The 138,251-nt window shown below is 37.1% G+C and overlaps 1 protein-coding gene across 1 annotated transcript; it reads right to left on the bottom strand.

Moving 5' to 3' along the window:
• Window positions 1-73,911: 73,911 nt before the first annotated feature.
• HGF (hepatocyte growth factor) lies at window positions 73,912-134,762 on the bottom strand. Its single transcript, XM_074869865.1, has 18 exons — window positions 134,630-134,762; window positions 122,355-122,520; window positions 117,532-117,644; window positions 116,830-116,944; window positions 110,686-110,828; window positions 108,876-108,996; window positions 103,998-104,116; window positions 95,071-95,245; window positions 92,966-93,093; window positions 91,356-91,458; window positions 89,258-89,397; window positions 87,150-87,188; window positions 86,575-86,671; window positions 83,783-83,857; window positions 83,041-83,187; window positions 82,231-82,337; window positions 80,226-80,371; window positions 73,912-78,045 (listed from the first exon to the last, which is right to left on the bottom strand). The coding sequence occupies exons 1-18, from the start codon at window positions 134,703-134,705 to the stop codon at window positions 77,875-77,877; spliced, it is 2,181 nt and encodes a 726-aa protein (XP_074725966.1). The 5' UTR covers window positions 134,706-134,762; the 3' UTR covers window positions 73,912-77,874.
• Window positions 134,763-138,251: the final 3,489 nt, after the last annotated feature.

Genomic DNA, 138,251 nt, shown 5'->3' with positions numbered 1-138,251 from the left:
AACTCTCCTTCGAAGTTTAGGCTCACAGCAGGTTCAAAGCATTATCAGAGTTTTAAGACAAGTTGTATAAGACCATAGCTTGATGACATATTAAATATGGAACTGGAGTGGAGACAGAGAGGAGTAGAGGAGCTGGAATTGGAAACGAGCTTCTTTTTCTGGCAGCAAAATTTTTAAATCATTTCATCTTTATCGTATCATTGTTCACGTCAGGCAAATGCTACAGAAAGGGAAGGTGACATAATGGCAAGTTAAATGTTTATATAAGCTAATAAATGCTCCCTGCCTTAAGTACTGGCAACACCTCAGCACTCTCAGGATAGAAATATCAGAGCCTCCATGTGGAGACAGTATTTACCAATGCATCTTATATATAGGTCTTGCTGGAACTAAGCTAGATATGAGACAGATGAACAAGCAGCAGAGACATTGAATGAAAATATTTGATTTAAAAGATTAAAAAAAAAAGTGTTTGGACATTTTATATAAAAGCATTCTCAATTTATATTACATGGAACTGTTAAAGAAGAGTAAGTTGCAGCAGTAGCAGAAAGTATTACTTCAAAACTCAGTATATGGTAAACCAGGTTTTATGCGATTAAACACAAAATCATAACCAGTAATCAAAAGTAAGAAAAGTCTTGACTATTTAAGCACAAAGTACAGCTTAATTTCTTGCACATCAGTTAAAAGGCTTTTGTATTTAATCCTATGGGTGATGTTTTAATTTATAAGTCTTTACACACACACAAAGGGGAGTTTTATATGAGCAACAAAAAAATTATAGAAAATCACCAAAAAAAATTAAGCTGGAAGAGACCTCTGTCTGTCATCTAGTCCAGGCCCCTGCTCAGAGTAGGACTAATTTCTGAGTTAGATCAGGTTGCTTGGGTACAGTTTGATTCTGAAGATCTCAAAGGACGGAGATTCCACAACCTCTGTGGGCAGTTTGTTTCCTCTCTTAAATAGGTGTATAGTTTATTCTTTATTTCCCATAACTAGTCAGCACTGCTATTGTTGCAACCTGTCACAGCTGTTTTTTGCATTCTTGCTGTGTACTTCTGAGAAGGTTTTGGCTTCTATTTCTCTATAAAAACTCTTTAGGCATGAAAACTGCAAATAGGTCTCCTGTTAATCCTCATCCTCAGACTGCACAAACACAGATCTCTCAGCCTCTCACTATGTGGCAGTCCCCTAAACATCTTAACGGCCTTCCACCAGACTCTCCAGCTTGTCAATCTTTCCCTTACTTGGTGTCCCAAAATGAAACACCAAATTCCAGGTGAAACCTCAGGAGTTCTGAGTGGAAAGGAATACCAGAATACCTTCCTCTGGTTATGGTTGTCCTGATACAGTCCAGCATGTAATTAGCTTTTATCAACAAAAGGACACAGCAAATTTGTCTTCAAACAACCTACATCATTTTCAGCAAAGCTGGTATATTTAGCCACTCAATTCATAGTCTCCACTGATCTATCCCAGATGCAGGACTTTGTATATGTCTTTGCTGAAACTCATGAGGCTCCTTTTGACTCATTCTTCCAGATCACTAAAGTCCCTTTGAGCAGCAGCTCTGTCTTTCAGTATAATGACTGATCCTGACATTTGATGTTATCTGCAAAGTTGATAAGTCTGTTTTCCATCCCATCATCCAGAACATTAGTGAAGCTTTTAAACAGCATTGTCCTCAGTACTGACGTCTGAGAAAGGCCACCAGTTAGGAACCAAACAACTGACCACCACTCTTTGAGCTCAGCAGCTCATCTAGTTTTCCACACACCTTGTAGTCCACCCATCCAGTTAATATCTCACCAGTTTGACTACAAGGATTTTGCAGGATACTATGCTGAAAGTCTTGTTAGAGTCAAAGTAACTGATACCCACTGCTTAGCAAGTTACTTCATTATAAAAAGCAGTTGTGATTAGGTACAATCACCAGGTAAAGCCCTGGTGGCCAAGTCACCTTCCTGTTCTGCAAGTGCCTGAAATGGCCTTCATAAGGACCTGCACGACAATTTTGTCGAGGACTAAGTTGAGACTGAGCAGCCAATGATTTCCCAGACTCTCCTTCTTGTCCTTCCTGAACATAAGTATTACATTTCCTTTTCCTGTGACCATGACCTTTGAAAGCAAGTCATCTGCATCATCTAGCTATGGGCCCACATGATGTCCTCTTTGCAGATGATGATAAGCCATTATTTTGCCTTTAACATCCTTCACCAGTTCCAAATCAAGCCAAATCAAGGTTTGGTTTCCTAATTTCATCCCTGTGTGCCTGTGTGATCCTTCTACATTCTTTCTGTGCAGACCCTCCCTGCTTCTGCTCTCTCTGCATTTTATTTTTGTATTTCTTCTGGGATTCCCCATTCAGCTAAGCTGGCATACTGCTATTTTTCACAGAGAGTTTCTCCTAAATAACAGTTTTATATTACAATAGACTGTTTTTCACAGCTTTCAGTCACAGGGGCAGATATTGACATCAGTTAATCTGCTTAACTCCACTGAGTGCAGTGAAGGTATTTCAATTTGTGTCAGCTCTGAATCTGGGTCATTCATAGAGTTTTAATCAGTTCTGATTTACAGTGATGAAATTGTATTGTTCATGACACACTGGGCAAAATGTATTTACAGTATCTTTTATGTAATATTGGGGCATAAGAGTTGATATACTGAAGCACTAAAGAAAGAATGTGTGATTCTTTGAGATGCATGACTGCATTTTGCAATATATTCCCTATTTTTTGTGTGTGTTAGAACATTATTGCATTGTTGTGGAATACAAGTAAAATTTTTAGATTACTTCTATTTTAGTTTGAAATTTAATATTTAGTTTATTTTATATTCATGGTATACCTGTAAAATCTGTCCTTATATGTATACATGTGCTACCTCCTTCTTAGTCAATAACAGGGATCTACATAAGTCTATAGCGCAGATATGAAATTATCTTCTCTGTATGGTCAGGAAATAGAAAAGAAGATATAGTTATATATTTTGCACAATATTTTTTTCAGTTTACAGTATAATCTCATATTACTGCAACTGTGGTTTTCACACACTGTCCTTCATTTGAACAAAACAATAATGGTTTGCAGAATTTTGCAATTATAAATTTAAGTCTCCAGTGGCATATACTGTATTTTTATATGTGAGAAAAAATTTCAGTGGCTCTCATAAATATGTTGGTCTCTCTATACCTATAAATTTGGTTCTGTCCCTTATAAAAACATGAAAGTACAGAACTTGAAGAGTTCATATTCATACTCACAAGGTTTAATGGCAATCTTACATCATAGAACTTTTATTTCTCTTGATTAAGTATTATTAATTATTATGGATATTGATTGTGCTGACAGCAAAGGCAGCCTCGTGTCTGATAGGATCAGGTTTAATATCAATACTCAAATCTACCACTCTAGCTACAAAAGGATACTGAGATTCTGTTTCACTGTTCAGTGCAATTAAAATCTTTGTGTACCTGGCAGAGTAAGCAACTGTGTATTTTTTCTGAGCCAGATTTTTAATTAATTATAGGGTAGGATAAAAAAAAGTTCTAATTTAACTAACATTGAATATAACTTCAATGCATAACTTTAAATAATCTTAGTTTCACAGATTTTTAGGCCATCATTTATTGTTATACTTAGATACACAATGGATAAAGAAAAAAAAAATTTAATTCAGTTCACCCTATCAAATTAAGCTGTACAGATTTTTAAGAATGGGTAGAGTCAACATCTGGCTTTTTATAAAACGCAAGAGGGTTTCCTAAATTGCCTCCAGAAATAGTGTACTTCAGTTTACTGAAGCTGGCCACTCCTCATATTCAAATACAACTCTCCCAAACAGGGAGTCTGTGGCAGCTATTGTCAAAAACATGTTTGAGTAAGCACTAGTAGTCTGTTCGTTAGTGCAAATCTCTTTCAGAATAACAGTGATATTACCTGTGGGAAAAAGTAAATTTATTATCATCATCATAATTATATATATTGGGAGACAGAATAATGTAAAACAGAGAAGAAACCTGGCAAAAATAGATAGATGGGTGAATAAATATATAAATAAGCCTTTTCAGCTTCTCAGAAGTTCTGAAAGGAGAACAGTTGTTTATCTCCTGCCTGTTTTGCTCCCAGGTGTACTTTTATGTATTTCTCCAAACACATCACATCTCCTGCACTGGCAGTGGTGCACAGCACCTCCCCGTGCAGCACAAGCCTGTGGGTCTCCCCAGAGAGAGATTCGGCATGACAGCTGGGGAGCCTGCTCAGCCTCAGCCTAGGGTTGGCCACAGCGCTTTCTGTGACACACTGTTTGAAAGAGACTAATGTTGCCAGAGTTTTGGCAGCTGGACCTTAACACTGTAACCGCTCAGCCTGCACTCCTCATCAGAAAGGACCCCAAAGTGCCCTAAATTCTCCACAAATTGCACTGTGTCCAGATCCATTTAACTAGTTTAAACCAAAGCAATCCCCACATAGAAATATGCTGCATTAAACTAATGGATGATTTACTCCTAATTATACATACAAGTATATACCCAACATTAATAATCTCTAAAAATATAACAGAAATTTACACGCTCACTAGCAGGCAACTAGAGTTGGGATATTATAAAAATACATAAATAATTTTATTGATTCCTGATGTTTGGCTTATATATTGCTATTTACAGTGTTTGTCTCAGTTGTCGAGAACTATCATCTTTTACAGCTCGGGGGAGTGTGTATGTGTGTAAATAATCCCCTTGTATCTATGGTATTTTTGTGAACTATATGGGAACATAGAGTATTATTTCTGGACAAATGTCTTGAGAAAAGCCTGTAAGAAGAAGAATTAGCGACTTGACCCAAAAGCTATTAAGTCAAAGGTGGTGATTGCACAAATTTAATGTTCTTATAGATGGTATACAAGAATATTATGCTTAATTTGTGAGCTATCCTTTCATCTTGCTTTCCCACCAACACAAAAGCCTTTGGGGTTTCTGGAGCTGTAAGTCAACTACTGTCACTGCTTAATTTTACATAAAGGCATAATAAGTGAACCTATGTCCACTGACATAATTAGAATCACCCCACTTGGCTCCAGCAGCATTTGCAATTTCAGCCAAGATGCAAATTTAGTTTTCCTTTCTGAAGTAAGTGGAGTTAAAAACATTTATATTAACTAAAAACCTTGTATTGCTGTTACGGAGCCTCTCAAATAACCAACCAACCACCAAAAATTAAAATTTATTATTAACACAGTTAACTAGCCCTCTGCAAATTACAGGTTCAAATGTCTGTGAGAGGAGAACAGAACAACTTCCTAGGATTTAATGACAACCCAAAACTCTTTATCACTCACCTGATAAGTGAGGGCTCTCAACCTTGAAGACCTGCTCAGGGCAGCGTCCCGACCCAAGGTCCCTCAAGGAGTTTTTTTGGGTGGCGTCCCGACCCACAGGGAGAATCCTTGACCGCAGTGTGCTGCTCCAGGGCATAAGCTCCAAATGGCTCCCCAGGGGACTCCATTTATACCCAGGCCAAATCTGACCTGAGTCAATAATGGCTCCCATTTGTCAAAGGCCCCAACTACCATGAAGCCCCAAGAATAGGCAATCAGTAGCTGCTACACTTCAGCAGCCAAGAAGCTCTGTTTTCATTGGGTGGGTGCACCTGCCACACAAGCCACGCTGTGACTACAGTCATGATTCACCTGTTTTCCTTGAAGTGGTGGTGCCGTCACTTCTTGTCTCCAATGTTAAAGGAGAGTGCGGTCCTGAAGAGTCTCTATACTCGTTGTGGATTGTCATTCTTAGATGATTATACAATCAAAATTTAAAGAAAAAACTCCAACCATACAATGTATTACAATCAAAATTGAAGGAAGCTGATTAACCATTTTAACAAGGAAGATTCAAACATATGTAATTATCCAATTAATGCTTAATATAGCAAAAATTGCCTCAAGTCTCTTGCCACTTTCTTCATTTGTTAACCTAAAGTGGCATTAACACAATAGCACCAAGTTCAATCACATTCTTCTGAATGCTGCCAGTTTCACAAGATTCATTCACCACCAGGTTGTCATCGAAGTCTGGATTGTCCATAGAGATCACCATTACTGTTGCCAATCAGGATGCCAAAATCATCTGTTCTTCCAAGATCCTAACAAAAAACAGAACTAGGCCTTGGATCAGAACTCAAGCATCAAGTCAAAAATTGGTAATTATCCATTGGGCACTAATACAGTGAGTTTTTCCACCTTTACCTAAGGCTTCCCAAGCATGTTGATAACGCCCACTAGCCTGAGGATAGTATGGGGTGTGCAAACCCACTGTATTCCTCGCAGTTTCTCACTGTCCAACTGCCACGGGGGGGGGGTGGGGGGGTGGTGTCCAGAGATCTTAACCCTTCTCTGGGCGTGGTTTCAGTGAGCTTTTGAGCCAGTGCATAACAAGCAATTGTCGGCGAGTGCCGATATCCCTGGACAGGACATGCAAATGTAAACTGCACACTGTCCCACGTGGGAGCAATCTGCTTCTGACAAAGGCACCACAACGAGCTGGTCCCAGACCTGGTGGGCGGCTCCTGCAGGCCGTGCCCAGCCCAGCTGACAAAGGCCTGGATGGGCATTCAGCCACCCATAATCGACTCTTAATTGCCACCTTTTGTTTGGTTTGTGGACTGACCACACTAGAGAATTATAAGGGAAATGTGTACGATTTATAATCTTTTTCAGTATCATTAATCACCTCAAAAACACCCTGTTTGGCAGCAGTTGGCAGTGGATATTGAGAGACACAGGTAACCTCTGTCCCCCTAACTCCAAAACTTGACACTGCCGTGTGGTAAACACCACTGTTTACCTGCCAAAAACATCAAACCCGAATATTTTTCCTTTGTTCTCGAGTTCTCCCCTCCAGCAATTGCACCAACTTCAAGATATTACCAGTAGATTGCCCATGTAACATTGCCCGGGGTACCCCCAGTGCCAACGCCTTCAGCCAAAGATGATTTCTTCCTGAATCATAAAATCGACCTGACTTATCCCGGGGCGGTTTAAACTCTCTCTGAGGAGGCTGCTCAGGTGGGAGTTTCCAACTGACTTGCTGAACCCTCCAGCTTCCATCTTTGCCCCCACCCGGGTCAGTCCAGCCCATTTCTCACCCATCAGCAACCAGATCATGTAACACTTCTGCCCACATTAACACGTGTACATGAAGGTTGGGGGGTTTCGTTGGTTGCATTCAATGGCTCTTTTCACCCTTTCTCTGAGGGACTGGACATGTATCTTTAAGGCATCAGGGAGCCCTCTAATAAGAACTCTAAGGGGGCTGGGATCCACCAGCGTGGCAAGCAGTATTCCGCACCGCCCCAAGCTGCCTTTTGTACTTCCTCTGCCAGCTCCGACAGTCCCATCACCTTAATGGTAACAGGTTGCCCCCTTAGGGTCCACACCCCCAGCCCAGTAAACCACTCAAGATGCTATCAACTGGTTACCGGTTGGTCCATCACTTAAAAACACTCCGGGACCCCAGAAACCTCCTGCCTCGTCATCACTCAACAGAATTCGATCCCCCCCCCATTAAAGAAACTCTCCACAAATACTCAGTTTCAGTTTCACCCAGATTACACCAATATTTAACCTGAAGTTCACTAAGCTCAGGTCCTGTCCAGGGAGTTGTACGGATGGTGGTTCAGGGCTTCCCACCTTGTGGACCTGTATGCCTTTCTGTTTTAATGAGAGGTCACACATTTCTTTCCCCCAATTCCTCTTATTTCCTCCAAGCCACTTTCATCAGACTGCCCCCAATATCTCCATCCCACTCCTCAAGATCTACATTTGTAATTAACTTTCAAATCTGAACACTAAGAGGCTCATGCCAACATAACTTCACTTTTTTTTTCTAATAACCACCTTCTCTCTCTTTCTCGTAAGAATTCTGTCTTTAAATAATCCATTTCCAACCACTCCTCTAAGTTCTCTTTCTCCACTAATACAAAATAATCCTGCACCTGAATCAAGCAGGCACCTAAAATGGCACGCATTTTTCCTTCACTTCTGCTATTCCACCAACTTCCCTGGGTTTGTTCCAACTTTCTCACAACTGCCACCAGTTCAAACCACTTCCCCTTCACCCATTGTACATCTGGGGGAGAAGGGACACAACTATACTTCTGTAATAACTCCTCTATCAACATCCTGCCAACTACACCAATTTGTTACGGAGGCTCTCAAATAAACAACCAACCACCAAAAATTAAAAATTTATTGTCAACACAATTAACTAGCCCTCCACAAACTACAGTTTGAATGCCTGTGAGAGGAGAACAGAACAACTTCCTAGGGTTTAATGACAACCCAAAATACAGAACAAAGCACCACTCTCTCGGTTTAATGACAACCCAAAACACCCTGTCACTCACCTAACAAGTGAGGGCTCTCAACCTCAAGGACCTGTTCAGGGCAGCATCCCGACCCAAGGCACCTCAAGGAGTTTCCTTGGGCAGCGTCCCAACCCAAGGGGAGAGTCCTCAAGCACAGCACACTACTCCAGAAGATAAGCTCCAAATGGCTCCCCAGGGGACTCCATTCATACCCAGGCCAAATCTGACCTGTAGTCAATAGCGGCTCCCATTGGCCAAAGGCCCCAACTACCATGAAGCCCTGAGAACAGGCAATCAGTAGCTGCTACACTTCAGCAGCCAAGAAGTCCTATTTTCATTGGGTGAGTGCACCTGCCACAATTGTTATCAACAGGTACAGCTCATCTTTGAATAGATGGTATATAGAAATGTATCTATGTAGGAGAAAATGAATTTTCTATTTTACTAACAGACTTTAAGAGAAAAGGATGTTTGGTCAAGTTAACAAAGAGGATATCAAAGGGGTTTTTTGGGGGGAGGAGTGGTTTTTGTTGCTATTTTTTTCATACTAAGAGTTATTTTCCACAATAGGAAAACTTTGTACAACCATTTTGACAAGCACTTTGAGCATGTATATCTTTCAGTTGCAAGGTAGCATAATTTATATCCTCTAATTGTTTCCAGTGATTTCAAATGACCCCTTTGTTTGTGATAGGATCCTTCCATCAGAAAGATCATCAGTGTGTGCTAAAACTGCATCTGTGCAAAAGTGTCAGGATCTCAATTTAAATGCTTAAACTCAATCTTTGGTAATAATTAAATTTATATTTTTTCAGGCACTTAGGGCTAGAACATTCTTTTGAATAGGATTTGTACTGGACTTTGAGGAGGGCTAAATATTATTTAAAATACATTTGAAATATATTTGAAATACATTTCAGGGTACTCTCCTCCTTGCATCTAAGTTTTATTAACCTGATCCTACGTGAAAGATCATACTTCTTTTATTTGCACTTCTATTAAACTGAAATGATTACACTGCTAATACATACCATAATGTCCTTTCTTCTACAAAGAAAGAAATAGACATGTTTTATTTTACATGGCTTAAATGTGTATCATTAGAATCAGCTGGACTATTTACATAGCATAATATTAGATAAACATATAATTCTTTGCTGGGCTGAGGCTTAACCATATATGTAAGTTCCTAATTCATCACAGCTTTATAAAATTCTTATAACTTTATAAAGTACTTATAACACTTAAATTATAAAAAGAAACAAAAAGCAAAGAAGAAAGGGAAAATCCTCCAGACTTAGGCAGATGTTCGGCAGGGGCAAGTTTGCAACAAATTGTTAAACCTGGCAAAATTATAAGATGGTAAAAGGTCCCATACCTTCAAGCTTTAGACAATGTTAAATGGATTTTGTTACTACCATAGTGATAATTAATAGTTCTACAGAACAGGTTATGCAAAAATCAGTAAGATTCACAATATATTATTCCCTCTCTTCCATGGTTACAGGAATACATTTGGTATTAATGATAATACATTTCATTTAATGGATTAATTTGAAGTCAGTGCAGAATTTATGGACATTTAGGAAATGATAAGTTTGTAATTCCATGTGTTTAATATTAAAATAAAGTGCCTCACACTGGTACTCTGGTAGATGTCACTTCACAGTGAATTAAAATTGCTTCAGACCTCAAGAATCAAAGAATTCAAAATTATTCTGCTATATAGTCACACTCACGGATATAATTGAAGATCTGTCAGCACTTTCATTACATAAAGCCATTTTTAAGCACTTTGTAAGTTGGCCATGACATTTTGCTTAAAGCTGGAAATGGGCTGTGAGTTTCCTGCCCAGGAGTGAATTTCTGTTTCTTATGAATGTAATTGGAATCAGATTATTTTCCTGTGTTTCCTATCTGTGACAAAGGGGTTAAAGAACATTGTCTGGTTTTTACATTCCTCCCACATGTACAAAATAGCTCGATACTTCAATTTAACACCTTGCAAATAATTAGGCTCCATCAGTATATAGGCAAATAAATCAGATCCAGGGCACAGGCTAGATCACTGGCCCACAGACATGTGCATTGTTTAATATGCAACCCTGGTATGGCTTTTGCCCACCTCAGCTAGAGCCTTCCTAATGTTCAGAGGCACTTTGGGAAATACCACAAGCTAAAGGCTGTTTGAATATAGCCATGCAGTTTTGGACGTTTGGGGGAAAGACTTTAGTCATAACTCAGATGTAAACTATAACAGGCTATTTGGCCTTAGAGCCAGAGAAGAACCCCGTTATATTTGCCTTTTTTTTTATAGATGGCAAGTAGATGAGCCTGTTTCATTTGCCAGTATAGATCTACTCTTAATATACTTTGCAGAGACAGACTGTTCAAAGACGTCTCCAATTCAGCATGTGCTCACTATGTCAGCTAGTACAAAATGGTCTAGGACCATTTTAAGAAACCAGTTTGGTTGAGCTTAATTCTAGATAAGAAGAAATCCATTTCCATGGGTGGTTCAAAACACAGAATAAAACTGCTCAGACTTAATACCAGTATTTATCCAAAATGCATTATTAGTTAGGCAGAGCTTCAAGAATATCAAAGGGTGAGATTATGACAGAATTGCTTAAAGAAGGACAGTTCACAGGTATGCTGCTTAATTAACTATTGTGAGCTTTGGCGGCCAGAGGCGAGATGAATGTATGCACAGTCACTGCCAAGGAATCCTTTGAAAGGAAAGTGCTTGCTCATTCCCAAGAGAAATCATGAGATTGCTGTAGAGGTTAAAGGAGCTCAGCATGCCATTCTCTATTCAGACAAACCTTTTCCAGTGTAGGGAGTATTTCCAGCACTTCTCTCATCACCTTGGAGTCACAAGTTGTTCTCACAACTGAAAGATAAGCAGTGCAGACTTTATTTATTTATGAGCAAGTGTCATCGTAAATCAGGAAATATGACTGAAACACTTACTTTAATTTCATTATTAGTCAGAGTAATTTCTTCATCACAAAACTCACAAAGAATTAAATACTTAGTGAGAAGATTACTGTAGCCTGTTCAACCTCTACTCCTGCCTAAGAATGTAACTAGGAGTTCTCCAAGAGGAACTGTTTTGATAAGATCAATGCCATATGCTTAAAAAAAAGGCATTCAGAAAGATATCAACTGCAGGAGATTGGTCTGTTTTATAAACATACCAGTAGCATGGTAATACAACTTTTGACATGCTCTCTATCTGGAAAATAATAATTAAAACTAATATAGTGTAACCAGTTCATCTAAGATAGGAGGAAATGTTCTGCCTGCACTCAGAATGAATACCTGTAAATAAATTCAGTGGCTGAAGAAAGAAGAACCCCAGACACAGAAGTATTATTGCTGTTAGAAAAAATAAGCAAAAATAATAGACCATGCTCCTTCTGCAAAAAATAAAGATAGGCACTTGCTTATAAAATTGGGAGCAACATTAAAAAAGAAACTCACAAACAAACAGGTAAAAATGCAAGTAAAGAAAGAGCAAAGCACATGACCAAGGATCACTGAATAGTAGCCCTTTCCACAGATGCTTTACACCCCAGACACATCACAGGACTGAGGATTCCCTAAGAACCAGACAGATAACAAAGTCTGTTTTCCCTTCAGAAACACCATGGCAAGCTGGATCTACCCTTACCCAATGGTGATGGCCTGGAGGAGCAAACAGCAGGACTCAGAAGGGAAATTCTGCATTGTAGGTTTCTTTGCTAGTGAAGCTAACTAAACAATTAAAGAAATACGAGGATTTGGCTTGAGACTGTCACTCCAAGTTAATGGAAACCCCAGATCTATTGAATTATGGACTCCATCTGCTGTGATTGACTCTCAGTGAATTGGAAGTAAATATAGTCTGTGTCTTACGCAGATAAGCCATGTGTTTTTCTTGCTATTTTTCCAATTTTCACAAGAATACTTAATGCAAAATGAAATGCTGATGCATGCCTGACGTTCCAACTGATCGTAGGGTGACACAACATACGAAATTTCTGGAAAGAAAGAGGAAGTTTATTGTATATATCCTTTGAAATAACAGGTACTTTTGCAGTGGTAAAATACGTTCTGTTGCTGTCACTGCCTCAGACTTCTGAAACTCACTGGTGAGGAGCAGCAAGACTGTCATAGTTCAATGAGACTGTAATCTAATGGTACCTCAATGAAAGATATTATGAATAAAGAAATAAATAAATGAGTAGATAGACGAGAAGTGTAGTTATTAAAGGTTGTTTTGAGGTATACTGTACAGAACCAAAAAGAAAGCAGAAGACTCAAGGAACCACTGAAATGGGAAAATGCCTGTTTTGATCATTTGAACAATGACTGTAGCATCATCTGCCAGCTCATGTAAGGAAAAGCATGTTTAGTCTACACGAACTGCTAAATACTGTTTCAGATCTTGGCAGTACTTATTTACTCCTTCCCCTGTTTAAGAGTGAAATTTAGCAGTTAGCACATAAGTTTTTCCAAGTAATAAAGAAAGTGATTTTTCCTGTTTAATAGTTTTCAAACAGCCTCTTGTGACCTATGCAATCATTAAAGAGTCCATCAAAACCTTTTGCAATTTCAAGATCGTTTTCTTTTACCCTGGTCTAAAATCTGCACAGATTTTGTTTTACAGTACACTGCCTAGATACAAGATAAAGCATGGAAACAGAAATATTTCTTTACCATGTAGCTTGTGTGTGTGAAGGAGTCTGGAAATATCTTAAAACTCAAAACATGAATCAGGTGGCTTTATCTGCAATTACTATACTTTTCATATTTTGTTATTATCGGAACCAATCTAAAAACTACCTGAAAAGAATCTGGCCTCCATTTTTTACTGTACTATTTGAATACTCATTTCATTCATGCTCTGGTTTTTAATTTAACACTCATTCGAAAGGGATTTTTGTTCTTAAAATGTGTTTGACACTATCGAATTCCTCAAGTTGCATTTCTAGAAAGAGAAAAAAATCACCAAGTACATCTGAGGTCTGCTCCTGGGACTACTTAGGAATACAAAGGATGCACACAAACTAGCCTTTAGACTTTGGAAGAAAGTTGGTGTCAGAGGAAGAATAGACCTAACGTGGCTTCACCTTCCCATGGCCCAACACTCCTAGAAACCTTCCCAACTGATAGTAGAGACAAAGTGGAGAACTGTGATAAAACTGATGCTGATGGGAAAAATATAATTTCTTCATTTACTCTAATAAGGAGGTAGTGAAGGGCTGTTCTGCACATGGGCAGCTATTTTAAGCTCACATCATTGTTCTCTTTGAGGACTAGAGGAGAACAGAGAACATGAAGCAAAAAGTGTATGAAAAGCATCATAATCTTCATTGAATTTTTAATAATTCAATCTTTCTGTCTAAATTAATGTATTTTAAATATTAAAGATAAAAGAGGAACATTACGGACTCCAGGAATTGCTCTTGATTTTTTTGACTCCAGTCTTTGGAAGTTAAAAGTGGTTGGGGCTGTAGGACAGGGTCTCAGCCAGCATATATTAAACTCAATAAAGTGAAGCTTACTGACTAAGGAATCATTTACTTCTCCATTAAGTTTATTATGAGTTTACTAGTTCATGGATTTACGATGGGTTTTAGGCACCATTCAAGGCAACTTAGGGTGACATATGTGCACTGTCTCTGTACTGTGAAAAGAGTAGATACTTTAAAATGTGCAGATTTTGACTCTCAAACAAGTCGTTCTGAATCCCACCTTTGGGTATTTTTTTTTTTTTTTTTTTTAATTACTTCACCAGTTCTAGTATTCTAAGAATGTTAAACAGTACTTTAACAATTAATTTTATAATTCAGTATATAGATAATAAACTTTCAGGCTCTTGGAAAGATGTATCATATGAAATAGCTCAGTAAAATGAAAAGACATGTTTTGACTCTGTCACAACCACCCTATGACACAGAGATTGAACAGTGTTTTCCTTTTAAGTCTATATAACATTATCCTAGGTATGGCAATATGAATACTACTGTCTTAAATAAAATGAAACTTCAGCTTAAGCTTCATGATGGTGCATTCCAAAATAAATTAGCTGTATTGCATATTCTTTCTTAAAATAAAGTAGGTCAAGCTGTTATAAAAATAATACCCCTTTATTACTGTTAATAATCAATGATTGTCTTCTTCAGTCTTTAGCCAGTTTAGTGCTATTTTCTTATTTTCAGGCCAACAAGCTGATTGGCAAACAAACCACACAGCTGCAAGGCCTGCTAACTTCAGCTAAGCTCTGAGTGTTCAGTTTCTCTAAAAAATCAGGTCAGACGGCTGAGGTCAGAGTCTGGACTGCTATCTGTTCCCTACCTTCATAGTTTGGACTGTATTAAAGAAAAAACTCAGACCAGCTGACTGAAGAAGTCTCTGGCTTCAAAGCTGGTAGAATTATTGCTACGCATTTTTTTTTTTTTCTTCCCAAAACACAAGGACTCAATTGACTTTTTTCAAGATGGAAACAAGTGTAAATAAAATGAACATTTGGCCTTAATAGGCTGATTTACATTCTCTGAGCTCATATAAATGATATTGATGCAAGAGGCCACACTGAGGTCACTATTACTGAGTACAACTGGTCGGAATTGGTTTGCCAAAACACTTTTGAGTGAGGGAAGATTGTTCTGTTTGCATGCACTGAAAACTTTTCATTTTCCTGAAAGTTTCTGTGAAAAAATATTTCTGAAATTAAAGTGATTTCACTTGGAAAATGGGAAATTTGCATTTGTTTTCATTTCTTCTATTACTTTTGCCTAATCAGACACAAGTACAAGGAAAATAATTTTAAAATTATAAACTTGAGAAATTTCTTACAATCTGTAAATGAAACAGTCAAAAAGCTGGGATTCTTTACTGAACAAACCATGCAGACTTTTCAGTCAGGAAACATAATCATTTTCAGAAATGTAAAATTTTTGTGAAGTAGAAACTCTAAATTCCAACTGTTCTACTCAAGGTTCAAAACCCTTCTCAGTTCATGAGGTAAATATTTCACCCAGTAACCATCCAGTCTTCTGCCCCTCTAGTTCTGATTTCTAGATTCTAGTAACCCCTACTTTAATTTAAAACACAACATCACTGTACAGATGCACAGCAATATGGGACACACCTTACTGTGTTTTAGATCTCCAAAGAATTTTAAGAGGAAGGATTTATATTAGGAAATGTATGTATAATTTGTTTTTTAAAACAGTCTGGGTACTTCCTGTTTAGCTAGGCTATACAGGAAGTCACTATAAGTTAAAAAACTTACTCAAGAACTTGAATAAATAATAGGCTGGTTAACTCCAAACAAGTTTGATGATATTGCATTTAACTTGAAGAAATATATGAAATAAGGACTTTAAAGTGAGCTATCTTCCAAGAACAGCTACAGTCATTATGATTATATTGTAGGTCACATCCCATGCTCAGTTTTGGATTTGCAGCAAATGTGTTCATTTTCATAGTCCGAGATTTCCATATCCTAAAAACAGACTAGTATAGACATAGGATAATTTAGTACAGGTCCACTGTTCAGTCTGTGTGTTATAATAACCAGAATTTACCAAAGTGCAACAGAATATATTAGTTCTGATCAGATAATTCACTTTTACTTCCTAAATTATTTTCCATGTTTAATATATACACATGCATCCCTTTACAACATTTTAATAAAACAATTTTTGGGTGGGATTTTGATCTCTTACATGACTGAAACTCCAGATTTACATCTGCATCTGCACGCCTGCCCATTAAGTTACCCAGTAGAGAAAAGTGAATAATTTCACTGTTTTATTAGTTTAACAGTTTGAAAAACACCCCTTTAAAACCAGATAACATCTTACATCATGAAACAAAAGAGATGCTTGTTGAAGGCAAAATAATATGTTGAAAAGAGTGGTTTTGAAGTAATCATTGAAAATAACATTGAGATCATGTTTCATTCATCTATAAAAAAGAATTCATGAGACACTAGAAAAACAAGACTTTCTCATTTTATTTTCACTCTTAAACTCCAGAAGCATGATCAGGATCTAAAATGTCACCTTTAATATTCTTTTACTTTGGTATTAGTGTTTAATTGTAAATGACTCTTCATATTTTTAAATATTCCTGGCCTAAGAAGTGATAGATGGAACCTGATTGAGCTATTTCCTATTGATTTGTTCTCGTTGCCTGCCCCACTGTTGACCATCTGACCTGCTTTAGTTACTCCAGAGGTTAACCTTATTATTACGGTTTGCAGCAGTGCTGTGCATATCACTGGCCAGCACATATGAATTAATTATGTTTTCCTGAAGAAGAAACGGGACAAGAAACTAGGCCAATTATTCACTGTTAACCAACAGAAACACATTCACACTAGTGGTCCCAAATGTTCCCTGGGCCTCTGTTTAAAACTAATCCATCAGAAAATCACATGGAAGATGCTCAAGACCCCCCTTCAATTATTTAAAATCATGTCATTAAATCAGACAAATGCTGGCACTGCAACTCAGCAGGCGTTAATTTAACCCATATGCTTTGGGACTGTTCCTACATCCCTTTGTCCTAGCCAGAATTTATGCAAGATTTTTTTTTTTTTCCTATAAAATAAAATTGTATTATAAGATAACCATATAATTTTAAGTCAAATGAGTTCTAAATGGAAGCTGAATAAATATTAAAAAAAAGCTTTAGCTCAGCAAAACATATAATGACTTCTTGGAGACTAATTTTATAGAAAGGAAGATCCAAAATGTGCCAAAAATCTGAAGACTGGAGCACAAGCATGGAAGTCCAGCCACCATGGAATTACATTCTATAATAAAAATAATCAAGATAAATTCCTACAGATACATGACATTATTCTGGAACTACCCTACTAAAAATATTAAATGTGTTCCTCCATCTCAGCCTCATAGTTACCTTTCTTGTCTTTCTGCACTTCTGTCTTCCATTTCTTCATACTGTTTCTTTTTTAATATCTTCCAATATTTCTCTTCTGTTTTTTCTTCTCAGATTATTTCCCATTCTTTCCCCCTTTTAGTAAACTTTGCTTTGAAATCTGTGTGTGAAAGAAAGGGACAAAACAAGGCTTGCCATCATTTTGATTTTTCTAAAATAATGTCATTATGCACAATGCAGAGTGTAAATAATCTATACATCAGCTTTTCATACCATGACTCATTCCAAATGGAATATTGATTAAATTATTATGTTGATTTGTGTATCAGTAATGAAACTGTGTGAAATTTGGTATTTGAAAAATAATAGTAATAAAAAAGCACTAAAGTTTCAGGTTTATTAGAATATTATTGAAGAGAAAAAGACAAAAAATTTCCAGTGTAGTCATTGTTAGTGACATTTCTCTGTAGGCCATTTACTTGGTGGTTAAACTTGTTTCAGTGCAGTAATCCCAAAAGAATGATACAGGAGTACTTACCTACACAAAAAAATGTATCTTCATTATTTATAGTTTTGATTTGTGTTGTGATTGTACCAGTGTATCATTTAAGTTTATATGGGGTTTTTTTTATTATTATTATTGTTTTTGTCTCTAACAGCAATTTACCATCTGGAAATTATAAAAGTTCATAAAAGAAATAGGATTTATATGCAGAAACAATAACTCCCTTTTCAAACTTTTTTCAGTCTGTGCTATGCTTTTGTATGTAAGTTGCTCTTCTCAACTATCTTTTGTTTTGTAATTGATCATCACCATGAGACTCAAGTACATAAGTCCATGAACACTTCTGTGCATTAGTGAGTGCTTCAACTGATTAAAGAGTGTCTCTACAGAAAAGTCAAGGGATGTATGCAGTTCAAACTAAGGTATTTTTCTTAATTTTTGCAAACACACTGGGAATTGTTAAGAACATTTATTTTTAAAAAATCAAAATACAGTATTACCAAAGCAAGCTCATGCCTTGGACTATACAACTTTTCTATGAATTTACCTTTCTTATCAATGTCATACCACTGAGAACAGCAACGAACCTGATAAAAACTTAGTTACAAATATGATGCATGAGTCCAGAATCTTCCTGCCTCAAGGGAGAAGTTCCCTCAACCACAGACTTTGGAATCTCATCTCAGGATAACCAGTTCTTTTACTGAAAAAAATTCTAAACTCTTGCAGCCTATTTGCCAGTAAAGTTCTTGAAGTCTTAACTGGCAAAGTGTTTCCCTGCTGCCTTTACGAAACATTGGGTGACCATTAGCCTTTCTCCCTGATTGGACATGCCCTTCCTGGTTGACATGTTGTTACAAAAGGCAGTGACAGAGGACACAGAAACTGGACTTAAAGAAAGTAATTGATACATATTTATAGTAATTTCCACAGGAAATTCCCAAAGGTGGACTGACTGAACCAACAGTATGGAAAGCTGAGGGATGAAGACTTTACAGAAGTGGCAGAAGGAGCAGAAGAAACAGTTAATACCAGTGGAAGTTTGGCAGCTAAAAGGGCACAAACTGTGTAAGTGACACATTGCTGATGGGTGGATGCATTTATAGAGTTCCCAGAAGACTTCAGACAGAACAGAGAACACCTTTAACTGGAGCTCTGCAGGAGTATTTTTTCATGATTTTTTTTTCCCCCACTATGACTAACAGCTGGGATGGGAGTTTGGGTGTGATCTTTCCAGGGTATTGGCTCTACAAGTGTTCCAGCTCAGTTTTCCTGCTTGATTATCAATGTGTGGTACCACTAAGACACTTGTGCAGTCAGGGGTCTGTGCATACAGACCAGCACCAAAATTGCCTGTAAGCTGGTACTGCTAGAATAGCTTGAAAGTTACCTATTGCTTTAAAATGGGGAATACACTGAAAAAGCAAATACTTCAGGTGTCAGTCAGGACAGACTCTGAACCCCTATCAGATGCCCATCTTCCTTCACATACTCTCAGGGGAGGTGTACATTACTAACAGTTTGAAAAATTCCCCTGTATATCTGCTTTCCCCAGGTAGATCATTAGAGGAAGAAACAGAATATTTCAGTTGTCTTAGTTAAAACATGACTGAAATGTGCACAGTTATCAGAGCAATTAATGAGGTATAGGAACCCATACAAACTAGAATAGCAAAACCTTATGATAATTTACACATCTTTTCTGAAAATATTTACATTTTTTTCCCTCTCCTCTGAGCAGCTGTAAAACATTCTTTCATTCCCTTCCTGTGCCTAGTAAGATCCAGGAGGGAAAGCATCCTCAGCTTTGCCTCAGGGGACAGATGGCAAGACGCACTTGTGTGATACTCATACCTCCATGAAGATGAATATATATTATCTAGTCAACAAAAGCTCACTTTACAGTTAATGAAAAGAATTAGGCACCCCGATTATGCAATTAATTAAATAAACAGGTTGTACACCTCATAATTGCCTATTTTACTCCAATAAGGCTTATTTAGCTCAAAAACAGACACCTAATAATCTAAAATTCAGTTAAAAGCTTCCCTGCATGTGTTTTATTCTCCATGTCTGTCTTTTTGCAGGCTCTAACAGTGTTGCATTCCACATTGTATTTTGGTTGGTTTTGTATTTAAATAATCATTTTGCGGTGCTTCAGGTTTTTCTCAGACTGAAAGTCTCCTAAGTTTGTGCAGTGGAATTTTATTTAAAATTTGGTTTTCTAGGCTGTGATTTTCTAAAGAATATCTCCTCAATTTCAGTTTTAAAGAGTCTGTAGTGAAAATGCATGTTAGTATATAGTTTTGGACTGAGAACATCCTTTCATAAATATAAAATTCACTTACATGTTAACAGCTTAGCTGTAAGGTAGATTTCATATATGAAAAGGGGCTGTTGAAATTGTTGGAGTAAAATCTTTCTGAAGACTTGCCACTCCTATTGTCTAATCCTCTTCCCATCTCCACAGGACTTTCATTGCACAATATATCTTAAAGCAAAATTCATCTTTAAAATCAATAGAAAGAAATAGGAAGAGTTTAACAAAGAAACCATCTTTTTGGAATAAACATTGTTTACAGATCATTTTGTAGTCTTACTTTAGGGTCAGTTTCATAATCCAGAACTGGTTCAGAAGTTTTATAAATCATTCACTATCTGGATCCACTAAAAAGGATGTAGTTGTTTTAACTAAAGAATGCAGCAGAGAAAACTGAAAAACAAAATAGTTAAATGAGTAACATGATTTTTTTCGTTATGCCTTTTTAAAAAGTACTCTTGAAAATAACATACTGTGAGCTAATATTAATCATATGAGGACAGATCGCATAAACAAAGCCTATCTAGTGATCTAGTTCCAAACTTCAGAAGGACTGTGAATCTTGTTAAATTTTCATTTTTATGCTTCCAAACCATTTTTATAGTGTAACACTTATTTTTGATAATGCTCAGAACTATAAATCATTTTATTTTACAACCCTTGAGTCTTAGGATTTCTGAATACAAAAGAAAATCTGTTTCCTATTTGTATGCTCTACTGTTTGGAATTACATGCTAGCAGAAGAAAATCTGTCCTTATACAAATGTGATAACACAAAAATATATGACGGTGCCCTTGCTTAGGTATGACTAGTCAGCCTCAATTGGGCATATCTGGTGTGTTATGTTGTTTGAACTACATAACAATAAATAAAGTTCTTGGCTCACAAGAAGAGGAATGCTATTGCAATATATATGGGCCATATACTTCATTCTGTTTCTGTTTTGTGACTGTAACTCACTGGAAGACTCAAAGGTTGAGGATCAAGTGTTCCCAATTTAACATAAATTTATATCACCTTTATTCCCAGTCTAGGCATTATTTCTCTTATGGTGTAAGTTCCTTTCTTTGGTTCAGACCAAAATTCTATTGTGCACCTAAATTACAGTTTTCCAATAGGAATTACTATGCATTTGTCAGGGATTTCTCATCTTAAAAAATAAGAATATTAACCAAAAATTTCTCAGCCTCCTATAGTTGTATGCAAAGGAGCTTGCTGCTTTTTAAATACAGCACAGGAACACATACTAAATGCACTTGCCTTTTCTGCATTCGTGCAAAAAAAGCCTCCATATAACAATAGGGGCCTAAATTACAAAATATTTTTATTTTTTTCCTAATACACTTTAAAAAATTAAATCATTTAGAAGAAAATGTGTACAATTTTTACAGACTTTGACAGAACTAGAATTCTTTAGTGTTATAGATTATCAAGATGCTTCTGCAATGACTGAATTAGTTTAGAAAGATATATGATCTTTTACATGCTGAAAATTTAGATCTGTGAACAAGGAGGATGCCAAACTATCGAAAGTCTATTAGGTATCTGTTAAGACTAATATAGTGAAGACAAATTAGTCTCTGAAGGCAGTGACACATACAAGAAAAAGTAAGCCTTCAATTTATAGTTGCTTTTCCTATGGGATTTCATAGAATAAAATTCAAATGTGGTTACTTCAGATTGCTTTCAATAACATTTCAAGAGCATATCTTTAAACTTAGACATATCAACCATCCTTCTGCTGTGAGCCAAAGCAATTTCACAAGAGTACTGTGAGCTGCACAACTCAGCCCTGGATTGAATAGGTCAAGAGAAGAAAGATTAGGAACATATGGCATCAAAAAGGAAAATCTCCTGGGTCACTGGCATTTTTCTCTCTTTTAAGGTTATGAGAAGACTAATACCAACTACGAACGTCAGCAGAATTTCCAAGGTCTTGATTGTAAAAGTACTTCTGTAGGACAGCCTCATGTACCTACAGAAGTCCTACTGAAATCAAAGAGTTGCATTTGGACAGAGAGGTTTGTCCAATTGTCACTACATTGCAATTACAGTGTCTTAACAGGAAAAAAAAAAAAAGTAAATGAAAAATATTTGTTTTACAAAAAAGTAATTAACATAATTGACATTTTCAGATATCCATGTATATAATTAGCCAAAAAGCCATTCTCAAAGCACACTATCTCTTGCAACAGATGTGCATCATTCTGTTCTTTGCTGAGTGAATGCCCTAATACTCACACTTAAATAGCATTCCTACTCAATGATCCCTCTGCTCAAATGATGTTTCAACTAATGGCTCTCAAGTTCACCTTGACAGACCTAACTAGCTACATCACCTTTCCAGGGATACCCCCTCACTCTTTTTCACAAGGATTTAAATGGATTTCTGTTTATCTTTGGCTTTTCTCAGGGACAATGGTGGAAAAAGAGCATAATGTGGCTCTCAACAGAATGTGCATAATGTGCATTCAACAGAAGTCTTGGAAGTCCAGAAGGCTTTTCTGGAGAAGGCTCATGTCACATCAGTTTAGCAATTTTCCCATGGGGGTGTTCATACAGGCTTTCACAGTGAGAAAACAGGACAAAATGCTCAGCTCTGTTGATTATGTGGGACATTTTTTTCAGCATGTTTTATAATATGTTTCAAGAGTTTCTTCAGGATATGGATCTCTTGCAAGATTTGTATAGACAGCTACTGAAATGGTATACATTTCAGGAATCGATACTGATATGTTTAGGCCAGAAATAAAAATAGGACAAATTATTTGACTGAATCGAGATTGTCTAATTTTTTGAATTAAACAATTTTATTTACATATAAATATGCATGGCAATAAAGTTACAGAGTCACAGAATCACAGAATCATTTAGGATTGGAAAGACCCTTGGGATCATCGAGTCCAACCATCAGCCCTACTCTACAAAGTTCTCCCCTACACCATATCCCCCAGCATCTCATCTAAACGACCCTTAAACACATCCAGGGATGGTGACTCCACCACCTCCCTGAGCAGCCTATTCCACTGGCTGACCACTCTTTCTGTGAAAAAATTTTTCCTAATGTCCAGTCTGAACCTCCCCTGTTGGAGTTTAAAGCCATTCCCCCTTGTTCTGTCACTAATTACCTGTGAGAAGAGACCAGCACCAACCTCTCTGCAATGTCCTTTCAGGTAGTTGTAGAGAGTGATGAGGTCTCCCCTCAGCCTTCTCTTCCTCAAACTAAACAGTCCCAGCTCCTTCAATCACTCCTTATAGGATTTATTCTTCAGGCCCTTCACCAGCTCCCTTGCCCTCCTCTGCACTCGCTCCAGCACCTCAATATCTCTCTCCTATTGAGGTGCCCAAAACTGGACACAATACTCCAGGTGTGGCCTCACCAGTGCAGAGTACAGGGGGACTATCACCTCCCTACTTCTGCTGGTCACACTATTTCTAATACAAGCCAGGATGTCGTTGGCTTTCTTGGCCACCCAGGCACACTGCCGGCTCATGTTCAGCTGCTTGTCAATTGGAACCCCCAGATCCATTTCTTCCAGACAGCTCTCCAGCCACACCTCCCCCAGCCTGTAGCGATGCATGGGGTTGTTGTGGCCCAAGTGCAGGACCTGGCACTTGGCCTTGTTGAAGCTTATCCCGTTAACGTTGGCCCACCAATCAACCTATCCAAGTCTCTCTGTAGAGCCTCCCTGTCCTCATGCAGATCGACACTCCCGTTTAACTTGGTGTCATCTGCGAACTTACTGATGATACAATCTATGTCCTTATCAAGATCATCAATAAAGATGTTGAACGGAAATGGTCCCAACACCGAGCCCTGAGGAACACCACTTGTGACTGGCCAGCAGCTGGATTTAGCTCCATTGACCACCACTCTCTGGGACCGTCCATCCATCCAGTGCTTGACCCAGCAGACCGTTTGCTCCTCCAGGCCATGAGCAGCCAGTTTTCTATGAGGATTCTATGGGGAACTGTGTCGAATGCTTTTCAAAAATCCAGGTAGACCATACCCACAGCTTTTCCCTCGTCCAATAGTTGGGTCATCTTGTCATAGAAGGAGATCAGGTTTGTCAGGCAGGAGTTGCCTCTCATAAACCCATGCTTACTAGGCCTGATTCCCCAGCTGTCCATTACATGACTTTTAATGGCACTCGTTGGCTCTAGTTATCAGCACTGTTTATCAGCACTTAGGCAAAAGCTAACAAAACTTTATTTGATTTCAATGAAATTAATAAAAATAAAAGACATTGAATTTAAATAATCCAAGAAGAATAATTAATATTTAAACACCCAAGTATAGTTAAATATTGTTGTCTAAGAAAGGCCATATATAATTTAAAGGTGGCAGTATATCAAGTACGAGTCAGTTAAGAGTCTGATGGCAGAAGCTGGTGTTGTATTGATTTGTATTCATTCTTGAAATGGAGCCTTTCACTGGAATTATTTTACCTTAATGACTCTCAGAACACAAAGACAAGAACAGAACAAGAATGAGGAGCTAGTATGGACCTTCCAGATGCCTATTGTAAATTAAGAAATGGTCCTTTGCTTACTGTCTTCAGGGTAGATGAAAGTGTATTCACTCTGAACTATGCAAAGCTTATCCCGTTCCTATTATCATATTTGTCCTTTAGCTAAAAATTGCTATAGAGAATTTTCTTGCTGACTACCATGCCGAACAACTTCTTTATAGTGTGTCCCTGTGTCAGTATCCTTTTTTTCTTGTCTTACACTGTATTGTGTAGCTCAGAGACTATTTTGTGCCCTTGGACATCTGGCACACTATGGTTCTTGTCCACTGGATCAGGTGCTACTTAATTTAGTATTATTAAATGAAAAATACTGGATAAATACTCTGCATTCATGTCAGTGGAAGAGTTAGCTAAAAGTGTGCATAAAATATTGCATTTAGCAAATTGCAAAGACCATTTGTATTGTGCAAATAAAACAGCAAGAGCCTATAGTAAGGGTTTGCATAACATACTTGTTTTTTACACCCTAGAAAATTTCTCCAAGCCAAATCTACATTGGCTGCTACAGAAGGTTGGCTTAATACCTAAAAAGAGAGGCCAGGGCACTTGTTCAAACAGATCCAGTACCCCTGGCTCTTAGCACAGCTAGCACAAAGGAGATATAACCAGGCTGTGTTTTGAAAAGCAGCTGTGAAGTGAGGGGTTATGCAAAAGGCATGTATTCTGACTCTTATCTTGGCAGGGGTGATTTCCAGATCCTCAGTTCCGTTGCACTCCATCTAAATAGATTCATGCTACTTAAAATTTATGTGACGAGACCTAGTTTTTCTCAAGAAGCTTGCTAAATAGTCATGATGAAACACAAGAGTAGGTATAGTAATATTAGCTTGTGTTGTTTATCTTTAGCTGCCATGTAACATGCTACAGGATCTGTTTTTTGCTTGCCATATTAACACACAGTCTTCCATTGGTTGCGTTATTTAGGTTTTACTGTCTGAAACATAGGCAACACAAGATTTATAAAAGGTCATATTTTATAAATTCTATCTTCCTTGTACATATACTTGTAGTTGTATCACACTGCTGTTCTACCGAAAAAACTTTGAAGTCCAATTCTAACTCATCTGCTTGCATAGAAAAACCTGGTTTACATTCACATTATTGACAAATATCATTAGTATGTAGAAGTCAATAGAGAAGTTTCCAGTGTTTCTCAATTCTAGAGTCATGGGATACACTTTGGGCTTCTCAAGACTATCAAACAGGCTGAAGCATGGTCCTAATACTCTGGGTATTTTGGGGTGTGGTTTTGCCTGTCTGTTTGTTTGGTTTGTGTTTTGCTCATTTTTTAAGAAAATAAAATGATCAAGATCTTATTGAAATATGCCATTGACTGCTACTGTGATGGCAGAAATTTTAACTTTCCAGATATTTGAGAATGACAGTCTATGGATTCTTTTTATGTATTTATTTAAAACTAAAATAATAATATTTGGTCAGTATAACTTAAGGAAAAAAAAAAATTTCAGAATGTGGCTTGTAACGAGATGTTAAATGCAGAAATCAAGGAACTTTTTTAGCAGTAGTCCAGTTAAAATCCACCACAACTGCTAAGACTGAAAATAAAATGTATCAATAATGTTTCTATGGAAAGAAACATTTCAAGCATTGGTAATGAATATAACAGGTCCTTGTGTTGTACAACCCAGCATGACAACTAAAGTTCTTTCACAGTGGAGAAATTTCCAGGTATTCTAGAGTCAGCATAGCTTTTTTATATCTTTTCCAGTCTCAAAGCTGAATATTCATCCAAGGTTCTAGTTAGGGAGTGTTTTGTAGTGGGAATAGCCAGAGGCTATCTTCCATTAACGCCTTTTTTAAAATATTGGTGAGCATAAATAACTAAACATTATTATGCCAATGTTCTTTTTGGTGAAATCTGTGTTAACTTCAGTAGCAGTAAAGTACAAAAACAGGTTAGCAGATGAAAACAGTAGTATTAATTCTTGCTTTGGTACCAAAATTATTTTGGTACTGAAGTCCTTAGCTGAAATTTATTTTATCAAAACAACAAAGAATTCTCAGAACTAAAGAAATCCCACATTTAAAGTTAAGAATGTGCTGAAAAAGTAGTAATTTTATCCTTGAACTAATATCAAGAAAATATTGAATCAAGGCTTAAATGCTGTAGATCTAAAAAGTTAAATACTACAGAAGTTGGAAAAAATTCTCTTTTATTTTGAAGATAGAAAGGCACTCAAGTAAAATAAGATCTTAACTGGCAGAAGTTTTCCAGAATAAAATGAATATGTGAGACATGACGTAAGAAGCATGAATAGCTGGATTGAAAACATATAGAATAAACAGAAGCTTATAACACTATTTTAGAAGCAGGAAAAGACATCTGGGCTTCAAAGAATCATGCTGAAGAAAGGAGACAAATTTTTAATTCTGTTAAAAGGAGATGACATTTCAGCAACTTTCTATGGTAGTTCCTCAGCCAGGGCACCTCCTCCTATTGTCCTAGTTCTGCTGATTTTCAACAACAATAAACACCTGCCAAAATCAACCTGAAATCTATTTTTGACACCAAATATAAGATTACCAACTGAGTTAGGAGAACAAACCCAACAAAATGTTTCTGAATTTTCAAGAACCATGGTATTTTGGATTCTATCCATATGAAATACTGCTCTTTTTCAAATACATGAGAGCATTTACTGGTATTAAACAGCCCTGGGAATTGTCACTGTCATGAAGGAGATTAGTGTCTTGCACTCTCCTTATGGTATTTTCAACTTCTGAACCAGCCTGTGACTAAATTTCTATAATGAAAAACGTTTGCAGTACTAATGCTGACCTCATTTGTCTCTTAAATGCTAAATGAACTTTAACCTTATGAATCTAAAAATTCTTCCGTAGAAACAAAACTCTGATCATTTATACATAGAAATGGAAAATATTAGACTTACTAGTATCCAAGTAAAACACTGTCTGTGGAACAGAAAATGAACAGGTGATAACACTATTTGTATCTCTCTTTTCATTTTAATCTTGTTAGACTCATTCCAGCAGGTTTATTTTCAGTTACATTAAAAAAATGCAAAGGAACAGTCTCCCCCAAAGTTTTATTTACTCTGGAGAAAACACTAGTGTCTGTTACTCCAAAACTGAAGCTTTGTAACTAGATTAATGTGAATATCCATTTTACCAGGTAAAATGAGGTGGTTTTGAATATTAAATAATGCCTTATTCTGCATACGTTGCTTTTCTTAGTCATCATTATCAACAACTGCATTTCAGAATTCAGGACATATTGAGGAAGGAAGAATTAGTTCCCTGAAAGAATAACTGTATTCTAAGTATTAAAGCTCTAGTCACTCTGCTGACTATTAATGAAAATGTCTGTGTATACATGAGTTTTTGAGTAATGTGTGTGGGCACAATGGGTACAAATGGAAACACAAGAAGTGCCGTCTGAATATCGGCAAACACTTATTTACTGGGAAGGTGACGGAGCACCAACATATGTTGCCCAGGGAGGTTGTGTAGTCTCCTTCCTTGGAGATATTCAAACGTCTCCTGGACTTGGTCCTGGGCAACCAGCTTTAGGTGGCCCTGCTTAAGCAGAGAGGTTGGACACGATGACCTGCAGAGGCCTCTTCCAAACTCAACCATCTAAACCATTCTGTGATTCTGTGTCATTCTGTGTATAGCATATGCTTGTGCTTCTATTTTTCCACCCTTACTGGAAACTCCTATTTGTTCTCTGGTTCCATAATGTTTCAAAAAGAGTGGGCAATAATTACATACAACAATTCTCTTTCAGCCATAATACAAGATATAAATTATTTCCTATATCATTTATCTGTCACCATTTTCAATATCGTCATCGGTAGTGAAAACTCTTTAGATTGAGTGAAAAACTGGATAATTCTCATTAATATCTGTTATGGTTGTAAATCAAAAATAAAACATGCTTTGGTCTGGTTTTCAAATACTGTGCATAGGTACTACAGTAAAATATGAGCAGTGCAGACACAGTTGTATCTGTTTCTTGTTTCGAGATCCTCTAAAGATATGTTTTGAAAAATGTTTCAGAAGTTCAGTCCAAGAGGAACGTATTTTTCAAAATTCTGGTATGTATTTTAACATTTTACATTGGAAATCCTTTGTAAGTTAATCTAGACAGATTTGGAAAACTGGCCAAGGCCTAACTCTAAGGTTTTCCAATCTGTTTTCAACATGACAACTTCAATTATTACCTTAGTAGTTGATGAATTTTGATTAATGCTAATCAATCTCAATACATTTTTATTTTAAAAAAAGTTTTTATTTTAAGACAATCCAGACTTATCCTTTTGTAAACCTTTATCAAGAATAGACAGTAGGCCTCATTTCCATTCAGTTTAGCTTTACCTGATGTCCATTGTTCAGGTTCTGTCCTGAACTGGTTTTATTATAATAAAAACAATGGGGAGTTATTGATATGGTTTTCTGCCTGCCCATGGAATATTATAACAATGGACTCAGTCTATACACTAACATGAACAATCCAAAGCTACTTTAAAATAAATCAGTAAGCCAGAAAAATTATTAATTCATCTCAGTTTCTAAGTGATTTGTTCCAATTCTGTCAGTGGATGAAGATATACTTCATTATAGGGATCACTAGTTAATTGATATTTTTTGAGCATTCTCAAAGACAAGTCAAAATCTGACTGCTCATGAAGTCTGAAGTTTCTCCTGTAAGGGAATAGTTCTCCCTGGCTTATGTTTCAGATGTGTTAGCAGAAAATGAGTGGGATATTTTAAGACTTTAATTGTGTATTACTACTTCATTAGAGTTAGAGACATTACAGATTTGCCCCTGAGTTAAAACTAATGACCAAATTTTCACTTCTTATACCTGATTTATCTTCAGTAGCACTCTCCTGGCCAGCACTCATACTCCAGAGGAAACCCAGATGTACTTGATCCTAAATGTTAATATGATATTGTCCCTGACTGACTTAAAGCATGCCAGATGGGATGCTTGCCTAGGAACATTCTCAGGGTCCTGTCCTAGGAGAGTGCCTAGATCATTTCTTGAAAGGCCATGATGTATGTCTCTGACATAAGGCAGGCAGGGTTTTTTGTCTCAGAAAGCTCTTGTCATTCATATTTCACCAGTTACAGAGAAGAGGGTTTGGGGGAAAAAGCATCACCATTCACATGTCCCTTCAATAAATTTAGGATCAGTTACATGTGGGGTTTTCAGAAAAATAGAAAATACTTATTGTGAAATGTTTTCTTTCCCCATGGAGAAAACATTCTTTCAAGTTGTCAGTTCATACCTTTTTACATGTTTCAGAACTGAATATGTTGTTATTTGTAATGACACTAGCACCTGGAAAAAGCACACTTAGATAATTTACATGCTTTCTTTGATATCTGAAACATGATTTCCCTTTAAAATAATGCCAGATACTTTGAAAGTTCACATGTATATTTCTGTGAAATGTAATTAAACAGAATAAGGCAGAAGTCCACTCTATTAAGCAAAGGAAGACTTTTGGAGCACAAATGGGAGGTAAGCTTTTCCTTTTCTGTCAGGGAAAGATTCACATGTCTTTGTTTTGGATTGATCATCAATGGCATCACCTAATTTAGGTTGTTCTGGATCAGTTTTTAATTATAAACTGTCATTTTAAAATTATCTTGGAACCCCATGTTTAAAGAAAGTCAAAATTTAGGAAGTGCATAAGGGCTTATAGAACTATGGCTCATTAAAGGGTCTTCTGTCTACATTTACTGTCAGTTCTACATAAACTTATAAAAAGTTATTGAAGTACATTGTAGTGGAATAGGAGCATGCTCGATCATGCTTGTGGAATGTCTTTTGTAAAAAGAAAATATTTTGAAAGCTACATCCATGGAATGAACACGGATTCCAAAACTGACTCTGTCCAGTGAAGATGCTAATCAGAAATGTACTTAAATTATTGAGTAGAAAGAAAATCAGGAACTCAGTCAAGTCAGTACTGAATTCTTACAAGTTGCCAGAAGTTTGGTGGTTTTTCTCCTGCCAATAGCAATAGGATCATAAGTTCTGCTTAGTTCTGTAGCAACAGGTTTGATCTTACTGATATTCACTGAGTTAGTGGTAAATACAAGATCAGCTGTAACCTTAGAAACCAAGATAAACAAAGAGACTGGAACAAGTGAGAAGTCTTCTAAAGGAAGATAATGACATCTTTGTAACATAGCAAATGAACTGATCTTCATTGTTTGAAGTTCTTCCCTCCAGCATTAATCGAATCTTTTAGCTCAACATCTTATTCAGGCACTGACTCCCATGCACCAGACTAAAGAGCTGCATCAGTTTAAGGCATAAACCCCTCATCCTTCTGCTTTGATTTTCTACCAGAAGTTATACAACGGGACTAGGGTAATAGAAGAAAATGTGTTTATGCCTAAGTACAGATTAATTAGTGCAACTCAACCACTTCTAGCTTCAGAGGTGCAAACTTTTCTTCTGTCACCCTTTACAGATTGTCCAGGAAAGTGGTAAGGTAAAAACTATCTTCAACTACCACAGCTAGATTTGCCAAAGGTTTTGGTCCTGTTCTTTTTACTGTCTCATCTAAGTCCACTTATTGTTAATCCATTTTTTAATGTTCCACTTTTTGTATTGTTTCTCTAAGTACTAAGACACCATGATTGCAATTTTTCACCAAAAATATCCAATAACAGCACAACTCACGAGAAAGGAAATTTCCAATATAATTTGTGCAAAGCTGTTCTCTCTGATATTGCAGTCAGAAAATTAATAAAAACTCACTTAGTTTGTATATCCTTGAAAACTCATTAGGGACTTTATGACAACCAGGGACAAAGTTGTGATGTTCCTGTCCTTTATTTTTCCCTCTTGTTCAGCTACCAAGAAGTTAACTTCCAAAAGCAAATGACTACCCAGCTCCTCTCAGTTAAAAGTGAATAGGTACACCAGGAATTTGCAGAAGAAAGAGAACAAACTAAAGCTGGTGAGCTGTTGTCTCCAAGTCTTACATTTTATTATTTCATTCTCAGAATATCTACACTTTCATAAACAAGATTAATGATATATTCAGGGCCTTGTTGCCACAGATTTAAAGCACTTGGACAAAATGAAACACATTGAGCCAGGTCCTAACCAGTGTTAGGAATCAACAACAGCTCATGCCATCTCAACATGTAATACTTCCTTTGGATGTTTTTAAGGATAAATTACTTTTTTTGTTTGGACATCTAGTGATTTTCTCCCCTCAAAGTGCAGCTAAAATAGCCTATTAATATCAGAAGATCAGGAAAAAAAAAATGTTTCAGAACTGTGTTCAAACCTGCTTCTGGATGAAACGCTCAGAAAATCTAAATATGAACTTATATGTTCTCCTGCTTCCTTTATATGAAATTGCCTAGAAACGGAACACAGCTGAAACAAATATTTCAGTAAGCTCTTTGAAATGACCCAAAGCCAGACATGTTTTTTTGCTAAGGGGCTGCAAATACTTAGGTCATGTTACAGTTGATAGCAGTTTGTTTTGTTTGTCTGCCATAGCTGCAGATGACAGAGTTCCAAAACTTATTGACTTGAATAGGCTTTGGATTGACTGTGGGGGAAGGATTTCCACTGTGGATAGGAATGCTAAAAACATAATCATTTAAGGCTCCAGTTTCAGAAAAATTATTCCAATCTCTCTCTCTTTGTCTGTCTTGAACATACACACTCTTGCTTAGGATCAAATTCTCTCTACATCATTCATATTAGATAACTATAAAATCACTGAAGCAATTCATAGAGCAAGGTGTAATCCAGTGTGAATAAAGATTTAAATACTTGCCTAGAGGTGGGAATTTTCCTTTCAGGCCTTTTTGAAAAAACTATCAGGCACACCCTCAAATGAGGTTAACAGATTCTTACATGTTTTTACATACAACACTGTCATCAAAAAACTCACTTGTATTAAGCCAGGTACTCCATGGCTAGGGTATGCCAGAACTGGAATTGCCCTTTCTTCACCAGATAGAAACAACACAGCCTCAGGCTGGCTGTGCTTTTCTAGGACTATAACTCACAGACACAGAGCGACTGGTCCAGACAGCACTCACCAACACATGCATGTCTCAGACTTCCTCAAAACAGCTGAAAACAGGATTGGTTCAGTTACCAAGAAAAGACGACAGGCACAGCAGCCAAGTAGCTTGCTGCTATCAATCATTTATTTTCAACTTTCAAAAGAAAAGAAATATCTTAAGAGAGCCAGGGGTGCATGAGAGGAGGGGAGTAATGGGGAGGGACAGAGGAAGGGGGAGAAAGGAAAGGGAGCTCTGACTCAGTCAGTGAATCACTTTTTTTTTCTCTGATCAAAGTTCAGAATTATCATGAACAACTGAAGATCTTCTGAACTGATAACTTAAGTATCCCAAGGAGACAAACAGTAATTTTCAGTTTCATCCTTTTTCTTTTGGCAATAATCCAAACAAGTAATAGTTATGGGATTCATTAAATCCACAAACTTATATGTTAACCAGATACTAATCTATCAAGATAAAACATAAATTAACTTGGAGCAGGAAAAAGAAGAAAAAATTAAATATTTTTTGCAAACAGAAACATGAAATTTCATGCTGAACACAAATGCAAATTCCAGAAATACCTTAAGTAACAGAGAAATTGAAGACACACAAATTGAGTGAAGTCCTTACAAGGTGACTCAGTGCATCCATCAGGACTTGCTGGGGATTCTGGAGACTTTGGCGCTCTTCCTGGCTCTGTCATTGGCCCACTGAATGAATATGGACTAGCCACTTTTGTCAGTTTACTAATGCCTTTTCGATTCACTTTAGGATTGATGCCAGAGAAACATTATCTGAGATATGTTTCACTCAATACTTTAAAATATCTGTTCCCTAAAAAAGCAGTAGATGAAAAGGATGTTGTTTTAATGTACATGAGTCATGTTATTAGGGCATATGATACATGACAGTCACTGGAGCAGACAGGCAGAGGAAACTGGAGGCTGAAATCCATCTCACAAAGACACCTAGATTTAAATGTTAACATGTGAATGAGGTAAATAAAGATCTAGTCAATGGAACCTGAGAGCTATTTGGGATGAGACCCATGCATAGGCATAGGGAATCAGTGTCATTGGACATAATCTGGGTTAGCCCACCTTTCCTTCAGCTGCCAGAAGGATATGGATGTCCCAGAAGTGCTGCATCATATCTACCAGCTCCGTGCAACTGACCAAGTTACAACATTAGGTGACCATGTTTAGTCAACTGAATCTTGTCCCAAATAAGTGTTTACTTTGAAGATATTAACTTTAAGATTAATTGAATAGCCCCCAAGGACACTGACTGCATTGTATAAGGACTCAGTTCAGTTGCCCTTATATTGGAGTGTTTAAGGCCATTTAAGATGCCTTCAGGTGTCCTACCTGGCCTCCAGCCAATGGTTCAGAAGGACACAGTGTTTCCGTGGGTCCAGTGTCTTAATTGTCTCATCCATGTGAACATTTGGGACACCGTGGGGGAGACATCTCAAATGGCACTAGAAGCTTGTGTTAGGTTAATAAATGCCAGTGACTGTAATGGGAGTTGAGATGTTTACAGAATCAGAATCACAGAATCATTCAGGTTGGAAAAGACCCTTGGGATCATCGAGTCCAACCATCAGCCCTACTCTACAAAGTTCTCCCCTACACCATATCCCCCAGCATCTCATCTAAACGACCCTTAAACACATCCAGGGATGGTGACTCCACCACCTCCCTGGGCATCCTATTCCATTGGCTGACCACTCTTTCTGTGAAAAAATTTTTCCTAATGTCCAGTCTGAACCTCCCCTGTTGGAGTTTAAAGCCATTCCCTCTTGTTCTGTCACTAATTACCTGTGAGAAGAGACCAGCACCAACCTCTCTGCAATGTCCTTTCAGGTAGTTGTAGAGAGTGATGAGGTCTCCCCTCAGCCTTCTCTTCCTCAAACTAAACAGTCCCAGCTCCTTCAATCGCTCCTTATAGGATTTATTCTTCAGGCCCTTCACCAGCTCCCTTGCCCTCCTCTGCACTCGCTCCAGCACCTCGATATCTCTCTCCTATTGAGGTGCCCAAAACTGGACACAATACTCCAGGTGTGGCCTCACCAGTGCAGAGTACAGGGGGACTATCACCTCCCTACTTCTGCTGGTCACACTATTTCTAATACAAGCCAGGATGTCGTTGGCTTTCTTGGCCACCCAGGCACACTGCCGGCTCATGTTCAGCTGCTTGTCAATTGGAACCCCCAGATCCATTTCTTCCAGACAGCTCTCCAGCCACACCTCCCCCAGCCTGTAGCGATGCATGGGGTTGTTGTGGCCCAAGTGCAGGACCTGGCACTTGGCCTTGTTGAAGCTTATCCCGTTAACGTTGGCCCACCAATCAACCTATCCAAGTCTCTCTGTAGAGCCTCCCTGTCCTCATGCAGATCGACACTCCCGTTTAACCTGTGTCATCTGCGAACTTACTGATGATACAATCTATGTCCTTATCAAGATCATCAATAAAGATGTTGAACGGAAATGGTCCCAACACCGAGCCCTGAGGAACACCACTTGTGACTGGCCAGCAGCTGGATTTAACCCCATGACCACCGCTCACTGGGACCGTCCATCCAGCCAGTACTTGACCCAGCAGACCGTTTGCTCCTCCAGGCCATGAGCAGCCAGTTTTCTATGAGAATTCTATGGGGAACTGTGTTGAATGCTTTCCAAAAATCCAGGTAGACAATATCCACAGCTTTTCCCTCGTCCAATAGTTGGGTCATCTTGTCATAGAAGGAGATCAGGTTTGTCAGGCAGGAGTTGCCTTTCATAAACCCATGCTTACTAGGCCTGATTCCCCAGCTGTCCATTACATGACTTTTAATGGCACTCAAGATGACCTGCTCCATGACCTTCCTGGCACCGAGGTCAGACTGACAGGTCTATAGTTTCCTGGATGCTCCTTTCTGCCTCTGTTGTAGATGGGTGTTACATTTGCTACCCTCCAGTCCAATGGGACCTCCCCAGTTAGCCATGACTTCAGGTAAATCATGGAAAGCGCCTTGGTGAGCACATCTGCCAACTCTTTCAGCACCCTTGGGTGTAACCCATCCGGTCCCACAGACTTGTGTGCATCCAAGTGGTGTAGCAAGTCTCTGACCACTTCCTCTTTAATTGGGATGACCTCATTCTGCTTCCCCTCTCCATCTCCTAGCTCATGAGGCTGGGTATCCAGGGAACAGCCAGTTCCACTGCTAAAGACTGAGGCAAAGTAGGCGTTGAGCACCTCAGCCTTTTCCTCATCCTTTGTTACTATGTTTCCCTCTGCATCCAATAAATGAGGGAGGTTTTCCTTAATCCTCCTTTTGTTGTTAATGAATTTATAGAAACATTTTATTATCTTTAACAGCTGTAGCCAGGTTGAGCTCTAGCTGCGCTTTGGCTCTCCTAATGTTCTCCCTGCATAGCTTCACTACACCTTTATAGTCTTCATGAGAGACCTGCCCCCTCTTCCAAAGGTCATAGATTCTCCTTTTGTTCTTGAGATCCAGCCAGGCCGGTGTCCTTCCCTTCCTGCTTGTTTTTCAGCACGTGGGAACAGCCTGCTCCTGTGCCATTAAGACTTCTCTCTTGAAGTATGTCCAGCCTTCCTGGACTCCCATATCCTTCAATGCAGCCTCCCAAGGGATTTTGTAATCAGACAGGTCAAATTTTGCCCTCCAGAAGTCTAAGGTGGCTGTTTTACTAACCCCTCTTTTTGTTTCTCCAAGGATCGAAAACTCAATCATTTCATGATCACTGCACCCTAGATAGCCTCCAACCTTTACTTCCCCCACAAGCTCTTCCCTGTTCACAAGAAGCAGGTCCAGGAGGGCACCTTCCCTGGTCGGCTCACTCACCAGCTGTGTGAAGAAGTTATCCTCCATGCATTCCAGGAACCTCCTGGATTGTTCCCTCTCTGCTGTATTGTGATCCCAGCAGACACCCGGGAGGTTAAAGTCCCCCACAAGGTCAACGGCAAGTGACTGTGATTATAGAAGGCTTCATCCACCTCACTGCTTTGGTTGGCAGTGAGGTGGATGAAGCCTTCTATAGCAGACTCCCACAGCAAGATCTGCTTTATTGGCCTTAATCCAAACACTCTCAACCCCGTTATCACTATACTTGATTTCTGAGCTCTCATAGCATTCTCTAACATACAGGGCCACTCTGTCACCTCTCCTTCCCCGTCTATCCCTCCTGAAGAGCTTGTAGCCATCGACTGCAGCACTCCAGTCATGTGAGGCATCCGACCACGTTTCTGTGATAGCTACTATGTCATAGTTTGTTGCTCATACTGCGTGCATTGGTATAGATGCACTTGAGATGAGCTAATGAATCCAACACCTTTTTGTGAGTGTGTGTCCCATTTCCTACCAGATCCTTCTCAGATGCTTCCATGATTTCTAAACATCTTTCCCTTCTCTCAAATGAAATGACAGAGGGAGAGCCCTCATTATTCCACCATCCTTCAAGCCTTGGCATGCTTCCCTTGAGCTTATTCCTAACAGGCCCAGTTATCTCCCCATCCCCCCTAATATCTAGTTTAAAGCCCTGTCAATAAGCCCTGCTAACTCCTGCCCCAGAATCCTTTTCCTCCTCTGGGACAGCTACATCCCACCAATTTCATTTGTCGCCAGCAGACCAGCTCAGATGTAGACACTTACATTTAGATGCCTCGCGCTAGGAGCTGGATCTTACGTTCCAAACCCCAGTAGGATTTAAATTTAGGATAGGTGTCAAGTTTCTCTGCAGAGGCATCAAGGCAGCTCTGTGAAAGCACAGCAGTGAAATATCTGGCACCTGCAACACTTGGGGACTGAAAATCAAAGTAGCCAGCATGTGGTGATCATCACAGTTAAAAAGCAATAGAGTTGTAGTATCTAGAATTAATTTATGTCTGTAAATTTTGCCTAGAACCTCAACTTGCCACCAAAACAATTTTTGAAGTCTGATCCTAATTCACTGATGAACCATTATTCTCTCTATTATTCTCATTATTCCATGACCATTATTCTCTCTATTAGGACCTATTAGCAATTTAAATATAGTTTTAAGTAACTAAGGTGGGAACAGGTGTCAAAATTTCAGTTTACATACTTCAATTCATAGATGTTTTCCAACATTGTAGACAGCTAGGATTTCTTTTTATTCAGAACTCTTTGTGAAAATTTTCTTCTGAAATATAAATTTCCTGCATACTTTTTTTCCATTTCTGAACTTTTATAAATATGTGTGCAACAGGTGTGCTCCCATTCTTATAATCTCTCTCAATAAAATTAAGAGAATGGGTTGAAATAACTTTAAAAAAGTTCTGTTCTTATTCTATACATTATTTTGTGAAATAGCACACTGTTTGAAACCAAAGCTTCCTGATTAAAAGCCGATGTTTCTCTTGCATCCTGGTGATAGTTATATTACGAAGACACATGCTTTCAGTACTATGGACTACATGTGAATTAAACATCTGCCTAGAATTATAACATCAATATAAAAAAACTATTAGAGAATCAAATTATTATCTTGCAAAGCTGAGAGACTCATCCTGTCTCTGGGGACTTTCAGATATTAGACTGATGCAATACTTGTTCTTAGCCAAGTAAATTCTGTGCTACTTTCTTTGTTTCATTATGTATAAATATGTACATGCATTGTTTACAGACTGTGTATACTAACCAAGGCCAGGTCTGATTCATAGCTGTGAAATTAATCATGCTCTATGTACAGGGGATTTCAGGGAAAATTGTTTTATATCAGTACCCTAACTCTTCACAGTGTTCATTCTCTGTGTGGTAAAGCTTTAAGACCAAGCAGCACAACTGGTAAATTAAATCTATGATTATGTAACAGGCTCAGAGAACAGATTAAACATGCAAACAAAAGAGCACAATATCTTAAAACATGTATTGAAACATAAACGTAAAGCCTTCAAAGCATAAGTCAACAACTTAATGCATTAACTATTTGGCATAAGAAAGACATTTACCCTATAAACTATTCCTTCAGCAATCTCCTTCTCTGATACATATAGCAATGCACAACAATGGAATGTTGTCAGTCCTGCCTGAATGTGAAGGTGACAGGAACTCAAATGGAAAAAGGTCAGTGGGTACGTCTCAAAGCGTGAATTCAGATTAGTTTGTGAACAACTTCCACGCATGATAACAGCAGCAAAGGCTTTTCTGCTGATTCATCGTCTGAATTGTCATTTATAGAGTTGTGCCACTGGTGATTTTCTAAAATTACTTTGAACATGAGTCAGCACAAACCAAAGGGGTTAAAATTTGTCTTTCTTTTACAATTAGGGAAATAAAAACTCACAGTTCTGAACACAAAGACAACATTTTAAGTAAAGTAAAATCGTTATCTATCAAAAGTTGAACACGTTCTACTTCCAGATATGTTGTGTGAGATTATTGAAAGGAAATCAACAATAAATAAGGAGGCCTATGCAGTACGATTCATTGCTAGTGCCTTATAACATCATAGAAAATGCAATTCCACAGGACTTATGGGATCGATATTCCTCTGGAACAGAAGTTATGGACCAAGCAGGATCCCCATAACACTGGAAATTACACTAGACAGTGAAGACAACTGAGTCCTGCACATCAGTTCTTTTTTTCCAAAGTTACAAAGAGATCTAGAGAGACATCTCCAGATGTAGAAGTGTTGGATGGCAGTCTCCAGCAACTTGTGCAAAATACATTCTTTCTTGACTCTTCTTTTCATACTTTCACTCAAGAAAGACTTGTTCAGAGGTGCTCTGGATCAGGGGCTATGCTCCAGTAAAAATCCTGAGACAGGAGAATAAGATCAGGAGCTTCAGAGAAGTTCTAATCAGTCTGCACTGCTCAGTGGGCTGATGCAGCCTTAATAAAAATAGCCAACAGATGTAGTCAGATGCCTCTGAACAAGAATTCTGAAAGTTTGTGTACTGAGGAAAGATCCTGTAGTCATAGGACTTCCACGTCCTTCTGCTTGAGATCTACATCCTAAGTCTCTCTCCAGAGCCAGATGATTAGCATCTTTCCAAGAAATCCTAGGAAGGGATCAGGCAGCTCCCTGTAAAACAGTTTACACCAGTAAGACTCCAGTCATTCCCCTCCCTAACCACTAATTACAGAGTAAAACTTCCTCCTGCTTTCTCTGATTCTAACATCCTTCTTTCTGAACGCAGCTCCAGCGTATGAAGGGGAGGTTACCAGCACACGGGATCCTCTCTAGGCCTTCACTACAGTACTGTGCTTTACTGAGCACAGGTTGGACATAGAAAGACTGAAGGGAATGATCTGACCCACAGAGTATTATGTGAAATGGAGAAAATCACTCCACTAACAACTATGTTTAAGAAAATAAAAAAATTTGGCACCTAAGCCTGGAAGAGGGTTTCAAGCACTAAACTGTAGTTTCATAGACATTCTTAACCGTAGCCTTGAGATGTACATCAAAACACTTTGGTGAAAGAATCTCAAAGAAAACTGCTGTTTTGGCATTCCCTATTAGCTGTCTTAGTGTTGTCAAGCCAGTTTTCAGAGCCTGTCTCCAACTGAGTACACAGAATACAGAGCAAAGATCTAACTCCTCATTGTGAATGCTATCACCATATTTATGGCACCTGGATTTTAGGCAGTGCAGTGCTAAGTTGAATTAGCTCCTAACTCTTACCTGAAAAAAAATTTTTTGACTTATTGAGCATTGAACTTTAGCAACTCTAAACATTTTTGAGAATTACATTTTTTATGTTAATTCTCTGTTTAACACTTTTTGCAGGAAGACTTAGATTCCTGTTTGCAAAATAGTAGAGCGGAAAAGATCTTAAAAAGAAGAGTAAATCATAAACTTAACAGCAGAAATTGTAAAACTCATTCTTCCTGAAGGCATAGGCTCACGTAGGGAACAAGACATCATTAAAGTGATCCAAATTTTTCCATTCCATCTACCCATACTATTTTTAGGACTTTACTGTTTCAGATTTTTGAAGCCTGTTCGTACTGAAATGGTGATGTGCCATACAAAATAGAAATTGGAACATGCTTACTTTTTTGGCTCATGACAGTTAAGTAGGTGAAATCATCCTGGTTTAATTACAAAACAGCTCTCCCCAAACTATGTTTCTTATATTTAATGCTTTTTCCCCTAATAAAATGCAAAGGATTATTACTATGTAGAAAATGTTATGTCATTTTTTGACAAAGAAAAAATATTTTTTCTGTCTGCCATGTGTTTAAATATTGTTCACTTTCCTCGTTCAAACAATACCACTGATTCAAAACCAGCTTTTGCATAAAGCAGGATTTGACCTCATTTAGGTTCATTCTGAGGAAGATATTTAGGGAAAATGAGTAATATGCTGAGAAATGTTAGTCTGAAGTCACAGGACAGGGAAAGTGGTTTCTAGCTGTCGTCTTCATGATAAAAGTACATTTTATTTAATTTAATAGAAGTAAGATGAGCTACTCAGAACCAGGTTATGTTCCCCATTACACTGGAAATATCACTACAAACTGAAGAACTGTCCCCCACACTACATGTCAAGTATTCATTACATGTTTTTGATTTACAGCTCTAAGTGCCAAATGATATAAAAGACATTATGTCAAACATTTGTCATAACTGTTGTAAAAGCTTGTATTCTGAAAGTGCCATTTCTTGGGCTCAGAAAACACATAGTTCTACTTAGAAGTGCTGACTTCTCCTGCAAACACAAATGCCATGGGCATTCATTCAGAAGGACAGCTGTCAGAGAAGAAGAAGTTATGTTCTTTTCTTGATGTCTGTCTTGATGCCAGATCATATACTCAGAGGCAAGAAACTTGGATTTAAAGCTCCTTAAAAGTGAACTCTACTAGACGTTTTCCTCTTTCAAGAAGAGGTCCTCAACTACTGAACTCTTAAGATGTTGCCTGCTCCTCCTGGTGGAGCTTTTGAAATAACCTGTCTGGAGTTAGAGCAAAGAAAGTTACTTCTCCCAGTCTGTGAGCACACTGTTCACCTGAGAAGAGTCTCTATTCCCACTATTGATTCTGTGTTTTACATGATTCCTCCTTGTAAAACAAGCATAAACAGCCCTGGAGAAGGAACTAAAATTTGCAATCCTTTGCTGATCTCCAGAGTGGGAAATCATATTCCTTTCTTCACATTCAAGAAATTACTGAAGATTTCCCTGAAAAATAGAAGATAAGATGTTGATCCTTTCAGTAGTAGGAAAAGCACTGAACTACCATTTCATATGACCTGAAAAAATGTATCAGCTGTTGCTTTGCTAATGACTCTTTTAATCATAGAATGATTTAGGTTGGAAAAGACCCTCAAGATCATTAATGTTTGTCTTGATTTATTTTGAAAGGGATAGTTTAAGGAATTTCCCAAGCTGTGAATCCTAATCTCAAATATGGTGAAACACATGAGCATCTGTAATACAAAATCTCTCTTTTCCTCAGATATGTTATTAACAGATGTCTCCCTCCCGCACATTCTGCAAACTCTTTACAGGTGACAAGGAAATTGTTTTAAAACACTATAACAAAGACTCAGAGCAAGCTTGTACCACCTACCCAAAGAGACCTTAAAAGATCCCCAGAAAATCATCACAGAAGAATAACACAAGGTTTTAGAAACAGAAGAGCATTCTTCAGGAAGTGGAAAGTGCTTTCAAGCAAGAGAAGTGGAATTGAGCATAAACTCTGGTAAGTCTAGAATAAGATAGGCCAAAAATCACTTTGTTAAATGACTGCATGAGGGATAAAAACTACAAAAAATACTTCTTTAAACTTATCAAAACCAGGAACCATGCCAGTTTGTCTTCAGGGTTGATAGATGATATAAAAGGAAAAAATTATTTCTCCAACAAGACACAGTCATAGCAGAAATACTTAAGTGAATTATTTGCATTGTTGTTCCCTATAGAGGAACACAGGTAAGCTCTGACACTGAGCCTTTCCCTGTGGCAGATAAATCCAAGTAAATAACTCAAACTGAAGTGTGCTTGGAAGAGTTTTAGAGTTCTGATGAATTTTTTGTCATTGATAACATGAAGAAAGCAAAATGTTTTCCCTTGAAAATTCAAAATCAGATTATATTTGAGATTGTCAGAATTGCTCAGATCAGCTCAGATGCTGAAAGAATAAAGGTGCTGAATGAAATGGTGTGATTTCAAAGAATCTGTCAGGAGATATCCAGGAAACTACACACTAGTAAGCCTTTAGTCTTGGACCAAGCAACTGAACTACACAATGAACAACATGAATAAATATCATTTAATAGAGAATGTTCAGCATAAGTTTTGCTGAGATAAATCGTGCTTCACTACAGATTGTTTGAGAAACAAGAATTACAGGTGAGCTACATAATATACTATACCTGGATTTTCAAAGAATTTTCAAAAAGTTCCTTATCAAAGTTCTTAACCTAACAGGAAAAGTCCCCTGCACAGATTAAAAGCTGGGAAATAAATAATGAGAACAAATAATGTGAAATGTTACTAGTCGTAACCCATGAAGATCTGCATTTCAATGCATGTGGCTAAACATAAATGGCCTGGGGTGAAGAGGAACACAAAAACTTTGCTGATACACATATTTTCAAGGCAGCCATGCCAGAAACTGACTTTAGAGAGCTGAAGATATCATATGATACTGGATGATTAGATATTATAAGATCAAATGAAAATTGTTGATAAATATAAAATAGTTAGAAGAAAGTCAGTCTAGTTACTCATACGTCACGATGGACTTTAAACTGCTCTTAATGAGGAAACGGATCTTTGGATCATTGCTATTTCTCCAGAATCACCAGTTTAATGATCATCAGCAATCAGAGGAAAATAGAATGCTAATAGAGACAGAATAAGAAACCTTGTACCACTGTAGAAATCCGTGGCAAACACAGGCTTTTTATCCTGTGTAAAGTACTCCTCACCATCCCCCTCTCCAAATAAATATAGTAAAACTTGTAAAGGTATAGAGAGCTGTGACAAGGATGATGAGAGGTAAGGAATGCTTTCCATATGAGAAGACTTTAAATAGACTAGAACTCTTCTCAGAAAAAGAAGGAACTGAGAGTGATTTGATAGGTTGTAAAATCACGAATGGGCTAGAGAAGGTGATTGGGGAATAATCATTCATTGGATTTTATAACAGGAGGATGAGAAATCACCAAGTAGAATTATCAGGCAGTAGGTTTGAGGGAAGTAAAAGGAGTACTTTTTCACACAACACCTCATTATATTGTGGAGCTCACTGCCACATATTATTTCCATTGCCAGAAGTGTAAATGGATTCAAAAACACATTAAAAAAATTAAGGACTGGAAGATCCATCAAAAACTAATAAACCTGATGATGTGGTGCAATCTTCAGTTTGATAAAGCCCCAACAAGAAATGGCTGGAAACGGCATCACTGAAAACATTCACTGACCACTACTGACAATATGATATTGGCACAGATGAGTTTTAAATCAGACTAAAAACTTTTCTTAGCTTCTGTCACAGTTTCCAGTGAGTTCCCATTACTCTGAGCACAATTTCTGAGGTACATTACCCCTGTGTTCTGTCTTTAGTGACTATCTTCATCTGACAATTTATTTGAGCCTGTATGTTACATATGCACATCCTCATTCGTCTACGACCCTTGGATTATACACATGAAGAGAAACTGACATTCATTTTAGGTCAAATAAGTCCAACCAGGACCATATTTCTCCCTCTGGAAGTACATGTTCCTTTCCTTTGACCACTTAGGTTTTTTAATTAGGCATCTTAGTTCCATCATAATAGTTGGATAGGGCAGATCTGGATGGTAGAGGAGTTTTAGATTCCCTTGGCTTTAATAAAATAAAAAAAAAAAAAAAAAGAAAAAAAAAGAAAAAGAAAAAAAGAAAGGGGTGAAAAGAAAGGTGAGAAGATATCTAGAAACAGAGAGGGAAACTATGAACACTAAGTTATAAAATAAATTGAAATTATCTCTCATGATTGTTAAAAATCAAACTGGCCAACAATATTAAGATGTAGTATTTTTAATATGTGTAACACATTTCCACATGTGAAAATTTCAGTCTTTAATTTTATTTTAACCCACCTTTTCCAGCCTTCTATGTTTCAATAATATGAATAAAACACTGAAAATTATTCATCTGTTAACCCCTTTCCTTGTTGTGGGGAAAAAAAAGTCACAGTTTATAGGAATTTAACTGAAAGTACAATGAAGATTTTTTTCATATTTTGTAGAGAGGACCCAACAATCTAAGCGGAAACTGGAGTGTTCAACATTTTTTTCATCACATGCACTATATTCTATTCCAGATATTATATAGTATCTGTACACAGACCATTCCAGAAGAATGATTCAATTCAACTATCTCAGAAATAGAAAACAGCCAATAGTACTGCTAAATACATATTAATAAGATAGAATACATTAACCCGAGTATATTGGGTTCATTTAAAGAACAGGGGAGGTCAGTACAATATCCCAATCAGCAGTATTGCTTTAAATATGGAAACTAAATGCATTCAAATGATAACAAATACACTTTACTTGACTATTATTGAAAAAGAAACAAAATGCAATAATGTGGTTTAATTATGCCACAATGCTACTATTACTGAGGCTCTCAAAATAAACAAACAACCACCAAAAATTTAAAAATTATTATCCACACAATTAACTAGCCGTTCTCAACCACTCAACTACAGGTTCGAATGGCCATGGTAGGAGAACAGAACAATGTCCTAGGGTTTAACAACAACCCCAAAAGCAGAACAAAGCACAACTTCCTAGGGTTTAACAACAAACCAAAATGCACTATCACTCACCTAACAATGAGGACTCTCAACCTGGAGGAATCTCCTGGGGCAGCATCCCAACCTAAGTAACCTCAAGGAGTTTCCTTAGGTAGTGTCCTGACCCAAGGGGAGAGTCCTAGACCAAGGCATACTCCTCCAGGGGAGGGCTAGCTCAGAATGGCTCCTGCAAGGGACTCCATTTATACCCAGGCCGAATCTGATCTGTGGCTCCCACTGGCCAAACATCCCAACTAGAGTGAAGCCCTGAGAACATGGGCACTCAATAGCTGCTACACTTCAGCAGCGAAGAAACCCTGTTTTCATCGGGTGGGTGCACCTGCCACAGTTACCAAGTAATTTAAGACTGTGGCCCTTGCAGAGAATAGATCACCATGTTTTCTCTGTTGGTTTCAATGTTAGGTATGCTATCAGCCCCATCTTTTCCTGTTTGGTCCAAACACATCACTGCCCTCCTCTGTACAAAAGTTCAGGAAGTTATATGCTTTTCTCTATATGTGGATAAAAGGATAGATATTTCTTCTGTATAATATCTTCGAACTCACTGGTAGCTTTTTCAGGTGGACTCTTCTAATTCCAACTCCAACTCATCAGGGAACTGTTTTATGCCTGATCAGTGTTTTAGAAAATGTAAATTTTCTTCACTAAGAGACCTATACTTACGTCATGGTATTGCTGTCCAAGAATGAAAGAGAGACATCAGCTTTTGTAGAATGTGCTTTCATACTCACTTCATAGTCAAGTCCAGCCTCATTTGAAACAACTTACTAAGTCATTAAGTCCCTCTTATAGATTTTGAGTATTCACACCAATTGACCAATTTACATATGTCTAGGTTCCAGGACCTACAAGAGTCTCTTTTAGTCTCCTGAATCCAGTTTCCAAAATCTGTCACCCATAAGCCAGGTAATATCTTGAATTACTTAATATATGACTATAATTTCAAGCTTTGATGAAAAAAAATTTATTCACAGAAAAGTGTCCTGATTTTCACAGGTCCTGTACAATAAGTCTTTACTGAGGTTTTCTAGATAAAAATTTAAGTCTAAAGTGGGCAAGATGCTTTAGGTGCTTCAAAACAGATTAAAATGATCTATGTTTGAAAAAAGATATGCTTTGATAATGGCCTGCCTCTCTTGTTACTGGGATGCTATTTGTGTTTCAGGCAGTTGGAGACTGAGAAAAGGTGTTCCCTTTCAGTACTCAAATTTCATGACACTCTGCTATTTTTTTCTCATCACATGGGAAATCCCATACAAGAGAGAAGATATATATGAGTACAACTTGCAGTTACTTCAAGATGACAAATACCATAATGAAACAAAAGAAATTTCCCATTAAAATAAACCACATATCAGATTTTAGCTCAAATTCAACCGGCTCTCAACTAAGGAAATATGGCTTAGCTATAGATCACGGAGTAAATACATATCTGCTTTACTCAAAGTGGCCCATAGAGAAACAAACAGAAATATGAGCTAGCATTGACTATAAGAATAAAGAGGAAAGCCTTCCAAGAGCAGGTCATCTCATGCTTTTACCAATGTTTCCCTGAAAGGAAAAGATGCACATGTCTCCTTGCCTTTGGCAATGCTTAATTACCTTATATCAAAATAAGCTGTGGAATTCAAGGCCAAACATATCCAGTGAATGCTGGATCTCATACAGCTCAGAGTATTCCATGTCGCTGGATATAAAAACCATGAAGAACTGAAGTTTACCACAAGGTCCAGCAAAATGTAATTAATTTCCTTTGCCATAGCTAAACAGATTTCTAAGGACCTTTATTTATGCAATTAAAAATAATAAAAAAGTAGATTTAGGGAGTGCAGAAAATACTGGAAATAAGAAAGAAAAAGTAATAGAAAACTCCCATGTTACATGTGATTAGCTTTCTTCATCCTTTAATTAAAAAGACCACGCAGATAAGCTACGTGCTTAGCATTCAGTTTAGTCCCTTCAGACTGACTCCATCCCCACAAAAAATAATCTTGAAGTGCTTAGGAATTTTTTCATGGATTTTTTTTTTTCCTTAGTACTGCATTGTTTCAACAAAAGGAAAAGATTTTTCAAAAGTGTATACATTAACAAATTTTCTTTGGGCAAAGTTTCATGTCTACCAGGAAGAAAACTCAGAGCAGGAATGCTATTACTGCTTCTACGTCCCCTATCTTTCTTTCACTCCCCCTTAATCATACTCCATTCTCAATTTCATAAAACCTAATTTTGTCTTGACTCAGACATTCAACAAAATCTACACAATGATTACTTTCAGGTCAGCTTGCTTTGGTGTAATTTCTTAGATATACACTGGGGAGTAAAGTATTCCAGAAAAAACAGGTGAACTAACTTTCCTGACGTGAGAAAAAGAAGCCTTGAATGGCTGACAGGATTTCAGACCTGATATTTGAAATGTCCTGGCTGTAAGGTACATCTTGTCCTTCTTGGATGAAAAGTCAAGATTAATATTTTTCTAAAATATTCATTTCATTCAATTCAAGGCTCAGTCATGAGTAAATTATATAGGCCTTAATAGGTCATCAAATGTTTTTTTCTCAGCTAAAGTAGTTGAACAGCTTTTACGGAGTTCTTCTATGAATGGGACAATCATTATCCACACACTTAATTTCAAAGAAATAGGAATGGATTGTTGGAGGGATCCTAATCCTTATGTAAAACTCCCATTCCACTTGAAACAAGCACTATATGCTGACAGAGTAACAGCTCTGTTTGTGCTCTTCTTTAGGGAAAAAAAAAAACAGAAAAAAACCAACCAAAAAACCCCATCCTATACATGATTGCATTTCACTGTAAAACTAATAGCTAAAATAATTTCTGGTGAAACTGAGTTTAAACAAAAGTCAGGCAAAGCAAAATGACTGTTGTATATTTAAAGGATATACACTGGTGTGCTTCAATAGTCACTGTCCTAATTGAATAGTTGGATGATAGCAAGTGTCATTTCTGTTATGGAGTTGACTTTACATTTCTTTAAAAGATCCGTTTGGTACCATTTTTATTATTTTATATTTTGCCACAAAGCACAGACGTGCTTTGGGAATTCATTTGGTTCCCTGCTTTAGGATGTTTTATGCAACCCATTTATCTACCCATTCAGTACAAAGTAGGAGAATAAGCTATACAGGTAAGGTAAGGTACAGAAGTCATATAAGGTAGAAGTATTTGTACAGCTAATGCTTTCAGGGATAGGCTGATTTTCCAAGGTTTTGGTTCAATAATTGATTTAAAATTGTTTCTTCCTGATTATTCATACTAAATTATCTGCATTCTTTCTCATGGTCTTCAGTATATATTCCAATATGGAATACTTCAAGGCTGTGAGATGTTAACAGTCCCACTGCCTCTTGCTGTGTAGGCACAGATTAATTCCTGTAGGAGAGGTTTCACTATGGGTAACTCATTTGATGCTATCAACCCTGGTTCCATCTTGCTGGGAAACTACTAAGATTCTCACACTTGTTTGCCATTGGAGGCAATGATAATATCCGCAGCATTTTTACATGTATTTTTCACTTGTTAGGATAAAAAGCTAAAATATTCAGCTGAGTTTTCTTTAAGCACGATATATAATTATGGAATTCCATCAAATCGGAGTAGATTTAAATATAAAATTGGAAATCAAGATACTAAAGTCATGAACAATAACGAAACACAAATTAAGATGGTATTTTATTTATTCCCATGTAGAGATCAGCTCCAAAATAAATTGTAGATCTTGTTGAACCATCAGTAGGTAAATCATGTGATGGCTCCTCTGTCCAGATTGACTTTCCCTTTGAACATTACCACTCCCTGAACAAAGCATTCAAGCTTACTCCAAAACAGAAACTATGTGATTTTACCTTCTTATAATCTGTGATTCTGGTTCATATTAAAAAAAAAAAAATAAAAATTGCTTGAAGTCGAAGGACCATAATGCTCCAAAAATCTTTAAATTACATGCTGACTAAAATCTGCTGATGACTGAACATAGAAACATTTTTTGTTCCACATATTTCAGCTTTCATTGCACCCCACAATTTCCTTTATTTGCCAGATTTTATATTATGTTTGATTTTGCCTCTCATAAGTATTTGGAAAATGAACATTTCACATGCATATCACGACACATAATATTTCTTTCTCTTCCATGTCCCACAGGCAGTAATTCACCTGCCTCTTTTTTTTCTCTCCCATATAATATAGCTAACAGTGTTTCTCCTGCAGACACCTCCTCCCTCATCTTTGTTTCACAATTACTAACTGTCATTTTTCCCCAAAGATCTAACTGATAACATGTTTAGTAAACTTTGGAGCAATCTCTTTCTGGCTTTGAGGATTGCACCATTTCAGACCTGAAGAAAGGCTTCTGTGCTGGAAGCTATGTTTATTCAAACTGTATCAGCTGCTCTAATAAAGGTGTTCCCTTGAAGAAAGCTGTCTGTCTTAGTGAGGACACCTATTCACTAACAAAAACACCTGTTTTTTTATTATCCATTAGTCTATCTTTTATTTTTAGTTCAATAATGAAAAAGAGATTAAATGTGACTAACAATTAATATAGTGCTAATATAATGTAATTAGCACAGTATGACTAGCAAGTAATCACATACCACTAAGAATAAATAAATCATGACTTTGTGAATAACCACTGAAATTTAATGTATTGACAAATGTAATGATCGTTGATTATTTCAAGTAAAATTAGAAGTATACAGGAGTTAGTATAAATGGTTTAGAGAATAAAAGACCGACTTTTCAATAGACAATCCAGCTGAGCTTAGGCTATATCAAAAACTTGGAGGCATCATCATTACAATTATAGATGAAGCTGTATGATTTCACCTTTTTTGGTATTATATTTCAAAAGCTCTTTGTTGAAAGAAATAGCGTGATGGAGACAGAAGTGATGAATGCACTGAAAAATTGCTTCCTGTCATAAATGACTTTATAAACCTACTGGGAAATTTTTCATGTCTACATCTGGTAGATGGTGACTAATGCAGGATAATCAAATTAGAAATCATTCAGCCAGTAGGGACTAGTGACCACACAAAGGTCCAGTGACTAAAGCAAGATTAGAAGTTGATATATGTAAATCACAACTGATTCTAATCAGAAACAGATGCCTGATTTCAGACAGGTCTTCATGGACAAGATGTCAAAAAAGATTAGAAATAATTGAGTAGATGGAGACAATGACATGCAGACTATCTTATAGTACAAACAACTGACAGAAATCTATGCAAGTAGGTATGCATAGTTTAAATACAGTGTCCACAGAGAATATATATAACAAAAAAAAAAAAATAAAACAACTTTCTACCTGATGATCATTTAATTTAAATGAATAATATTCAGTATGTACATCATGTGTAAACATATTGTGAAAATGTGGAATAGTCGATCAAATTGGACATATGAGATAACATTCCCATTCTCTGGTTTTTCATGGGCTAACACCATTAGAATCAAGCATTTGTTATTAATTTATAGACTAAAAGTATGCTTTTGAGGATTACAAGTTTATATTTATTCTAAACTAATTCTAAACTGTAAATTTACATTTTAAAATGTTCCTACCAGTGAACACAATTTAAAAATCATAGACTAACTGCAAAATAAATTTGCTGTGGTCTTTATTATCTCAATTTCTTTGTTTTGTTCTGGAACTTTTACTGCAACTCCATGAAACATTTCTATACTTACTGATATATATCTTTTGGGGTTTTTTACAGATCCTATGTAGAATGTATATTGGTGCCTAATAAAGAATATAGGAGCCAAATAAAGGGACAGCATAATTTTTTCTGTTCTAATAATTTTCATAATCCATTGTCATAGTTTAGGGGTAATGAATATAGATATGTGTCTCCATCAGTACTTTGAAGAATAAATGTTAAACATATAACACCTCCTTCTCCTCCTACCTTATTCACATAGGTGCAGAGAACTAAAGGGCATGAATTGTATGTTGTATTACACAGGTTTGAATTTATGCAGTACATCTTACACAAAGAATGTTCTAAACTGTATCTGGAAGGATATGTTTTGCCATAAAACGCTTTCTAGTGTTAGCAGAAAACAACAATGCTCTCTCTATAAAGCCATGAGAATATTGTACCAGTAATAAACATAACAGTGAGCATTGAGAAAAGTTTGATATGCAGATAACAAAGTGCTTGTGAAAAGCCAGGGCATAAGTTAGTTTTACTAAATGAGATATTTTTATGATTCTCTAATTTTTAGTTATTTTCTGCTTTTGATAGATGATTCTTCAGACTCCGATTTTTTGCTAACTTCTCAGTCTGAATACTTGTGTGATGCATTTACACATCACTCACATTTTTGACTGGCCAACTAAGTCTCACATGGCTCCATCTCCTGTTTGGATGACTATTTTACAAATTATATTTGCTGATACTTAATCACAATTCTGTACGTAAATACTCCTGTGAGTTGAGATTTAGAGGAACACATACACAAATACTACTCTGACATAAATGTTCTTCTAAGCCAAAGAACAATTTAGACAAAGTAAGAGTTGGAGAATGTTAGTAAAAATGTGAGTCAGAGGTTTTCCTGCAAACTGGGTGGGTGGGTAAGGTTAATGGAAAGGACTGAGCTTACAATAAAGTTAGACCTTCACTTTAGCTGACTGAAAAGGGCCATCAAAATAATTTTCCACCAATGTCTTTTAGCAAAATGTCTTTATTGATTTTAATGGTAGGATCTTCAATATGGGTTTGGGCATAATGTAAAAGTTTGTTTCTACTATCATGTTTATAATATGCCTGGAACTCTTGCAGGTAAATGTGATTACATTTGAGTAACAATTATGCACCACTAAAACCAGTATCAGTAAGAACAGGCTCAAGCTGCTGGCTGCTATTAGAGTACATATAAGTCATGTATACTAAACATAATGTCACTAATCCAAGGATGAAATCATACTCCAGTGCAGAAAATAGGAACTTCAATTTACCCAGCCATATATAATAGTTTCCTAAAGATCAAGACAAATGTTTGTACTTGTACTGTTTGTTCAATGACTGATAGATTAAGACAGAAAGGAAATTGTGTAAGTGTATGTAAGATATATTTAGAAGGATAAATTCATGACTCAAAGCACATGTGTAATTAACGTCTAAGTCCTTCTCAGCTTCTGAATGCAAACACTTAGAAGCAGGAGAAATTAGCAAAAACAGAAAGTATATTACACGCACTCAACAGACAGGATTTTTGAGCATGAAAAATTCCACTCTTTTGTTAATTCTTTGAATCAACAACATATGTTGTTTACTTATTGTTGCATCTTGCAGAAAAAATAAAGTTGGCTTCAGCAAATAATGAGCAGATGCATTTTGAAGAGGACTGTGTGGCTAGAATTACGAATACCAGACAGTAATGCCATTATACTGTGGGCTTAAGGTTTTTCCACAGCAAAATAATAGCCTGCCAGGCAGACAAACAAATTAGCTGATGATGGACCTCCCTTCCACAACTAACCTTTAATCCAAACCAGCCCATTTAACTAATGAAGAATCTTCTTCTTGTACTACTATTATAATACGAAAGTGGTGTGGAACTGATAAACTGAAAAGAGTTGGTCAAGTTTTTGACCTTTCTCAGAAGTGCTTTTGACATCAGCTAGGCGAGAATGTGAGGATTCAGCCATTTGAGTAAGTCTCTAGTGATCTAGCCCCTAGAAAGTCTCAAATAACTTCCTTAGTCATAACAGGCGCTTTGGCCTGACTCACAAAACAGACTAGCATGTAAGTTCAACTCCCACTTAAAATTGTTAGTGGTTTGAGTTCATCTCACTTAGCTGTAACCAGATTAAACATTGGGGTCTAGTTTAAGGTAGACACTTTCCAAGATCCCCATATAAACTCCTAAAAATCTTTCAGCTTCTGAATTTTCCTTGCAAAGTCCTTAGATTCTGCTTTAAGGAATGTGCTTATTTTGAGTAAAATATCGTAAATTAGCTTAGCAGCCATCTCCTACTTTACTCCTTTTGTACTCACAAAACAGGAGTTTTCCAACCTGTGACATCTGTTAACCAGCAATTTCAGCATTTATGCAAATCCTCATGGAGGTAAAGGAGGATGAAGTGTTGCCCTTCTTCTATACAAACATTTTGCTCTTTGATGGTTTAGATGATGGAGCATTCAGCTTTTTATTCCTCTGCCACATGATATGGCTTGAACTCACTTCACATTACTAGGACTAAGAAGTCGTAAGTGTGCTAAGTAGTAAGCTCTTTGGAAAGAGAACAAAAAAGAGAGAGAGCACACAGATTTTTTCTCTTCCAATTTTTAGTCAAGTTAATCTAATTTTGACAAAATGAAATAAGAGTAAGCCAATAAACAGGTGAGAGCATTTTTCCCTGAAGGTTGTGGAAACAAATGTGAAAACATGTTTAAAAAGTAATGTAAGTCTAATCAAAATTTGCATGACAAAAGTAAGCTACTGTAATGGAATTGACAATGTTACATTAGTACTGTTTGAAAAACATAGATTGATTTGTGAATAGAAAGTACATGTTTTGGGACAGATGTTCTTTCCCTCACTTGCCATTGAGTGCAATGTTGACTCACTTTGTAGCAGCTTTGTGAGAAGACTTACAGTGTCAAAAAAAAGGAGGAGGGATGAAAGTATACAAAGGGTTCTTTGCTCTTAATTTTTTAAAGTCCATTTTATAATGCATTCCATGAAAAAGAACAGATTTAAAATAAAGACCATGGAATCAATATTTTTCTTCCAAATCAGCCCTTGTGTCTTTGGTATCCAGAGTTAATGACAAATGGCTCAGAAGGTCATTAATTTTTCTCACAGGGTCATTGTGGATCTTCATTGAATAAAGTTCATATCATGCTCTGATACTCAGGGAGTAACACTGGGACAAAGCAGTATGATTTTGTTTGTACAAGAGATAAACTGCTGGAATGACTTTACCAGTCCTTGTCTGCATGACTTTGTTTCTAACTTCTGTAGACGTTTAGCCACACAACCCAGTACAGCTGTCTTTCTAACTGTACTTATTCAAAGGCAAAGGGCTAGGCAAGTATATTATGAAAAGGACAATGCTTTTGGTTTATTGTTTGATGTAATTGACAGGACTGTACTGCCATTATTGTCCTCAAGTTTTCTTATGGATTAAAAACATTATGAGTTATCAGAACAAGACCTGTTTGTTCATATGCTCCCCTGATTCCCACAGTACAATACCGTTTGAAAAGGTGTATTCTTCCTTGAAGGTGGATCTTCCACGACTTCTCTTAGCCTGTTGCTCCACACTCCTGAAGACCTCATGCTTATGAAATTTGTGATTAACTGTGCCTTGATCTTTCATTTTCTTATCTATTACTCAAAATTCTCTCTGCCTCATGATTTCTTTGATAAGGTGTTGCTTGTGTATTATAACTGGTGGTGGAGGCAGTGAGATGTATTGGCAATAAGTTTCCATGAGCAGAAGGTGATCTGAAGGTAGGTTGTGCTTGATAAACTGCAAGAAGAGAAAGTTAAGAAATGGCAGGACCCAGAGATAAGGCAGGAATGAGCTTTTTCTTTGTTTTGTTGGTGGACCAGAGTCAGCACAGCGTGGGAAACAATATTCTGGAGAGCACATGTGACCCCACAGTGCCTATCAGTATGTTAACAAGTGTCCTACTCTACTGGTAAGAGAGGGGATGCTCTAGCTGATCAATATAGTTTGTCCGCAATCCAAAATCCTTGTAACACTAGGTGATATTCCTCTTTCTACTTGTAGTAAATTCACTTTTGATCTATCCCTGCTTTTACACACTTTTCTGTGACAATACCAATCATGAAACAATGTTTAGCTGCAGTTGCATCCACTCTGTTACTTCTGTGCTAGACAATGTTTCCCTGAATCACTGAAGTTAGTTCATAGTGTCTAAATTTCAGTGGACCTGTGTTCTCAGATTCAGAGCAGTGCAGAAATAGGTTTGGGATCTCATCTTCTGCCCCTTCTGATCATGCTAGTACTACTATGATTTCAGAAAGATATTCCTCGAGAAGACATATCTCTGAACCAAAGCAGACATTTTTTTAGAGTATTTTGATAGGATACTGCAACAGAACAGTTTTAATAACAATAGACGGGGAAGCCGACCCTGACTTTGCTTATAAGCTTAAAAGCTCTTTGTTAAAGACTTTAAGAGCTAAAATATGAACTCAGCACCTCATTGCAGAGATTAATCTCAGAAGGGATTCTTCCTTTTATATAACATTTAAAACCTCAAGACTGCTGATCTGTTTATCTAATGACACTTAGTATCACATTATCACTGTGAATGACCTTAAAAAGTACCATATAAATCTGGTCAAGTATTGCTAACTTTATACTTGGTTCTTTTCTCTAATCCCTACATTCTGAAAAATTCTGTGTTCTTCCTAGTCTGAAATGATTCTACAGTATTTTATGGATAATCTAGTTATACTGATTATGTGAAGACCAGCATATCACTGAGGATCCTCTCCCCAAAATGACAGATATGTATCAGCAAGATATAGCATATTTATTATTCAATCAGTTTTGGTACTAAATGAAGTAAAATGTAGTAAACAGTACAGGCTTGAAGAAGAATATATGGTATGCTCTTATTAATTGAGAGGAGGTGATCATGTATATCCCATTTCAGCATTTCCAGGAAAAATTTGTTCCTGTACAGTAAGTTACAGAGGAACTATTTGCCCTTTATTACTCCATGAATTTCCAGAGACTATAAAGGGGATGGACTATGACAATAATACAATAATCCAGGTAGTGCAGAACTATGGTAATTTTTTTAAGAAATCACCTACCCGAATTGAATGTGATTTCAAGTGTCAGAACAACATGGGCTGTTGGAAAGAAATCCTTCAAGATACCTCAGACAAAGGCAACAGGAAATATAACATCTGGTGACCCTAAGATATAAAAGGTTTCTCCCGTAACTGCAGGGTTAAGTGTTTTGAATGACTGAATGAGTAAATGGTCTTATGAAACTTAGGTACAAATTACCTTCAAGGTTGGTGCAGCATAAATTTAAAAAAGACATCTTTCTCAACATATATACCTTCCCTCATCTTATCTGATTTTATCAGGAAAACAATATTTTTGCTATGCTTTTTGATCCACTGGCCTCAGAGTTCTGATGCTGTCTGTAGATACTGTACCCTGCTGTTTACAACTGAATTAAACACACAAATTCAGACATTTTAAACCTGTCAAAAATTCTTGTAGAAAGCAGGCTGTGCATGGAAGGATGGCAGATAGAAAAAGCTTTCAACTTTAATGAAATAATTTACACCAAAATCATTCAATCCAGTCAGTCAGTTCTGCGGAATCATTCTTCATAAGGACATATCTGAAAGACACTTCAAGATGGACTCAGTCTACAAAGCAGTTTGGAAATGAATGAATTATTGTTGTGCTAAATGACCCTTTAAAAAACACAGGTTCATCCTTTCTCATGTACAGTTGTCTACAAGCATTCTCTGTTCTGCTGAAACTCTGTTATCTTTTGAGGCATCAGGAGTTGGCTGTTATCAGAGGACAGATACAAAAGTTGATTGTCCTCTAGATGGATAGGACATGACAAATTTTGTTTTGATCTGCCTTGGGGCATAGGAGATTCCAGCTCTTGTCTTAAAAGGGTGCAATGCAAAAGTCTTGATGTGAAATAAATTGGAATAATTACAATAACTGTCTAATTATACATGGCATGAAATAAACCTCAATTTCAATACATTTCAGGAAAATCTAATGAGGTCTGATGTTCACACCTATTTCCTGGCTCCAAGCCAAGTTAATGTTCTCATCACATCTGATTGGCTCTGGCAGGATCAGAGTATGTGGCTTTATAGTAATACAAACATTGGAAATAAAGTTTTATAACACAGTATTCTAATCCATATTTATGTTAAAATTAACAAGTTTTCTGTCTTTTTGCTCTTTTTCTACCATTTATACTTTTTACCTTTATTTTTAAAATTGGTTTTCACTCTCTTGACAATCCTGATATATAAGAATGTCTTCATTGGCAAACAGAGAACTGTGGCACAGGGTAGAATAAATAATTTCGTTGAGTTATGGAAAGTATAAAATCCAGAAAGTTTGATTTCACTCCATAGTATGAATTGATGCATCTGTACTTACCATTCACACCTAGTTAACAAGAACTCTTGTATCAACCAACAAGAAGTTTCTGATGAGGAAGAAGCAGTTCTGTTCCCTCTCCCATATAAACACCATAATGTTGTCAACTGCTGGAAATACAGGATAAACAAAAGCAAATTAAATCCTAATACCATAAACCCCATATCAGTTGGGACTTAGGTCTCTAGAGCATACCACATCCAAAACAGCAGCTCTATTTTCCAGGACAGCCAAATCTTGTATTTGAGAACTGTCTCCCTTCACAGCCTTAAAATTCACCTCAGGTTGATCACAAGTACTTCTTCTGATGAGATGTCAATCTTTTAAATACCAGCTAAAGTTCTGCTGTAGTCTAGTTTATGGGCAACCACACTAGAAATACATCTAAACGTTCTGGAGAAACTCCTGAAAAATTTATGTTGTCATATTTCAAGCCAATTTTTATAGTGGACAGATACTTGTATATAGGTTAGATAACTTTCATATGCTCATTGGCCCAGGTCAGTGCCCAGACCATGACCTCAGGGAGGGAAACACTCTGCTGGTCTATTGATTATATCCTGAGCAGAGCCTAGAGTCCTGCTGTTATGATGTCTTACTCATTTTGCAGATTTGGAGATTTTTGCTTCTACACAGACAAAATTAGTAGCGTGCATCCCAAGTGAATGGAGGAGATGAACATTTCCTGTTATTTCATTGTATTCTCAATGGAAAAGCATAGACGTGTACCTTAGACTGGTTCATTCTCTGGTAGTTGCATATACAGGCCACAGAGCAGACATTTGACTTCAGTAGCCTGGGACTCCATCTGCAGATCTCAGAAGTGCTTGTTTCTTTTCAAAACTGTTCAAGGAATGCAGGAAGATACATTAGAGAAGCTCAAATATTCTTTCTTCCCCTATCTGGGGCCAGGCACTTCAAATTGGAAATGAACCAGTGCCTAAAGTGAATGGACTAGACACCACCATATTATAGTATTAAACAGGAAATCCTGAAAGAAGGAACTCAAGTCTTTGGTTCACATGAGAGGTTCAAGGTCCTTGTCTAGAAGGGAAGTTCAGAACTATGGATCAATCTGCCAAGTCCCAGCATAAACCATGGCAAGAATAAGTATATGCATATGAAAACAGGAAAATCTCTCTGGAAAGCAACTAAGCAAGTCTGATTTTATGTTAAAATATGAGGAAAAGGGTAAGGCTAAACCTCAGCTTTTCATGGGCTGCAAATTACTCTCTCTCTGTTAGAAGAAATTATTTCTTTAGGATTCAATTTCAGAGTTTAATGCAGAAATTCAAACTTCATCTGGTCATTGATGCCTTCACTGAAATTAATCAGAAGGAAAACTGTGCTTCTTCACTACTGCGTAATTATGGTGACCCTTTGGCAGATGTGTGTGGATAAATTGCAGAGAGAATAACATATAACAACCCAAACCCTCTCCTTTGCCAGCCTAATATTTCCCACTATATCCCCAGCCGTATCTTGCAGCCAATAGTGAACTAATATAGAAATCACGGAAAAGAGTACTAACATTACCTTGTCATTGCAAAGTCAAGTATCAGGGTGGACTGTAAGAAGTACAGCCTGAAGAGAGGCTGAGTTTAATGAGTGTCCAAACTAATTATCAAGGGAACAAAGTTCTGTAATACAAATAAAATTGATTGAGATTTGAGTACAGAAGTTGGTTTTGCACTGAAACCACAGGAAAATGAAGCAGAACTGAGAGTCTTTTGGTCAGAAGGGAGGATTTTAACTGGTATAAATTTTTATTCCTAGAAATCAGGTGGACTGTTGCCACTGTTTGTCAGCTAAAGCTTTGGTCTTATGGATTTGATTATTCATATTTCCAGGAGACTGTTTTGGGAAAATAGAGAGACATGATGCATGATATAGACATTTTCAGAGACCTGGGGAGATATTTCATAAATGCAGAAAGCTTCATTCTTGACCAAACTAGTCCATGCAGAATTTTAAAAATGCTGAACAATATTTTATAAACAAAGTCAGTACACTGAAGATATACTACAAATTGAATTAGTATCTTTCCCTGTTTGCTGTATTAACTAAAACACAGACTTAAATTTACACCAGAAATCTTTATAGAAACTTGGCAGAAACTTAGTACAAAACCCAGAGGGAGTCAGAATCATTATCTTACGTAATACAATGAAATACATTGGTAATGATTCAGAAGACATGATAGAAGTCTGCACTGTACATGTAATTCCATTACATTTAAGAACAAAAAAAAAGAAGCAGACGGAATAGTACTTCTCAGTGAGGATAATTTTTCTGTTCCAAACATCACATGGGAATATTAGATCTGTAGCGACAACAATAACATTTTCATAATGGTGAGTGTAATCTCACTGCTATATTGTTGGAACTAAACTATAGTTTTCTGAACACAATGATCTCCATGGATCATCTCTTCCAAATGACTACTGTGTGTTAACCAGACAAGATTTCTTCAAACACTACATGTTTTATATCACTGTGTGCACGTTTGTGCATGTGTGTGTCCATGCATGTAACTTAGATTTTTTACAATAGTCTCATCAGAAGAAAAGACTCATTAAATAGTATCCCAGCCACTGCAGAATATGTTACAAATGAATGGGTATTGTTCTTTTTTGACTAACAGCTGCTTTTAGTTTAAGTAGTTTACTGTAGTTAAAAGCTCTGACAATCCAGATACTTTTTGCTATCAAGGTTTATCTCAACCTTCTAAAGTCTAGATAAGGGGTTGCCAGTTTTCCTGCTTCAAAGGAGACAAGAGTAATTGAAACTATAAACTTGCCCATTCATCATTAAAACACACATTTTTATAGGACCACAGAAAGCATCTGTATCTTTACTAAGACAAAGCATGCATTAGACAGATTTAAACTGAGACTGCTCAATACAGCAGATCACTGTTCTGGCATTTACAGATGTTAATGTGCACACACTCCTTTCAGAAGAGGAGAAAATAGCACATGTTTAATCAGAAGATTATTTTACAGAGTGACATCCTCATCCTGCATAGTTCTTTGTTTTACCTGAAGCCAAGGACCTTAGTCCTTTGCCAGAGTCATTCAGTACCTTCCATGATGAGGCCCTATAACATTTTACAGTGTAGTTTCTCTCACTTGTGCCTTGGCATAAAGAGAGTTTGGTACAGCTAGATCCAACACCTATGCAGTCCTGAAGATGATTACAAACACTATGCCTTGGGCAAGTCTGACAATTATTCATTTCCACAGACCATTAACAAAAAGTGGACTCTACCTAGCAACTAAATAGCCCTGGTTTGTATAAAATGTACATAATTCCTTATGGTCAATTTGATGGAATCATCACTTCCTTTGTCATAGCTTGCAAATTCATCAAAGTTAGAAACAGTTTCAGAGTGAGTTAAGTTTACTCCAACAGGCTGCCACCATCATCAGAATGTATAAATTCCACTGTCTAAAGTAAGGTTTTGCCAGAGAATGAGTTCAAAACCAAAAAAAGTTTGGTTCCTTTCTCTTGTATTCGATAACTCTAAAATGAGCCCCTGCTTGTTTCCACTGGAACACTGCAAAGAAGGTTGCCTGATAAGATGTCCATTAGTTTCCTTAGTAAAAGATATTTTAGTATTATCATAAAAGAGGATTTTGGTTAACAAATCCCTGCCAGATAAAAGTACAGCACTTTTAACAAACCTAAAGCTTTCCAACAAGTTTTTTTCCACTCAGATGTTGTATATTCTTCAAATGGTGGGTTTTGCAGGATATACAAGTAACCTCCAGTAAGCAAAATTACTTGTTTCATGAGAATGAATGAACGAGAACCAGTTGCACAGATATTCTGAAGATTTTATATGTATGTGTTTAGATGGGTTTCTTAAGGAAAGAGGATCACAGAATCACAGAATGGTTGAGGTTGGAAGAGACCTTTGAAGGTCATCTTGTCCAGCTCCCCCTCTCAAAGCAGGTTCACCTACAGCCGGTTGCCCAGGACCCTGTCCAGGTGAATTTTGAGTATCTCCAAGGATGAAGGCTCCACAACATCTCTGGGCAACTTGTTCCAGTGTTCAAACACTCTCACAGTACAAAATCTGGAGATTTATTTTCTTATATTCGAATGTAATTTCCTGTATTTCAGTTTGCGTCTATTGTCTCTTGTCCTGCCACTGGATACCACTGAAATGAGTCTGCTTCTATCTTTTTTTGCATGAGATATTTATACTCACTCATAAGATAGCCTCTGGTGCTTACGTTCCCCAGGCTGAACAATCCCAGATCCCTCAGCTACTCCTCATATGTCAGATGGTCCAAGACCTTAAACAAGTTTGTGGCCCTGCAGCACAGGAAGCTGTTGGCTATGCTGTGATGGTACATCGCTGGCTCACGGTCAGGTAGCCACTGATCCATCCTTCTCTAACAACTTTTGAGTCCTCTGATCAAATTCACTTTAAAAGAAGGGTAGGAGTCTACAAAACAATTATGTTTCAGCACACACAGAGCCCTGGACCACTCACGTTACTGCTCCCTGTTGTCTGGTGAGGCAGATATGGTGTTACCCCAAAGGAAGATATTTAAGGGACACACATCCATAGGAAATCAAACTTCCTTATTTCCTCTGTTAACAACATATCTTGTTTATTGTAATTGCACGGGCTATAGGCATACTATAGCCACACTTGCCAAGTCACTCAAGTCTGCAATCCAATCATATATGAAAATATACCCTAAAATCAACAGACTCCTGAAGTATTTAAATAGGATAATAAAGAAACTACTCCTAAATTATTCTATAATGAATATTATATCTTACACTAAATGATCTTAATGAGCCCAAAACCGAAAATAAAATTATATTTTTATACTACAGAATTTTGACAGCCTGTTATAAAACTTTCTGGGTACCTCTCTTTATGTATAACTTCTTTAGAAGTCCTTCTAGATCTATGTGATTAGTGTTTTTAAAAATATGTTTTGCCAGCCTCTTAGCCTCTTTTATGACAAAAGTCTATTTTATGTGGTTTTCTTGCTTGTGTCTTGTATACTATTTGTCTGTGTGAATATGGTTTGACTGGTTCCTTTTCTAAACCCCCAAGTGTATTAGTTACTTGCATACTCTGAGATCAAGCTTTATAACAGCCTTTGATGCTCTAACCTGAGCCTTAAACATTTTATGTTTGGAAGATCATCTAAAAAGAGAGGCCCTTTTGTTGTTCTGCTGTTGTTTTATATATGCACAAAGCCTTACATGTGCCTGGCACTTCATACACCTAAGAGCTTACAGAACAGAGTTTGGGGTGGTTTGTTAAAGGATCCTAAAAAAAGTCAGTGCTGAATATCCTCTCCTCAAAAAGCTGTTGCATGGTAAAACTGAATGAATTTTAAAACTCATTTTAAGATCTGGCAGTATGAACAACATTGGCATATAATTTTTCAGCAAAATGAAATATGCATGTGGAAGAAGAAAGAAAAAACCAAGATACTTGCAGTCTAATCCATTTAGCAATCTGTCTCTAATTTTAATGATGTATTTGTCATTTTATTACTCACGAAATGTCATTTGTATGAAACTGTCACTATGATATTAGAGAGAAACAGCTTGTGTTAAACTGTGTAACGTCTTTGCCAACTTTCAATGTTAGTTGCATTCTACCTCTTCAGAATTTCCCTTACGCTTTCAATTCAGCTTGGATATATTACTTCATGTACCAAACTTTTGTACATAGCTGCAGTACAAAACGTGTACATTTCATCTTGGGGTGGATACAGCAACTATTGTGTTTAGTTAATTCAACAATATGGAAATTATTCTCAAAATCATTGTATAAAAATAGCCTGCTGTGAAATGAAAATCCTGCAGGATCCTGAAATATCTATCATAATTATTAACATTAATATTGAATAGGTGGAGTTGTAGTCACTTTCAAAGAGAAAGAACAATAATTTTTTAAAAAGCAGTGATAGTACATTGCCCTTTCTCTTAAAGATGCTTAATATTATCTTCATGCCTGATAATCATTGAGCTAGAGGAAATGTAGGTTTCTTTTTTTTTTTTTTTTCATATATTTATATCAGCAACTATGACATGCAGTTCATTACAGTTAAATGCAAAAAATTCACAACTAGTCAATAATTCCCAAATTTCTAAAATTTTCTTCAGGAAATACAGACAAACACACACAAACACAAAGTTTATTGTGGTTTTACACATAGAAGGGATTTAGGGGTCTTTAGGTTCTCGTATGCCTTCTTTGAAAACCGTACCATTTTTCTCACATTTTTCATATTCTATTCAAAACTGTTGCTGTAAGTAGCTAGAAATAACTAAAATTAACAAATCTTAGAAGCACAGATTAACCTATATCTTCTTTTGTGAAATGAAGGTAATATCTGCTAGTTACCTTTGTATGGTCTCATAAGGATTCAGGAGAAAGCAATAACATTTAGTACAACAGTTTGAAGCATTAATCATAATAGAATTGCAATACTCTAGCACTCAAACCCAAAGAAGATTAACACTCAAACCCAAAGAAGGAAGTGTTTTTATTAAAATTAGATTAAATTATAGCTAAATTAGAGATATTTGCTAAATGGAAAATATTTCTAAAATGAAACTTTCTGTTTAGGAAGCTCTAAACAATTTTTTTCCCATGTGTTCTAATGATCTGTCTTTGATTTCCATTTTGAAACAAAGTCTGTCCATTAGAAATTAACAATTTTTAGTAGAAAAGAAATTTGAAGAGTTAAATTGATGAACAGGGGAAAGATGTGAAGGATGTTTCATACGAAACAAAGCAATTCAGGCTGACACTCCTTTTTGCAGGCACAAAACCTTGACAACAGCGGGAAGGAGCATCAGAAACTTTCCTCTTGATTTTGTACTTCTTCCACTAAGCTGAAAAAAAAGTATCACAATTATTTGAAAATAGAGAATCAATGTTATCATGCTGCTGGGAGAGCCAATGTTCTCTGGGCCAGGGGCCAGGGGTGTCAAGGGCTCCCTGGAGCAGCAGGGCTGGGCCTGTCAGCCAAGGTCTGTCCTCCAGCCTTGACAGGGCAGGCCAGGGGACAGCCAGGGCAGGCCCAGTCCTGGGCATGGGACACCTCCTTGGGAATGAGGACAGGCTGACACTGGGATGGGCCAGGACAGGTGGAGACAGCACCCTATGGCCTCACAGGGGCAGGGACTGATGGCCCTGGGGGCTGGAATGGGGTCCTGGGCTGTGTCGGGCAGGGGGAGCCCTGGAGGTGGGCAGGGACAGTAGGGCCCCTGAGTGCATGCAAGGGTCTTGACAGACAGTCAAAGGTAATGTGACTGTTGACAAGCCAGAAGCAGAGACAAGAACTGAATACAATGCCAATAAATTCTATATTCATTATTTGTATTGTCATTAAAAAAATTAAAAGTTTAATGGTAATAAAGAATTGATACATATGTTGATTGCAAAGGACTATTTAAGAACTTGTTCTTGCTCTAGGGAGGAGCATATCATCAAATTCTACCACGTGACTCCTCATTTGTCATCAACATTTGTTTTAAATCCACAAATCTTTGACACTAATCTCAAAGCAGTTGCCTTGTTTGTGGAGCTGTGGAATCAAGCTTTGCTAAATGACTTAGCATAATTTCTTGAATATAATTCAATTAGCTTGATCAAATAATTCATGAGATTTAGGTATTTGTAGTACACTTTTCCAGTATACTTTTCAAGTCTTATTTAATCTTCAGAATTCCTTCTGAGGATGGACCAGAGTTTAATTTATAGAAAAATGTCTGGAAAGCCAAGATCTGGGGCTTTTGCACATATACACATATACTTTTATTCTATAATGTAATCATAAAGGGATGTTGACCCTGCCACATGTGAATGTTTTGGGCTTCATTCTGATCTTAGATGAAGCACATATCAGATACAGTTATCATCATGTTATAAATATCTCTATATTCTATCACATAAATGTCAGGCCTGGTATACAATCTGTCATTTGTAATTCTGAATCCTGAGATGTGTCTAGACAAGTAATACAGATGCTGCAGAGATATACACTCTAAATTCAGCTCCAGAGCACCAGCCAGTTATAGTTACTCCCCACAGACTCTGAAGTAATTGGACTGAATGTCATTAAAATGCAACCATATTAAAATGTTCTCTGCATTACCTTTCAACTACACAAAGACATATAATAAGACATCTAATAAGACTGAAGACTAAGCCACGACACCACATCTATTTTCACAGGAGTTACACAAGCTGTTGTTAAAGCAGAAGTAAATTTGAATATGTCCTTTCACATATAGTTGCGGCTGTTGAGCCTTTGAATGTAATTTTAAGCTGTTATTTTGAAAAGAGAAGAGGAATGGAAAGGAGCCATTAATATTTTTAATGTCAGTTTTGGAAGTCTTTTTTATGTTTATGGTGTTCCTGGCTTAGGTACTGTATAAACAAATCCCATCCCCAACTAGAATCCTTACCCACATTCATCCAAAGTCACAATGCTTTATAAATTCACTGGATTATTTGTGTCTTCAAAGAAAGGCACTTGTCAATGGGACTTATTTTATGCTTGAAGTTAAACATATGTTTAATTATGGTCCCAAATGAGGACCTAAGTCATTTGTTACAGCATCATCTGTTCATGTTCATGTTATCGTGCTAAATATGTAAGAAGTGGAGGTCTACCTATTCTGTCTGAATTTCTATAGGTACATTCAGTACATAGGAATAATGTCACAAAGTCTGTGCATGAGATTCTTTCTCAGCACTTTGAACATTATGACAGAATTTGAAAAGCATAAAAAAACACAGCATGGTTGTAGCATGCACAGATTCATCTCTTGCTACAAGTATGATTGTTCCTGCTGTGAAATTTTTAAATTGGACAAAACCTAGCATGTTAGTTATCTGGTTCATCTATCTTGCAGATTGTAAACTGACTGCTTTGTCTCATGCAACTTCCCTAAAAAGAGTTATGTTAAAATTCACCTCAAAGATTTCCTGTTAGGAAAAATATCCACTTTTGATTCTTGCCCTCTTCCAGCTACCAAAGCTTTACCCAGCTAGCAGTCTCTAGGAAATACATCTTAATTTTTTTGATTTTCATGGTTTGACAGACTGCACTGCATCTGCCCAGACAGAAGAATTAATCAAATGAAATATCTTTGACAAGATTTGCCAGCTGGTTTTGACTGCTACATGGCAGTACAAAACTGCTGTAAATACAGCAATTGAAGAAATTTATGGCAGCTCTGTATTATCAGAGAAATGCAGCAAAGACAAAATCCACTGTTGAGCCTGACCTTGGAATATTTCAGGTTATTTTTATTCTTCACATCATCATGTAACTGTTTTGTACAGAGATTCTGACTAAAGAGATCTCATTTAGTATCACATTGGTAGTAGCCTCCGTCCCACATCTTCCAACTGACCTAACATCTATTACAATAAATCCTAAGAAAGGTGACAGAATCTCCTATAATCAGATCCATTCTAGTTCATGTTATTTATTTCAATGAAATAAAAATTAATTTTGGAGGGAAAACCAAGCCTAGTGAGTCATACCTCTAAATGGGCTGTCCATCTTTGCAGCTGCGGTTTTGCAGTAGATTATAAGCATGCAAATTCTACTGTGCAAAAATCATTCACAAAAAGATAGTTCTCAATAATGTGAAGTACTGGACAATATCCTTAAGGCTGTAAAGGTGAAATATTAGGTACTTAAAGTTCTTTTTAGTTTCTATTAAATATTTTCTTTTCCTAAGAGCTAATATTTTGTTTGTTTTGAATGTAAGAGAAAACATTAGGAAAGGCCTGGAGGGAAGTCTAGTACACGAGTGACTAGTAACAGTCTAATCTCCCTCTACAATTGGAGGAAAATATGTTTTGGTTTCTTTCTTCTTAGTCAAGTAAACAGATAAATATATTTCCCCTGGCTTCCATTACAACAAGTTGGCAGTTACAGAAGAATCCTTTCAGTTTTGATTTCCTGTCAGCTTTACCAACAAATGACCGCAGAGTACAGTATTCTCTTGGTGTGGTTTTTATAGACTCTGAGCCTTAAAAGGAGCATTTCTGAATGAAATTGCTATATGTTCTCACTTGGAAGGCTTGGTTTGTTTTCTGTATGCAGTATATTTCCCCTTTTAATGAATGTGTGAAACTGGGAAAATCATACCAAGGATGTGGCCTGAAAGAGAACATTTTTTTAAAAAATCCTCTCTTCCCTTGATCTTCATCTTCTAAGCTGAAGTCAGAAGACTGACTAAATTCAGATACAGATATAAACTGGTTGAGGCCACTTTTTCAATCTGCCCATACCAGGCAGAAAAACCAAACCAAACCAAACAATCTCTACATACAAAGAGCTGATCTCCTGGAAGTCAGTGGCACACTGCTGAGTGTTTTCAGCAGAGCTTGCTGAAATTTCTCCCTCAAAGCTGAATTTTTTCTCATAAGTTGATCTTCTGAAGAAAGAGACCTGACAACAACAGGGTTCATATGCTGTTGTCAGAAGCTATGTAGTTCCTAAACTCCTCAGTGACCACTCCTACGAGCTGGGACCGAAAATTATTACTCTGCTTTCTCACACCTAAAATTCTCTGAGGGTAACCCTTTTCATTTGTCTCTACAGAACTCTATTTCAAGACAGACATCCACTCACTACTCATGTGCAGGCAGTAGCCCATCTTGAAGAGCAATCAAAAGCCTACCATATGTGCAACAGTCTTTTCTAGCAGTTTTTCTCTTTTCCAGAGTGAGTTTTCTTTTTCTGCTCTCTCACACACCATGGAGCTCTATCTTTACAGGAATGGTCTCTGGAGAGAGTAAGACAAATGTTGTAGAAACGCCACTCCACTCAGTGCATTTGCTATATTTTGTTCTTCAACACATGTGTGCCCAAGTAGACCTTTGCTTTGTATTTTGCACAAGGAAAATGTCCTGCGGTGAAGTGTTCAGTACTGTTGCTGAATCTGCTGAGGGATGTAGATAGCAGTGTGGGATGGGGGGGAGGGAGGAAGAGAGACAAAGTGACTTCATCACTTCCATCCTTACAAAGAAGATAATGAGGACAGCACTTTCCAAATAGAGAAAGTGAAGCTTCTTCAGACAGCTAAGGAGGCCAAGAAAACTGCCAAGAGAGAAGTGAAGAGAAGAACATTCCAAAAATCTGTCCTTAGCAGACCATAAATCTTATCCATTGGACAGTTCAAACGCATCACTTGCACCAGCACTACTCTTTCCTGTTTATTTTCTTCCTGTCAGCATTAAAGTAGAATAATAAAGTACCAAACAAACAAACAAGACTAACAAGAAAATAAGCAAGAAAACCCAGCAGAGAAGAAAAGGAATTGGAGTCCTTGTCTGTCAGCAGTGTTGAGGAGTCCTTTGGATCACACTGTGATGCAGCCTGTACAAACACCACTGCCTCACCACGTCCGATCCAAGAAAGGAACTCACAAACTCTTCTTAAGTGTCTGAAATAACCATTCAGAGGCATACGGGAATGCCAAGACTATATTTAAATATTTAAAAGGGAAGCACATCCAAAACTTTTGGATTATGCCCAAGCGAGGTGTCTTCCTTTAAGTTTTGGCCGCCCTAGCTCACATCAGCTTCACAGATTCCTTACTGCATTTATTTAGAAATTGTTTTAAAAGTAAGGAGTATTTTACACTCCTGAAGAATTTGTCAGGGAAGTAGGGAAAAAAGTCCATCCTTCCCAGTGTGGAGTGGGAAAGAGAGGAAATTCTGCTGCCAGTTTTGGAAGGGAATGCACAAGCCATACCCAAATAGGCAGGGAAACACCTCTTTGGAGGAAGCTGCAGAGAGAGGGAGCCTGGGAAGGTAAGCAAGCACTCTGAAGGGAAAACAAATGGATTTCAGTTGGAAACCAGCCTGGTGTCTGTCAAACGTACCAATAAAACTGACATGTTCCTGCAGACTGAGTTGGTAAGATCTGCAGTTCATGGTGGGAAAAAGTACCAATAAGAAAATATAGTAGCACTAACACAAGGGCCAGCTAAAGAAAACTGAAAAGACTTTTTTTCCCCCCTTTTTTTTTTCCAAGCATGTTTATAAACCAGGCAGGAAGGTAAGGCTAAATAAAACACTTCAGTAGAAAGTTAAAGAAATAAATGCTCAGGGATTAGTGTTAGGGGGTTATATGAACTAAAAAGTTCTTAACACTAAAGTGGCATCAGAGGCGGTTAAAGAACACCATGTTTACAAATACAGTCCAGCCTCCCTGCTAAAATAAAGTGAGAAGTCAACCTGGAAAACCCATCCAGAACTTTAGAAGAGAATCCTAACCAAATTAACGAAGATAACAGCCTAGAAGGAGCTCCAGTAAGGAAGCAAGTTTCTACAGGAAAAATATTTGGGTTTAAACCAGCTTTAACATTAAGGCCAGCCTCTGGTGTTACCTAACAAAAAATAAAGTGGAATAAAAGGAAAAAAAGCATTCAAAAGGGTCTCCAAAGGCTGCGTACCATTTCAATTATTGTAAATGCAAATGGTTAGTACTGATTCCCTTGCGGGTTTGAGCATCTTAAGATCCAAGGCTGAGCTTTTTAATTCCTAATCTTTGGGGCCTTCACATGCAGATTATAGTTATACTGATGGGTCCAAACCAGCACACAGCTGGCTGAACACTAGTCAGGTCTACATGTCTGTTTCCAGGACAACAAACACTAATGCCAGAGCTTCTACAAGGCTGCAGACACAATAGATACATGTGTATATGCACACATAAACATGCACACACACCAAGACAAATGTAAATATGCTATCACTGCAGAACTGGTTGGATCAGTTTAAACCCAACTAGTGCAGAGTGTGGGAAAAAGGATCTGAGGTATATAAGGCTTTTTCTTGCAATTCAGGTTTGCACTACGGAAGTTTGCCATCACAAATGTGCAAATTCAGGATGTGAAAAATTCATACCCTCGGCTGTCACCACTAAGCTTCCTCTTGTTATTCTTGGTTACTAGGCAAAGTGAGACAAGTGGTCCTGGTAGGAAGACCTCTCTTCTCGGGTTTTCCTGTTCCTATACTAAGACACTTTAATTAGCACAGCTCTGGGGGACAGGGAAAATCCCACCTTATAACCCTTTTCCCGAAGTATCTGTGTAGACAGAGAAGTTCTGAATTAGTCAGCTAGATATCATTGTGAAGGCATCTGTGTACATTTGTGTGGGCGTGGTGTGCCTTTGTTTGTGTGTTCATGTGTAATCTGTGTACTTTAGTGCTCAGTCACATCAAGTCTCTTGTTTGATACAGAGGGCTGTGGAGCACCTCCTCAGGGATAACAAAGACTCACTGATGCGGGATCTATAGAAGCCACCTAGGCCACTAGCATATTCCTTTCCCTGTGTTAATGTACTTGATGGCAAACTAGGAACCTCAGTATGGTTAGTTGAAGGCTGGTATCTGAATATTTCAGGTCTGCAATGAGTTTTCACCTCCTACAGGTATTCTTAGTGACATATTCTGAATATGTCAACAGGAAAAATTAAAGCTATGTTGTGACTTTTCCAACAGAAACATAGACTTCGAAGAATTATAGGATCAGGCAATAACTGGGACTCAGCTGCCTCGTGAAGATGCGCAACGATGAAAAACAGAGGCTTTCAAGTGAATGTTTAATGCAAAGCTTCCACAATTTACAGTGCGGTGAACAACAAATTTTCTGAGCTTTCATTTAAATTAAAAAAAAAAAAAAAAAGAGAGAGAAGAAACTATATGATGGCAGTTTTGTAACTGCTATGTGAAGTTACAGTACTGTTAAACACAAGGCTGAACAGCAGATGGCATATTTACGCCCAAGACATGAGACTTTTGTTGACATGCCTTGTAATAGCAATGTTGATGTAAATGCATATTTGCTCAGTCTGTGTATCATGTTGACATTAATCCTCAAGGAAAGAAAACCATCTGGAAAATTTTCAGTTAGTATAATCTGAACTGAATTAAATGCTATAAACTTGCATATTACTCAAGGTAAATCTTCTCTCAAGTGGAGAGAGAGGACTATATCCATGCTTGTGTTTTACACTAGCCTTGTCTAATCCAATGTGTGCCTCTAATGCTGTATTTCCTGCCTTATTTTTAATAAATTGGTATGAATTGCACTCTTCTGTATATATTTTTTCTCCCAGTAGAATATATCAAATAACCAATTGAGGATAACCCTAGCTTAAACAGACACACCTTAAGATATCTCAAGCAAATGTCAACGTCTCTTGGGCTCTGAAGTGGTATAATTTTTTGCTCTAGTAGAGAGTTTTCCCCCTAAGGAATTTATTAATATGTGTATAAAAACTATAATAGTAACTGCAACCATTGTGGTTTTTTCATCATTATTATTATTATTATTTTAAAGATAAATATTTGAATAGTAAATACATCAATCTTTATGTTCAGTTAGACTATGAGCAAAGGTGATAGTCTGCAGTGGAACTTTGATGCCCAAGTTTGAAGTAAAATATAAGCTTTTCTCCTCTGCCACTCAGTACCAGAGTGGAACATACTCTGAGTGCTTGACTAAGTCAGGATCTGAAACAGTCCCATGACAAGATCTGAGGGGTTCAGAAAGAGGATTTAAGACCTATACATTAGGCCTAGACGGTGTTTTGAGAGGCATTTCAATGCAAGTAGGATCAGGTCCTCAGACACAGAAGCACAACTTGTACGACGTCTTTTGTGACCATATGGAGAAGTCATTGAACCTTCTCAAGTGTTCTGAACCAAAGTGAAACAGCTTTAGGAAAGCTAAAGCTATTAAGCTATTCTATTGTAGCTTTTCACACCATATATCCTATGTTATAAAACTGAGACAACATGAAAAAAAATGTATCTGTTCATTTTAGGGCTTACTTTGGTATTAACCTTTTTTATGGTTTGTCTTTTTCTTCCCAGCTGTTTTCTTTCCTATTTATTGCACGTGGTTTTCACTGGAACATAGTTATCCAGAAATCGGTGCTTTTGAAGGCAAAGTAGATGCACAATTGAACTCTACTAAATGGCCTGCTCTGTTTACACGAGGCTTGTTAAATAACAAAGAGCAAAAAGCAAGTACTGAGCATCAATGTGGGTTTTCATCATTTATCATCTGCAGATTATAGTGTTCTTGCAACTACAAAAGATAAAACCATTACAGAATATAATATGAAGGCAATATCCCTTTATAGACCTTTGCTGCGCAAATTGCTGTACAAGCAGTTAATTCTGATGGGTCCCAGGAGGTAGACAGGTCACCTGAACACCCTTAACACTTTAAATGTAAAACTATAGCAAGATATGGTTTTGCCATATGGATTATTTCTAGATTTTTATAACTTTGGAAGCATTCCTGCATGGTTAAAGTTATTGGCAAGCTTCCCATTGATTTCAGGAGTTCCTGATAAAATCCTCTGATTTTATGAATGAATTAGAAAGTCCCCTTTTCGGACTACAAACAGAAAGAAAGTGATGTTTACCATGGAAAATTCAGAATCAGACTTCAAACACTCTGCACATGAGTTTATTTGAAGAATGATTCACTGTTGATATAGCTGGAGTTGTTAGCAAATATATGTTTAAATCATCAAAATTGCAGTGTAACCAGAAATGCTTAGAACTTTGAAATTTCAGCTGGATAATGAAAAAGAATGAACTTACTGTCCCTTCTTTGAACTTACCTAACCAGAATGCTATGATGCTATAGGAGCTTGTCAGTACTCGGCTGTACAAAGGCACTATCTGGTGGGGCTAGTAATGGTGTTGCTTGTTTCCTTTTTTTGCTAGTTATTGCTGCTGTCTGGTTTTGATATTAAGTGCAGCAGTATCACCTAGGTTTGTGCCAGTTATTAGTCTCCTTTGCATCCTCTTTTGTTCCATCAGTAGTACAAAGTGATACAGTGAGGGGAGCCCTTTCTGAAGTGTAAAGTATATTAAAAGAAATACTTAAAATTTCAAGCCTCTCATACTGAAATTGTAAGAAACGACAATCCACTTGGTAAATATTCATGTTTAGGTTAAGCACATCCTTTCCACTGCAAATATACTCACCCCATAATATGCTTAAGCCATTCTCACTGCAGAATTCCATCAGGAAGCTCTTGGGGAGACTCAGCGGGATCACAGCATGGATTTGGCTGTATCTGTCATTTTATGTGCAATTCTGCTATAGGACATATGAAGATCTTCAAAGCACCAGTCATCCTTACTCTGCAAACTAAAATCCCTCACTGAAATTAGAATTGGGAGCCTAGCAATGGGGTTCCAAACCTCTTCTCTAAATAAGAAATATAATGCTAATTAAGTTCTTTTTTATAAAATACTTTATTAAGAATAAGAGTAAACAAGGTTACAAAAATACCAACTTTATTAACTAATGAAGATGCCGTTAATTACAGAAGATTTGTAATACAAGTTATAACCACAGTGTTCCCTTTTCATTAGGCATTCAGCTAGTTGGATTTAATGGGAGCATTATTTTTCCCACTTAAATATGAAAAAATACTCTTGTCATATGCTGAATTCCACAGGCAGCTCCCTGAAGTTAGATCTCATGCAAGGAAACACCATACGTAAATGCCTAAGAGGATGTTTAAAAAGGAACACTGTAAAACTTTAGGGTGAAAAGCCATGTTAGTTCCTGCCAGCAGCCCCAACATTCATAAAACAATAATATACCAGTGCACATGAGGGAGGAAGAAAATAATTGATAAGGAAACAAGACTAAAAAACCAATCCAATAGGTTTCATACAGGTTCCGTGGGGTCAACCAGTTTACAACCAGCTTTCCAGAAGGATGGAAATAAAGCCCCACTTCCTGATGCAGTTGCCATGGAGTTGAGAATCTGTGTGCTTTTCAGTGTACAAGGATGTATGTAGATCAGTGCACAGTCATAGGGAAAAGCACTGAGCAACTTTCAGCCCCATTCTTTTGACAATCACATTCACTGATTTCAAGGGACATTTTGCCTGAGTAGATTTTGACCCTCAGAGATATATTTGGACCCTCGTCTGAAAAGCTCTAACACAAGTGAGTAGCTCTGTCAAGTACATTGGCATTACCTGTAGCAAGGGTTTGCAGAATGCAAACTAGAGAAAGATTTCAGCAGTAGCAGCAAAAATCTAGACCAGTACATTCCCAATAAGAGCTACAGTTTCTCTGAGGGTCATGAGGTTTATGAGAGAAAAGAGATCGGGGAAAAAAGGTTTTTTAAGGGAAAAATGTTTCATTAATGAAAGGAAGAAACATCAGCCAGTTCCAATGCCCATCAGTAATTAAGTCAAACTAACTTCAGTAACACAAAATCTGCTCTTAGGTTTTAATGGCAAAATTTTATATCCAGTTATTACACTTTTCACAGACCAAGGATTATTTACATCAAGGAGAATGAAGATGAAATTCAATGGAGTTTAAGAACATCCTTAGATAAGAATTTAAGTTCTGTACCCTGTAATTCTAACATGAATAAAATCACATCTACAAAGTAATGTCCAGATCTCACTGAAGTTAGTAAGAGGCTTTCCAGCAATTTAGATGGGCACTAGATTAGGTTCCCTTGTTATTACAGAGAGAAAAATATTAGAACAGTGAAAAAATATCTATAGAGTGTCCTTTCTTAAGAGAATCCTGTAGTTATAACAGTTGCCTGGTACGGTACCATTGGTACCAACAAGAAATATTCACAGGAATAAATGAAGTACAAATTCATTACCACATATCATTATTCTTCTCTTCCCTTGCTTTTCAGAGTCTCACATGCCCTCCATACTGAGATAGGGAGAGCAAGAGCACCTGATAAGCAAGTGCATACAAACATGTTAAGTTCTGGAGCATCAACTCTGCACAATTTATTTTACTGAGGCGCTGCCCAGAACAAACAGGTAAAAATCCTTACACGTTGTCTAACAAAAAACAGTATTTTTATCATATATATATATATGTGTGTATATATATATATAAAAATCACAGTCTTCTGCACAGCAGAAGCTTATAACTAAAATATTTTAGGATTTGATTTTTTTAGATAGACATAACAAAATGCCTGCAAATATAATACAGTGAGCACATAACAATTCTTAGAATACAAAGAGTGAACATGGAATTATCTATTTTATCCACATTCTACTTGTGACTGAAAACAAAACTCACTTGGAGTTTTTTAAAAGTCTCTCTTAAAAAGTTAATCCTTTCAATAAGATATGGTCAGTATATACTTAGTAAGAATACACTCTTCACATACATGGCAATAATTAACTGTAAATACAATAGGCTAAATCCTGCCCTCTTTAGGCCTGGTAAGTAAAAGAGCCCAAAAGGAGCATAAAGCCTTCAGAGGCAGACAGAATAGATTGAGACAGACTATCTGCGTAGCATCCACAGCCTCAAACCCGCTGTACAGAGAAGTTGCATCTTGTCCAAAGAGACTATTTACATCAGGAGGAATTTCAGAAGCTCTGCTTGCTGAAAGACTTCTTTCCTTCTTCCTATGTGCCAGTAGAATATGCTGGATGCTTGACACAAATCTCAGCAAGCCAAGCCACTTAAGCATGGGCTGAAACTCATCCCAGCTCACCAGGACATGTGAGCGTATTTGAGTCCCACTGAAGTCAAAGTGCACTGCTGATGAAAATAATTTGGTGAGTCAACATGAGGGCTGCCTCCCAAGACAGCTCCCCTGAAGTGGTTACTTTCTGCCAGGGCAGAATTCAACCCTGCGTCTTCTGAATGAAATGTCCTTTTATCTGTCTACACCATCATGTCAACTTAGAGGCTATGCAGTTAGATATGATATACATACCATACAATTTGCTACTGGAAACATTTACAATTACATAGTCACAAGTGAAGTAACAGTGCAGTTACTTATAAAATTACATGTACAGTAGTAAAACTAACAATTGGATATATGTTATATCAATTTTCCAGAAATTACAAGGTAATTGGTGCCACCTATAACAACATATTTGTATAATAATTCCAACCATACAACTAAATGTCTAAAAGAGAACAAGTGCTTTTCATAGATGCTGATTACTTGTTCCCTTTCCCCGTCAACGTAGAGGAAAATGGTGGTTCCACACACAGACAGGAAACACGAGCTACTGAACTATTGATGATGTTTTCTATATTACATACAAGATCATATCAATCTCTGCAGTAATTTTACTACCCTGAAAGGAATTATACAAATATATAATTTTGTCCAAGTCTAGGTAAGTTTTTATTAAAGATCTTAAGTCTCTGAAAGACTATTAATATATAACTTACTTTTTCCAGTATTAAGACTCTCAGCCAAGTGCCAGATTTAACTATTCCTTTTCCTGCTGTAAATACAGAGTTACTTTCATGAAATAAATAGAATCAACTGAATTTTTAACACTTGTCTGTTGAGAAAGACTGGGGCATATTTGATTGAAATTTCTTTCAATGGACAAAGTCTGCCAATAGCTAATCAGGATTAATTTTTCAAAATGTATGAAATACTCTCTTTAACATTGTAAATTCACAGTTATTTCTGGGACTAACTTTAAACAAATGATCAATAGTTTGTTAACCAGTCCACTTCTATATCTCTTCCCTCATCCAAAAGGTTTTTTGAGATATCTGTTAGGGGACCACATACACACTGAAGGAACCAAGTGCAGAACTGGAGTCTATAAGCACTGTGTCAAAGGAAGAGATACTGACTTCTACGAGAACTCTGCTCATGGCAGGCTTGTCAAAGTCCATCAATAATAAAAAAATGAACTTCTAAAGAGATTAGTTTTAATGAAGTATCAAAATCTTTGACCTCTTATAAGGGGGGAAGAGTAATATGATCATATATGATGTCCTTGACAGATGCATCTATCTCTCACTAGGTCTTTTGTCATATATGAAGAGAAGTATATGGCTCATAGAAAGAATAAGATGTGTTAAATAAAACTATAATTTGTTTCTCCTTCTAAGATAATCTGAAGAGCAGCATAAAAGAGGTCATATGATCTATTTCTTCAAAGCCATTTATCGTCCAGTAATAATATCTTTGCAAAATTGTTTACCCATTCAAGTATCTTCAGGAGATATGTCACCATACTTGCATATACTGTAAGTCACTTCAACATTTATAAAACAACACTGATAGACAAAAACACCAAAACCACCCATAAATATTAAAAGAAGTTCAACAAACTTGACTATCAAGTAGTTAAAAAATTGTTGATCTTTACATTACACATTAATTCCATGCTGTCCAAAATCTTTCTCTGAATGGAAGTTGTTGAGTTTTTCAAGGTTTCCTGTAGGTCATCATAATCTTGTGTATCCACCGTGAGTAATATGAGACCCGAACAAAAATCCCAGGACGATTTCGAATGGCACATCCACGGCCAGGAACAATGACACCAACTACTATCTTCAGCCTGTTTTGGTCACAAACCAAGGGACCACCATAATCTCGCTAGGAAAAAATAAACATAACGTATGTCACTTCTCAAAGTGCTTCAAGACACAGTTCCCACCTGTCTCCTTCTGACTGGTTTCTTTTGGGGATGACTTAGCCCAATGAACAGCCAATAGAGTTTTTCTTGCCATAGGACAAAAACTAGCTTCCAATATCTTTTTCACAACCAGAACTTATGAGAACCAATGCCAATGTTGGCCTTTGAGCTTTGGCTGCTTCCCAGGCAAATGAAATCCTGTGATCCAATTTTATATGTGATTCTAGTGACTTCAGACTACCAGATTTTACTCTCCTCTTTCAGTAACCTGAAAGCATACTTGTTTATGTGCATGTAAACCAGAGGAGCAGAAAGTGTGTTTCCTGATAAACATCTTTGTTATAACAGGCTTTGCATCAAAGACTACTGACAGAGCCAGGTTAACAACCTTCTGTCAGTCAATCATCCTGCAAGACCCTAGGATGAGAATCTGTGTGTACTAATAGGGGAATCCCAGACGTAATAAAAGACAATATTTTGTAGACATAGTTTTGGGACATAACTTGTTAAAATATACTTTTTCATTATTCTGGGTGAATGAGACATCAATGACCAGTATATGTGTTCAGTGAAAATATGGAGTATGGCTGACTCAGATGGGGCTCTTATTTAGCATTAAAATACAACCAGTTTAAATCAGATTGAAACAGTAATTTAGATGATACATTCACATAGATTTGGAACTTGAACATACATACTGCAGTTTTTACCCAGATAAAACATATACTGAACCTAGCAAACTAGCTGCAAAACTAGACAGTAAATGTTCATGTCGGATAGTGAGACATTGTTTCAAAAAATAAAAGCTGACAATTGCCATTGTATTCTCTCCGGATCACCAGAGAAACAACAATACTTGACCTTTATTTGGTTTGGTTTTTTTTTTTTTTTTCTGACTGACTGCAGATTAGTTCCCACATGAACAATGAACTATGTCAGTACCATCAGAGCAGCTCATAAAATACTTTCAGGAGTGGAGTTTCACTTGCCAATCTGATTTTGTTTCTCTGCCTGTTCTCTGCTGAGGAAAGTAGCTTCAAAGGGGAACTCAGGGAGCAGGAAACCATGCAGTGATTAAGACTGATTGCTAATATTAATTCAGTACATTTCTTCTTTCAGGGGAAAACAAAGTGCAAGATCCCCAGCAGACTTCCATGCACATGTTTCATTTACATGCTTTGACATGTCTGAGAGCTCATTTATGGTTAAATATTTGATTTTTAAGAAAATACTTTGCAATAACAAAATGATTCTGTGGAATATCAATAATAAATGGAAGAGACCTCAGCCTGATGAAGACCTCATTTCCCCATGATTTGGTAGTACACTTGGGTAGGGAAAATTTCACTACTTGGTCAAAAACAGTATTATGAAATCATCTATTCTACTCTAGATATTAAATGCGTAATAATGTTCATGACTGCTTGCCTTCTAGACATCATCTAATCAGGCAGATTTTCCACACAAAAAGTTATATCTTTCTGTAAGAAATGATTTACAGCATTTCTCCTCAGATGTCTTTTCTCCATCATCAAAACTAGTCCTCAGCAAAACAACTGTATCAAACTATACTTTCACTGAAGTAGTTCTCCTGTTCTCACTGATATGTTGCTCAGGCTTCGTTAGGGAGAGCAAATGCTCCAGCCTTCTGACTAATACTGAACCTCATTACATATTTGGATCTTTCTCTTTCCTTCATAACTTTATCAACTCAATTGAGCAGTGACTTTTTTGTATTTTGAATGCAAGTCCTCATCTAAGTAGTTAAATTTGCTCCAGCCTTTGCATTCTGCTCAATCAAAATGTACTGCTGTTGCTAGCACACAGCCCACTTTAATCCTTATTATGCAGAACACAAATTTGTCTCTGTCTAGCAAAGTGTTTAGTCATATATTTAACATTCATATAAATCCTTTACTGGTGTGATGGTACGGTGAAAATCAAGCAAAGGTACCTCTTCCTGAACTCTGGCAGAAAATAGGTCACTAGAAATACAAATAATTTTCCAATGCCAAAGATTAAAGTATTGTCTTGTGTACAAGTTTAATGTGGAGAGAATAATTATAAAAAACTCCAGTAAATTATTTCTGGGAAAGAAATAAAAAGGATGATGTCTCCTAATGTGTTAGGAAATATTTACCTCACAAGGCCCAGCACCAATCGTTTCAGCCACAGCACAGATTTCTGACTCATTCACAATTATCTTCCCTTTGAGATATTGGTTGCATTTCTCATTTCCCAAAATAAACAGGTTTGCTACTCGGAGAAGGCCATCATAGTTAATTACTAGGATTGAAAAGAGAATGAAAACTTTATTCTATTTTAGGGGAAAAAAATAATTGAAAATACAGTCTGGACAAACTTACTCATGTAATTTCAGTTATTGTACTTTTTTTCCAGTACTCACATTTTTGTCCATCCTAACTGCTGTCATACATTTGTCTTTTGGATTTCTTATATTTGCTACAAATGAGATTTGCAATAAATTTGTTTGGTACGTATGTCTGTTCAGTTCTCTGAGAATATCTGGAGAAGCTTTTTGTATTAGAAGAAAGGACTATGTAACTGAGTTTACTTAACAGCTCACCTCCAAGTTGCCCTGTCATGTCACAAAAATCAGAAAAAGTGAGCCTGAGAATGTTGTGACTCCCATCAGTGGAGCGAGGATTTTGCTCCCTGCCTTAAACACAAGCTAATGTGTAACAATGCCTGTCATGGCCTAGGGAAGGATATGTGACTTGAAAAATACTGATCAGAGCAGAGTTTTTCTCATTCTGTGCTGGCTCAGCTACACTGAATGACTTTGTGCCTGCAAGGGCAGAGCCATAGCCTTGTGCAATCTCCATTCATCAGTGTGAAGGTCAGGAAGCAGGAGCCCTGTGGAGCTTACCCTTGTTCTACATGTCGAAAGACAAGTCTGCACAAGCTGCGAAGACAAATAAAGAGCCTGGACCTACCCATTCTCTTCACAATCATCAAAGAAAATGCCAAGCTTGCCCTTCATGGACTTATTATCTTGTTTTCTTGGAAAAAATAGATGTAACACTTCTTCCTTACCTGACCAGGATGCAGTGAGGATTATAATAAATAGTGCATAAAATATAGTTCAAAGTCCTTGGATGACAGATGTTTTTACTGTATTACATAACTCATGACATTGCAAATTCCTTATCAGTTCTCTTAAGCTAAGCTTTCCTGTGATGCTGCACTGTGCTTCAGCCTGATTTCCCTGTCCCCCAGACAGCCATTTCTCCCAGAGGATGGCTAACACAGTCATTCCAGGAACATCAAAGGCAGTCATCTGGGAGAGGGCTGGTACACATTACTAGCCACCCACAACGAAATGCGGAGTAAGGGTTACAAGGAAGAGAGCCTCAGAATTACAGTCTAGTTTCTGCTCTGCTTCCAGGACAGCGTGAGTATGTTGCTGATGCTTAGTCAGGGTCTGTGGCAAAAGACATTTGAGCACAGTAATTATCAGAGTAATTATTGTCAACTGGCAGCTATTAACTTTATCATCAACACATAATTAGCCAGATATAGTATTTACCAGACTAAATAAATGTCTGTTATCCCACATATTTGTATTTACTTCACACAAAAACTGTGTTTAATAAACATTAGTAAGGTTGCAAAGTCAAGTACTCAAAAGTTAAATGCCAGACTTAGGGCTGCCTGTGCATCCTCAGTTCACTGTCTTTGTGTATGTTAATGATGTCTTTGATTACATGATTCTGTATTAGTTTTTCCACAGGGCAGCCTGCTTTGGGATACAGAAAGATACTGCTCAAGTAGATGAATTTTTCAAAAAAGCGTTAGAAGTCTGCAAAATAATTCTGCCAGATTTTTTAAACACATAGAACAATATTTTTCTCCAATTCATTCTTTGAAATGTTTGAATCATTTTGTCTGTCACTGAAACAAACAAACAAAAAAAAGATAGACTAGTAGAAAATATTTCATGTTAAATGATCTTAGATAAAATGCTCAGAAATTTATGAAATTAGAAAAAAAATGAAACTGCATTTTATAACAAAAAGTGTTGTACAATCGTGGCATCAGGCAATACCAGCAGCCTCACCTATAATGACAAGAGGAAGTAAGCTGCCAATGTATTCATTTAGTTTTTAAAAATAGTTTCTTACATCCAGTGTATCCCCATCCATAAACACTGCAACTTGTCTTCTCTGGAATGGTACATCCAGAAATGGGCAATCGGATTATTTCTACAAAATTTGTCAATATGGCGGGTCTGAAAAGAGAAAACAAATAATACATATAATGGATTTTACTTAACCTTCTAAAAGGTATCTTAAAAATGTCATTAAATCTATTAAAGATCACAGTAATTAAAAACTGTGCCAATTATTTTCCTTTCTTTTCCATCTTTGAAGAATATGATGGATTTTTCTACCTATTTTTTGTGCTACAGCTGTTAACTGTCGAAAGATTTCTTGACATGCTGTCACCACTTTTATGCTATTTAACTTGGGTTTTCATCTTAAAAGTAAGTAATGATGGCATTTCATTTGAATATATAGTTTTGCTAATATGGAGAAAGTTTGAAAGCTCATATATACACAAGGATCTCAGTTACAATTTGGCGCCTATTCTATAAATTAAAACCATATATATTTTTCAATGTGTGTTGTTTTTTAAAAACATAACAAAACAAAACAAAACAAAACCAACAAAAAACCCTCCAACAAACTTAAACTTGGTTATCAGGGAGAAAATGTAGGCACGATTTTTCAGAAGTAACATTTATTTTCTGAGTAAGGTAGATGGACCTGTATTTCTGCATATATCAAGTAAAATTTCTTACAATTGAAAGTTTACACCATGGAGACATTATCTGCAGTATCAGAGGTAGTAGAGGACTGAATCTGCAAATCTTATTTAGGAAAAATCTTATTCATCAGTTGAAAATCCTGGAATTGGCAATAGCTACTAACCTGCTAAGTTTCAGTAAGACCAAATCTGACCCTGTGGGGCCATATACCAACTGGGAGATATTCAGAACTTGTCTATGCTTCTCCTCTCCCTTTCCTTTGATATTATGGACTCCAAGCCAGGCTTTGTAGTCTTTTAAATCTTTGTACCTAAATGAGGCAAAGGTGGTTAGGATTTTGCTGAGTTTATAATACAATAACTCAAAAAACTCTGCTTAATATGATTATGCTAGAAGATCTTAACAAATACTCTTCACTAGAAATGGGTTTATGCTGCCAACTGCTATTCCAAAATCAACATGCTCAGATGTAAGTTTTTGGTCTGAAGCCACTACATAATTTTATCTTTAACTGACTAAAATCTAATTTTTGTTTCCTAAGTGTATCCAAACATTCAGATCCTTGGACAGTATGAACCTTTGAACTTTTTGAGATTTACCCCAGTTTGTTGTTTTATTCTGTCCAGTTAAGCAGAAGCATGAGATTATTTTTATAAAGAGGCAATTGTCTAACCATTACACTTGGAAAACATATTTGTACTTCTATGAAAAATAGCCAGAACTCTTTTAGATTAACAACAATAATAACAGAAAATACCAAGGTCCCACAGGACTTTTACATCAGAAAAGCAGTGATAAAGCCAAACAGGAGGGAAAACCGCTGCATTTAAATTGAAGAAGTGTTGTGCTGATAAGTTCCTGAAAATAGATGTATTTCAATATTGCAAAACTACAGACTACTGTACCGAGAAGGGAAACACTGCCTTGCTGTTAGAACCCACTCTTCCTTTATCAAAGTACCTCCACAGATATGCTTATTCCTGTGGGGAAAAAAAAAAAAAAAAAAAAAGGAAGAGAAAAAAGAAAAAAAAAAGGTTAAAAAAAAAGTAATAGTATCAGTTTCTACATAGTCAAAAAGTTTAAAGAGTACTTTTGCTCCCCACTTATTTTTGCTGGTGAAAAGTGGCTGACTGACAGCCTGTGAAAACATGTCTCTGTCCCTTTGCTCTGTAGTTTCAATACTTATAGTAACATGACTTTGCAGTGATTTACTCCAATGTATAAGAACACAGAGCAAAGAGAAATTCAGTTACTTTGTTCATTTAGTGGTTTCAAAGCTAAACCTATAATGAGAGACCTATTTTTTTTTTTTAAAAAAAAAAAAAAAAAAAGGCAAGCTAATTCTTTGTAACAGGAACTGGACTGAAACTTTCAAGCAAGTCCCCAAACTGCCACCAGATGTAAACAACATTTAGTCATTATTCATGTAGGTATTATTCAAAGCATTGACCTCAAGGTGGAGAGTTCCTATTTGATTACAAGCCCTATGAGATTTCTGTCCCCACATACTTCAGTTGGAAACAATCTGCAATGTATGACATCCTACATGTGATTATAGAAAACCTGCAGCATAATATATCAAGTAAAATTAAAGCAATTAAGCATGACAGTTCTTTCAAAAATAAAGATGCCTGTGGAATGCAGATTAATTAGTTTCCTTCTTTGAGCTTCCAAAATCACATTTATTTTCTGCAGCTCTTTGGAAAGTGAATCAGAATTGTCAGCAATTTGGAAAAGCTTAAAATCTCACGATTTATAAATTCAAATCACACAAATGTTCAAAGCTTTTCAAAGAATTGCTGGAAAGACCCCAGACTCTATATGAAGTTCAAAGACATCAGAATAACACAGATGCTTGCCTTTTTTTTTTTTTTTTTTTTAATTGTATTTTGGTTGAGGAACAAAATATCTGGTCCAAAAGGCTGGATTCTTTTTAAAATATAGATTGTGCCCAGTTTTATTATAAAAATGTCACAATCAGTAGAAACGTGTTCTTCCATGTTATGTTTGCATCATTAATTATTAAGAGGAATTTACCATATTGCATCATCTGCTTTAGAAGATTGACTAGTATTCATAGGAAGGTTAAACCTATTAAATTTGTAAGACAAATCTAGAGCTGATTCCATGAATACATGAAATTCATCCAAATATACTTAATTATACCTAATAACAGAATCTGAATCGGATATATAAGAAAATCGTCATTGAGTAGTTTAACATTTAGAGGTGGGCCTTGGTTACCAAATACGAATACAAGTTTCTACCTATCACTAAGCCTTTACCATTGAGACATGGTAATTCCATTTTGACGTGTACAGATAGCCTTTTGCAGAAAGTCCCGAAATCGTTAAGGTTTTGTTTCAGACAACATTCTCTTTGCTTCCTTGGTAACAATACAAAATAAAACTACATTTTTGTGCCCACATGTAACACTTAAAAATACATTTTGCTGCTGGAGTTTTCCAGGAATCCCTTTTTCATAAAAGAATCTGAAATCATTTAAGCACTCATCTACTTAATGGAACTTTGTTGCATAGCATAAAATCCAGGTTCAACTACTATTAGTCATTTAAATTTTAGGCACCCAGATGTAATTCACCTTACCTGTCTAAAAGTTCGTCAAACATCAAGGCTGCTTTAAAAACAGTGCAATTATAATCTTTTCCAGAGTGATCCAGCCCACCTATCTTTAATTTAGTCTAGGAATAGAGTGACGTTCCTCCAGAAATATCTTTCTGTAACCATCTGCTAGACTTCCAGAAAGGTCTAGTTCTGATTGGATCTCGTAACATGCAAAGATTACTAAGGATGGGAAGGATCCCCAGAATTTCTCTATCAATGAAGCAATGTAGAAAATAGGCTTTTTATCTTTTCCTTTACTCCAGTTTTTCATTTAAGGCCTATTTTACAACATGGTTTCAAAAGAGATGATGAATCATAAGCTAATAGAATTGAGATTTACTTTAGTCTGTATCAGGAGACAAAAAATACTTTTTTATTTACTTTTTTTTCATGATAGAAGATACAGGACTGATACATATCTCCTGTTATACATTAATGATTCACACTTCCAACTGATGAGTTATGAACCAGAGTAATGAACGTAAGAAACAGTAATTCTGTATTCTGGTTTTTACACAGTAGCAAAGTAAGACCTTCCATAATGTAATACACATTTCCAGCTGTACATGTTAGGGTCTTGTTTTACAGAATGAAAAGGTTTTCTTTATAGTTCCTACTTATTTTTTCAATACAGAATACATTTTAGTTGTGTACAATGATATAAGCAGAAAGTTAAATTTGACAAGGGGATAAATCCTGAATCCAACACTTCACTTCTGTTAAAGTGAAACTATTGATATAAAACTTGGGGTTTTTGTAACAGTCTCTAAAATAGTTTAATGCTGGATGCTAAGCCAATGTTACTAAAAGGTCTGCAGTAGCTAAGCAAAAGAGCAGAACTTTTGAATGCTTTAAAAGCACATGTGTGTAAGTTAGTGATAATGATCGTATAAATATTTCACTGACAGAGTGAATACTGTGGAATCACCTGATGTTCCAGGAATGATGATTTTCTGCTTTTACAGAATTTAACTGTAATCTAGAAGTATTCTTATTATGGACAACATTTTGTACAGTTCCAAAACAAATATCCTAGTAGATGTATTGTCTTTCTAATCAAAGTGATAGTTACCTGTATGTCAAACTAACCACCCATCCTTCGTTAGTTTGTGTTGGGATTCCATTTACAACTCTCAAATGTTTTGTTGAGGCACAAGGAATAACAGTATCTGAAAGCAGGTCCAGAGATCACATTTTACTAAAAACAGCGGTAGGAAACCTGTACAGTTGCACATAAGGACCACAAAAAGGTCAATATTTATTACGGATTAACTTTCCTGCGCTAATGAATTATATTTCTAGAGCATCAAAATTACTTCAGTAAAGATGGGTCAGTCTCTATAAATATTCATAGGGAATATAAAGTGCATATATTTAAACAGGTTTTTCAGAAATTTACATAGTTATAAAGCAAACATTGAAAATCATTGCCATATCTCACTACTGGCAAGACAGGACAGTGAGAATAGATAAAGGGTTATAATAAAGCTATTCTACATTTTCCCCTTGTAAAAGAAATTTTTCCCAAACTGTATGTTTTTTCTGTATCTTTAACTGGTCTTTCTCTTGTTTTCTGATCGGAAAGAAATGGCTAGTCTTAGAGAATAGAATACACGCACTGCACAGTACATCTGCAAACTTACTTACCATCCAAGCTGGTTGTAGTAGGAGTTGTATCACCTTCACCTAGACACATAAGATAACCAAAGTACCAAATTAAAACACATCTAAAAATTGAATACAGTAAAAATAAACAGCAAATGACATATAGTTAATTTTAATAGTTCACAAAGTTTTAAACTTCGATGATTTCTTTAATACTCTGCAAAAGCACAATTTGATACGGATTTAAAACAAGGCAGAATTTCATTCCAATAGAATGAAATAAGGATCAAACATTTTGCAACAGGAGTTTCAAGCATTTTTCTTCTTGGCTGAATCTTGAATACATCAATCTATCATGTTCAATTTACATGTTTCATTCGAACAAGCAAATGCTGAAAAATGAAGGTGAGGCTTTTCTATAAGCTTTAAGGAACTGTAGAAAATCATGTGATTAAATCCAAATAAGATTCAATGAAAATTTCTCATTTCCTTAGAAACCTTTGAAAATTCAACCATCCTTTTATGTTGCTATCAGCAAAAACTTATACTTATCAAAACGTGTTCCCCAAAATCTGATTTGGTTCTTCTATTTAGTCCAAGTCAATATACAGTTACAAGGTTACTTAAACTTGGTTCAAAATTTTTGTCTTCAGTGCAGTCTGCAGAATGACCCAGCATTATGAGCTAGAGGCACAGTTACAGCTACTGAAAGTTTGCACAGGTGCAGTTTAAACAGTCTCGTGCAACTAGATTTCCACCATTAAGCATATATATATATATAAATAAAGGTAAAGAGTTATATATATAGTTAAATTTTCATGTCTATGTATACACATATGCATATGTGTATGCATATATATTTGTGTATGTACATATGTATACATATAAATATATATATAGTGCAGTTTGAAGAGATGAGTTAAAGGCACCAAGTCAGTGCACTTGGGAACTGCCAGCATTTTGTCTGTATTGGTCAAGCTGGTTATCAGTACCTGAGTGAGCTACTAGTAGTTTAATACTAGACCATACAAGTTACACTTGTAAAACAGACATATTCTAGCTCTGGAGTTTGATTCTAGAAATCATAATATTCACCATTGCTGTATACCCTACAAATCTCTTCTGTGAATATTTCCTTAGGATTTCATAGATCCAGATAATGAACTCAGAATGAGTGAAATAAAATTTATATTTCTTCGACTGTTGTTCTTTATCTCTATTGACACAAATAACCTTTTGCACAGTTTGTTTACTCTTCACATAGATGCCAAAATATCACCTGAGACTTCAAATATCACTTCTTAGAGATTCTGCAGTTCAGACTATGAGGAAATGCAGCAGATTGCTGCTAGGAATGAATGTAACATTATCCTTAACCTCTAGAGATCACAGACATACATTCAAAAGCCTAATTCCCCATCTAAATGCTCTCCCAGGACATACAACACAGTGATTTAGAAATAAGAATTGAAGAGAAAAATTTTGAACATAAAAGTGAATTGCACACTTTTCAGAATAAATCTTTATTTTTCCACCTAATGTCAGTTTAGTACTGAATTTTAATTTTGTTTATTTAAGCTATTTAGATTTTAACATGCAACTTTGGAAGAATGATGTTCTTAGTTCTTGCCAGGAGTTAAGTCATCCTGTAAACATCCAGAAGCAGAATCTAATCTATATAGCACATATACACTTCAGCATACATATAGTGAGTTATCCTAACTTTACAAAGTAGTATAGGTCACATAAAAAGACTATGTAGCTTGTAGCACAGAAGATAACTGTCCCCGGGTTTCTTGAGGCCACAGTCAGCATTCTGACCACTAGACAATTCTTTGTCTCTGTCCAGCCCTCATTCAATAGCTAGATCTGCTGGAAAATGTTTGACAATGTGTAATAACTCTTTTATGCTCCTGCTGCATAAATAAGCCTTGAAATCTCCAAGCTGGTCAAGGAAAAGGACCCCTTGTTCATATATTGCATAAACAACTTCTGTCCATTCATTCTCAGTCATGCACAATTGATTCTTTATAGAGTTACACACTTTCTGTTGCCACAAGTGACAATAGAAAGGTATGCATACACATGTGACACCATGGCTTCACTGGGACTGTGCAGTTGACAATGCCTGAGGCATACCAAGTACTCACATCGAGAAATAGGACAGTAATCCCAGGGAACAAGAGGATCATCTGTGTAACACCAGGGACCATGAAAATCATCGTCTGGATTGCGGCAATAGTTTTTCTTCAGTTTACTAACATCTGGTTCTCTGAATATTTGTATATGCCTACAGGGAAAAAAAAATTCAAAGTGCTGAAAAGCTTTATACTATAGCCCAAATTTTCAAAGGTTAAATGTTGCTTTGCTCCACATTGTAATATTAGCTGATTGAGAAGTCTACAGGTCAGGGTTTAGGGCTGGTTAAAATCAAAGGGAAGATGAGACCCAAATATTTGCTGGATCTGGGTCCAAGTTTCCTCTGGTTGGTATTTTAAGCACGGTGTCCACTGGACAGCTGGGAGGTTTCTAGATCTCCTGCTTGAGCTAAAATCCCTGGATACCCTCAGGAGGTATTGTTGCACTGATTCGAAGAGTGTCTGTCTTGCCCTCAGCAAATTTGCAGGCCTCTCTGTCATCACAGGTACCTTCTCCCTGAAGATTAACAGGTAGCACAAGGGAGCACTGAACCTGCAAAGCAAGCTGAATCTTAGACAAAGGAAAGAGAAACACAAGAAAGTTAACAAGACTGAGCAGCAGGCAAGGAGAAGGATGAATGGTTCAGACAGACTGCGGTGATAAGTCATCTAACTTGCAGACCTATACGAGGCATTTTAAAGGTGAAATTTTGGAGTGAAAATCTGAAGCAGAGAAAGCTGTTTATTTCTGACTTGTCAGACAGAAGCATACAGTCTTCCTAAGTTATACCTACACTGCTCCTTTATTTCATAATCAACTGCTTGTAACACACCCATAACCAGAGTAACTGCTGAAGCGAGACAGATAACTCCCCAAAGGAGTTTCCAGATGGAAAATTTGTGGAAGAGAAAAAAGGCTAATCTGTGCTCAAGATTATATGAATGTAATTGCGTCAAGCATCCAGTAGGTTCAAACTGTCTCATTCACAGCTATTTGAAGACTTAGCAGAGCTCTCAGAAGTCATGATCTTAAACCTCTGCCTCTCTTACATGGACAGTAAACTGGAATATGTATGCTGTCTCTCACCCTGTGTGGGGAAAGCCACGTACAGTCTAGTTGGTGGTTCCAGACATTGCCACTGAAGTCTGCCTTTTGCTTACAGCTTTCCCAAAGGTTAATTTACTGATTTACACACCTTCACCTGACTGACCATCAAGTCAGCAGCAGGAATCAGGGACAGTGGAGAATGGCTAATATTGGGCACTATGACTGTGGTGATCATGAGCACTAATTCAGCAAGTACCAAAGGTAGCATAAACATAATCCCATCAGCTTCAGAAACTTAAAGAAAATTAAGGGAAAACTATTTCCATCTGGGCCACTAATTGTGTGATATCTCATACATAGGAAAATTTGTGATGAATCTCTTTGTATGGTACCTGGCAGTCATTGCTCATGTCAGTCCTGACATTTATTAATCTACTGTTCTGAACCAACAGAGACAACACTGAGGATCCTGGCATGACTGAAAAAGTCTTGGAAACACAACTTGTTTTGTACTTATTGCCGATTCATTTTTACTTTAACAAATAAATTAAACTAACTTGCCATTTCCTCTACTTGAATATGAAGCTAAAGTAGTGATAAACAACAGAAATTGCAAGATGCTTTAACAGCAGTGTCATCAGATCGTAGACTCAAGATTCAATTTCAGGCTGCAAGGGACCTTAGGTGGTTTCAGGTCCAACTCCCTGCTTGAAGCAGCATGAGCTATGAGATCAGATGGTGAGATAATGATTTCCCACTTCATTCCTGCTATACTTTCATAGAACAAAACTTTCAAGGACAAATATGGGGTAAATCAGGCCAGTAAACTAACACTAAGAAACATCCCAAAGCCTGCAATTAGTGGTTAGCCGAAACAAAGACATGTTGTGTAATATATTTAAACACCAAAAAAAAAAAAAAAAAAAAAAAAAGAAGATACGAAAAGCTCCAGGGCATAAGGGGCTATTTTAGAACCACTGCAGAAGAAAAAGATATGCCGTCTGGAGGCAGTATTTAACCAGGACTCACTGAATCATCCCTTTCTGTTTCATATGTACACACCTACGTAAGTCTTCAATATTCTTGTCCCATGTGGAGCAAGGTAGCCCAAATCTTGTCTTGGAGAGATTCCCCATGTAACTCTTGCCATTGCCACGATAACAATCTGAATAAAGAACATTGAGACAAAAAGAAGTGGAGGGTGATTGTACAGGTATTGAAAACTCTTCCATCAGTAATCCAAACAATTAATCCAAATAATTAAACCCAGATGTGTTTAAACCACAACACAAGTAGAGCAAACACTATACACTATAAATCAGACAACTGTATAAATCATATCAGAAAGAAAATGGTAGAACGTTTTCAAATTTAGATACTTAATCTGCTTAAGGCCTTCATTCTCAACACAGTACCATTTTAAATTTTGTCTTACTTAGTAAAACTGGGAAAACTTCATTCATAAATAGTCAGTTTATGGTTAATTTAGAAGGGTCACATAGAATATTCTAAAAATTGTCAGGTGCTCTACTATACAAAAGAAAGCAAAAATTCCCACCTGTTCTTCCCTCCTGAAAAAACACGCACTATTAACCTATTTGAATCAACTTACCTTTGTGTAGATTCTAGATACTCGCAAGAGTATATAATTCTAGACTTAAGTTCTACTTTGACAAAATGAAAAAATCAACATGACTTTAATTTTAATGTAATTCAAAAACTTGCCTGTTCACTCCAGCAGAAATCATGTTTAATTCATAAGCCTTTATCACAAGCCTTTCTGAGACTTTTCAAGAGGATTGTTTAAAATGATCACTACTATGAAGACTTTTTGTATAAAGCATTTAATTTCATATTCATCAGTATTTTTACTTCTTGATAATTGATACTTTACAAAAAATACAGAATGAAAGTCAAAGTTTAATCCTTTCTCTAACATAACTATTGCAACTGCAACTCTTTCAGATTTTAAGAGAAAAAATGTCTAAAGTTTAAAGGTGGAGATCTTAATGCAGCCTGATGTAAAGTCATAGGTCTGAGGTCTGAAACTCACTTTATACTATGATTGATATCAGTTCTCAGGATGCAATAATACTCCTTAGAGTAATACCAAGACCCCATGGGAAAAGCAACATTCACCTGAAGACTCAGTGGACTTTACAGGCAGAGGTAACAGCCTGAAGCTAAGAGGCTCTATGGGAAGTCCCATATGTTTTTTTCAGCTCAACTCCTTTTAGACAAGAGAGTATATGGAAAAGTTAAATTTTTTAAAAACTTGCTTTTGGTGGCCTCATATGCAATTATAAAAAAACTGTAAACCAAGGAAATCACCTCAGCTCTGGTAAAAGGTCTTTCAAACTAAGAAAGGTAAAACAGTGGAGCAGATCTCCAGCTAATATAAAATGGCACACAAATTCACATTGTATAAAAATCAGATCTAACAGTAATTTTTTGCTGCATCTTTCCCTGCTGGAATTGAAACATGAACTGAGAAATTAATCTCATTTACACCATGATGAATCCCAAGTATGCAAATAAAGCCAAAACAGAACTACGCAGGTGTAATACAAATGTACTGAGAGAAACTTTTCCAGTTTTCAAGCCTGCTTATCTGCTGTTTGGAACAGTATAGCGTTCACTTAAAATCACGTTATCGCCCTTCCTTCTGTTACCTTGTTCATTTGATACATCACACTTAGGAATCTGGGAGCAATAACCAATACGGATGTTTGGGTCAGTGGTAAAACACCAGGGTGATTCAGATCCATCTGGATTTCGGCAGTAGTTCTCCCTCAAATCCCTATAAAAATAAATATGTTAGCTCACAGCAGGGATAATCTAAAATCACTGATGCATTCTATTGCTTTTTATTATGAATTAGCAATCATATAGGCTCCTTAAGGTCTGTATGTTACTGATCAGTGTCAAGTGCAAGGAGATGAGGAGCCAGTAAGAACACAGTGTCCAAAAAAATATAACAATTGTAATAAGAATATGGTTATGGGAATTCATTTTCAATGGACATATGTTTTGACTGGATATAAGATTTCATTTGAAGATTAACAATATTTTCAAAATAGCTTATTTTTTTCAGGATTCTCCATCAAAATTTGCATGCAAGTTGTCATAGGATACACCTGCAATCCATTACAAGTGCTTTTAAACACAAACATTACCAAAGTGCTTAAAATTCCCTGTACTTTGAATGGTTCTGCTTAGTTTAGAGAAACAGAGTCCTGTAGACTGTCAGCAATTCATTTAAGAAACTGAATCTTGGAATATAAAAAAATGTATGTTGAAATTCTATACAGCTGTTACCTTTAAAGTAAGAGTTAGTCACAAGGGAACATCTTTAAATGTCTATCGCAGCTTGCATGAAATAGCCAAACCTTTTAAATGTAAGTTTTATTTTCCCATCTCCTGAGAGCTGTTGCCATGATCTCCATATTTCACTGTATTTTTCCATCTGCAGCACTTACTGATAATAGACTATGGGAAGAATGGGCCTAATACTGTATTTCTTGCTCATGTGAGTTTTGAACTGTTGTCCCAGCAGTTCTGTTGATTTTAATCAAGCTATTGGCCTGAATAACCACTATGTTCTCAAGCATTGGCTAATAAGCAGTCCTAGTATTGTGAGCCCCTCTACACTGCTAGGAACATTGTTAAAACTGCACAAGTGCACTATTCCTGTAACAGTGTTACTCAGATACAGCGTAAATTGTTTTAAGTGGCAGTTTGTCTGAGAAAAACCTGTAGGATCAGGCTCAAGCACTAACTTCCAGGTAAATTCAAGGTGGTCCTGAGACTGGCAGAGGAGTCTCAGGCTCGGTTCTATTTTCCATTACAATGATGATACGTTTTCAGTAGATGTGTTACAATTCACGGTATTTGATCAATAAACTGAATAATAGTAGTGAAGTGTTTAAGACAACAAACCTGTTATGCTCAAACAAGCTTTTGTTAGGGAGATAATCTGAACTCAGACTGGAATCTTTTCTTTACTTTGAAAGATCCACATTATCAAATTCCAGCACAAGCCCAGATTGATATTTAGCCATCAATAAAGACATTTAGTACAAACTGGGCTTTGGGTCCATCTTGGTCAGCTAGGTTTCCTCTATGCTCAGTGAAAAAAGAACTGAAAGAGTATGACTAAGGTAACTGCCTAAAATAAGTAGATTATTCACATCCTGGGAATTTATGAACTGTACAGAAAGGTTAGATGACTAGTGGTCCTTCAAGTAAAAGCAGTCCTATTCATGCAAGTACGTTTAGTAATGAGACAGAAAAAGGATTAAAAAGATAGAAAATAAGTATTCTCAAATATTATAAATGTCGAGTATTGCCAAGGAGATTACACTTAGGTAACATTTAGGACATATTAAATTAAAGTCAGTAAGCAAACTGCAAACAAGTACTTACCTCCATGAAAGAAAAACAATAGTAATGTACTAGCACTATGGGGATTCAGGTCCCAGTCTGGAAAACTTCCATATATTTGACAATCAATTAAATTGGTGAATACATCCTTGAAGAAAAAGTTTATAAAAACCCCTACAGTTTCACACAAGTTCATCCAGAACTAATATTTTGAGATCTGAAGAACTGATTTTCCCATGTTCAAATGGTTTTCAGCATCAACATGTAGAGTGAATGCATCAGGTCGCAGAGCAGGGACAGGGATCCTAAGGTCCACTTTGGTGGCATGTATTTCTAAACATTTGAAAACTAAGCTCTTTTCCCACTGCAGTAATATCCATATGTCTCTACTCACTTGCACTTGAAGTTCTCAGGAGTGATGTTGTGCTGGTGAGGAAACTGGGAGTCCCACCGCTGGCACTGGATTCCACTCCATATGGTGTTGGCTGTGCCGCGGTAACCCTCACCCTGTCCCTGAATGCATGTTGACGTCTCAGCTGCTGCCTCTGTGCTGTTCATGGCACTTTCATCTGCAGACCCAGAGAAGAAGTGCTGTTTTATTTTCTTAAGACTGACTCTGGCTTAGGATGTCAGGTTTGAACTCTACATTGTAGTTGAAATTGTAGTAATTGGAGTTCTTTGGAGAAATTGCCTATCTAATGTCTTCTACAGAATACTTTTCTCTTCTTCACATTCACAACATCCATGAAATCAAAATAGTTGTTAGATCTTATGCTAGTTTATCCACTTGCAGGTGAAAAATCTCAAACATTTAAGAGCTTTTGTTTAGTGAAAGACCTGGCTTATGCTATATCATTGAATATTAGAAGATATTCTTGATTACTCTTTCCAGTTCAGTAAATATTTCTCATTTGCTTAGCTTTACAAGACTGAGTGACCACCCATGTGCTCAGTGTTAAACATGTTAATACATGTTTGCAGGATTAAAAAACAATTGGTTTTCTCCAAAGAATTCCCAGAATATCAAGTCACAGGAAAAAAGACGCAGATTAAAAAAAGAAAAAAAAGATAAATCCTATTATAAAGTAATGTGCTAAATCCTCCTTGAAGTTTCTCTTTTTATGCCTCATATAGTTAGAGGGGGGAAAAAAAAAAAAAAAAAAGCACCCAGATTTTGGAAATCAAAGATCAGTATTCTCTACAGAGAGAGACAAATGTTTTAAAGACTAACAAATTCATCAGACTCAAGATCTTTTACAGATGTTGATATACTCTGAATTCAGCCTGGTGTGGGCTGTTTTGAACTAAATTCAGAAAAACAGTGGTTTTTTAAATGACTCATTCACATAACTTAAGAGCCTCTATTTCTTATGCAATTTTCATAATTACAAATTAATGGCACAGATATTGCATCAGATATATACAAAAAAATACAAAACTAAATACACTACAGTAAGAGCAGCACTTCTGCAATGTCCCAGAAAGCTCCCAACATAATATTTTTGTAAGTAACTGCCCATCTGTTGGTAATTGCTATTGCTCACAAGACTAATTTTATTAATTGCTTGAAAATATTAGTTCCCAGCAGCAAGTATGTTAATAAAGTTTTAAAATTAGTTTTCTTCAAATGGTCAGTGATTAGAACAATATTTGCATGTTATTCATAATATAGTACATTCTAGGTAACTTTTAAGCCAGTTCTATGAACTTGCAGAAAATATGGATCTTAAGAAAACCAAATGTCATAACAGATGGATTTGTCTGATTTGCTGTCTAATCTTTGACGTTAAAGATCACTTTCCTGTCAGATGATAACATCAAGTTGTGCAGTTGAATTATACATTTCTCTATGCTGGAGAAAATTTCCCTTTTTCTCTTCATCTGGTTAATGTTTTTACATCAGTGTTTCACAGTCAAATTAATTTCCTGTCCTTCCATAAAATCATTTTGTTGAACATTCCTTCTTATACATCTACAGATACACAGCTCATCGCTAAATCTTATGCTATGTGTCTGGACAGTGACCTCTATCTGTAGATCAGATTTTGCAATAATTTGTCCATGTCAGAATATTCTATTTAAAGGAACCAGACAAACTTAACTTTCACATTGTTATAAATACTTGCACAGCCAAGCCACTACTGGGAAGACTTACATTATAATGGGTAAGAGAGAAATTATTTCAAAATCTGCAATGTGTGATGGATTATCTGCTACTACAACTTTGTGGCAGCTCTCAGTAAGAATTCTAGTGATGAAAATGATCACTAAAACATTTTAATTTGAATTCATAAAGCAATTCTATCATTTCAAAAGGTCCACAGAACCCTCCACAAACTCTTCTAGCTATACCACCTGCATTTCCTACAAATGTCTACTTTTACAACATGAAAAATGAGACTCAGAAAAATTTCTGAAATTTAATTCTGAAATTCTGAGGGCTTGTGCCCTCAGAAACATCCTCTCCCATTCTGACTGTTGAGTCTCACAGAAAGCTCAAAAATTATCAAAAAAGGCTCAAGAAGCTGGTGATTTCCATAAACAGGCATGATGGGAACAGTCTCCCTGTTAATGTTAATGAAAGGTGGGCTGGATGCACACAGGGACATGCAAAATCTTGAGCAGCAGTGCCTGCCTCATCAGGCATTACAGAGGTGTTCTGCAAACTATAAGGCAGCTGCCAAACTCTAAGAAGTGCCCAGGTTAAGCCTACAACTTAAATAGTTATCTCTGTTCAGTACTGATCTTGTTCTTGAGACTAATTATTCTTGTCACCCACATAGCTAATTATCTAAAGTTTAATACCTCTGAGCATGAACATCAGATGTGCAGAGCACTGGTGAAAGAGTCCTGAGACCACACTTACCAGTTCTCTTACAAGGTGGAAAAAAGATCAAGCTAAAAATCAGTGACACTGAATTCCCATCCTTATCCTAGCAATTCCTCTGAAATATAAATTAAGACCTGCAACTCCAAGGGCTTTTTCCAATGAGAAAGACATTATGAATTAAGTTAGAAGATGAATTTAAATTCAATAAGCAATCCTTACTATGCAGGCAGGTACTTTAATTTTGTATTAGAAGTATTCTTTTTTTTGTTCCGGTTCAGGTTTTATAGTTCTGAACTGAGATAAAAAGTACTTTTAAAGGAAGTTCACACAAAATACCATCTTATAAAAGATTATTTATTATTTATTAATTGTCACTTCTTATTCCTGTATGAAACTTCATTATGAAAAGAAGAATTTGGTAATTGTCTAGCAGCATTTTGCTACTTTTAAATTTTGCTGTAATCTTTTTTTTGTATTCTGAATAACTCAAATTAACCATGTAATTCAGATAGTTACTTGAGGATTTCCTGTTAGTAGTATTTCCACCTTCACGTGTTCACTGTGAAGTCCTCAATGAAAGTGCAATAATGCAAAGGTGAGTTTTTTTCCAATAAAACCCTCCCTATTTTGATACTTCAGAATATATATCTTTATTAATAAGGGCCAGCTCATACATTCATAGATGCTTAAGTAAAGAGAGGAAACATTATCCAGGGCTTCATGTGTAAAGCCACAGATATCTTCTCAGTTCTGGTTCTCACAGTAATGCCAGCATGAGGGAATCAGCAGGGACCTTGAGTCATTCTACAGCTGAAGTAACCAGTTAGAATACTATTTTTGTCTTTAATCCAAATGACCCAGAAGAAAATCCTGCACAAATTTGAGGTCAATGGTGAAACTCCTACTGACTTAAAAGAAGGTAGGGATTTTGCTGGAGTATTCATGGCCTTTCATGGTAATACTATCTATGTATTTTTGGAAAAAGGCATAATTGGAAAAGAAGCAGAGTCCAAAATTATTGCATCAGGAAAATTCCTACTTTTGCTTATATTGTTGCAATGTGTTTCCTAGTGTGTCAGTCAACAATAGGAAATATGCCCTGATTTGTAACAAAAGATTTTAGAAAGTAAATTTTAAAATATGTGCCTAACTCAGTAAAGAACACAGCAAAGTCCTCATTAAACACAATCCATGCAATTCTGAAAATGTCAGTAAGAAACTTGAGTGACATTATGGGGAGAAGCTGCGCATGCTCAGTTACAGTGCCTCCAGTTATCCATACCTCAAGCAATATGATCTACAGTTCTGGGCAGTATGACAGTGGCAGTTCTTTTCTTTCCATGTGTTTCCATTCTTTTGTTTCCATGTTTTTCCTTCAATGTATTATCATAGCACATTAAGCATGAAAAAACCCAGAACAACATTGATTTATAATGGTTTGGGTTTTTCTTCAGTAAAAATATATGAGAAAGTGAAGAAATAAATTAGACCCAAGCTCAAGAATCACAGTACTGAAAAACTCATTGTCGCCTAAAACCTCCATACCTACAGTTCATTTGTCCTTGAGCACAGAGAGATCTTTCTGGGTTGTTCCAATATCTACAACTACTCTTTAAATCAAACAATTTTTAGTTTAAATCCATAAAAAAAGAAATAATCTGTATCTCTGCAGGTTCAGAACTCTTAAATCTCACTTTCGAAACTATCATAGAAATGAAGAAATGGATCTGAGAAGGATCCTTTTTGAGGAAATGTAGATTAAGCCGTTGCATTCATAACGAATGTTGGACCTCTGCTGTGCCTCCTTGTGAAGTGAGGTGGAAGGTAACACTTTATCAGCTACTAAACATCAGTGTCTCTTCACTGTCTCCTTTCTATAAACATCTTTATCTTACATAAATATTAAGCTTAAACTGAGTGTCACATTTATTTGTTTACATACTATGATTCAACAAATAACTCTTTAATCAGAACTTCACACTCAAATGGGCAGTTGAAATCTCTGCTTTTAAAGAATGAGTAATCTAATATTGGTGATTCTTTACCTTCCCAAAAGTTGTAGGCACATTGTAACGGTTCATTTTACACCTAGATTCTCAATTTTTTTCATTACTTGCTCTTTCCCATCAAACCGAGACCCTTATTGAATAGTCTCAGGGTTTTTTGGGCACCAGTCACTCCTGCCTATTGTCTATGACTACAGACAGAAAAGGCTAAATCTGTGGTAAAATCAGCTGGGTTGGTTGGAAATCAAGTAGGCAGCACTCAAACACTGTCCTTACCATAATAATTCCATACACCTCTGCAGCTCTTGAATGACTGACATGTATAGCTTCATTTCTGGGCCTCAGCACCTCTCTCACAACCCTATAGCTCATCCACAGAAGTGCAGCTATCCTTTTTTCTTTTTTATTTTTAAAGCAGTCTTAGCTCCCCACTCCTGTCTTCCCTGTAGTCCATGTCCTCATTCATGCCAAAGTAACAGTAATTTTCTTTTTTCATATTTGCTGTCAGCATTTCCATTTCTTCATTACATCCTATACTTCTTTATTGCTGTTATAGTTGTCCTTTTATCCTCTCTTCTAACTAAAAATTTTCTCAAGCCAAAACCACAGACACATATGTGAGCAACTTCAAACCAATCCTGGGGTCCCTGAAGTCTTAATCCATATCCAATTTTTGCAGCTTGAGCCATCTCTAATCCCTAATTGCTCCTGTCATCTCTTTCTCACAGCCCTGGCTGTAAGCCACAATGTTTTATGCTGCCTTCTGTGCTTGGAAATAAAGTTACAATGCCCTCCTGTCTCTTCAGTCTTAAAAACATATTTATTTTCTGAATGCTTCCTTCCAATGACTTTTTTGCCGAAAATTTTGTATATGAGCTGTTGTCAGCATTTTGGCTATAGAGCATACTAGCACTCATGACATGAAGCAAAAGCCACAAGCAGCATGCTGCCTTGTGGTCACTTCCCCAAAGAGAGGACACCTACGTTTTTGTATACAGTCCAAAGACTTGCATTTGCAAAGCATTTTTTCTAATTAGTATTTCTTGTAAAATATATAAACAGTCCTCAGCATAGGAATTAAAAGCCTGTGTGAGAATCCAAACCACAAAGCTATAAAGACATATAACTCATGATGTTCTCTTTTTAGTGTACTGAGATTGCACACAGCCACAGCTTCAGAAAATGGAGCAGCCACTGAAACCCAGAATGGTCAGTGTTTTGGGCTCCCTGCTAGGAGGTGGGAAAACAGATTTTCTATGTCCCTCAAGAAAGACAGAAAACTGAAACAGGGCTTTGATATTTTGTGTTCATATTCTGGCCACCAAGCTGGTGATACAACAGTAATATCAGTAACAAATTCCCTCTCTGGGTTATAAAGGAAAGCACTGAACAGCATCACATCTTATACAGAGGGCAATGCCGTATGTCTGTGCTAAACATCCTTTGAAAATATCCGCTGAATTAAGCACTTTCAAGATCTTACTTTTGTATTCTTCTCATATACATTGCTTCAGTAATTTAGAAAATTCTATAGTTTTCTGCAGTGAAAATACAGTTTTGCATGCGAAATTTTCACTGATCTCAATATACTGAAGATGAAGGAAAGAATTTCTAGTTAGTTAGTCAGCTTTGGCCTCGAAATGAGACAAAAGGCTTTTATCACAACATTAAAATCATAACATTATGAGGGTTTTTTAAAAATTCATTTTGATGATTACTTTTTCTTCAGGACTCTAATGGTGCTTGCGTAGACAAAGGTGACATTACAGTAGTTTGCAGATCTCCCACCCTACTATTTTATAAAGCTTAGGCCAGACTGTAGATACTGAAAGTTACATGGACTGTAAGCTTACGTGACCAAGAAAGCCAGATGTGAATCCTCAGAACATGAGCTGACACATCAGCTCAGGAAATGCCAGAGAACAGAGGTTTATAAAAGTTGTATTTGTAAAAGTCAGCTGTAATGTAGGAATATTATATTTTTTTGGTAATAAAAACACTTCTGCTGGGGGAAAACAACAGATCTAGTAAATTACGTGTGATTCATATATTATCTAATAATTAGAGAAATGTAGGAAGCACTGTTTAATTTAAAAAAAAAAAAAAAAAAATTAAACCAAAAAACACAAACCAAAAATCCAAAACAACAACCACCACCCTAAATTAATGAATTAACTAAAAAATTGGAAAGATGATTCAGTTACAGAGCTAAGCAAGACTCTTTACAATGGGGAAAGACTGAATTTTCCCATTATCAAAGATTATCAATACTCTAGATACAATTACATGAATTAGTACTGCAGTTCACACAGAAGACTTTCAACATGGGTGTGTCTTCACGGGTGCCTGATGCAAAACAAACAGTAGTCCTGTTAAGTTGCTTCTGTCTCTGGAGAACCTAATTACAGACATTTCTCAAACTAACAGATTAACCTCACTTTTATACAGTGGAATAATTTTGCTAATTTTAACTACCTTATAGTGGATTTATGATAGTGCAGAATAAAGTCAAATATTCCACATCAGGAAGTACATTAAGAGTATTCTTGCTCAACCTTTGGATTTCAAACAATTGACCAATTGATGAGAAGTGACTGACACTGCGAGACGTTGCACTGACCTACGCCGAGAACAAGCAAGGAGAGAAAATTCTGACCTATTGGTAGCAGAAGCAGAAAACATGGCATAATTTGGTTTGGTATAATTCTAAGCGAAGATGAAGAATCCCATGCTTCCCCTTTAGGTAGCAACTGCTCAAACATAAAGGTTCATGCCAGAGCAATTCCCTCTTCTCACCTTCTTGCCAGTATTCATATATAAGATAAAATTCTAGGAAAAATACAGGATTACATTGTGGAAACAGACTTTTTGTAAGATCCACTACTGTCTCTATTTTATCAGGATTTTAGATACCCCAGTAATGGTTTATTTTGGTTTTTATAATAGCAACAAGAACAAAATACAGAGAACCCTGAAAATTAAAGAGTCGTTAAAAATCATTCTTTTTATGATTTTTTTTTTTTAATCTTTTTTTCCCTTTTTAAAATTCTCACATAAATCCAGTTCCAGGTGAGCTTTATTGTTCTTTTTAATAGAATTTATTTTCTTCTTCTATCCTACTCTCAAGAGAGCCAAATGAATTTTACAATGACATAAGCCTACTGAAGTGACACTTAGAGCTGGATGAAAAACAGAGAGTGGTTTCAAGGATTTTTTTTTTTTTTTAACACTTAATTTTGGTCAAAATTGAAGCAGGACAACAAAGGAAATTGAGTTTCCAAAACTGCAGATCTAAGAGAAACTGACTTTCTCATGAGCTAACATGACACTGAATTTCACTGAGCAGTTTTAGAAGCTTCCCTTTGACTCTACTTCATGGAAAATACAAAAATACTGCTTTCCCTTTTCTGCCTGTATACCTTGGGGCTCTGTCACAGGTCTGGGGCACATGAAGCTGACAGTCTTACAAAGTATGGGTTCAGTTAAAGTCATGTCTTGTTTCAGAAATTGACTTTATTCCCAAGATGTTATAAGCAAAGTATATTGAGTAAAGAGAATACAAGAAATCTGCCGAGATATTATGAGACTTCCTCTAATATCATGCTTGTGCATTGATTATTTCACATGTTGTCTGTTCACTAAGGGCAAAAAATTGGACTCCAAATCTCGTAGTGAGAAGTATGGGAGAATAGAGAGGACATTATGTACTGCTCATTTAAGATATCTAATTATCAGTAGAACAAAGCTGTCAGAGCTATCACCAAAGTTAGGAGGATCTGAGCTTTGAAGATAGAACATGCTGCAGAATGCTCTAAAAACACTGAACTAAAGCATCTCAAAGTGGACATCCAATATTTGTGTACCTTAATGTTGCTTTGATTCAATACCCTGTCTGTAAAGTGAGGATAACAAAAACTACCATCTTGTAGTTGACAGATTAAAAGAAATTAATTGCCTGTGGAGTGCTTTGATACTGTAATGCTGAATATCACAGAGAAACCCACAAGGTAATTAATAATTCTGTCTCCAGTGCAAGGCTGAATAGTATGCAGGAACTGAGGCCTAGAATGGCACAATGTGCAAGAGGAAAACAAAACAATGAACAGTCATTGACAGAGAGAGCACTGAGTAGGGAAAGTGTACATGCACCTACTCCCAAACTGTAATGCAGATGCCCAGCATGGCCAAACTAATACTGTACATGAGATCTTCATGATGATGTTGCCTCACTTTTTAGTTCTTGATTTTCCTACATTTTATTTCAATTTCCTGTATGTAAGATATTCCCGTGCTAAGTAACACACAACTCTTTTATTTCTTGTCCAGATTAAATATAATGTCTTTATAGGAGATCCTCTTTGAAAGTGATGTTTTAAAAGTCAGTGAAGCACAATGAATGAACTAGCTCTGCTCCTATACTGCTTGAACTATCTGAGTCCAGATTTTGGAAAGGAAAAGGAAGTAATAAATTTTGCTTGAACTCACCACACATTTTAATTGCACAGAACTCCCAGGGGGTGTTAGGGTCAAGAGTGTAGCACCATGGTCTCAGCTTGCCATCAGGATTGCGGCAGTAATTATCATCAAAGCCCTTGTCAGGATATCTGCAAACCACAACAAGAAACGTGTCAGGGAAGTCTTCCTGGCAACACTGCACAGGCATACACAAGGTACTTAAAGGACAGTCTTCAGCAGAGGCAAACAAGAACCAGTTACCATTAACCTTGGGTCTGATCCTGAGATCCTGAGATTGATGCAGATACTCTTTTAACACTATTAGAAAGTTAATAACATAAAATGTCTTTCCAAATATGCAGCAGAATCAGACCTCCACTGAGGGGATTCCCTGCTGTGCTAATGCACAGGATACCGGATGGGGTAACTCTGCTAATTGCTAAACTCTTGGTCTTGTGTCTGTCAACTGATGACCAGACTCTAAAGCCACTCATTTTTTTAAAACAGCCCAATTAAGTGTGGATTATATAAACACTGCCTGGCATGCTGGTCTTATTAAGAAAACAGGTTCTTCAGTGCAACAGCCCTGAGTTCAAACTGGAAGCTATTTTGAGTAGCTATGTTGCTAATGATAGCTCCATTTTTGTAATAGAGCTTATTCTAGGTCATACCCTCATATCAAGCATTGAGGGAAAAAAGGAGAAAAATAAGGAATTAACTTCCGTCTCACTTTATCTCATTAAGATTTGAAACTGTTGTGCCATTTAATTGTTTCCATGTTCCTACTGCCATCATTGAACAATCAGACAGATATTCAAGATAAAGAGGTACTTTCGGCATAAATGTGCTATATTAACATCTATAAACTTAAAGGGAATGATATAAATGCATACTTTTTTTTCCTCCTGTGAATACAAATTGTCTTGGTTTTCCAGTTTTATTGAAATGTGTTTGTAAAAGAAACAAAAAATAGATTTGCCCCTGAGGGAAACATGAAAAGTATGTAACAGAACAATAAAGTTAACTACCTGGGAACCTGAACACATTTACAACTGCAAGCAGATGTGTTTCTCACAAGCAGAGGAAGGTATGATTTACAAGCCTGTGTTTTTGCTAGGATGCTTTCTCTGTCAAACAATCATCCTAATTTTGACTCATGCATTTGCAACTTGATCTCCCATTCCTTGGGAAAAATCAGATTCCTTCATCTATACAAGGGACAGGGACAGCATTAAAGTAGAATTTAAAAAACAAAACAAAACAAAACAACCACGTCAAACCACCAAAACCACCAAGGAGAAACCTCACAAAACTGAAAATGCAAGAGCAGTCAAGAATGTGGTAGTTTCAGATCTAGCAGGAGTACCTTGTTTCCTGCTACACAGAAGACAAACTGTAAAGGAAAAAATGGTGTTCAAGGATTTCACAAGAAAACAGTTAATGGGCTAGTAATATAGCAGAAAACAAGGTGTCTTTGGCCACCCAGTAAGTACAGTGACAAGCTTTGATGTCAGCAGCACATGCTCTGTGTCATGTAGCAATGGAGAGTTAGTTCATGGCAGTACCCAGGAACCAAGGTGAGTCCAGGAATGCCAAGGTATCTACAGTCATAGCTCCCAAAAACCATTCAAAACAACTGGGGATATAAAGAACCCACTCTCTAGAAGGCAAGTGTCTTTCATAGCACTGAATGCTCTGTCTTTCCTAATATTATATGATATGTCCCCACAGTATGACAGAAATATGTTGTTTACTAATTAAAACTTAAGTAGAGATATAACAGTTCTTTCAGGATCAAGCTTTGAGTGTCTTTGTGGGATGGAGTAGTGTTCATGAACTATATCTTTCCACCTACTATATCTGTGTGCCCTTTTCTAGAGCAACAACAGCCTTCCCAGTCACTGGTTCTTCCCACAATATTCAGGCATGCTTCTGCCTTCCTTCATATCCAGCAAACAACAGTTCCTCAGTTCCTATAGAAAAGGCCAACTAACACCTTTAAGACACAAATAGTAGGGATGAGATAAACACCAGGGCTTCAAACTGTTCCACACAATTCACAGTGAGACTATGGAGGATTCCCTGAGAGCTCATCCCTTTGCTCTGCACACTCCTCCTTCCCCAGAACACTTGGGCACAGATATCTTGCTGAGACCCAACAAAGAGCCCGAGGTTTCCAAGATCTTTCAGAGCCCTACATATTTCTTTTTTTTTTCCCCCTGGTACTGCAGTAGCTGTACTTCATTGCTGAAACTGAAATGAAACATTAAGATACACATTTGGTGTCAAAATCAATACTTTTTTCCAGTTTCTCGGGTAGGGGGAAGAGTGTTAGATGAAGAGATAACATTTAGTCTCTTTGAAGAGACAGATGTTGTTTTCTAGCTCTGCTTGAACTACACTGAATCTTAGTGTCTTAAACTCTTCACCAGTATTTCTTTTCCCTTTTCATTTTAAAAGATATGCAGGACTGGAAACTTGATTTTGTATAAAGTGCATTTTCATACAAGAGATATAAACCAGAGTATTTTAATAAAAGGATATCTGCAGTTATTCAACACTTATACTACAACTCTACTTTCCTCCAAGAAATAAGTACCCATTTTCACCGTATATTTGATTTTGAGCAGAAAATATAAGCAGAAGAGGAGAATACTGTTGCCTCCTTATGCTGCTCTAGGCCTATCTAAGTCATTATCCTCAATGATCTCTCTTCCATACTGAGGCATAATCCTGTCCATAAGGAGTACATGAGAGAACTGGAGCTTCCAAATGCAATTCTGCATCTACTAATAGCTAAAAATGGGTCATGCAGGAGCTGTTTGGGGGGATTCCTACTGCTAGTTTCAATCACATCTAAGTGAAAAGGTATTATCAATTCTTTTCAGTAACTGACCTCTGAAAGGAATAAATACGGAACAAATCATTGAGGTGACAAAAAAGAAAAGAGATATATTCATCCAGAGCTGAAAGCATTGTCCAACAGCAGGGAGACTGCAGCATCTGAAAAGATTAGTTTTACCTCTCTTTCTTTGTCATTACAACTGATTAATCCATAAATGAAAATAAGTTTAAATTTGCCCAGCCAGTCCTTCCTGGTTTCCAAGTACTTCACATTACCCCCAGATGATATAGTATAAGCCTCTCTAGAGATTGCTGTATTTTAATGGATCATTTGTTCCAGACCTCCTCTCTTATTTTTAACTTAAATAACTATTAAAAAAAAAAAAAAAAAACAAACAAACCAAAGCCCACAAAAATTTTCAAAGCTAGTATAATCAAAGTATAGTTGTCACTACTTTTAGTGACCATTCCATTAAGTAAATAAAAATCAGTGTATTAGAAATGTACTGGACCCCAGTTACTCTTCTGAAAGTACATATATATCAGCGCAATATGGATGGATCATGTTTTGATTTAAAAAGCATTTTTATTACAGTCTGAAAACTCTCAAGAAGACATTTTTTGAGGAAATCTTTCAAGGAGGAAGGCGATTATTCGTGAGACTGCAGTTAGCCTGAAAAGTAATTTTGTAAACAATCCAAAATTAACAACAACAAAAAAAATCCTCCTGACAGTAAAATTATTACTGTTTGTACACATAAATTCTATAAATGATTCACTCCCAAGGAGCAAAATTCTTTCTGTGACTAATTCAGCAAGTGCATGGCAAAACTCAGAAACAGATTATCTTCAGTCCCAGTCTGTTATTACAAAATATTTATTGTAGCAGAACTATGGAAGAACCTGCTATTATTCATGAAGCAGATCATCTGAGCCAAGAGGAAAAAGAGGTTACATCACATAAACTCCAAACCTGCAGACCCTAATGTTTTACTGAATAATCAGGCTTTCTAAAATCTACCAGTACCAATATTTCTGAGTATAAAAATGATGCTTTATTTAGTAGAACACTTCAACATACATAAAGATACTTTCAGTGGAAGGTCTCAATTATTCTGTCTGTTGATTCTTGTAGTCTTCCTCTGGCAGTTTAAATTTATTCAAACCATTTTATAAATTGAGTTAATCCAAAATCCAGAGTAAAACTGAAATGAAACTTTAGTCCAGTTTAAGAGAAACACAAAGGTCCTCCTGTGTGGCCTAAACCCCCACACATCATCCTTCCAAAAGTGTGTATTATAGATGACCCTTTGCAGTAGGGTGAATTTTACCCTCTAGGACAAATCCTAATGGGGATGCAATTTGCCTTGTTATTTCTGACTCATCTTTTGGCATTATGTATCTATGTCTAAATTAAAAAGAGAAAAGAAGTCTTACATATAATTCCATGTGCATAAAAAGCTAAACAGAATGATGAACTCCTTTTCCAGGCTGAAAAAGAACATGTAGTGGACAAATGCTTTTGTCAAATGAATTGGATACTTGCACCTGTTTACAACAAAAGACCATCTACAGCTTTAAAGCTGTTCAATATTTCAAAAAAGAAGCATACTCTGACTTGACAATGTTGCAAGTTTGTATTCACTAATTGTGTTAAGAACTCTAACAAAACTTTGACTTTTAATCATTATTTACTTTGTGATTACTTTAAGGTATTTTAAGCTGACTGAAGCTGCGTCACAACATATACAGAAACATTCAGAGGTTAATTTTTTATTGTCAGTGAAGCTAGGGAGAAAATTTTGATCAATTAATACAGTGCATGTACATCACTGCACTACACAGCCGTGGCATGTAGCCACAACGGCACAAAATAGCATCCTGCATCTCCATCATGATGGTAACCAGCCTGCACACACCATGTGTCAGAAGCCCAAGGAACTAGAACTGGTGAACTCTATAAATTTCAGTTCAGCTAACGTTGATTTTGCCCAACTTGTTCCAGAACGTGTGTAATTTTCAGATTATAACCACATGGATTTTGTTGGGGGGAGGAGAGGTTACCTCTCTGGACGATATTTGTGCTTGTGTGGTCTCTGAAGATCCCAGCGCTGACACTCTTTGCCTGACTCGGTGTGATCCATTGGCCCTCTGTAACTCTCTCCGTTGCAGGTCATGCATTCAACTAGGAAAAAAAAAAAAAAAAGGTACTAGTAGTTTATTATGTTGATGACTTGTAGAACAAAAAAAAAAAAAAAATTAAATCATATCTCTGCTGTCATAAACTGAAACCAACCTACAGAGGTATAAAAAAGTATCTTTTATTAGGTTGGTGTGGGAAATGATTTGGAATAGAAATGCAGCTCTTAGATCTAATCCAGATGCTTAAATTTGGTATCATTTTATAAGACACTTAAGGTTTTAAGGCAGGTAGGTGTGAGCTGCTAGAGGCATTCATGTTCCTAGCAGATTTTTAACCTTACCTATAGTTAGTAACAGAGAGACACACACATCTAAGCAAGGAGTATTTTTGAGAGGTGGTATTTTCTAATTAAGTAACATATATTTTTCTAAGTCACTCTAAGTCATAGTATAATAACAGCACAAGATTAAGCCCAGAATAATGGCTGAATCACAATTTCATGCCATACAGTCTGTCTCTTTAAATTCCTAGCACTTTCAGCTACATATGATACTATTTCTTTTAGATACTAATTCTTTTTGGCAGCTTAAACTATGATACATTTTCAGCCCTGGTTTGGGAAAGTGGGTGGTAGAGGGAGAGTGGACAAAAGCTACCAAAGGGATTTGAAATCACTGTTGAACAAAATATGCTTCATAATTTAGAATGAGAAGTCTTAAAATATAAAATAAATTTACCATAATTAACTATAGACACATTTCTGAAGTGCCCTCTAATTAGAGTAATTGTAATGAAGGATCACTTAGTAAATAGTAATTTATGCAATTACAGATCTCACTCTTCAGTCAAAACATCCGCTACCAAAGTCCTCATCCTGCAGTGAGCTCCAGGTCTTATCCCGTTTGAAGCTCACTTAAACTGATCATTAAATGTTAGCTTTTAATAGATTTTCAAGCTCCTTATAAATCACTCTTTTCCTCCCTCTCTTCCTCCCTCTCTCCTTTCCTCTCCCTTTTCTTCCCCCACCACTTCATAGCTATTGCACATGACACATTAGTAGGAAAATTAAAAGCATCCTATCTTGAGGATTTAAATGGGTTGATTAACTGGAACTGAATTGGCTGATTAGCAAGATACAAGAGCTTAGTTTGGAGGTTAGCAGAACTTAAAAGTCAACAAATGTAATGGTGCACATGAAGTGTCTTTTGAATTCTGTGATTTCAAAGTCAAAAGGGTTTGGATTTATAAAAGGTTTTACATATTTATACTATTCGTTTGAAAACCAAAATGCATGCTTAGATTGAATTCTCATCCTGTAATTCAGTATCTATATTTTCATCAAAAAGAAGAAGATTTTACCATGGAAGGGAACTAGATGATTTTATCACATAGTAATACTGAAATTGTGAATGGATTCACTATGGACTAGACAAGTGAAAAAAGGGTCACATCTGTGCAATAAGCATCACTTCATTGTTCCAGATCCTCCATGACCTGAAAAAAAAGCTGCTGAGCCTGCAAGCTTGTTCAAGTTTTCCAGAGTACTGGAACATAACAAGATCTCCTCTTTCTCTAATAACTGCTTTTATTGCTACTTGAGTTACTCTTGCTGAGAAATCACCTATTCTTTCTCCAAAGTCCATGAACAAGTGTCACTGAAACTATCAGAAGTTCTGCGTACCTGCTGCCAACAGAGAAAGGCAAGTTTACACACGAGCCGTGCTGGGTTACCTTGTGAACAGAGGGGGATGTCGCAGACTTCATGGCGGGTCTCTGGACTGGTGGTGAAACACCATGGCCCTCCCTCTTCCCCTCGGGGGTTTCGACAGTAGTTTTCCCGCAGGTCTTTACCCCGATAGCTCGAAGGCAAAAAGCTAGTTTTAAAATGACAATCATTACAGTATAAGAGCATGCAAACTTTGGTGTTAATCATACTATTTTTTACAAACAATTAGAAACAATCACATTTCTGCTTCCTTCTCCCTCCACCCTGCCTACACAAATGCACACACCCAAATATCTGTCCATACACAAATACACATCTTCAGTCAGGATTACTCAATCAATGGCCTAAATATGGGAAAACTTGTCTAGCCCATAGCTTGCTCTAGTGAGTTTTACTCCCATCCCTCGGGCACCCAGAGCCAGCTATCTGCTGCAGAGCCAGAGGCAGCAGCACACTCCCTGCTGGACAAGACCAGCTTGTAACTACTTTCACAAGGGTGGAAGGCCCTTTGACAAAGGGGAAAAATGTATTGGATGAGTATGGGAAAAATTCATTGTATCCATAGCCATGTCAGACCCACCTTTCCAGTGCATGTTGTGCACATATAGCAGGCCCAGCTGGGTATAGTGTGCACCTACTACATAAAGCCCACAAGCAGAAAACTTCTTCCCATCCCTGGTCAGGGAGAGGTAGAACTGAGCATCAGGAACGTGTGAGCGTGACTGAGCAGTGTGACACACCATGCTGAGAGGCTTTCACTGCCCAAAACCATGGAGTGTTTTGCATTTCAGCATCAGAAATTTCCCCGATACTGCTTCAACTGTCTTGCTTCATGTTCTGCCACAAGCCCTATTGTTGTCACCTTAGGGTCTGCTACTTATAGACCCACTCATCATTGCTATTGTACAAATAATACCATTTAACAGTGATCTAGATGACTTAAACTGTGTTCTCCCTTTCACTATATTCTCTGCTGTTGCTGTAATAACAATACCCCTTAAGATTTTTCCCTTAGATTAGTTCTCAGACCAATGCTAAGGACTTTGTTTTTCTTTAGTGATTTTATAGAAACATGAGCTAATACTATATTTTTTTGCCTAAAACACATTTTTGGTATGAGACTCTGTCACTTATACTCAGTCCATCAAATATAAACTCTCCAGGGTCAAGGATTTGTGTTCTTAGCTGTGTGTAAAATTATGTGCTTATCTCTAGAGAAACTCCCACATACACACTGACATATATATATATATATATATATATATAAAAGTAATGCCACTTACTTTTTCCCTACCAACTAGGGAATAGCTAACCCCATAGTAAGGAGCCCAATCCCAGAGCTCATTCTGTTCAATGCCACTGCAAGAGCTCACAATCACATTCAGACTGCACATTGCAGACAAACCCAGTGGCACTTCACTGCCAGTTTCATTGCAGTGATGCTTAAACAGCAACTAAATTTCTGTAGTTAAAAAGCACAGTAAATTCAGAGTTATGCTCAATCCCATGTAGATTTTTTTTTCTTAATTAAAAAGTTGGGCAAAATACATAGGGGATTACACAAAACTTGGAATTCAACTTAACAAATTGATTTAATTTTTGAGCTTTATTTTGGGTATTTGTTTGTTGGGTTTTTTTCTGTTGGGGCTGGTTTTGTTTTGTTTTGGTGTGGTTATTTTTTTAATCAGCAAGGGATTTCAATTGTATCTATATTCTAGAGGAAAAAAAGGAATAAAATTTCATCTAGCTTCTTTTACAAGACTGTAGACTCTTGTAGCTTAAGAAACTAAACTAAGTACTTAAGACAGTCTTTATACACAAACACTGATTTAATTTATACACAAAAACAAAAGAAAAATGTATGGTTCCTGCTGTCCTTGGCAAATTCAGTTATAAATGAATAAATTTAAAATATTAAAAAAGAGAGAGAGAGAGAAACAGAAAGCAAATTATGACATGTGAAATTTTAATCATGTTTTACTTCTCTTAATGAAATCTTTGGACTAACTGAAGTGGAAAATACCTCTGTTAATTGCATTGTAGTTCTAGTCAATGCAGTGTGGAAGTGCTTTTCTTATTTTTAGTGCTTGAACAGAATAATTTTTATGTTGTTACTGCTGCCTATAAAATTGTTGCTTCTGATTTTCTTCTGTAGTTTGTAATATTAAAAAAGGGAAAGAAAGGGAAAGAAGGAAGACCTGGAGAACTATGGGCCAGTCAGTCTCACCTCTGTGCCTGACAAGATCATGGAGTGGATCCTCCTGGAAACTATGCTAGGCCACATGGAAAATAAGGAGGTGATTGGTGACAGCCAACATGGCTTCACTAAGGGCAAATTGTGGTTGACAAATTTGGTGGCCTTCTACGATAGGGTTACAGCATTTGTGGATAAGGGAAGAGCAACTGATGTCATCTACCTGGACTGTGCAAAGCATTTGGCACTGCCCTGCATGACATCTTTGTCCCTAAATTGGAGAGACATGGATCTGATGGATGAACCACACAGTGGAAAAGGAGTTGTCTGGACGGTCACACTCAAAAAGTCGTGGTCAATGGCTCAATGTCCAAGTGGAGAGCGATGATGAGTGGCGTTCTTCAGGGCTCAGTATTGGGACCGGCGTTTAACATCTTTGTTGGCAACATGGGCAGTGGGATTGAGTGCACCCTCAGCAAGTTCATTGACGACACCCAAGTTGTGTGGTGTGGTTGACACACTGGAGGGAAGGGATGTGCCATCCAGAGGGACTGTGACGGGCTACAGAGGTGGGCCCATGCAAACCTCATGAAGGCCAAGTGCGAAGTCCGGCACATAGGTCAGGGTAATCCCATGCAAATACAGGCTCGGAGATGAGTGGATTGAGAGCAGCCCTCCAGAGAAGGACTTGGGGGTATTAGTGGATGGAAAAGTGAACATGAGCCATCAGTGTGCTTTTGCAGCCCAGAAGGCCAGTTGCATCCTGGGCTACATAAAGAGAAGTGTGGCCAGCAGGTCAAGGGAGGTGATTCTGCCCCTCCACTCTGCTCTTGTGAGATCCCACCTGGAGCACTGTGTCCAGCTCTGGGGCCCCCAACATAAGAAGGACACGGACCTGCTCAAGCGGGTCCAGAGGAGGACCACAAAGATGATCAGGGGGCTGGAACACCTCCCCTATGAGGACAGGCTGAAAGAGTTGGGGTTGTTTATCCTAGAGAAGAGAAGGGTCCAGAGACTACTTATAGTGGCTTTCCAGTACTTAAAGGGGGCCTAAGAAAAGCTGGGGAGGGACTCTTTATCAGGGAGTGCAGTGATAGGATGAGTAGTAACAGTTTTAAACTGAAGGAGGGTAGATTTATATTTGATATAAGGAAGAGATTCTTCACTGTGAGGGTGGTGAGACACTGGAACAGGTTGTCCAGAGAGGCTGTGGATGCCCACTCCCTGGCAGTGTTCAAGGCCAGGTTGGACGGGGCTTTGAGCGACCTGGTCTTGTGGAAAGTGTCCCTGCTTATAGCTGGGGGGTTGGAACTAGATGACCTTTAAGGTCCCTTCCAACCCAAACTATTCTATGATTGTAAATCTCACAAATTTTTCTTAGTTAAAGACAGCCCTGGGCAAACTTTTCTGATGGACATTGCAACCTGTGTATGTGTTAATGCAGTATGTCAGTGCATATTAGAATATTTTATTTAATTTTCCTGCTGGAAAATCTTTCTGCTCAGAAATTATGGACATTAGAAAATACAGGGAGAAGACATTTAAAATTACATCAGATATGCTGTCAGAACATTTTAAAAAAAACCTCTAAATGAATATTAGATGGGTCAGATGAATAGCAGAATGGGTCAGATGAATATCAGGATGGGTCAGATATACACATGGCTTCAACAGGTACTGAAGTAACATTCTTGAGGGAGGAAAGGATGAGGAGATGCAGCAAAGACCTATCCAGAAATGGAAGATAGAGCCTCTCCTAGAACTGATTTGTGCGCTGATTTAATTCAACTATATTAGCGAAGGAAAAAAAAAAAAAAAAAAAAAAAAAAGAAGCTAAAAACTGAAGCCAGTAAGAATAATGGTAAAAACAGATTCAACCACAGCAAAAGTCATGGAAATTAGCAAAAAGTCTGTGAAGTACTGATCTACTCTTTGCCCATTTCTCTTTAAACCCTTTTTGCATCGGCTTTAACCATTTACATAAAAAACTCTTAAGAGAAAAAAAAGATGATCTTGTAATCTGTACTAGGATGGAGATGAAAATAATGGAACCCTGACTTCAGCTGGGGAGTCTCCAGGTTCTACTGGAATACAGATAAATAAAAATATATTTTTTAAATCCAAGTACAAGTTTAAAGTCTGAAGTTAATTCAATTCTTTCTAGAATGATAATGAAAAATCAGTAAAGTACATTTCTCCCTTGAATATGAAAAAAGGATTTATTTTCCAATGGCACTTCATGATAATCAGATGTTGAGAAAAACTGACCTAAAAATCTAAGCCTTTCATACTAATAAGTTCCAAACACACCACTACTGTCTGCTTCTTCCCATCTCCCTCATGTCTCTGATGATGAAATCATATTTTCTGATGTTGAAAAACAAAATTAGCATGCAGCCACCTCATTTATCCAGTGACCTTTTAAAAATTAAACTTATTGCACAAGGCAGGAGAAAAGTCATTCTCATAAAATTCATCATAGAAGAGTGGCTGTCCAAATGTATTAGATAATACTGTGTATGCTGTATATTAAAATGTAATTTAGTGCTAATATATACTATCCAGACAGTTTTCTTTCTTTAATTATATAAAGGCATATGTATATTTTATAGGATAAATGCTTGTTGTTGTTTAGGCTGTAATTATTGAGAGTTCTTTCTCTTCTAAAAGATGAAGATTGTATATTTCAAGGTGTTGAGTCTCAAGAGTTCATCGCTGTGGGAGCTGATGGTATTTATCTTATGTTCACAATTAAGAATGGGTCTGGTCCCACACTGAAAATCAGACACACTACCATCTATATTATAAGCAGACAAGTCCAAGCCTGAGGCTCAGCTTTGTAGCACATCATGAGGAGAGAACCCAAGTATCCTTGGCTTTTTAATGTTGTTCCAAGATATCATCTTGCACACTGGATAGATTTGGTCAGGACAAGACTAAGCAGTGCACAGCCCAGTTCCTTGCTAGCAATCTCCAGCTTGGCTCCTCCTAAACAAAGTTCTGATGCTGGGAGTCCAGAGCAATAGGCAGCAATGGGGATAGGAAGCTTATGGTTGAGAGGGCTCTTCATTTTTGGCTCTTAAGGGTTTATTATCTAAATGGCTAAAGCCAATACAAAAAGGCTGAAAGAGAAATGATCAAAGAATAGACCAGTACTTCATAGTCCAGCAAAGTTTGTCATGGTTAAATCTTTTTTTACCATTACTCTTACTGGCTTTGGTTTTTGGCTTTCTTCTCCTTTTCCTTAGACAATATAGTTGAACTAAGTCTACTCTCGAGGTGTAGCTATGGCCTCAGTTGCTCCCTATATCAGGTCTTAAACTCAGTAGTTAAGTCCCATACCTGCTGCATCAGCCTTTAGTTGTTGCTCATATGATCTAAAGGAAAGGATTTCAACAAATCTGTTCAGTCCTTTCCATGTATTTGTTACCTGGTCTAAGAGCTTTAGAGTTTAACATACTCTACAAATAATAGTCAATAGTAACTATGCAAAATAGAGTAACAAAAAAAATATATTGATTAAATAGGTGGGTTACTATCCCTAATACCCTTTGCTTCCTAATATTTTTTAAATTACCAATTTCCTGGGAGTTTATTAGAAAACAGAGATAAACTTCCAGACCCTAGGCTGAAGTTACACAGATGGGTTTTTTTTCTGCCAGTAGATGATAAGAGATCAAAAGAATATAAACAGCTAAAAAAACTGACACAGGAAAGGAAGGGATCCAGACACACAGGCTGGCATTAGGAGAGATCTCTTTGGAGCAAGTCCAAGAAAGTAAGGATTTTCTGGGATCTGGAGAATGGCATCTCTTGCAGAAAGGCAATACACCTAGGAGACTTTGTTGTCTAAGGTCAGTTTTCTCATAAATTCTTTGTCTGCTAATAAGTAAAACCATGCTTTATGGAAACTGTCTGAGCACTATTCCCATTGTCTCTGCTCCTGAACTCTTACCTGTGCTCATGGGGGATCATTGAATTCCAGGCTTGACACTGGATACCACTTTTGGTAACCGATATCGTTCCTTTGTAGTCTGCTCCTTTTCCAATGATACAATTCCTGACATAGTCTATTGAAAGAAAAAAGAAGAAAATCAGGGGTTTGCTTAATGTATTTAAAATTAGAGCTCAACATCAGTTTTCACATAAAAATACTGCATTTTTGATAACCTTTAAATAATTATTAAAAATACTGTTTAATTGTCCACATACATTCTTGTCACTTTTTTTCAAAATATTGATCTCTGACTTCCCAAAGAAAGCTACTGAAAATGTTTCCTAAGTGTCTGATTGACCAGAAGTCCATGTCTGAGAACTTAAATCCCCCACTCATTAATGAGGTAAATAAAAGCAGTAAGTCAACAGTAACTCATACAACTGAGCTTTTAAGTAGTAAACTGAGGTAGTAATTCAGACTAGTATATATGATGGTAGGCAAATATGTAGGTTGGAAAACTGAGCAAGAGGAAGTATGTAGACAAACTTGCATGACAGCAAAACCAGGATATTTGTAAATAAACTTGTAGGATGCAGCTTTCAGAATGCATAAAACCATCCCATGTCCAGAATGCTCCTACAGCCAAAAAGTCACTCACTGACTTAATCTTTTTTCTCCCTCCAAAGCTGGAAAAACAAAATCAGTAAATAAATCAGTTACCCTTCTTTTCATAGAGATCAAACGCATGGTCTTGCTTCTTTCTCACACCATTTGTCAAGCTGTTGAAGGATAACCAATGGCATCGTTTTGTAACTCTGTCATAAGCAAAGGCCCTGCAAAGAAATTCTGGATGAGAAAAAAATCTCTGTGTGGTTTATAATAATGACACATGGCCTGCCAAGGAGCATGCAATGACATCAGATTTATTTTTACTGGGAATGTCAGAGAAACAGCCCAAATTACTATTTAAACCCACAACTGTGCTGACAAGAACAAAGAAACAAAGAAATTAAATTGATGTGGCCATTACATTAAATACCAACTTGGTTGTTCACACTAATCTAAGAGTTCCCTTGTCATTAAAGATCTTTATTTTAAAAGTGAGATGAATGTGACTGAGACAACATTTGTGTCCGCAGTTGTGTTGCTTTCTGGGGGAAAAAGACGAAGACTCTAAAACGTTCTTACTGTGCTTACAATATACCTCTGAAATAGTTAAGTATCTCCCACTGATGGCTTAAGGAAAATTCAAGCACAAGGAGTCTTTTTCTTGCTTAGAACAACAGAGCTGTTCAAAAACAAGATTATTTTTATTTTTATGAATAATCTAAACTGTGATAGTGTACTTACAGCTTGTCCTTGTTTTGCTTTTGTTTTGTTTTGTTTTTTTTTTTCTCTCTTATTTTTAACTGCTTTCAATGATAGAGGACAATGTGTGCTGAATTGAGTGGAGGGGGGCAAGAAAGACAAACAGAAATCAGAAGAGTAAAAACACTTTCTTTCAATATTTTAAATGAAATGTGCAGACCTTTATCTCCTAACATCATTTTGAAAGGAAATTCCTTAAGTGTAGGTAAACTATTTTAAAAGATTTTAAAAACACAGCTCATAGCCTGTGTGGAGACAACAGTTATTCCAATAAGGAAAGGAATAAAAAACAACAAAAAAAAAACCCAACCAAAACCATTGGAAATTACTTTTTCCCTTAATTTTTCAGTAGAACAAATCATTGACATGATACTATTGTCTCTAGCCCACCACAAAGTCCACATTTCTGTCAGTCATCTCAAACCTTATTTTGACCTGAGAAGGCGTTTTAGTAGTACTTGATAATATCCAAAAGACACGCAGATTTCCTGCACTTCATCCGAACTTTTGCTGTGCCATATTCCTGAGTACTACATCCCCCAACTCAAAGCTCTTTGATCTTCATTTAATTCCCCTCTCATCATACAAGTTTTTCTGTGTGAGATCTTGCTGGCTTCAGTTAAAAATATTACAAGATCCTATCCAACCTCCCTGCTCTTCTCTCTTTCAAACATCCTCTTCATTATCGTTTCCATCACCAAACAGATTTTTCATCCAACTGCTCTCTCTACTCTGTTGACTCCAAATGTTTCCAACCTGCTAACCTTCATCCTTCTGCCCTTGTTCAGCCTTCTGTTCTCTCCTGGCTAGTTCTCAAATATGAGCGTATCCAAGTGCCTCTAACTCTATCTTCACAAAAATATCCTTGACCTTTCCTGCCTTTCCAATCACATTCTCTTTTCCCCTCCTCCCTCCTAAAGTGGGAATGCAAAATGCACTGTTTACAAACATTTCTTTCAGTTTTTGCCTTTCAGTTGCCTTTTGGTTTCAGCCACTTCTGCACATAAAAGTTTCTAGCAATCTTTTCTTGGACCCAAATCTGGAGGGTTTTTACACTTCCGAAGTCAACATATTTAAGAAAATTCTTTGACTTTCTTCTACTGATACTGCCTATCTCGGCAATTTTTGTTGTTGCTATTTGTATTGAGGTAGCTGGTAGATTTTCTGATTAGATACTGGAATCCTGTGGTCTATACTGGAATCCCTTTCTGTGTAAATACAAAGACACTCCAGAAATTAAGTAGATAACAAAGGATAAGACAGGCACTGCTTTGTAGGTAAGGAAGTGATATATCTGCAAAAGTCATCTGCATAACCAAGAAAATAGTAACTATACTATCTTTTTCTCATCCATAAGAAATGTAGTGGAAAAAGCTGCAAGGATGACTGAAGCAAAACAGTGGGAGTAATAGACTGCAAATGGTGATGAAATAAAGGAATAAGAACAGCTTAGGAGCATGTTAATAAAGTTGATAGGGAAGGCAGAAAATGATGCACAGAGTTATGAAGTCAAAAAGACAAGGTAAGTGAATCTAAGGGGTACTTTGATGGGGGATTTTAGGAATAGTATTACGAAGAAACAAGTCTAGGTAAGGATCTTGTAACTCAGTTGGAAATGATCAAGGTCTGTCCAAGCACGATAGCAAGGGAAAAGAGGAAAGGTCCATTCTGGGAAATGACATATATTAACTCCAACAAAAAGGTGTCAGAGTTAACAACAAGGATTAATGATTATCAAATATAATACTTAAAATTTACTTGCAAGTGATACAGAAACTTACCATAAGTAAATCAAAAGTTGTCTTAATTCCGCTCCCCCCCCCCCCCCCCCCCCCCCGCCCCGAAAATAAGGAGTGGCTGGTCTTTTATAAGTCTGTAGTGACTGGAATCTGCTACTTTACCACTTTCTGGCGGAAAAGAATCCCAACCCTCTTCCTGCTTGTGTACCTCACAGGGCACAGATCCAGGTGTTGCTGCTCCCAGTGGTATTGTCACAATTATGTTACAAAGTATTTCTATTTTATTAGATCTTAATACTTAAACAAATAGAGTTTGCATCTAGAAAATAAAATATCAGTGCTGTGGTACTGATGCTCCAGGTGATGGAGAACTACTGCATGGATATGGAGTATCAGAATCAAGCCATGAAAACATCAATAACCAAAGCAAAATCCAAGCTTTATATTTCAAGTATTTAAAATGCCATTTTGTGTTACTTCTCTTATTTTAGAATGCTCCCACAGTAAGCAGAAACTAATTGGTTTTAATTTAAGTTGGCAACAAATTTCACCTTGTAGTAATCATATGCTGGTATGAAGTTAAAGACTGGGGATCCTAGGAATAGAAGGGAAACATTAGTAATCAGTGGTTCCTTTAAAAGGGAACACATGTCACATATGTGTTTACAGTAGCATCAAAGAACTATGCACACTACAACAGGACTCATCTGGGACCAAATTGGAAGCCATGAGAATGTTCCCAGATACAGAAAATCCATCTTGCTTTACTACATAGTACTAGAACATGCAAGACCTTATCACCTACACCTCTGCTGCTGGACTTGTTGAAAATGTGTCAGGGAAAATTGGAAATTCAGAACATGAGTAGTCAGATTTGTAATTCTTTTTGAACTTCAATGCAAAATAATTACATGACTGATTGCAATTCTGCTGTCTGTGAGTAGGACTCTTTCAAGCTGTGCTCTCAAAGTCCCTCATGGCTCCTCTATGTTGCTTTATTGATTGATTACGGCAGGGAGAATTTGCCCCTTAATGAATCCATCAGACACTGTCCTAATAGAAAAAAAAATTCTTCACAAATGAGAAAATTTTAAAAATTCAGAGAGATTCTATTTATGTAAAATAAATTCAACAAATATATTAACTTACTTTTTATTTTCAGAACACAAGTCATACCATACAGAGCAGCTACAACTAGCCTGAGACAATTTTACTAAGCAGATGTTGGAACACAGAATTGTTGTTTGCTTGGCATCATTCAGAATTTTTTTACACTGTGAAACCTAATCTTACAATATTCCTTGCTGCTGACCATCAGAACTCAAGGATCTCTTGCTTTATTGAATACAACCTGATCCCCTTGGCAATGATATCAGTGGAAGCTCTGCCAATAGGAAAAGGAGTGGCTTGTACCATGTGAAAAATATTGGTGCCTGGAAAATATTTTCAAAAAGAAATAAGTAAACTCTGCTCATTGTTCACACATATAAATAGCCAAAGTACAAAACAATACATATTAGATCTTGCAACACTGGAATTAAAGGCTTAAAGAAGGATTAAATTACAGTCAAGGACCTTTTCTGCCAAGGAAGAGCTTTTGTTATCGCATCTGATTTAGCTTTCATTTGTAGCGATTGTCAAAACCTTTTTATGGTTCAGGATCAGGCTCACATTTAGGCCAGTCATCCAGTCTCAAAGATTCTCATGCATTCATGTCCTTTCATTTATTGCTAATGGTCTAGACTAAGAGAGGCCAAGGGGATAATTTAAGTCTAATACATGGGAAGAGTAATAGTGATTTGTTCCAAAAAATAGTAGAGAATATGTACAAGACAGACAAGCAATCAGCTGTATGATGTGTTTCTAAGAGACAGCAGATGCTGAAGAATAGCTATCAATACTCGTAATGACTGTGCAGCCCAGAAGGTTTGATTCCATTGTATCAGATTCGTAGTACTTGCCAGTGAACTTCAGCAGTGTATGTGTCTGTGCTCCATGTGTGAGGTTCCCATTGATTTCAGCAGGAGTAATGTGCAAAGAATGAAGACAGAATATGGTCTGAAGTGGTGCTGAAATACTGCAGCTGTGATGTGTGACAATAACTGTTTTATAAGAGACATAAAAATCTCAGAAATGTTCACCGAACACTACAGTGCAGCACAAGTCATCCACATCTTAACATGAGTACATTTTTTTAGCTATGTTTTGAAAAAGATTACGGATTGGACAAGCTGAGAAGACAGAATAACTCAAACAAAGCTTCAGAAAAGACAGACACTCTCTGGACAGGTAGAACAAGATCATGGAAACCAAAAAGCAGTCTTTAGGTTGTCTTCAGTACAATCTACCACTGGTGACAATTACAGAGACCTTTGGTCAAAGGGTGTTATATAGGTTCCATTAGGAGAAAAACAATAATAGAGATACATAACTTACTTGCAAGTGAACGAAAGGCCTTTGTTTCTGCTGCATCTCTTGGCACATTGCTCAGTGGTATTTAACAGCTTGGTTTTTACTTCCAATGTTTTGTTTACTTTAATGAGCATCAACTCTCCGGTTTTTTTGAAGTCATGAAGAGGATTTCTCCTTTTTCCTTTACCCTCTAAGAAAGAAGCAAAGAAGAAAAAGAGAAAAAAAAGACAAAAAAAAAAAAAAACACTGTAAAGAAGAGTGTTGAGGTTAAATATGCATTAGATATGAATAATATTTATTAGGAATTATAGGAACATTGGTACCTAAAGCAGAGAGAAATTCACAAAAATAAGGTACAAACAGATAGTTGAAAAGAACTGATTATTGTAGATGGTGATCTCCATTCTCAAAAACAGGAATAGTAGGAATTATAGCAAAATTAATTTCAAATAAAGACTTGTATAATGCTAAAAAAGGGTAAGAGGAAAGTTTTTCACCCTTTGTAAAATGTTTTCAGAACCCCCAAAATATGTCTGACAATAATAATCTGAGATCTTATAAATATTTCTATGAAAAACTCAAGTGAAGAAGATGAACAAAGGTCTTTTTTGGATGGACAGAATGTAGTTACAATCAGAAGGAAGAGGATCTAAAAGTCATAGAGAATCATGATCTGAATGTGATACACTGTTTTTAAAACAACAAACTTTTTGTCACAAATTGTGAAAAGAAGTGGAGCCTGGAAGCGGCACAAAATAATCATTTGTCCTTCCTCTGCCCCAGTAAAGACTTAGTGCAAGTATTATGTCCACTTTAGGTGTGACTGAATTAGAGCTGTTAGCCTACAGAAGAGAAGATGAGGGGAGGCAGGAGCCATAGCACAGAAATAGTCTGTACTGCTACAAAGGTTTCTGCAAAAAGGAACTCACTGATCTGTTTTTCATGTCTCTATTGAAATGTCCAGAGGAAAGAATATAAAACAGCATGGTAGATTGGCTAGAGATGTTTGGCTAAAGTACAAGGAAAAGTCTTTGATTTTTGCAAGAAAAACCCACAATTTTTCCAATATGTATGTTTGGTTTTGGTTTTTTTTTCCATAGAAACCGGTCTGTCAGTGTAGGCTGCTTCATTGTCAGTGAAGGCAGATGAGTACCTCTGGAGAGTGATTCTCCCTGTTCTGACAGATGAGTAATATAGGCAGGACAAATTGTCCTTTGGATCTATTTCTCTTATTTCACTCAGTGATCTCAGATGATCTTTCTGGATTGGATGGCTAATCCAGGTAGGGTTAGGTGAATGAATCCCTCCTTAATGTACAAAGTTGGTAATAGTATTTTTCATAACTTCTTTCCATGCAACTGTTTTCACAGCTGTCCTTTTATTTTTCTCTACAGAATCTGTAACAATGAGAAAACAAGAATGTTCAGGATCAATTTATTAAATTTTGCCAGAGTCTTTCAAATATATGAAAACTCAGCCTAGTGCTCTGTTATCCTGAATAGATAATTCCTCATGCAAGTGCAGAGTGTACTTAGGTCAGTAAATATTTGCCTGGTGCACTCTGTGCAGAAGCTCAGAATAACCCTGTAAATTGCAATAACTGAGACTCTGAAGGAGTTACTGACAACTCCAGATATTGTAAAGTCAAAGTGGGCTTAAGGGTGTTCCCTTTGCAGAACTTCCATCCTGATCATTAAGTGAGCTCACATTTTCACTGGATTCAGCTAAATCACACCTCTCAGTGGTGAGTTATCCCTAAGACACCTAAAAATACACCAAAGACATTCCAATCAGATTTCATCAAGCTTCAACCTTTAAAAACAAGAATATCAAAGGAGTATAATATTTCTGCTACAATGTTCCTATAAAATAATCTTCAGCCCATCCTACTCCTTCTTTTTCAGCTGCTGACAATGAACTATGCTATTTCCCTGCACCTAATAGCTCATAGTTTTAATTTCAATTACAAACATTTTCAGAAAAAAGAATTTAGTTACCTCCAAATCGACGTTATATGAAGAAGCTTTTGATGAAAAGATCAGATGTTAATAGTTTTGGTGCTGTGTTAGGGACTCATAGCTCTCTTAAACATTTTCAGCCTTGCATTTGTGCAGTGCACATGCACCCAAAATGTATCATCATGTTTAGGGAAATGCTGTGAGGACACTCTTTACTTAAGTATCAGTGCTCTGTTACTGGAAACTGTTGTGTCTACATTGAAGCTGCTTTATTTTTTGTTGTACCTGTGATACAGCCAAAGTTTGCATCTGCTCTTTAGGACAACCACAGAAAACAAGTCTTCTATAAAGATTTTGTGGCAAATTTCTCAATCTATTATTTTACAAGACATATTTGTTGGTTCTATGTTGTCTCAGCCAAGACTTTTATCTCAAACGGAGGTAAGAATCTGTACAGAAATATCAAAGTATTTTCTTTTAGTTTCTGATGCTAACATTTCCCATCTACTGATAAGTGTCATTATCTTAATTCCCAATGATAACAGCTTCTTAAACTCATGAGCTAGCATGCAAGAATATGATTTTAAAAAAATTAAGAAATTCTGTTCTGCCTGAAAAACATGATTCACAGTTCTGCTTTTTTTTTCCTTCTTTTCCTAGCAGTTGTCCAAAGAGGATTATGGGTTTGATCTTGCATTTAGCAACTCATAACAGACTGATTTACTTTAGCTTTCAAACAACAATGTTCTATAACTTGTTTATAATCCAAAAGGCAAAAGGCCAAATGCATTTGTGGTGTGACTGTTAGGACCATCAAAATAATGAAAAGTATTACTTTTACAACTCTAACAACAAAATACATTAAAAAATGAGTCTTTTTACTTCAAATAGGTGCTTTTATTATTAAAATCTTAAATCAAATAGTGCTCTAGAAATGTTCTACATTAAAAATTATCATAAAATATGCTATAACTAATGTTCCAAATTTTTGATTGCCATTCATTTCAGTTTCCTAAATTTTGATTAATCAGGACATTTGGTCCTCTGATGTTTCTTGTAGTTGAATATCATGTTACTAAGGAAGTCTGACATTTCACTTAAATTTGAAAATAGCAGGTGATTCAAACACAAAAGAACCCAGTCAAATATGAATCAACATATTTTCTTCAGCAGAAACAATCACTAACTAAAAATATTTCTTCAGCTGACTTTAAAAAATGCTCAAAAACGTGAGGATGGTGACTCTTTCTGTTTCTTAACATGATAACAACTTTAGCTGACCAGAAAAAATAAGAGCTCAGTGTCCAAGGAAATGGGAACTACCACATTTACTCCAGTAGGATGCAGCATTGAACAAGTACGCCATAACGTCATTTAGAATTTCCAGTCTCCCTGCTGGAGCTCTTCCATTTCCATAAACTTCTTTTTAAATATTTGCTGAAAAAAAAAAAAAAGTTCCTCACAGTAAAAGACATTTACCTGGAGCTACAAGAACTCATCTTTGGGTTCCCTTACTACCTATTTCATATGAGGTTTCTGTATAATCTTCTCAGAAATGAAACATTAACTGAGACAGCTCAAACTATAAAGCATCTGGGTAAAAGTTTTCCAACAATACCTTTCCTTGAAGTAGTTCCAGTCCATGCCAGATCAGTAATCAGAGATAAAGAAAATTATCATTCTGCAGCATTTTAGTAAGAAAACTCACTAGGAGGTTGCAGTACTTGCATTCTAGAACATACTTAACAGCAATTTTATTTATATTTATACAAAATAGGACCAGTAAAACATCAACTACTGAGAGTAATGGATGTCATAATATTCAATATCATAGAAATTAAGACAGTTTCTTGATTAACAAATGAAACAGGTTTGAATCAGCAACATGTTTGTATTTTGATTTCTTCCTCTCTCCAGATATTTTTTAATCATTGGGTTAATGGGAAAATGGCAGCAAAGTAGCTTCGTTTTTCTCTTCTGGTCCTGTGTCCCACCCCAAAAAGGACTTTGGGCTCCCACACCACCACACCATTCAGTCCTGCAACTACCTGATTATGTTCTATACCTCAATTAAAAAATCACACCTTGCAGAAAACAGTGTCTGATACTGAGCTATATAAGAGTCAAGAAATTCAGTATAATATAATCTAATTTCAGGTCATTTAGAGTTCAAATACCTAAGCAAGTCAAGTTTCAGACCCTTAGGTCTTAGTTTGATCACAAAAAGGATTTGGTTTTGCATTAACTGTTTAGTAGTAAAAAACTAATATAGCCAATATGATACCATTGTTGAGGTAATCAAAATGGCATATAGGAGGTCAACAGGCCTAAAGATCATCTTTCTCCACTATGAGATCAAAACACTGTTTGTATTGTTCACAGCAAAATTTTACAATGAAATTATCTGACTTTATCTACCTCATTTGTAATCCCTTTCTCCTTTCGCCGCCAGTCCAGCTTTATCTAATATAGATGTTATTTAGGCTTCAGAGTTGTAGTCGTACAGAGTACAACTGGAGCATACTGGCTGTCTCCCCTAGAAAAATCTCTGCTTTTATGGACTTGTCATAGACTCTTACAAAGCTTTTATTAAACAGGAGTTATGATGCATTCGGCATGTCAGCTTCCAGGGTTTCCAAGTTTCACTCTAGTCTATGCCATAGTGCTTTCTTAAAGAAACACATCGTGAAGTCTTGTGATAATGTGAGAAGCCTCATTCCTTTTGTTTCTTTCTAATTTTGCATCCCACATTATTATACAGAACAAACACGTTAAAACTCAACACCAAATTTTCCAAATGAAAAGATAACTACATTTAAATTAAAGATTTATATTTAAATAAAAATTCTTAATCAAATCTTGATGGTTTGCTATAGAGTTTTATTTGTTTATTCTGTTTGTTTACACTTTCAGAACTTCAGTATCTTACTAAGTAGTTTTTTACTTTGTTGTGAAAAACTTTCAACTGTGTGGGGTAATGAACATTTTTTTTTTTTGTATTATCATAGTTACAGATATAACTAAGTTGGATACAGGTCTTTATACACTGGATGGAAAAAAGACCTTTTATAATTTTCAGTTTTGGAAAAAATACAGTCACATAACAGCACCACAGTTCATTATGTTTGTCAGATATCAGAGATAAACTAAATCTTCAAGAAAAAAAAAAAAAAAGATACCTAAATTCCTTAGGCTGGTACATGCTGTCAAAGAACTGCAGGAATCAACCACAGTCCTTCCAAACAGAGCAATGAAATACAAAATAAGATGGCACTGGGGAGAAAAATTTTAAAAGAAATTGTCCACACACTGTGTAGGAAGCTCAGGGAAACTGAAAATTCAAAATATATTCCAGTGAAGAAAAATGGTCATCTGAAGTGACACAATTATTTCAGAAATATAAAAGAAACATAGTCCCTTTCTTTAGTATCAATTAGCATTGTAGATCTCTGTTTAATATTTTGTGTCATGTTTGTAATGAAATTAAGTCACTTGACCTTGAGCAGTTAACAGATGGACTAATTAGAGATTGAATTATTTGTGTTATAATTGATAACCAGGTCAGAATGTCAAAATGAGATTAGCTATTAACTTAATTTTGCAAACAATCATCACTGCAAGCCAAAATAAACTGGATTTCCCCAGTGAGTTAGAAAAAAATAAAAAAAAAAAAAAAAAGAGCAAGCTGAATTTCATGTGATTTAAAACTCTGTGGGGAGGGGGTAGGAAATCAGAAATCTACCATCATATGAAAGATCTTCAAGAAAAAAAACAAAACAAAACAAAACAACCTTAAACACATCTGAAATAAATGTAGAAAATCACAGTTCAACACAAGAAACGTAGCAGACATTTTATCAGGGAATAACATGCTCTACAAAAATCGCATGGTAACACCCAAGCAAATGTATTTACAAGTATGTATGTAAATGGAAAAAAAAGAAACAAGCAAATGTTAGATGTCAATAAAATGTACAAAGCAAAAAATCTGCAAAACCATGGATTATCATAGTGTCAGACAACACTTTTCAGAAGAGATATCAAAGCTGAATGCTTATCTCAGTATAGTGACAATATAATATGAAAATAAAAAATAAAGTATGTTTAATTATATGCATAAAATTGCATTTGGCAAAGCTTGTGTAAGAAGCAAAATCAATGAGTAGGGTTTGAAATAAAGTAACAGTTCTCAGCATACTTGGGTTGAAAAACAGTGTATAAATGGAGTGAGGTGTTTAACTTGTCTATAAAACATGGTCCAAGGGATACTTTTAATTAAATTCAGTAATGTATTTCCAAGACAATTCTATTCAAAGGATATAAAACATCAAGGGTAAATTGCATATTGGTGCAAGCCCCAGTATGACACCATAAATATACTGGCTTCATTAAGAAAAAAATAAAACCAAAACTTGACCAGATGGTAAAAGTAGATGTTACTAAATGGTTTCAGACACCACATGCTTAAGTTAACAGAATGGTCACAGTAATAAAAGAAAAGATGTTAAAGGTGAATGTTGATACTAAAATAATTAATAGGGTTATGAAAGTATTTTTATCTATGAGAATAGTTAGGAAGCACTTTTTAAACAAATACATTCATGGCAATTTTCTCTCTTAACGCAAGTTCTAACAGAGTCACTTTGAGAAAAAGAATTAATGCTCAGCACTTTTAACTTACTTTTAACTTACTTTCATTTACTTTGACTTCTCCTTATGCCTGTTTCAGTATCAGAAATGTCCAGATTGCTGGCTAGAATGCAAAAAAGTGAACACCTTTTCCAAATGACTTCTCATTTGGAAAAAAAAAAAAAAAAAGAAAAAAAAAGAAAAGAAAAGAAAGGAAGAAAGACCAACATAATGAGAAACTGAAACAATTCTGAAATGTGCCCAAGAAGAAAACTTTGCAGATTGAATAGTCTTAGATGCCAGATTAAGTTTAATGCGGTTATTTATGTAAGACAATAATTTGGCATGAAAGAAGTTTACCAACCATACTCATAAAAACTGCAGTCAGCTGTATAGATGGAAAGTCACCAAAATAAAACCAGCTGTCCAAGGAGGCATCTCTAGTTTGTCACAATTAAATAGTTTCTCAGAAAGGTATCCTGAGGATGATGTGATTATTTTAACTTCTGAAATTGATTTTCTTGGCAAAAGAGCCATGAGGAAAAAAATCTACAATTTTTAGAAAGTAGTTTTAAATATAGATATATAATACAGAGATAATTTTTTCCTTATTTTTACATTGGCTTTCAGTCTAGTTGTTGAGCAGATTCAGGAAATGCAAAAAGATATTTCTTTTTGGCTTTACATTGCATATTAACACTCACACACACCCCCATACACGCATACCCCTTATTAACAGCTGCAAAGATTGCCATGTTACTTGGAACCCAGCTTCATGTTTATTCTAAGTCCTGCCTTTGTAATACTCTCCTATAGTCAGCGCGAAAGCTCAAGAAGCTAATGATAATGCTAACAACTGATAGTATATTCTAAAATTGGATGGTAGATGCAAAAGAACAGCTCTTTTTCTTCCAAGAAAAGGTTATCTGCTCAGCAGGATGCTGGGACCCATTGGCAGAAACAAATGTTCTGCAGTTTGTACTCTGACTTGCTGTATCTAACCTCTGGCTAAATTACTGAGAGGATTTTCCCTTGTAAGATTTGTCTTCTTGTGCTTTTTGCACAAGAATTAAATCCCCACCATTTCACATTGCATTCCACAATCTTTACAAGCATTTGGTGTCTCCTCCGAGGCACCCAGCACGTTGTGCGCTTCTTTTGCGTCAGGGTCTCAGACACCACTGAGGATGTCCGGGCATGGAGTGTGAGATAAAGAGAAAACCACAGGCAAACAGGGCAGGGATTTGGGCAAAACAGAGTGACAGACTGCTGAGGGCAGCAAAATGGCCCCTGTAAGGAGTGATGAGAGTCTTGCTGCATGTTGTATACATAAAAATAGTGCTACTGGCCAAAGGCTGGGAGTTGTAGGAAGACCTGGACCTCAGGGGAGACGGAGGGAGCAGCCGGTTCCCAGCTGGGCCAGCAGCACTGAGGACTGCCAGCCATGGAGAGCTCATCAGGCAGCACATGGGTGGAGGCCCACAAGCCGTTGAGAACTCCTGCAGCTAGATTTTGCCAATACATTTGACTAGTCTGCAGTATGTTCCCACCTCTGCTTTGCCACAGCGCTGCTTTACGTGTAGGTACTAACCATGTTCAGGAACAGCTCTATACCATCCTCTAAGGGCACTGCCACAAAAACCTACAGAGAAATGATGGAATAACAGCGAGGATGTCCTCACCCCTTCCCATTTCTTTGTAGCTGCCATACTTCCCCACTGCAAGGTACCATCTTTGTTCACATCATGCTAATTCTCCTACTATTCATGCCTCCCAAGCAAGTGTGGAGATCAATCCTTTCTCATGTCTATGATCCATCTTTTCTCACCTCCATGCTGCCTTCTAGCCTCTGTCCTTCAACCCCACCTCAACACTGATGGGGAGAAAGTGAAATTCCAATGCTCATCCAGTACAAGTAATTGCAAAATGTTCAGGGCAACCCTTTCCTCTCCACATCAATTTTTACCCATCAAGAGGCCCAGTTATCCTGCTTTCAAATCTCCTTGGAAAAGTTCGCAATGCTTAAGTGGCAAACTAATGTTCAGCCTAAAGATCCAAAGGGGAGATATTACACTCTCTGAGGAAGACTGCACATTTCCCTTCTAACCCTCGCTTCGGTTGAAGTATTACAATAATGACAGATGAGCTCCTCCAATAAGAGGCTTTCCTTTCCTTGACTTCAGTGCACAATTTTCCAGAGTTTTATGCAACATTTTAATCTCATGTCTTTCAACTCTACGTTCTCCTGCTATGTTGCTTATGAAAATGGCATTAATAGAAACAGAAAATCTGTTAAGCAGGGTAAGTGCTGTACTACATGTGAGAGCAAAACAAGCAGCCCCTGGCACTGAGGACCAAAAGGATTCCATTAAACAGAAGGAATACAGTCTTCCAACTGGCAGAGTATCATTTCGCTTTGTTGACAGTATATAGTATAATGATTATCTACAGCTGGGATGGGGAAGTATAAATCACATTAAATTTTTAAAATATACTTAGCTATGCAGACCACAGGAATACACAACATTCATACATTGATTATGGCTATGGGATTTTATTTTATTTTTTTTACGCAATAGTTATTTATAGGAACTAAGTGCAACTCCCACATCTTCATTAGGAACTGCTTCAGATCATCCCAGCTACAGAAAGTGCTGAGAAATTTGAATAAATACACTTGGCTGACAGTCTTTTCACAGAATAATATCTCTTAAATTTAAATAAATCTTTAACATTCACTCTCTCACAATAAACGAATCTATTTTTTGCTTTGATTAAAAAGTCATTTTTAGTTTCACTAGATTAACATTATTAAAGAGATACTGTCTGAGAATACTGAATAATAAGAATGTCTGGACATGGAAGAAAACTCCCTGATAAAGTTATTAGCTACAGACTAATTTCTTAATGCAAGTGACAGAGACTTAGAGGATACTGATAATGACTAGGCAAGTAGTCTATAGGAACCTTGCACATTTATCTTGCACCAATCACTGTCTTATCTTTTATATGTTAAAAAGAAAATCAGAAATTGATAGTGTGGACAGCTTGCTAACTTTAAAATTTCTTGGTGTTTTCTTCACCCTCCTTTTTCTTTACCCATTAAGATAACCCAAATGTGTTAGCAAGCTCAGTAACACAGGATATTGTCTTCGCACAGAATCTAGGGCATGGGATTCCAAACCTAAAAGATCCATTCACAGAAGAAATAACATTCATCATTAGGTACATTTAAAATCAGCTTTGACAGAACAGTAATAGAAAAAATATGGACATGCATTAGCAAAATAATTCTTTTTTTCCCGTTTTGAAATTATTTTAATCATTTAGCTTATTTTTCATATATAAAAATAATAAATATGTAGGCAAATACTAATCTTTCTTAAAATGAACCCAATAAAAAAGAACTCAATGTCCTGTACAAAGATACCATTTATGTTTAGAAAGAAATCAATGTGCTTTCAGAAGGAAATGGCACAGCTTTCCCTTGCCTACACTGTAAAAACCCAGACACTTTTGCTGAAAATCATATAGTTTTAAGAAACAAGGTAAGTATAATGTCAGCATGTGGTAAGAGTCATCTTTCTTGCCCATAAGCAAACAATAGGATTGATTAATATTAAGGTGGGTGGGGCAGGAAAGTTAAGAAAGGGAGGGTTGCCAAGAAGCTGTCACTATAGAAGTTGGCCAGAAAACAAGTTCTACTCTGTGAAAAATTCTGAAGTTTTGGAAATCTAATTTTCGTCCACATCAAGATGAACCATCCACTCTAAACTGGAGAGCCCATTGGTTAGGGCACAACCCTATTCATCAGCCTACTGATCCTGGCAGTACTGAGGCTCTCTTTCAATCTCCCCTGTTGGAATATTAGATAGATTAAGTATTCATTGAGCTTGGTAAACTACAGACCAGCACTAAAAGCCTACAGTCAAGGACTTTCCCTCATTCAAGAAACACATCCTATCAAGAGAGTAAGCATGACCTAGCTTTTTATGAACCTGGCTATAGATCAGTTTCTGAATCTTTGGCCCATGGAATAAAGTTGGGGGGTGTATTTACTCTACTTTTTTTCAAACTAGCCCATAAATTGATAAGTTTCTGTCACAGGCAACGGTTTCTCAACAACAGGTTCCACAAGCTATTGTGAATGTCTTCTGCAATTTCTCTTTCATTTGACTCAGCGGAACCAAGCCAAAGAAAGTTTCTGTTTAAAAGGAATTATTTTTGTGAAAAGTTTTGATGGATCAGCATTTTCCAGTAAAAAAACCCATTTCCTCAGAAAATTCCTAACCAGCTCTAGTCATCACTTTTCAAAGAGGTCGCATGTCCATAAAATGGAAATTGCAGTGTACATGGAACAGGAGTTCAGAAAAGTCTAGTAGCACAGCGCCTGTACGTCTGTGTCACCTGCTAAGAATGCCCATGAAAACAAAATCATCACTGAGCAGACTGAGCACAGAAGCTCTAGTGAGATGTTCAGCATCCTACAGAACCACACTCTTACTGTAGAGGAAAAACGACAGGTTTTACTGCACGTGATGCTGCCAGTCTTTTTTTGACTTGTCCACTCAGATGACAAAATATTCTCCTTTGAAATCCTGTTTCAAAATATTTTTTAACTAGAAAATGTAGCTATGTCTTGGAAGCCATCAACATCACTTGCCATCTGCATTGCCTGATGCCCTCAGACCTTGCCCCGGACCCAGAGGCTGCATGTGCCTGCCCTTGCACTGCCCGCTCCTGGAAGATCCTTCCCCTGAATCGTGGCTGTCTTTTGTTTCTGTTTGTGCAAAGGTCTGACCCTAACAATGTTGCCGGAAGGAAGGAAGGAAAGGTTTGTAGAAACCTTTGCAAACTTTTTTTTTTTTTTCCTTAAACATCTCCCCGGAGGGCCAATAGAAACACAGAGCTAGCTCTTCAGATATCCAGTCCAAGGGGGACACTTCAGGAAAGAAATTCAGCTAAAGAGCTTCCAGCACTTGATTACTTATTGTTTGTTCCTCCCCCCCTCCTCCGCCACCCGGATTTCATCGGGAACGTCTAATGAAATTACAAGTATTTCAGTCTGGAAATAGCATGTTCACGCTGCTGAACTTCAGCAAGGACGTTCCCTTTCAGCAGCGTCCTAGCCTGTGTTCTGGGTATTCCTTGTCAACTTCTGTTATTTGACATTTATTCTACCACTTGGAAATTAAGCGTAGGTGTTCGTGTCCGGATAACGGCCGGGGGCACCTATGGGCACGGATGAGATCTCCTTCTCCCGCTCGCAGTGTCTCCAGGGCTGCCCGTCCCGGGCGAGCCCCGAGGTCCCCTTCTCCCGGGGAGGAGCGAACCCCTCCCCAAGCACCAAGGTGCCGTGCCGTGCCGTGCCGTGCCGTGCCGTGCCGTGCCGTGCCGTGCCGACCCGCGGGGACCCGCTGCCGCAGGCACAGCGCGGCTTGTCCCGTTCGTTCCGCCCCTCCGTTCCGCGCCGCTCCGCACCGCTCCGCAGCCCTCCCCGGGCGTCGGAGGCGCTGGGCGGGCACCGGCGCACCTCAGCCCCCGGCCGGGCACCGGCGGGCCGGCAGGAGCTGGCCGGGTCTCCCCGCCTGCCCCACCTGCGGGGAGTGCGCCCGGTGCAGCGCCCCGAGCACCCACCCTCGCCACGGCGAGGGAAAATGATGCAGCTGTGAGGTTGAGGGGGGTCACTAGCGAAGTGGTAGAAGAACTAACCTGCCCCAGGGACGGTGGTGGGAAGCAGCAGCAGCTGATGGAGCAGCAAGGCTGGCAGGAGTTGGGTGGCCCGCATGGTGCTGGCGGCCCCCCCGGCGGCTGGCGGGGAGGAGAAGGGGCGATGGCTCCTCGGAAGGACCCTGTGCACAGCCGGTCACTAGAGGAGGCAGAGTGAGCCGAGCTGCTTTTTATTGCGATGATCTAAGTTTGTTGTGTGATTAACTGGAAAGATCTGGGTCCCAACTCCCTCTTACGGTAAGAAACTGTTTAACAACATCCCCTCTCTGCCTCCTCTCCTCCTCCCCTCCCCAAGAGCTGCCTCCCCTCCCGCCCCGCAGCCAGCCCAGGGAGAGGGCTCTCATCGCTGCATCCCTCCCTCCATCCTTCCCTCCCTCCTTCTCCCCTGCCTCTCTCTCTCCCTCCCTCCGTCCCTCAGGGGCTCAGGAGGAGCAGACGGGACGGGACGGGGCCCCCAGCTCTTGCCCCCGAGCTGGTGTCTGCTGCTGTGCAGCCACCCGGAGCCTCCAGCCCCTCCTGGTCCCACAGCCTTCTTTGCCCTCTTGGCTTCAACCAGAACAAACCTCTCCCGCCCTGCAGATATCTCCCTTCAGAACCTCGCCCTTTCTCCACCTGCCCCTCGGCCCCATCCCCAGGCAGTACCCTCATCCATATCCGTTTCAGCAGGACCCCCCCACCCCAATGGCCAGGGACAAAGCAAGGCCAATTACCCAGTAAGGAAACACTGCTCCTCCAACCTGCCCATGGCTGCCTCCGGCCACCAGCCTGGCCTTTCCATCACCCTCTTTGGCGATCTGACAAATGCCACTTCCCCAAAATTGTGGCAACTCTGGGGAAACTAAAGGTCAAGTATCAGCTGTCTGGTGTCGCTCCATGGAGACAACCTTCAGTCCAAAGCGAGGCCTGACCTTCCTTCTGTCACAGGCAAAGTGGTTGTAATTCTTCTATCGCACTTCATTTTAACCTCATGGAAGCAATGGCATTGGTTTTTGTTTGAAGTCATGAGACCAGCCTTTGTGACACACAAGTGATCAAAAATAAACACTTCAGGAAAAGTTCTGCATTAATTCAAACTGCTCGTTTCTCCCATGCACCCACCTACTGTCTACAGCATGAGTGTGTGACAACACAGGAAACTGTATCCCTCCATTTTCCACAAATAAACCAGAGACCTGCATGTGGCCCTGTGCCATGTGAGTCAGAAAACGGGTCTCCTTCTCCAGCCCAGACTCCTTTGACCAGACTTACTATCCATACTGCTGATAAACACCTTTGAGTGAAACAGCTTTTCTTAAAAATGGGTTGTTTCCCAAGCCACAAATGTTCATTGTTAACTTTTATTCAATTTTTCCCTATATTCCCAACATATTTTTTTTTCCACCCAACTTATGCCCAGTAGCAAAACATAAAATTTTGATTTGGGAATTACTGTCCTGGTAAGTGAAAGAAAGGGGACAGAAAGGAGTTGAGAGGGAATCTGTGAAGAAAATATTTTGAACATTTGACATTACAGGAAAAACACAGTTATGTGAGAAAAAAGAAAAATACTTTCTGAAATCTGCAGAATGAAAATTATTTCTAAGGGGCTTTTTTTGCTGTCCTTGTTTTTCTCCCAAGAATAAAAGTTAATTTACAAGAGTTCCTTAGAGATGCACAACCTGAGAACAGATAAAATGTATTCCACTGGTCAATGACCTTGTGTGAGATCCTTGTCCACTGCAACTGATATAACACGGATATCTCACTTAGGTTTTGTTTTCTGTTTTTCTCCCCGTGCTTAAAGATAGACATAAATATAAACAATATACACCAAAATAATCATAGCACCATGCAGAGCCCAAAATAGCCACATTCTGTTAACCAAATATATTTGATTTGTTGTCCGTGGATGTGAGCAGTGACCTTTTTTTGTATAAAGCACAAAATCATGCGCCATTAAAGCCAAGTAGATTTTTTTGCCGCTGACTTCCCTGAGGGGAGTATTTGGCCTGAAGTCAGATTTGTCCTGAATTTTAGGAAGGTTTCTGTTGTGTCTCTTGAGGACTAGGGTGCTCCCTAATGGAGAAAATATTTTTCTACATAGATTCCTATTATTAATACATAGTCCTGTGTATTATTCATGATGTATCTGCAGTTCTGCTTGAGAGCTCAAGTCATGGGCATAAGCTTCTTTGGCTGCATATATTATGCTGGGCAGGTGCAACTCTGTAGTCCTGGTTCTCCATTTGTCCAATTTTGGGGACCTGCTGAAGAATACCTCTGCCTTTTACATAATCCCTGTATCAGTGGAAACTAGGGCACATGGGTGGGGGTCCAGGGACAGAAGGGCGATTAGAAAGGGAAATATCCTTTAGATGCTATATTCAGATGCTCTATTTGTAGGCAGTCAAGACAAAGGTTTGCATCTGGATCTGGGAAAGGAAAATGCGCTTTCGTCCCGCATCATATACTGCGAAATGTAGTATGATCCTTTTTCTGTGTCTTCTTGCCCCATGTATTTTACAACTGAAGCATAATATTTTAGTTCAGTTCTATCAAATTTTACCTTGAAATGAATTTCAGTATGAAGGAAGGCTGCAAAAATTGCATTTCATGCTTAAGTTTTCAAAAAGAATTCCATGTTGAGAAACTAAAGATCTAAATACGATAATCAAAAGTTGTAGGTTTTGTGCAAGAATATTCTGTTATGTTTTCTGACCTTTTGAGGGCATGTTTCCTGACCTATAAATCTCTTTCTCTTTTTCTGTTTTTGGGGCTTAGCTGAGAGTAGGGATTTTTGGTCATCTTTTCTTTTTCCTTCTATTTTTTTTGGCAGCTATGCAAACTTGCCCCGATAACCTGACTTTCAAATCAGTGTAGCTCTGCATTAGGAAATTAGCATAACGTTTCTGTAGAAGATCTCTAAAAAGAAAAGAGTTACTGCACAATTTACCAAAGATGTATTTGCTCTGGACTGCCTACATGAGTAAAAAAGTATGAAAACTTTATTTTGGTTGGAAAAGTAAGCAGACATGACCAAATACATAGAAACTGCTATTTTTATATTCCCTTTTCTGACCATAACCACAGCTGGATCTGTTTTTCAGATGTAACTTGCTATTCAGAAATGCTAGATATTCACAGTTTTCGCAGGAATCTTCACACACACACAGAGTAATACCAAGTCACAATTAGCTTTAAAAAAAAACTTTTCTAAATGAACCAGCATCTATTATATGAATCACCTCTTGTGTTCAAAATAAACCTTTTTACTTCTTGATTTATCTGGTATACATATCACTCTGTTAAGGTCCTATTGGATAATAAACCCAATAAAATAAGCAAGTGCATGTAGTGATTATTCTTCAATGCTGAGTTGATTGATAAAAAAGTCTCAGGCTGCCTGAGAAGTTTAAATCAAGTAATTGTGCTCCACATTTCCAGCAGGATAATTTTTTATTGTCTTTTTTTGTAAACTGAGCTTGAGACTAGAAAGGGAAAAGACTGAGGTATGGACTGTGAGATTCAACACTGCTGGGAAAGGCAGAGTTTAAGCAGAGCTACATCACATGCCAGGTGTCAATACTTGCTGAGGCACTGCAGACAGAGCCCCAGCTGGACTCGT

This window comes from Strix uralensis, chromosome 5 (genome assembly GCF_047716275.1).
Source record: "Strix uralensis isolate ZFMK-TIS-50842 chromosome 5, bStrUra1, whole genome shotgun sequence".
Lineage (NCBI taxonomy): Eukaryota > Metazoa > Chordata > Aves > Strigiformes > Strigidae > Strix > Strix uralensis.
This window is presented reverse-complemented; position numbering and strand designations above follow the sequence as displayed.

What these genes read in the sequence shown, in the direction of transcription:
- HGF (XM_074869865.1), bottom strand. Translation starts at nt 134,705, where the DNA reads ATGCGGGCCACCCAACTCCTGCCAGCCTTGCTGCTCCATCAGCTGCTG. An exon ending in CCTGAGAACTTCAAGTGCAA is followed by an intron (nt 93,094 to 95,070) that starts GTGAGTAGAGAC and finishes TTATTTTTATAG; the next exon opens with GGATTTGAGGGAGAACTACT. An exon ending in TGGATGGGGATACACTGGAT is followed by an intron (nt 80,372 to 82,230) that starts GTAAGAAACTAT and finishes TTTCAATCCTAG; the next exon opens with TAATTAACTATGATGGCCTT.